The sequence below is a fragment of the Hyperolius riggenbachi genome, chromosome 9 (genome assembly GCF_040937935.1).
Source record: "Hyperolius riggenbachi isolate aHypRig1 chromosome 9, aHypRig1.pri, whole genome shotgun sequence".
NCBI lineage: Eukaryota > Metazoa > Chordata > Amphibia > Anura > Hyperoliidae > Hyperolius > Hyperolius riggenbachi.
The window spans coordinates 83,207,357-83,327,583 of record NC_090654.1 but is presented as its reverse complement, the minus strand read 5'-3'; the positions used below and the strand labels follow the sequence as shown (position 1 = coordinate 83,327,583).

Here is a 120,227-nt window from a genome sequence, read left to right as displayed (position 1 = left end):
TGAGGGAGATCGCGCGCAGGATGCGCACGCATCTCTTTCTTGGGGGGCGGATCTCCGCCCCATCTTTGGGAGACTGTTAGACGGCGTGATACGGTACATAGTGCAGCAGCAGCGCTGCACTGGGGACAGCCGTGTGACACGGCTGTCCCCCTGGGGGACAAGAGAGCAATCGGCTGTCATAGGCAGAAGCCTATGACGGCCGATCGCCTGATTGGCCAGCTGGGGGGAGGGAGGGGTTTGCTGGAAAAAAAATAATTAAAGAAAAAGTAAAAGTAAAAAAACAAACAAACATAAATATCGATTAAAAAAACCCACAAACAACTGGGGGGCGATCAGACCCCACCAACAGATAGCTCTGTTGGTGGGGGGAAAAGGGGGGGGGGTCACTCGTGTACTGTGTTGTGCGGCCCTGCAGCTTGGCCTTAAAGCTGCAGTGGCCATTTTAGTAATAATCAGCCTGGTCTTTAGAGGGGTTTACCACTGTGGTCATCAAGTGGTTAATATAAAGGAAAATGAACCAGGATGAAAAGGACTAGTGTGGTTTGAATTAAAACATATTTTTTTCTTATGCAATGTTTCTGGTGTTGACTAGGGGTGTGTCTGGGGGCGTGGTTAGAGGTGTGGCAGGGGTGTGGCTTAAGTGTCCCTCTTTCTTATCTCAAAAAGTTGGGAGGTATGCAAAATGTTTTATGGCTCTTGCAAGATGGGCTCCAGGCTGTGAGGGTCACCTAAGGGAGGCAATGGGAAGGATGAGAACATTGGAGGGCCCCATGATTTGCTGGAGGGCCCCTGATTTGTAGTTATGCCCCTGGGACAATGTGCAATGTTCCATTCATCTTGTCATGCTCCGCTTAGTAAGATAAGCTAAGTCCAGTGAGAAACACAAGGCCATCAGGAAATGTCTGCAGCTGTTATGGCAATCAGATGAATTTCTTGTAGCTATTGCATTATTTCAGTCATTTGATATCTTCCCCTGTGTCTTAATACATAAAAGATCCTGAGATCAGAAGATAGCGCCCTTCAGCATGTAAAGAAGAGGGCTGGATCTTCCAGCTGTAGCTGCGTCATGTGGTCAGGAAGGCGGATTCATTGTCCTGTTTAATCTGTGATCATCACATAATCCAGAGTCAGTGTGTGCTGCTTTTCTGGGCATTTCAAAACTTCGATGTAACTGATGACCTCCTCCATGTCCCAGGAACTGCAGCTGGTGAGGTGCTGAGGAAAAGACGACCAGGTCAGGATAGTCACAGCATAAAGGGCAACATCATGTGCACACCTACACATACAATCACTCTATGGAAAATTCAGTAAGATACGATAAAGTGGGAGCAGCAATGTTTGTTCATCAAATGAGAGATTCTGCACCACGGCTTGTCTTAAAGAAAACCTGTACTGAAAAAAGGATCCCCTGGGGGGTACTCATCTCAGTAGGGGGAAGCCTATGGGCCCTATTGCGGCTTTCCCCGTCGTCCTCGGTCCCACGGCGGTCTCGCTGCAGCCCACGGAACGCACAGGTGACAATGGTTGGGCTGTGCAATATTTACCTTTTCTGGCTCCAGCGGGGGCGCTGTTGCAGCTCTTCCCACGGAGATAGGTGAAAATAGCCAATCTCCGTCGGGTCCGCTCTACTGCGCAGGCACAGGAGACTTGCGCCTGCGCAGTAGAGCGGCCCGATGGAGATCGGCTATTTTCGTCTATCTCCGTGCAGAGAGCGGATACTGCGCCTGCACTGGAGCCAAGAGGTAAATATTTACATCGCCGCCGCTCCAGGAGTGTTTTCGCCGCCACCGTGGGACCGAGGAGGACGAGGTAAGCCTCAATAAGATCCGGAGGCTTCCCCCACCTGAGGTGAGTACCCCCCAGGGGAGGTTTTTTCATTACAGATTTTCTTTACAGCACACCTATGGGAAGGATTTGGAGGCTGCCATATTTATTTATTTTTAAACAATGCAAATTGACTGACTGTCCAGCTGATCTATAGAACCCTGAAGAAGCATCATATATTCCTGACTGAAGTCTTACTGGATTTGCCACCTGCTTGTTCCAGGTGCATGAATTAGACACTACTGATGCATGAAAGATCAGGAGGATACCAGGAAACTGGTATTACTTAAAGGGAACCTAAACTGAGAGGGATATGGATGTTTCCTTTTAAACAATACCAGTTGCTTGTCATTCCTGCTGATCTCTTTGCTGCAACGGGGGCTGAATCACACACCTGAAACAAGCATGCAGCTAATCCAGTCTGACTTCAATCAGAGCACCTGATCTGCAAGCTTGTTGAGGGGCTGTGGCTGAAAGTATTAGAGTTGTAGCTTCAATTCATCAAGCATTACCGCATTCGGTAATGCTGAAAACAGCTGACTTAACAGAGCACTTTAGAAAATGTTAATTCATCAAAGCTGTTACCGAATGAGAAGCTGAAATGACAGAGCAATGAGATAAATTACTGACTTGTGCTAATTCATCAAGGTTCCCACATTCGCTAACACATTCGGTGATTATCTCCAGCTCTCCCCTGTCGTTACAGGCTTCGAAAGCCTTCTGTGTGAATGTTTTCATGATTAGCAGGAGCAGGCAACCAATAGAAACAGCCCCTGTTCTCCTGCAAGTGCCACTGATAGGTCACACAGGCTTCTCCACACAAGCTTTCAGACCCCCCAGGCAGTGAGCAGAGAGAACGGGACAAAATATATCCCCAGATTCCCTTCGGTGGTGTAACCCTTTCAGGCCCTGTTTGATAATGCAAAGATGCTGGTGGTGAAATCACCAAGCATGGCATTTGTAATGTCTCCAGAAAGTTCATCTACGTTGTGGCAAACAAGTCAAATGTTAAGAAAGACTGATGGACAGATTCAGAGCAGCAGAGGCAGTATAAATAACAGTAAATATAACACGTTTACATGTAAAGGGATGTCTGGATGCCTTCTATTGTAATCAGCTTGTAACAACACAGGGACATTCCAAGCTGCTCTGCACCACTCTGCTGTTATCGGACAGCCTTTGATGAATTGAAGCCTAGTAGTTCGGTAACTTAACGAACCTCTACCACACATGGGAAAATATTGATGAATTAGCACAGTGAAGTGTAAAATACCGAATGCGGTATTTTAAGGACTGGGGTTTTGTTATCGAACACCCTTTGATGAATTGAAGCCAAAGGATCAGCAGGAGAGCCAGGCAACTGGTATTATTTTAAAAGGAAAAATCCAAATCCAAAACTTATCTTATTCCAACGGGTCAACTAGTATATCACTCTCTACAGGTCATTGTATTAGAAACAGCTCTACCTTGCCATCACCACAGCAGACAAATAGCACCATCTAGCAGCTGTTTATAATACTGGTTACTGCACTGAACCTGTGTCAGGTCTGCAGAGCTTACCTCCGCTGCAACGGCCAGCAGCGTGTCTGCGACTTCCGGGTCGGCTGCCCGCATTGCTAGAGATGACGTCAGAGGCTCTCCAGCGGGACCTCAGTCGCGTGACACACATAGAGTGAAAGAGGGTGGACGCACTCGCTGTCAGCATCGCACCTCTTATGCTCTGAGGAAACGTGTCAGCTGACCGGCTGTTAGCTGACACGCCCGGCTCCACCTCCGGATTCTGACTGGCTGAGCAGGTTTGGGGTGTGGTGATCTGCTTACCTGGGCTTCTTAACCACTTCCCGACCGCCCACTACACAGGGGCAGCGGGGAAGTGGAGCCCTTCAGGACGGCCTCACCCACAGAGGCGGCGGTCCATTTAAGGGCATGGGCGGAGCGATCGCGTCATCCGTGACGCGATCCTCCGCCGGCGCCTGTCACCGCTCGCTCGCCGCAACATCCCGCCGGCTATACGGAAGCGCCGGCGGGATGTTAACCCCGCGATCACCGCATACAAAGTGTATAATACACTTTGTAATGTTTACAAAGTGTATTATACAGGCTGCCTCCTGCCCTGGTGGTCCCAGTGTCCGAGGGACCACCAGGGCAGGCTGCAGCCACCCTAGTCTGCACCCAAGCACACTGATTTCTCCCCCCCTGCCCCAGATCGCCCACAGCACCCATCAGACCCCCCCCTGCCCACCCCCCAGACCCCTGTTTGCACCCAATCACCCCCCTAATCACCCATCAATCACTCCCTGTCACTATCTGTCAACGCTATTTTTTTTTATCCCCCCTCCCTGCTCCCTGCCCCCTCCTGATCACCCCCCACCCCTCAGATTCTCCCCAGACCCCCCCCCCCGTTTACTGTATGCATCTATCCCCCTGATCACCTGTCAATCACCTGTCAATCACCTGTCAATCACCCGTCAATCACCCATCAATCACCCGTCAATCACCCCCTGTCACTGCCACCCATCAATCAGCCCCTAACCTGCCCCTTGCGGGCAATCTGATCACCCCCCCCACACCAATAGATCGCCCACAGATCCGACATCAGATCACCTCCCAAATCCATTGTTTACATCTATTCTCTCCTCTAAACACCCACTAATTACCCATCAATCACCCATCAATCACCCCCTATCACCACCTGTCACTTTTACCTATCAGATCAGACCCTAATCTGCCCCTTGCGGGCACCCAATCACCCGCCCACACGCTCAGATTGCCCTCTGACCCCCCCCTTATCAATTCACCAGTGCATTAATTACATCTGTTCTTCCCTGTAATAACCCACTGATCACCTGTCAATCACCTATCACCCATCAATCACCCCCTGTCACCCCCTGTCACTGCCACCCATCAATCAGCCCCTAACCTGCCCCTTGCGGGCAATCTGATCACCCACCCACACCATTAGATCGCCCGCAAACCCGCCGTCAGATTACCTCCCAAATGTATCGTTTACATCTGTTATCTTCTCTAAACACCCACTAATTACCCATCAATCACCCATCAATCACCCCCTATCACCACCTGTCACTGTTACCTATCAGATCAGACCCTAATCTGCCCCTTGCGGGCACCCAATCACCCGCCCACACGCTCAGATTGCCCTCAGACCCCCCCCCCCCCCCCCCTTATCAATTCGCCAGTGCATTAATTACATCTGTCCTTCCCTGTAATAACCCACTGATCACCTGTCAATCACCTGCCAATCACCTATCACCCATCAATCACCCCCTGTCACCCCCTGTCACTGCCACCCATCAATCAGCCCCTAACCTGCCCCTTGCGGGCAATCTGATCACCCACCCACACCAATAGATCGCCCGCAGATCCGACATCAGATCACCACCCAAGCGCAGTGTTTCCATCTATTCTCTCCTCTAAACACCCACTAATTACCCATCAATCACCCATCAATCACTCCCTATCACCACCTGTCACTGTTACCTATCAGATCAGACCCTAATCTGCCCCTTGCGGGCACCCAATCGCCCGCCTACACGCTCAGATTGCCCTCAGACCCCCCCTTATCAATTCGCCAGTGCAATATTTCCATCTGTTCTCCCCTGTAATAACCCACTGATTACCTGTCAATCACCTATCAATCACCCATCAATCACCCCCTGTCACTGCCACCCATCAATCACCCCCTGTCACTGCCACCCATCAATCACCCGCTGTCACTGCCACCCATCAATCAGCCCCTAACCTGCCCCTTGCGGGCAAACTGATCACCCACCCACACCAATAGATCGCCCGCAGATCCGACATCAGATCACCACCCAAGCGCAGTGTTTCCATCTATTCTCTACCCTAAACACCCACTAATTACCCATCAATCACCCCCTGTCACTGCTACCTATCAGATTAGACCCCTATCTGCCCCTAGGGCACTCAATCACCCGCCCACACCCTCAGAATGCCCTCAGACCCCAGCCCTGATCACCTCGCCAGTGCATTGCTTGCATCTATTCCCCCCTCTAATCACACCTTGAGACACCCATCAATCACCTCCTGTCACCCCCTAGCACACCTACCCATCAGATCAGGCCCCAATTTGCCCCGTGTAGGCTCCTGATCACTCGGCCAAACCCTCAGACCCCCTTCCGATCACCTCCCCAGTGCATGGATTGCATCTATTTTCCCCTCTAACCACCCCCTGAGACACCCATCAATCACCTCCTGTCACCCCCCTAGCACTCCTATCCATCAGATCAGGCCCAATACAACCTGTCATCTAAAAGGCCACCCTGCTTATGACCGGTTCCACAAAATTCGCCCCCTCATAGACCACCTGTCATCAAAATTTGCAGATGCTTATACCCCTGAACAGTCATTTTGAGACATTTGGTTTCCAGACTACTCACGGTTTTGGGCCTGTAAAATGCCAGGGCGGTATAGGAACCCCACAAGTGACCCCATTTTAGAAAAAAAAGACACCCCAAGGTATTATGTTAGGTGTATGACGAGTTCATAGAAGATTTTATTTTTTGTCAAAAGTTAGCGGAAATTAATTTTTATTGGTTTTTTTTCACAAAGTGTCATTTTTCACTAACTTGTGACAAAAAATAAAATCTTCTATGAACTCGCCATACACCTAACGGAATACCTTGGGGTGTCTTCTTTCTAAAATGGGGTCACTTGTGGGGTTCCTATACTGCCCTGGCATTTTAGGGGCCCTAAACCGCGAGGAGTAGTCTAAAAAACAAATGCTTCAAAATGACCTGTGAATAGGACGTTGGGCCCCTTAGCGCACCTAGGCTGCAAAAAAGTGTCACACATGTGGTACCGCCGTACTCAGGAAAAGTAGTATAATGTGTTTTGGGGTGTATTTTTACACATACCCATGCTGGGTGGGAGAAATTTCTATGTAAATGGACAATTGTGTGTAAAAAAATCAAACAATTGTCATTTACAGAGATATTTCTCCCACTTAGCATGGGTATGTGAAAAAATACACCCCAAAACACATTATACTACTTCTTCTGAGTACAGCGGTACCACATGTGTGGCACTTTTTTACACCCTAAGTACGCTAAGGGGCCCAAAGTCCAATGAGTACCTTTAGGATTTCACAGGTCATTTTGCGACATTTGGTTTCAAGACTACTCCTCACGGTTTAGGGCCCCCAAAAATGCCAGGGCAGTATAGGAACCCCACAAATGACCCCATTCTAGAAAGAAGACACCCAAAGGTATTCCGTACGGAGTATGGTGAGTTCATAGAAGATTTTATTTTTTGTCACAAGTTAGCGGAAAATGACACTTTGTGAAAAAAAACTATTAAAATCAATTTCCGCTAACTTGTGACAAAAAAATAAAAACTTCTATGAACTCACCATACTCCTAACGGAATACCTTGGGGTGTCTTCTTTCTAAAATGGGGTCATTAGTGGGGTTCCTATACTGCCCTGGCATTTTAGGGGCCCTAAACCGTGAGGAGTAGTCTTGAAACAAAAATGACCTGTGAAATCCTAAAGGTACTCATTGGACTTTGGGCCCCTTAGTGCAGTTAGGGTGCAAAAAAGTGCCACACATGTGGTATCGCCGTACTCGGGAGAAGTAGTACAATGTGTTTTGGGGTGTATTTTTACACATACCCATGCTGGGTGGGAGAAATACCTCTGTAAATGACAATCTTTTGATTTTTTTACACACAATTGTCCATTTACAGAGGTATTTCTCCCACCCAGCATGGGTATGTGTAAAAATACACCCCAAAACACATTGTACTACTTCTCCCGAGTATGGCGATACCACATGTGTGGCACTTTTTTGCACCCTAACTGCGCTAAAGGGCCCAAAGTCCAATGAGTACCTTTAGGATTTCACAGGTCATTTTGAGAAATTTCGTTTCAAGACTACTCCTCACGGTTTAGGGCCCCTAAAATGCCAGGGCAGTATAGGAACCCCACAAATGACCCCATTTTAGAAAGAAGACACCCCAAGGTATTCCGTTAGGAGTATGGTGAGTTCATAGAAGATTTTATTTTTTGTCAAAAATTAGCGGAAATTGATTTTAATTGTGTTTTTTCACAAAGTGTCATTTTCCGCTAACTTGTGACAAAAAATAAAATCTTCTATGAACTCGCCATACTCCTAACGGAATACCTTGGGGTGTCTTCTTTCTAAAATGGGGTCATTTGTGGGGTTCCTATACTGCCCTGGCATTTTAGGGGCCCTAAACCGTGAGGAGTAGTCTTGAAACGCAATTTCTCAAAATGACCTGTGAAATCCTAAAGGTACTCATTGGACTTTGGGCCCTTTAGCGCAGTTAGGGTGCAAAAAAGGGCCACACATGTGGTATCGCCGTACTCAGGAGAAGTAGTATAATGTGTTTTGTGGTGTATTTTTACACATACCCATGCTGAGTGGGAGAAATATCTCTGTAAATGGACAATTGTGTGTAAAAAAAATTAACAAATTGTCATTTACAGAGATATTTCTCCCACCCAGCATGGGTATGTGTAAAAATACACCCCAAAACACATTATACTACTTCTCCTGAGTACGGCAATACCACATGTGTGGCACTTTTTTGCAGCCTAACTGCGCTAAGGGGTCCAAAGTCCAATGAGCACCTTTAGGCTTTACAGGGTTGCTTACAATTTAGCACCCCCCAAAATGTCAGGACAGTAAACACACCCCACAAATGATCCCATTTTGGAAAGTAGACCCTTCAAGGTATTCAGAGAGGGGCATGGTGAGTCCGTGGCAGATTTCATTTTTTTTTGTCGCAAGTTAGAAGAAATGGAAACTTTTTTTTTTTTTTTTTCTCACAAAGTGTCATTTTCCGCTTACTTGTGACAAAAAATAATATCTTCTATGAACTCACTATGCCTCTCAGTGAATACTTTGGGATGTCTTCTTTCCAAAATGGGGTCATTTGGGGGGTATTTATACTATCCTGGAATTCTAGCCCCTCATGAAACATGACAGGGGGTCAGAAAAGTCAGAGATGCTTGAAAATGGGAAAATTCACTTTTTGCACCATAGTTTGTAAACGCTATAACTTTTACCCAAACCAATAAATATACACTGAATTTTTAATTTTTTTTATCAAAAACATGTTTGTCCACATTTTTCGCGCTGCATGTATACAGAAATTTTACTTTATTTGAAAACTGTCAGCACAGAAAGTTAAAAAAATCATTTTTTTGCCAAAATTCATGTCTTTTTTGCTGAATATAATAAAAAGTAAAAATCGCAGGAGCAATCAAATAGCACCAAAAGAAAGCTTTATTAGTGACAAGAAAAGGAGCCAAAATTCATTTAGGTGGTAGGTTGTATGAGCGAGCAATAAACCGTGAAAGCTGCAGTGGTCTGAATGGAAAAAAAGTGGCCGGTCCTTAAGGGGTAGAAAGCCCTAGGTCCTCAAGTGGTTAAGCTCTGGTCTGACATTCACTCACTGTCTGCTCTAGCTAACACTTCGCAGTAAAGGCTTCAGACCTTAGTTAGTCCGTGTGTGGCTTGAACCGGCAGGACCCTGGGGATTCCATACTAGATCAGCTATTATTATATTGATTACTTGTGTTTGTCTTCTGCCTGTTTCTCTGACTTCTCTTTGCCTGCCGATTCTGTACCTTTGCCAATCTGATCTGTTGCCGACCTCTGCCTGATTACTCACCTAGATATTGCCTGTCGATTCTGTATCTTTGCCAATCTGATCTGTTGCCGACCTCTGCCTGATTACTCACTTTGATTTTGCCTGCCAATTTTGTACCTTATCTGTCTGATCTGTTGCTGACCCGATTGTTTGACCATTCTCTGTACCTGTATTTAGTGTTAGTACTGCCTTCTACTGACACTGTCTGTAGACACTTCCCTCTCCTGGGAACGTCTAATAACTGTCTGTCTGCTAGTGTTCCCACACACTAGCAGATCGTTACAACCTGAAGGGAGCTGGATAACTAATATTCCTGTTTTAAAATGGATCTGAGATGAAAAACTAACTATAATAAGTACGTGCAGGTAAACAGAGGCACCAACAGAGTAAAAATAGATAAAATTGTTAAAAAGGAGAGGTTGGTGGTGGGCTTACCCCCTCGAAGTAGACACAAGATGCTGTTGATTATTATTCAACAAAAATGGTTTATTTACCCACTCCAAATGGATGCAACGCGTTTTGCATATCCTGCTTCATCAGGCTATAGATGGAGCATATAACTCATGTAGGTCTGTAGCAAAGCTTAGCGCCTCTGTCAGACTATAACAAGTAAGTTGTCTATGTATCTTATCTAAAGTTTAGATAGCTTGCACAGCAAATCTAGCTGCAAACAGCTTCAACAGTATATGATTATTTCTTCCTGTGATACAATGAGAGCAGCCATATTCTGCTTGTCATCATTACACACAGGCAAGCTGCTCTGCATCTCCACCTCTCAGCCTGTAAAAACTCCACTCATCTCCCCTCCCCTTGCCTCTGAAATCTCTGTCTGGTAACGCCTCCTCATCCTCCTTCGTGAAAAGCCTCCTCCTCCACAGAGTAAGCTCCCATGAGCACTTGCTACATGGGACTCAGAATGCCTAGGCACTGGAGGAGTTGTGTGCAAGACTTGTTTAGTTTATAGGGAATTAGGGTATTAAAACAAAAAGAAAAAGTATATGGCTTTTTTGGAATGCCCTATAAACTATATGTAAGGGGCACAATTATGCAACAACCAACAAGTAAAAGTTTATCTTAGGTCCACTTTAATATTATATACTGTAGCATTTGCTAATAAAAATACCTGATGTTGGGTGTTCTTGAATGCATCTTTCAAATCATCCTTTGGTGATGGGATTGGTGGAAATATTCTTCTCCAAAATCTAACAATGATAACAATATAATCACATATATATTAGAGTATGGCAAGTATGAATGCAATAAGTGACCCTATGGTGAAAGGGATATGGAGGCTGCCATATTTATATTCCCTGAAACAATACATGCTGCTTGGCTGTACTGCTGATCCTCTGCCCCTGATACTTTAAGCCACAGACAGGACACATATGCTGATCAGAGACAGTGGTCCCTGAAACTCGTCATTTCTTCTTAGGTTTGACAGCATTACACCTACTACTCTAATAAAAATTGGTAGCAGAACAGCATTTAAACAGTTAAGGTGAGCATACATCTACCAAATTTGCAGCTTGATCAACCATCCAGTTCAATAATTTTATTGAATCAGATGAAAATCGTTGGCACAACAAGCATGCCCAATAAATGATTTAATCGGGCATGCTTTTTGTGGCGGTTGAATGCGTCGTTCGGATATGATGGAAAGATCTCACTGATATAACTTACAGGGATGGTCGTAGTCAGCCAACTTCGCTACGCTGGAACTACGCGTAGTTTTACGCAATTACGCTTCGCCAAACTACGGCTTCGAGATTAAATATTTGCTTCGTATGCATTTCGTAGACTACGCGTTAAAATATGCAATTACGCGTAGTGCGAAGCGTAGTGTATGCAGATGCTTATGCCCATATGCAGAAAATTTTACTCTTATTAATTCCTCATTAAATGCTTATATCGGGAACTCTTCTATGCGTACATTCCCCTTTCCAATGCGTAAAATTGTAAGCATACAATTGCACGCGGAAAATTAGCCGCGAGTAATGCATTCGTAGTTCACTACGCAATACACATGTTAACTAAGCATGGTGGGCGTAAGCTACGCATAGCGGTACTTCGCTACGCGTAAATTTGTAAGCGTAGTTTTGAAACTTCACCTACGAACTACGATATGTAGATGCGAACTACGATGCGTAATTTCGCACTGGCGTAGTTTCTTCTCATCCCTGGTTTGATATTGCAATGACCAATGGATGCAATAGATGCCGCCTGCCTGGCTGCCCCCAAGTGTAAATGTCCCCTCCCAGTGCCCAAGCAGTGAAAAATCTCACCTGTCCTACCACGGCAACGCCTAGCCTTCGTGTGGCACCAGGTGCGAGGTGGTGCTCAATGAAATGGCGGACACATGGGTGACGGGGGGGGGGGCGGGGCAGGAGTCTGGGGAGCTAGACAGATGAGTTTTTACACTACACTGGCACGGAGTGGGACATTTTCCTTTTTCGGGGTGGCCAGACATTAATTATTGGCCTCAATTCACTAAGCTTACCTCCTGTCTTTAATAACTCTTCTGAGCTGTTTTACAGTTATCACCATGGTGATATAATTGTGATAACTGTAAAACAGCTCAGAAGAGTTATTAAAGACAGGAGTTAAGCTTAGTGAATTGAGGGCAAGTCTTTTTCCTTATCAGCCACAATTAGTAAACATTCCTAGCAGTGCTTTATCTCAGCTACATGCTTAGCACCAGGTGAGAAAGGAGAGAAATGCTCACTAAATAGATGTTAATATATAAATATAGCATCTATGCAATACAATACAAAAGCAGCTTTCAGAGCAGATAACCTGTACTTTGGGAACTTGTAATTTGCAAACAGACAATATTACTGCACAATTAACTGTATGAGTAATAAAATGTAGAAAATCACATTTTACCTCATATTGAATGTTTTCATCAGACTATAGTAACCACATGTTTTTTCTAGGTGTGTGATTCAGATGTTACTAAAGCTGTAGACATCGGCAGGACAACCAAGCAACTGGCATTGATTACCCTCCTGAGTAGGGTTGCTCGAATACCCCTTTTTAAAATCCGAATTGATTTGGATCCGGATACCCAGATATCCGGATTGGATATCCGAATCCGAACTTTTTGGTATCCGAATAGAATCGGATATTTGAACCCAATATCCGGGATATCCGGTCGGATTCGGATGTCCAGATAGAAAACCGGAAGTGGCCTTTAAATTGCTTCCAAAACTTTTTTTAGACTAAAGGAGGCATGTAGCATCATGTTTTTTTTAAAGGGAAACACTAATTGTTTATGTGTGGAGTTAAAATACAAAAAAAAAAATGGCTGTAAATTAACATCAGGACTTGGTTCCAGACAGTGGTCACGCAGCCCACATTGTGTCCAAAGTCTAACCGCACAACTGGGACATGACAGTTTTCAGCCCAGACACCTGGCAGAGTTTTTTCCTTGCACGGGAAGCGGTGTAGGGAGCAGAGGAGGCCACTGAGGACTGGCTGTCTGAACAGGCCACAGTGTCGGCAGGAGTGGCAGAGGGGGTTCTGGAGCTCCTGCCAGAGCTGACTACTGCCAGCGCCAGCTTGCTTCAGCCAGATGATCTGAGGCAGTGGTGCTCAGCAGAGCTCGAATATTCGAGTAGCTCGAATATTCAAGCTCTTTTTCAGCTATTCGAGCTCGGTATTCGAGCTCCGAATAGCTGCAGCTATTCGAATGGGCTATTCGAGTGAACTCGAATAGCCCACTCACTATTCGCGCTATTCGAGCAACAGCGCTATTCGAGCTCGAATACCGAGCTCGAATAGCGTCATAGCCCTCTGACGGCAGCATATCACAGAGGGAGACCCTGGCCAGCCCCTACCCTATAAATAGCGGCCGCCATGTTCGTTTTTTCCGTCCTTGCTTGACTTGTACAGAGAGAGATCTGCTCCTTTGTGCTTTGGCTTAGCAAGTGCTCTATTGTGGTCAATCACCTAGCGTTTTTGCTCACATACACCTCCTATATACACCTATATTGTTGTTAGCTAGATAGAGATTGTATTTTAGTTAGTAGCTTGTGTGTTACATAGTGACAGCTGCTGCTGCAGGCAAGCTTACACAGCTTTAGGCCTCAGGGCCTTGCCTGTGTGGGCAGCTGCCCTACTGTCCTCTGTTAGTTTATTTCTCATCTATACCAGTGTTTCTGCTGTGTAGTCTTGTCCTTTACTATACTAGTACTGACTGAGTGATTATTGTATTTTGTAGTTATACTGTACTAGGACACTCACTGTCACTGTTCATAGCTCCTGCGTGTGTGTGTGCGTGCACTGTCTGTAGTGTACACACAGTACACAGTATTCCCTTCTACTGATTGAATCATCTGATTAGTACTGAATCTGATTATTGTATTTTCTAGTTGTACTTACTGTACTAGGGACACTCAGTCACTGTTCATAGGCTAGCTCCTGCGTGTGTGTGTGCGTGCACTGTCTGTAGTGTACACACACTCTATTCCCTTCTACTGAATCATCTGATTAGTGATTACTACTGATTATTGTATTTTCTAGTTGTACTGTACTAGGGACACTCACTGTTCATAGGCTAGCTCCTGCGTGTGTGTGTGCGTGCACTGTCTGTAGTGTACACACACTCTATTTCCTTCTACTGAATCTGATTACTACTGATTATTGTATTTTCTAGTTAGTGTACTAGGGGACACACTCACTGTTCACTGTTCACACTTACTGATTATTGTATTTTGTATTTGTACTGTACTAGTAATCACTTAGCGATCTAATCACTTAGTGATTAGTGTCACCTCACCCACCAACCCACTCCATTAAAGTACCCCACTTTTTCACCCGCCCTTTTAAAAAACTTTTTTGTTTACGCCCAAAACATCTAAGATGTCTGGAAGTGGCAGCCAGCGCGGTTTGGGCAAGGGCAGCAAGGGAATCAGGAGGAGAGGGAGCAGCATTGTGGCAAGCCGCGCCACCATGCACAGTTCCGCAGCAGCAGCAGCTACGTCAGTGGCTAACATTCCGCCTATAGCCACTGGCCGTGGACGCCTTGGGCGCCCAGCAGGAGCATCTGCAACTCACGCTGCAGAGACACAGCAGTAGCGTGTAGTACCTGCTCCTATTTTCCTCCAGCCGGGTCGGAAACGTCCCATTGAGGAAAAGGATGCAGCCACTGTGATGCAACTGATGACGGAGGATGAGCAGCCCGCCATCAGCTCTGCATCCGAGGCCTCCACCCTCACCACCACCACCACCACCCCTGTTCGCAGCAGCCGCCCAGCAGGTCCTGGGGAGGAGGAGGAGGCCAGTTCACCGTCACAAGTTGGCGACCTGTCACTCAGCAGTATTTTTACCCCAGGCACCATCAGGGTATTGTCTGCTGTTGTTGGCGATTTTGAGGAGGAGATGCTGATGGGCACTTTGGGGGAGGAGGGATTGGACAGCAAGACTGTGGCGACAGTCAAGCAGCCCATCCATGCATCAGGAGAGGAGTTTGGGGGGTCATCATCCCAGCAGGACATGTTTCAGGAGGGGGAGGATGATGATGACAGGGTGACAGACAAAGACTGGGTGCCACCAGCTCCTGGGGATGTCATCATCAGCAGCTCTGAGGAGGAGGAGGAGGATGTGCTTGTGGGCCTTGCAAGGAGGTGCATCATTGCAAGCATTGGCAGCAGTAGGCAGGTCCCACAGCCTGCTGGTGTCTCAGGCTCAGCAGCAGCAGCATCTGCCAGTACCACCACCAGCCGCACCCAAGCCCCCCCCCCCCCAAACCACCACAGGGAGACAGGCAGCAGCGGTTCCAGGCCGTAGGGGGTTTTTCTTGTCACCAATCTGGCGATTTTTCACCATGCCCACAGTTTACAGCAAGTACGCCACTTGCAACCACTGTCAGCGGAAGTTGAGCAGAGGTGCAGACCCCTTAAAGTTCAGCACCAGCTCTCTTATCGACCACCTTGCTGCTAAACATTACCACCAGCATGAGGAGTTCCAGAGGCTGAAGGCATCTGGTGCTGGCAGTGGCACCACACCCATCACTGCACAGCCTTCAGCAGCAGCAGCAGCAACAGCAGCCACCCGCCCTCCTGCTCCTCCAGCACCACCAGCAGGAGTGCGGAAACGCACTGCTCCTCCCCCCTCTGCAACTCCTGCCGCCGACACTGAGGCCTGTTCTGGCAGCCAGTCCTCAGTGGCCTCCTCTGCTGTCTCCGCTGATGATTCCCGTGCTAGCAAAAGGCGACGCCAGAGCCTTTTGAGCGAGTCCTTCCAGGGGGTGGTTAGGGCTCTGCCTCCCAGCAGCCGTCGCGTGCGGCAGCTGAACGGCTTGCTGGCACGGGCCATGTGCTCCCAATTCCTGCCGTACATGCTCGTGCATAAGGGGAGCGACATGCGTGCGCTGCTTGCTTGTGCAGCCCCAGACTGGCAGCTCCCCAGCAGACACTTCTTTGCCCGCAAGGCCATTTCTGCACTGCACCGCTTTGTGATGGCCAATGTGGAGCGAGGGCTGGAGCACGCGGTTGGTGAAAGGGTCCACGTCACCATGGACTCCTGGAGCAGCCGCTTCGGGACAGGCCGCTACCTGTCCTTCACTGTCCACTGGGTCAGCTTGGTGGAAGGGGGTGAGGATGGGAGAGCAGCAGCGGGCACAGCAGCAGCAGCAACACAGTGGGTGGTGCCACCCCGCAGGCTCAGGGGAACTGCAGCAGGTTCCTGCGATCCTCTGCCATCCTCCGGCACACCTGGCCAAACCCCCCGCCTCAGCAGCAGCGTGAAGGCCCGCCACTGCCAAGCGCTGCTGCAGTTGGTCAGCCTTGGGAAGACCAAACTGACGGCAACCCATGTGTTGGCCAAACTCCAGGAGCAGGAGAGGATTTGGCTGACCCCCAGAGGCCTCAGAGTCGGAGAGGTGGTGGCCGACAATGGGGCCAATCTGGTTGCCGCAATCGACAGGGGAAACCTGACCCACATCCCCTGTCTTGCCCACGTGCTGAACCTGGTGGTGCAGAAGTTCTTGCGCACCTACCAGGGGATGGGCGAACTGCTGGAAACGGCAAGGAATGTTGTGTGTCACTTCCGGCGCTCGGCTGCAGCCTCTGCGAGCCTGGAAGACGTGCAAAAGGAGCTGGAGCTGCCACGCTATCGGCTGATCCTTGACGTTCCAACTCGCTGGAACTCCACCCTGGCGATGTTGGAGCGTCTGGTTGAACAGAAGCACGCTGTCAACCAGTACCTTGCACTGGCCACTGTGTCCGCCGCTCAGAAAAGGGACAAGACCAGCAACATCCCATCCATCGTCCCCGATGACGACTGGAGGCACATGCAGCAGGTGTGCTTAGTGCTGGCTCCCTTTCTGCAGGCCACCAACATGGTGAGCAGGGACCATGCTATGGTCTGCGAGTGGGTGCCCCTGGTTTGTCTGCTGAACAGGGCCCTCGATGCTTTGCTGGAACAGGGAGCGGCAGCCTTGGCCCAGCAGGAGCGGCATGCAGCTGCACAGTCCACCTCTGAGGGGGAGGAGGAGGAGGACTTGGTGGAGGTCCCTGACCTTGCTGCTGATGAGGGGGATCAGCACAGTGCAGCTGAGTTGGTGCGGGGGTGGAGAGAGGATGAGGCGGCAGAGGAGGAGGATGAGGACAGCACTGCCGCCGATGTGCCAGCACACGTGGCCCGCCTCTTCCCAATGGCAGCGCATATGCTGACGTGCCTGCGCAGGGACCCCAGGGTGATCCAGATGAAGCAGAGGGAGGACATCTGGATCAGCATGATGTTGGACCCGTGCCTTAAGGGGAAGTTGAGCCAGTTCCTGCCGCCTGCAGAAGGAGACCCAGCGCAACAAATAAGGAGCTTGCAGCAGGCCCTTGTTGAGCGCTTGGAGGAAGCCTTCCCCCAGCCTTCCACCCCCACTGTCCAGCCAGCACAGAGGCAGCAGCAGGTGCCTGCATCCAGCAGCAAGCGCCCCACAGACCTGCTGTCTCTCAGCAACGAGCTCTACAGGACTGTAGAGGCTCCAGCAGTGACTAGAGAGGAGGTGCATGCAGCAGCATCCTCCTCCGGTCACAGCCAGTGCCTGACCCGCATGGTGGCTGACTACATGGGGTCCTACAGCGGGCTTGACAGCGATGCCCCTGTTGATCCCATGGAGTATTGGATCAAGAGCCTGGAGATCTGGAGTGAGCTGGCGCAGTACGCCCTGGAAGTGCTGTCCTGTCCCCCTTCCAGCGTGCTGTCCGAGTGCTGCTTCAGTGCAGCTGGTGGCGTGGTCACCGAGAAACGCTCACGTCTGTCTCACAAGTCTGTGGACAGACTGACGTTTCTCAAGATGAACCAGGCGTGGGTGGAAGACGAGTTCCTGGCCCCTATTGTCGGCGAGAGGGGGACATGAACTGGCTGCCGGAACCATCGTTAACCACTTGAGGACCTAGGGCTTTACCCCCCTTAAGGACCGGCCACTTTTTTTCCATTCAGACCACTGCAGCTTTCACGGTTTATTGCTCGCTCATACAACCTACCACCTAAATGAATTTTGGCTCCTTTTCTTGTCACTAATAAAGCTTTCTTTTGATGCTATTTGATTGCTCCTGCGATTTTTACTTTTTATTATATTCATCAAAAAAGACATGAATTTTGGCAAAAAAATGATTTTTTTAACTTTCTGTGCTGACAGTTTTCAAATAAAGTAAAATTTCTGTATACATGCAGCGCGAAAAATGTGGACAAACATGTTTTTGATAAAAAAAAAACCATTCAGTGTATATTTATTGGTTTGGGTAAAAGTTATAGCGTTTACAAACTATGGTGCCAAAAGTGAATTTTCCCATTTTCAAGCATCTCTGACTTTTCTGACCCCCTGTCATGTTTCATGAGGGGCTAGAATTCCAGGATAGTATAAATACCCCCCAAATGACCCCATTTTGGAAAGAAGACATCCCAAAGTATTCACTGAGAGGCATAGTGAGTTCATAGAAGATATTATTTTTTGTCACAAGTAAGCGGAAAATGACACTTTGTGAGGAAAAAAAAAAAAAAAAAGTTTCCATTTCTTCTAACTTGCGACAAAAAAAAATGAAATCTGCCACGGACTCACCATGCCCCTCTCTGAATACCTTGAAGGGTCTACTTTCCAAAATGGGATCATTTGTGGGGTGTGTTTACTGTCCTGACATTTTGGGGGGTGCTAAATTGTAAGCACCCCTGTAAAGCCTAAAGGTGCTCATTGGACTTTGGACCCCTTAGCGCAGTTAGGCTGCAAAAAAGTGCCACACATGTGGTATTGCCGTACTCAGGAGAAGTAGTATAATGTGTTTTGGGGTGTATTTTTACACATACCCATGCTGGGTGGGAGAAATATCTCTGTAAATGACAATTTGTTAATTTTTTTTACACACAATTGTCCATTTACAGAGATATTTCTCCCACTCAGCATGGGTATGTGTAAAAATACACCACAAAACACATTATACTACTTCTCCTGAGTACGGCGATACCACATGTGTGGCACTTTTTTGCACCCTAACTGCGCTAAAGGGCCCAAAGTCCAATGAGTACCTTTAGGATTTCACAGGTCATTTTGAGAAATTTCGTTTCAAGACTACTCCTCACGGTTTAGGGCCCCTAAAATGCCAGGGCAGTATAGGAACCCCACAAATGACCCCATTTTAGAAAGAAGACACCCCAAGGTATTCCGTTAGTAGTATGGCGAGTTCATAGAAGATTTTATTTTTTGTCACAAGTTAGCGGAAAATGACACTTTGTGAAAAAACACAATTAAAATCAATTTCCGCTAACTTTTGACAAAAAATAAAATCTTCTATGAACTCACCATACTCCTAACGGAATACCTTGGGGTGTCTTCTTTCTAAAATGGGGTCATTTGTGGGGTTCCTATACTGCCCTGGCATTTTAGGGGCCCTAAACCGTGAGGAGTAGTCTTGAAACCAAATGTCGCAAAATGACCTGTGAAATCCTAAAGGTACTCATTGGACTTTGGGCCCTTTAGCGCAGTTAGGGTGCAAAAAAGTGCCACACATGTGGTATCGCCATACTCGGGAGAAGTAGTACAATGTGTTTTGGGGTGTATTTTTACACATACCCATGCTGGGTGGGAGAAATACCTCTGTAAATGGACAATTGTGTGTAAAAAAATCAAAAGATTGTCATTTACAGAGGTATTTCTCCCACCCAGCATGGGTATGTGTAAAAATACACCCCAAAACACATTGTACTACTTCTCCCGAGTACGGCGATACCACATGTGTGGCACTTTTTTGCACCCTAACTGCACTAAGGGGCCCAAAGTCCAATGAGTACCTTTAGGATTTCACAGGTCATTTTTGTTTCAAGACTACTCCTCACGGTTTAGGGCCCCTAAAATGCCAGGGCAGTATAGGAACCCCACTAATGACCCCATTTTAGAAAGAAGACACCCCAAGGTATTCCGTTAGGAGTATGGTGAGTTCATAGAAGTTTTTATTTTTTTGTCACAAGTTAGCGGAAATTGATTTTAATAGTTTTTTTTCACAAAGTGTCATTTTCCGCTAACTTGTGACAAAAAATAAAAACTTCTATGAACTCACCATACTCCTAACGGAATACCTTGGGGTGTCTTCTTTCTAAAATGGGGTCATTTGTGGGGTTCCTATACTGCCCTGGCATTTTAGGGGCCCTAAACCGTGAGGAGTAGTCTTGAAACCAAATGTCGCAAAATGACCTGTGAAATCCTAAAGGTACTCATTGGACTTTGGGCCCCTTAGCGTACTTAGGGTGTAAAAAAGTGCCACACATGTGGTACCGCTGTACTCAGGAGAAGTAGTATAATGCGTTTTGGGGTGTATTTTTACACATACCCATGCTAAGTGGGAGAAATATCTCTGTAAATGACAATTGTTTGATTTTTTTACACACAATTGTCCATTTACATAGAAATTTCTCCCACCCAGCATGGGTATGTGTAAAAATACACCCCAAAACACATTATACTACTTTTCCTGAGTACGGCGGTACCACATGTGTGACACTTTTTTGCAGCCTAGGTGCGCTAAGGGGCCCAACGTCCTATTCACAGGTCATTTTGAAGCATTTGTTTTCTAGACTACTCCTCGCGGTTTAGGGCCCCTAAAATGCCAGGGCAGTATAGGAACCCCACAAGTGACCCCATTTTAGAAAGAAGACACCCCAAGGTATTCTGTTAGGTGTATGGCGAGTTCATAGAAGATTTTATTTTTTGTCACAAGTTAGTGAAAAATGACACTTTGTGAAAAAAAACCAATAAAAATTAATTTCCGCTAACTTTTGACAAAAAAATTAAATCTTCTATGAACTCGTCATACACCTAACATAATACCTTGGGGTGTCTTTTTTTTTCTAAAATGGGGTCACTTGTGGGGTTCCTATACCGCCCTGGCATTTTACAGGCCCAAAACCGTGAGTAGTCTGGAAACCAAATGTCTCAAAATGACTGTTCAGGGGTATAAGCATCTGCAAATTTTGATGACAGGTGGTCTATGAGGGGGCGAATTTTGTGGAACCGGTCATAAGCAGGGTGGCCTTTTAGATGACAGGTTGTATTGGGCCTGATCTGATGGATAGGAGTGCTAGGGGGGTGACAGGAGGTGATTGATGGGTGTCTCAGGGGGTGGTTAGAGGGGAAAATAGATGCAATCCATGCACTGGGGAGGTGATCGGAAGGGGGTCTGAGGGTTTGGCCGAGTGATCAGGAGCCCACACGGGGCAAATTGGGGCCTGATCTGATGGGTAGGTGTGCTAGGGGGTGACAGGAGGTGATTGATGGGTGTCTCAAGGTGTGATTAGAGGGGGGAATGGATGCAAGCAATGCACTGGCGAGGTGATCAGGGCTGGGGTCTGAGGGCATTCTGAGGGTGTGGGCGGGTGATTGAGTGCCCTAGGGGCAGATAGGGGTCTAATCTGATAGGTAGCAGTGACAGGGGGTGATTGATGGGTAATTAGTGGGTGTTTAGGGTAGAGAATAGATGGAAACACTGCGCTTGGGTGGTGATCTGATGTCGGATCTGCGGGCGATCTATTGGTGTGGGTGGGTGATCAGTTTGCCCGCAAGGGGCAGGTTAGGGGCTGATTGATGGGTGGCAGTGACAGCGGGTGATTGATGGGTGGCAGTGACAGGGGGTGATTGATGGGTGGCAGTGACAGGGGGTGATTGATGGGTGATTGATAGGTGATTGACAGGTAATCAGTGGGTTATTACAGGGGAGAACAGATGTAAATATTGCACTGGCGAATTGATAAGGGGGGGTCTGAGGGCAATCTGAGCGTGTAGGCGGGCGATTGGGTGCCCGCAAGGGGCAGATTAGGGTCTGATCTGATAGGTAACAGTGACAGGTGGTGATAGGGAGTGATTGATGGGTGATTGATGGGTAATTAGTGGGTGTTTAGAGGAGAGAATAGATGGAAACACTGCGCTTGGGTGGTGATCGGATGTCGGATCTGCGGGCGATCTATTGGTGTGGGTGGGTGATCAGATTGCCCGCAAGGGGCAGGTTAGGGGCTGATTGTTGGGTGGCAGTGACAGGGGGTGATTGATGGGTGATAGGTGATTGGCAGGTGATTGACAGGTGATCAGTGGGTTATTACAGGGAAGGACAGATGTAATTAATGCACTGGCGAATTGTTAAGGGAGGGGGGGGGGTCTGAGGGCAATCTGAGCGTGTGGGCGGGTGATTGGGTGCCCGCAAGGGGCAGATTAGGGTCTGATCTGATAGGTAACAGTGACAGGTGGTGATAGGGGGTGATTGATGGGTAATTAGTGGGTGTTTAGAGAAGATAACAGATGTAAACGATACATTTGGGAGGTAATCTGACGGCGGGTTTGCGGGCGATCTAATGGTGTGGGTGGGTGATCAGATTGCCCGCAAGGGGCAGGTTAGGGGCTGATTGATGGGTGGCAGTGACAGGGGGTGACAGGGGGTGATTGATGGGTGATAGGTGATTGGCAGGTGATTGACAGGTGATCAGTGGGTTATTACAGGGAAGAACAGATGTAATTAATGCACTGGTGAATTGATAAGGGGGGGTCAGAGGGCAATCTGAGCGTGTGGGCGGGTGATTGGGTGCCCGCAAGGGGCAGATTAGGGTCTGATCTGATAGGTAACAGTGACAGGTGGTGATAGGGGGTGATTGATGGGTAATTAGTGGGTGTTTAGAGAAGATAACAGATGTAAACGATACATTTGGGAGGTAATCTGACGGCGGGTTTGCGGGCGATCTAATGGTGTGGGTGGGTGATCAGATTGCCCGCAAGGGGCAGGTTAGGGGCTGATTGATGGGTGGCAGTGACAGGGGGTGATTGATGGGTGATAGGTGATTGGCAGGTGATTGACAGGTGATCAGTGGGTTATTACAGGGAAGAACAGATGTAATTAATGCACTGGTGAATTGATAAGGGGGGGTCAGAGGGCAATCTGAGCGTGTGGGCGGGTGATTGGGTGCCCGCAAGGGGCAGATTAGGGTCTGATCTGATAGGTAAAAGTGACAAGTGGTGATAGGGGGTGATTGATGGGTGATTGATGGGTAATTAGTGGGTGTTTAGAGGAGAGAATAGATGTAAACAATGGATTTGGGTGGTGATCTGATGTCGGATCTGTGGGCGATCTATTGGTGTGGGGGGGTGATCAGATTGCCCGCAAGGGGCAGGTTAGGGGCTGATTGATGGGTGGCAGTGACAGGGGGTGATTGATGGGTGATTGACGGGTGATTGACAGGTGATTGACAGGTGATCAGGGGGATAGATGCATACAGTAAACAGGGGGGGGTGGTCTGGGGGGGGGGTCTGGGGAGAATCTGAGGGGTGGGGGGTGATCAGGAGGGGGCAGGGAGCAGGGGGGGGGGGATAAAAAAAAAATAGCGTTGACAGATAGTGACAGGGAGTGATTGATGGGTGATTAGGGGGGTGATTGGGTGCAAACAGGGGTCTGGGGGGTGGGCAGGGGGGGGTCTGATGGGTGCTGTGGGCGATCTGGGGCAGGGGGGGGAGAAATCAGTGTGCTTGGGTGCAGACTAGGGTGGCTGCAGCCTGCCCTGGTGGTCCCTCGGACACTGGGACCACCAGGGCAGGAGGCAGCATGTATAATACACTTTGTAAACATTACAAAGTGTATTATACACTTTGTATGCGGCGATCGCGGGGTTAACATCCCGCCGGCGCTTCCGTATAGCCGGCGGGATGTTGCGGCGAGCGAGCGGTGACAGGCGCCGGCGGAGGATCGCGTCACGGATGACGCGATCGCTCCGCCCATGCCCTTAAATGGACCGCCGCCTCTGTGGGTGAGGCCGTCCTGCAGGGCTCCACTTCCCCGCCGCCCCTGTGTAGTGGGCGGTCGGGAAGTGGTTAATATGCCTTACCACCCTTTACCACCTCCTGGCTCCTGCTCACTACTAAGCCAGCCTGGTTCAGTTTGACTATTACGTCGCCTGTAGCCACACATTTTACACCTACAGTGGGCTGCTGTGTACTGCCCTTCTGCTGTCTGTCTGTGTTTCCCGCTGCCAGGGTACACAGATTTACCTTCTGCTGCCACTCTGCCACCAGCTATTACGTCCAACAATAGCTATATCTCTGCGTAATTTGCTGTAAAAAAAAAAAAAAAAAGTAAAAAAAAAGGTTTAATTTTTCTGAGGTGCCCGGGTTGAAAACTGTGTTGTCCCAGTTGTGTATTGGACACGATGTGGGCTGCACGACCGCTGTCTGGGACCTCCTGTTGTGTTTATTTACAGCCCTGGTATCACCGCTAGGTACCAGGGCTATTATGTCACGCTGCCTGCCTGCTGCCACACTCACACTACTCCTCCATTCCTCCTGCTGCTGCTGCTGCTGCTGCTGTCTGTCTGTCTGTGTTTCCCACTGCCAGGGTACACAGATTTACCTTCTGCTGCCACTCTGCCACCAGCTATTACGTCCAACAATAGCTTTATCTCTGTGTAATTTGCTGTAAAAAAAAAAAAAAAAAAACATTAAAAAAAAAAGGTTTAATTTTTCTGAGGTGCCCGGGTTGAAAACTGTGTTGTCCCAGTTGTGTATTGGACACGATGTGGGCTGCACGACCGCTGTCTGGGACCTCCTGTTGTGTTTATTTACAGCCCTGGTATCACCGCTAGGTACCAGGGCTATTATGTCACGCTGCCTGCCTGCTGCCACACTCACACTACTCCTCCATTCCTCCTGCTGCTGCTGCTGTCTGTCTGTCTGTGTTTCCCACTGCCAGGGTACACAGATTTACCTTCTGCTGCCACTCTGCCACCAGCTATTACGTCCAACAATAGCTATATCTCTGTGTAATTTGCTGTAAAAAAAAAAAAAAAAAAAAACATTAAAAAAAAAAGGTTTAATTTTTCTGAGGTGCCCGGGTTGAAAACTGTGTTGTCCCAGATGTGTATTGGACACGATGTGGGCTGCACGACCGCTGTCTGGGACCTCCTGTTGTGTTTATTTACAGCCATGGTATCACCGCTAGGTACCAGGGCTATTATGTCACGCTGCCTGCCTGCTGCCACACTCACACTACTCCTCCATTCCTCCTGCTGCTGCTGCTGTCTGTCTGTCTGTGTTTCCCACTGCCAGGGTACACAGATTTACCTTCTGCTGCCACTCTGCCACCAGCTATTACATCCAACAATAGCTATATCTCTGTGTAATTTGCTGTAAAAAAAAAAAAACATTAAAAAAAAAGGTTTAATTTTTCTGAGGTGCCCGGGTTGAAAACTGTGTTGTCCCAGTTGTGTATTGGACACGATGTGGGCTGCACGACCGCTGTCTGGGACCTCCTGTTGTGTTTATTTACAGCCCTGGCATCACCGCTAGGTACCACAGCCTATTATGTCTCGCTGCCTGCCTCATTGACTGCCTGCTGCCACACAATCATCCTCCTGCTGCTGCTGCTGAATTTACCTCCTGCTGTCTGTGTGTTTCCACTGCCAGGGAGCACATACAATGGCGCTTCCACCATGCGCCACCAGCTATTTATTACGCTAAAAAATAGCTGCATTTCTTTAAAAAAACGAAAAAAAATATATATACTTTTTATTAATACTTTGTGATATTATTTTTAGAGGTGTCCGGGTTGAAAACTGTGTTGTCCCAGTTGTGTATTGGACACGATGTGGGCTGCACGACCGCTGTCTGGGACCTCCTGTTGTGTTTATTTACAGCCCTGGTATCACCGCTAGGTACCACAGCCTATTATGTCTCGCTGCCTGCCTCATTGACTGCCTGCTGCCACACAATCATCCTCCTCCTCCTGCTGCTGCTGCTGAATTTACCTCCTGCTGTCTGTGTGTTTCTACTGCCAGGGAGCACATACAATGGCGCTTCCACCATGCGCCACCAGCTATTTATTACGCTCAAAAATAGCTGCATTTCTTTAAGAAAACGAAAAAAATATATATACTTTTTATTGATACTTTGTGATATTATTTTTTAGAGGTGTCCGGGTTGAAAACTGTGTTGTCCCAGTTGTGTATTGGACATGATGTGGGCTTCACGACCGCTGTCTGGAACCTCATGCTTTGTATTTACGGCCTGGTACCACCGCTAGGTACCACAGCCTATTATGTCTCGCTGCCTGCCTCATTGACTGCCTGCTGCCACACAATCATCCTCCTCCTCCTGCTGCTGCTGCTGAATTTACCTCCTGCTGTCTGTGTGTTTCCACTGCCAGGGAGCACATACAATGGCGCTTCCACCATGCGCCACCAGCTATTTATTACGCTCAAAAATAGCTGCATTTCTTTAAAAAAAAAATATAAAAGAGAAATAAGTGAAGAAGAAGAAGACGATATAGAAGAAGAAGAAGATATAGAAAAAGAAGAAGGAGAAGAAGAAGAAGATATAGAAAAAGAAGAAGAAGAAATAGAAAAATAATAAGAAGAAGAAGATATAGAAAAAGAAGATATAGAAAAAGAAGATATAGAAGAAGAAGATGAAGAAGAAGAGGAAGAAGAAGAAGATGAAGAAGATGAAGATGAAGAAGAAGATGAAGAAGAAGAAGATGATGAAGAAGAAGAAGATGAAGAAGAAGAAGAAGAAGAAGATGATGAAGAAGAAGAAGAAGAAGAAGAAGAAGAAGAAGAAGAAGAAGAAGAAGAAGAAGAAGAAGAAGAAGAAGAAGAAGAAGAAGAAGAAGAAGAAGAAGAAGAAGAAGAAGAAGAAGAAGAAGAAGAAGAAGAAGAAGAAGAAGAAGAAGATGAAGATGAAGATGAAGATGAAGATGAAGATGAAGATGAAGATGAAGATGAAGAAGAAGAAGAAGAAGAAGAAGAAGATATAGAAGAAGAAGATATAGAAGAAGAAGAAGAAGATATAGAAGAAGATATAGAAGAAGAAGAAGAAGAAGAAGAAGAAGAAGAAGAAGAAGAAGAAGTATATACAGTACTTAACAGAATTTTGGACACAACTTCTCTTTCCACCTTTTTTTTTTTTTTTTTTAAAGGAACATCCCCACATAATCACTTGCTGTTGTTACTTGAAAAAAAAGATGTTTCTTGCATCATTCACCCCCCAAAAAAGTGTTGGAAGCAATTTAAGGCCAATTCGAATAGTCAGCTTGAATAATGAGCTCGAATACCGACTCGAATAGTGAGCTCGAATTCCGAGGTCGAATCGAATAGTAAAAAATATTCGAATCGAATATTCGACCGAACTCGAATAATATACTATTCGAATTCGACCTAACTCGAATAATAAAAAGGGGTATCTGAGCACCACTGATCTGAGGTACTTGTACTTTATTAAAATCGGGGTTGGACTTTAACCACTTGAGGACCCACCCTTTACCCCCCCCCCCCTTAAGGACCAGCGCTGTTTTAGCTGATCTGTGCTGGGTGGGCTGTGCAGCCCCCAGCACAGATCAGGGTGCAGGCAGAGCGACCAGATCGCCCCCCTTTTTTCCCCACTAGGGGGATGATGTGCTGGGGGGGTCTGATCGCCCCTGCCTGCCTGGGTGTTGCGGGGGGGGCACCTCAAAGCCCCCCTCCGCGGCGAAATTCCCCCCCTCCCTCTCATCCCTGTCCCCCCTGGCAATCTGGGCTGCACAGGACGCTATCCGTCCTGTGCAGCCAGTGACAGGCTGTCCCCTGTCACATGGCGGCGATCCCCGGCCGCTGATTGGCCGGGGATCGCCGATCTGCCTTACAGCGCTGCTGCGCAGCAGCGCCGTACAATGTAAACAAAGCGGATTATTTCCGCTTATGTTTACATTTAGCCTGCGAGCCGCGATCGGCGGCCCACAGGCTATTCACAGAGCCCCCCGCCGTGAATTGACAGGAAGCAGCCGCTCGCGCGAGCGGCTGCTTCCTGATTAATTAGCCTGCAGCCGGCGACGCAGAACTGCGTCGCTGGTCCTGCAGCTGCCACTTTGCCGACGCGCGGTATGAGTGCGCGGTCGGCAAGTGGTTAAAGCAAATCAGCACGGCGTGACAGACAGCAGAGTAGAAAACTGTGCACACTAACTGTCTAACTGTCACACTGACACTGCTCAGCACAGTAGCACTGCAGTAATCTGTAGTAAGCTAACACAGTAGTACTACTCTAACAACTAACTAGCACTGCAGTACTAACCTATACTGTGGCTAATAGCAGGCCAGCAGCTGGCCTGGTCTGTGCACAGCACACACAGACACAGGACCTAATAGCAGCTGCTGCAGCACAAACTCTGACTGTCACGGAATGAAATCAAGCTAGCTAAATAATAAACAATAGAACAATAGTGTAGTGAATGTGTTAATCACTGAAAAGCTTTAGGTTTATCACTGTATACAGCACTTGCAAGGCCAGCAGCACTGGAGCGTGTCTCTCAGTGAGCAGTCACAAGCAAGGACGAGATTTCTCATCATGGCACCCCTCCTTAATATGCAGGGGGGCTGGCCAGGGTTTCCTTCTGTGATTGGGTGCTAGGGCTTAGGCTGGGAGCCCTCTGATTGGCTCAATGAGGTCAGGAGGAGCTGGCCAGGCATCCCTTCTGTAAATGGTTGCTAGGGCTTAGGCTGGGAGCACTCTGATTGGCTCAATTATGTCATGGACGTCATCACCTTAGTTACAGTATCCGGATTCAGATATTCGACTGGATATCTGAATTCCTATCCGGAAACCGCATTCCGGATTTGCCCAGATATCCGAAATCCGGATCCGAGGCCGGATAACTGAAAAAGTTCGGATTACCTGGGTAGTTCGGATATCTGAATATTGGGCTCTCGCTTCCGGAAAGATGATGTCAGTCGTCACCACGCCGGCCGCCTCGCCTCATCAAGGCGGCCGGCGTGACAGTACTGCGCATGCGCGGTTTAATCGCGCATGCGCAGTACTGTCAAGCCGGCCGTCGTGATGACACGAGGTGGCCGGCGTGGTGACGACTGACGTCATCTTTCCGGAAGAGGGAGCCCGACACTCGGTCCCGGTGTCGCGGGAGCCATTTCGGAGCAGGGCCTGGGAGGTGGGCCAGAAGGATGCCAAAGGACCTCACGACCTACGGTGGGTTGCAGAAAGCCCCAGGTAAGTTTAGAGTTTGTTTTTATTTACTGCTTGGAGTCCCTTTAATGATTCCACTATTCAAAGCATCTATAGAAATGATTATTACCAGCACATGACCAATAAAGAGCTAATACTGTGTTTGAGGCAGATTCCCTCTGGCTGCTCTGCATCCCCTATTGCTACCACATTGGACAGAGGCCACAAAATACCTCAGTATACAGGAAAAGTACTTGTATTTAGTGGTACTTACATAGCGCAGATGAAAAAGAAAGCCAGGATTGTTACAGAAAGGCATGTATATATTGTGATCCAAAGCAAATTTTCATTATTTCTCTCTGCGTAGAAACACAATGCAACCATTTAGATATGCTGAATAGTAATATATGTGATCTGTTGTCATTGTATTTATAAAGTGCTGATGTCTGCCACAGCACTTTACATTGGGTATACAGTTTCTAATTCTCACAATTGATCCAACAGTTGATCTATTCTCACCAAGCTGCTTAGCCCTTTCCAGCCTTGTGGAGATCCACAATTTTTGTCTCTGGTGTCTTTTGACAGCTCTTTGGTCTTGCCCATGGTAGCAGTTGGAGTCTGACTGACTGTGGGGTGGACAAGTGTATTTTAAGAGCAGGTGCTACTAATTTAGAGTAATGAGTGGAGTAGAGGTGGACTGTTGAAAGGCGGAGTAAAGGTGGCCATCCGTCAGGCGACTCGACCATCCAATTCGAGCAGTGCAAAACAAATAATTTTTTTAAAAAAAATCATACAATGTGATTTCCTGATTTTTTTTAAATGATGTCTCTCACAGTAGGAATGCATCTACAATGTAAATGTCAGACTCCTCCATGATTTCTAAGTGGAAAGCAACCCCGGGTACTGCACTACCCCCACTGGTGCCTAACCTTAAACACTCCCCCTACTGTCTAAACTTAACCAACCTAAGCTTAACACCCACCCACCATTCCCATAAAGCCTTAAAGGGACTCAGAGCTGAAAAAAAAATGTATACATACCTGGGGCTATCTTCAGCCCCATCCACTCTGATCGCTCCCACGCTGCCGTCCTCTGCTGCCCACAGCTTCAGGAACCGGTTTCCCACACTTCCGTCATCGCGGCCAATCTACGCAGGAGAAGTGTGCCCTCTACATATCTCTCCAGTGGCTGCTAGAGAGATACACAAACTGCACACTTCTCTTACGTTAGGCTGGCTCCGACTGACTGAAGTGCGGGGACCCGGTACCGGAGCTGCGGGCAGCAGAGGATGGCGGCGTGGGAGCGATCCAGGCAGATGGGGCTGGAGGAAGCTCCAGGTATGTATACAATCTTTTTCTTTTTTAGCTCTGGTACCCTTTAAATTCACTGTGCCTAGGGGCGTAGCAATAGCCATAGCAGCTATAGCAGCTGCTATGGGGCCCTGGGGCATAGGGGGGCAGGTAGTACTTAAATGGTACCAGTCGAGAGCAGAATGTGCAGGCTGCCGTGTTTATTTCCTTTTGAACAATACCAGTTGCCTGGCAGCCCTGCTGGTCTATTTGGCTGCAGTAGTGTTTAAATAACACCAGAAACAAGCATGCAGCTAATCTTGCCAGTTCTGACAATAATGTCAGAAACATCTGATCTGCTGCATGCTTGTTCAGGGTCTATGGCTAAAAGTATTAGAGGCAGAGGATCAGCAGGGTAGCCAAGTAACTGGTATTGCTTGAAAGTAAATAAATATGGCAGCCTCCATATCCCTCTCACTTCAGTTGTGCTTTAATTTACTGACTTTGTCTCGGTGCCCATGAACTATGTGCAGTGTTGATTGAATGAGAATGTAAATTGCCCAATTAACTCATATCCATATGGTAGGGCCGGATGGCATTGCTTATGAGTGCCTACATCTGATGGTCCCATGAAAGTTTTGCTATGGGGCCCCATGATCTCTAGCTACGCCACTGCCCGTGCCTAACCTGAACCCAGGACCGGGCCGAGGCATAGGCTGGAGAGGCTCCAGCCTCAGGGCGCAGTGTAGGAGGGGGCGCACAATTCATTCTGCTGTCATTCCTAATTGTGTTTGAAGCAGAAAGAAATAAGAAAAGGGGATACATAGCAGTGACTGCAAGCCAGATAACTAGATATTAAGGTGTTGGGGAGGTTGTGGGCCCTGTGGCACCTCTTAGTCTAATAGCAATCAGTGTGTGACAGCTGGGGTGGGAGGGGTGCAGGGGCGCACTTTGGTGTCTCAACCTTGGGTGCTGGAGGACCTTGTCCCAGCTCTGCCTGAACCCACTAGAACCACCCCACTGCCGGATAAATAGAGGCAACATTTTTAGCGGCGCTGCGCCATTTACCTTATGCCCTAACCCAGATCTTACCTACATAGATTGTCTTTGACCACCTTCCATAGTTTGGTTTCAACCAGCAGGGCTTTCCTCCCACGGCTCGGATGCGCACATTTTGCACACCGGAGGGTTCCTTCAGATCCTTAACATGAAACTGGAGTTTATCTACTGTCACCTGTCACCAAGAAAGTGTGGGGAAAGGGGATATACATCAGTTAGGTAATTCTTTTATCTCTTATTTCTATTATTGCTACACTACTTTTAGGAAGTAAAATATGACCATGCATTGATGACATGGGAACATCAGCACTCATCTATCCAGGGCTCAGCTGACTGGAGTGGTTGATATTTTTATGTGTAACAAACATATGGGTTGGGGGTGTGAACCGAATGAGAAGTGTTGAGCTGAAATTTTCCTAACTTTGTGTTTCTTTAATTACGGATGCGAATTTTGCTGCTACGACGCAAATTCGTTATTCCGTAATTGCCATACAAACCGTAATTTTGAATTCCGTAAGTGAAATTTCAGTTTTGTAATTTCACGTTTCGACGCAAATTCGCGTTTATCGCGAAATTTCGTAATTTCATGTTTTCTATAGAAACAATGTTATTTTAGTTATGAAAATGGACGGAATTTTGTTTCTAATAGTAATTATGCACATTTAGGTAATGACTAAACTCAGGAAAGTCACTCATTAATTGCAATTACTGATAATGCAAAGGCCCCTGCACGTGCTGTCACTTTAAATGTATCAGGAGGCTCTATCTGCAGCCACTTCTAAGACAGGTGCTCTTTGCCATGGTGCACTTAGCGGTCATGCATGCTGAGACACTTGGGTTTGAGCTTTGCAATATCTGATAATGCAAAAGTCCCTACACGTGCTGTCGCTTTAAATGTATCAGGAGGCTCTATCTGCAGCCACTTCTAAGACAGGTGCTCGTTGTCAAGGTGCACTTAGTGGTCATGCATGCTGACACACTTGGTTTTGGGCCTTGCGATATCTGATAATGCAAAGGTACCTGCAAGTGCTGTCGCTTTAAATGTATCAGGAGGCTCTGGACTGGAACACAATTTCTAGAACGGACGAGTTTCCAAAATTCTGATTTGTTTGTGTTATGTAAACAATCGTAATTACGAAAAACGATCGTAATTATGAAATTCCTCATAAACACGAAATCTTGCGTAATTTTGTGAATTTTGCAAAATTTCGATTACGGTCATAATCGTAATTTTGCGAATCACGAGAAATTTGCGTAATCGTCATTACGCTCATCACTACGAATGGGTCACAGCCAGCAAAGCAATACAACTTTGGCTCAGGTGGTTTATGGGCCTGTTAGGCCCCACTCACACTAAAGAAAAGAATGCAGCGTTTTTGCATAACACAGGAAAACTCAGAATCGGACGGTGAAAGCATGCTATGTTATTAATAGAGCTGCTCAAATCCGCTGCTCAAATCCGGAACTGGGAGATACCCGGATAGCTGCTATCCGGATATCTCCCAGTAAACCTGTGCGGGGTGGGGGTCAATTTTACGTGTCTGACTTCTTCTTCGTCTGTCCCTCGGCACCTCCCACGATGCGCTCCACGTGCGTCACGTGATTACAAACACTTCCTCCTTCAACCCGGAAGGAGGAAGTGTTTGTAATCACGTGACCACCACTTGGACCGCATCGTGGGAGGCACCGAGGGACGGACCGAAGAAGACGTCAGACAGGTAAGATTGGCCCACCCCGCACAGGTAACTGGGAGATATCCGGATAGAACTATCCGGATGTCTCCCGGATCTGGATTTGAGCAGCTCTGGTTGTTAATTGGATGCATTCACACTGTCAATCAGACTGCAAATGCAACATAAACAAACTGGACCATAAATGCACAGTTCCAAACCTGCTGCATTTTTCCATATCGTGAACGCACCACAAACGCCACAAAATGGACACAAAGGAAGCTATGGAAATGGACGGTGTTTGTTCCCAGTAGCCTTCTCCAACCGAATGTGGAATGCTAACCTGTCCTGTGGAGATTTGGTTCTGCTGCCGTTCATTCCATTGCATGGGACAATCCTGCTGCAACAGGGACATTTTCAAGGGCTCGTGAAGGACCCATAAGAATCCGCCCAGTTGCTAGTCAGGATATACATAATTTTTTACAATCCACCTGGAAGCCCCATGCTCATTCTGGTCGCTGATCGGTTTCAGGCCGGCGGCAGACAGCACAGACAACAGCGGATGGTATGGAGGATGAGCAGACGGTGGTGACGCGAACACAGCAGATGGAAACAACAGCAATGTGAACGATGCAGTGTGGATAACGTGCATCCTAAACAGATGCGCTTACTGCACCATTCCCGCATCCATTGCTTTTGCATTGCAGTGCGAACCAGCCCTTACTCTACATATACTGCCAGAGAACAATGTGTGCTGTACTGTTTATAACATAATCCCATAAATGGTAAGCAATATTTTTTCAGTCATGAAATATTTGGAAACTAAAAAAACAAAATCACATCCAAAGACTCCAACAGCTTGGACATTTCTCCTAGACAACTCATCTTCATCAGCCCAAAACAAAGCGCAACCCCTCCAAAATGTAAAATTTTGGCTTCTCTACCTTAAAAAGCTTTAACCAAGGAAATTCCTGAAAGAGACGTAAATCTGGAACAAACACAAAAAATCAGCAAACCAAGACTCAGTGGTGCTCGGATGTAGATTCGTGATCACAAATTGCCGTGGATCACAACCATTTTTACGCTATCCGCCTCCGATATTCGACATCGTGGACAAATTTTCAATCACTAAAATCCTCTTCGGCGGACCGTGAATGCGTACAGTCGAATGCATTCACTATCGTGGAAACGGCGCAGAAGCCGTGGTTAGGTCGTGATTAGCGGAAGTAGGCGGAAGTGACTTCCCTGGGCCAATCAGAGGCCCCCAGCCAGGCCCTAGCAACCAATCATAGGATTTGCTAGGACGTGACTCAGGGGCATGACGCCCCTGATGAGTCACGCGCCTGTGACGAAACGCGTCGGGAGGAGCCAACAGCCTGCAGGACGATCTGGGAACATCATAGCGGCGACTGACGGAGAACCCGGCGAGCCTATCCGGAGAGGCACGGGGGAGAGCCCGTCTAAACACTCTGTGTGCTGTTAACTACACATGCTTGTGAGTATATAGCTGGAATAAAGTATATTTTTACCTAACGGAGTTACATTATGTGGGGCTCATTCTTTCTTGAGGTGATTCTAAGGAATCCTAAGGGAGTAGGAAGCATCTAGTCTACATTAAGGAGGAGCCACCTGGAGTGGGGACACATGGAAACTGAGATTGGGCAGCCGGCCACAGAAGCACCAAAGAGCGCATACTGACCAGTCTTGCAGTGGTCACACAGGCTGGGTGAGTGCGGCCCCAAACAGGACTTTCCTTTTGATGCATTATTAAGTGGAGTGGAGCGCTATCTATCTACATTTGAGAGACTGTACTGGGGAACTCGCTGAACCTCAATGGAGCGCATACACATAGGAGGAGTGAGAAGATATCGTAAACAGACAGAGGATTGAACTTTATTGAACTTTAAACTGTTTGTTTGTCTGTCAGAATTGTAGCGCTGTACATTACACATACTGTTGTCTGGTGTTAGGCAACCGATTAGCAAGCGTTCCCGCTATCTGTTTGTCTTTGTTTTCCGTGTTCATTTGTTAGTTAGGGTTGGTACGCTTGTCACTGTTGCGCTTAACGTGCGGTGACCGTACTATTAACGCGTTTGTCACTGTTGCGCATAATGTGCGGTGACCGCATTTAGTTAGTCATTTGTTATTTTCCTTGGCGTTCGGATTGTAGTTATTTGCTGTGCCTTCCTTTACTTTATTCATGCTCTGTCTTTGCTCAGTTTTGTGTTGCTGATAGCAATCGCCTCTCTTGTAAATGGCTTTCTCACTCTGGTCTGTTCTGTTGTGATATGTCTACCGGTGCTGGGTTGATGACTAGATTGGTAGACATTCATATAGTCTGTCTCTGTTCTTTCTCTCTTTTTAGTTGCTACCTTGTTTATATTGCCCAGTGTTGCTTCATCGTGCAATTACCATCTGGCATCTGTGGATGTACAAAGGACTTTTTCCTCTGTACTCCACAGCTCCACCTGCTGGTTGGAATTCCCCTCTACAAATATATACTGGGTACTCTGATTCTGTGATTGTGGGGATTTCCATCTGCTTCAGCGAACTTGGTGTGCGCTGACTGTGGAAAGCGACCCCAGATCATTACACCCCCCTTAAAAAAGTGACAATTGCCAGCCGTCTGCACACATCAGCTGATGTTGTCCTCACACACTCACACACACATAACCACACGCAGTCAGGTGGCCATCACAGCGAATGTCCTGATTGGATAAGGAATAACTTTGGACTTCTCAGTCCTATGAACAGTTGAACCAGTTCTCCAAGTCCATCAAAAGTTGTGGTTAACAGCTGTCTTTATGTGGTCATGAAAAAACATACAGCGTGCCACGCTGCACAAAAAACCTTGCAACAGTTCAAAAAGCCAGACACTGCAATCGATCATTCCAACTCCAGAGATACTATATCAGCACAGTCTATTAGCTGTAACCTGCCATCTATCTGCTGCTTCAACTGTTAGACTTAGCACTTGTAAAGATGCCCCACCGGGGGTCTCACCACCACTTGGCTTGCATCTGACCAAATAGTGCTGTGCAGGGCTGCGCTTCTGCTGTCCTCCACTCTCTGAGGCTATCAGGGCTTGTTGCTCCGTCTGGGCTTATCGTTCTGGCGTGCTGGCTGCAGCATGGGCGCTCATAACACGTGGAGTCTGGCTGCAATGCCGGGTACACACCAGCTGACGTCACTGGCCTAGGTCACGTGACATGTTTCGCTCCTCCCACTGAGCTTTTTCAAATGAAAGTGAGGTCTGGTTACAGAGTTTCCTATTGTAGCCACACAGGCAGCCGTTTCCTCCAATGCAGTGTCTGGCTTTTTGTTTTGCAAGTGATTCAGTAGCAACATGTCTGGCAAGGTTCGTGGGGGTGTCAGGAAAGGGAGTTCCATTGCCTCAGCCACTTCTGGGACTGCTCCATGGCCAGGGAGAGGACGCCCAGCTGTATGGGGTTGTGGTGCAGCAGAAAGGGCAGCACAGCCTAGGCCGACGACATTATCCCAATATTTTAAAGTTTCTGGTCCCCGTGTGGTGGTTGAGCAGATGGAACCTGATGTTTTGATGGACATCATGACTGCATCCCAGACCTCTGCTGTGAGCAGCACTCCAAGCAGCAGCAGCAGCCAATGCCCCGCACTTGCTGCATACCTCCCAACATTTCAATGTCCCAAAACGGGACAATTAGGCCAAACCCCTGGCCACACCCCCAACCCCCTAGTCAAAGTTTTTGTTTTTTTTAATAATCTTGTTTAATTACCCCGAAATGGGAGGCGCTGGGAGGGTGCCGGTGGGTGGGGAGGAGGAGGGTGGCCGTGGGTGGGCAGGCAGAGTGAGGAGGAAAAAAGCCGACTGAGGCACCAGCCCGCCCAGTATGCGGCATGGATGGCCGCCGCTGCCATCATTAACCTTCTCCCTCCTCCTAATATGTCCCCCAGTGTCCCCTTCCCCCCGCACAGTAAAATGGGCAGCGTCACAGGAAGCAGGACGTCACAGGAAGCAGGAAGCGAGAAGACCAGATGGGATCCCGGTACGGCAATGGTAAGAGTTACAGCCCGCTCCGCTGCCGATTTTACTGTGCGGGGGGAAGGGGACACTGGGGGACATATTAGGAGGTGGGAGAAGGTTAACGATGGCGGCGGCCATCCATGCCGCATACCGGGCGGGCTGGTGCCTCGATCGGCTTTTTTCCTCCTCACTCCCCAGCGGCCGGGACCAGCAAGATGGCCCCCCAAAATCGGGACCGTCCTGCCGAAAACGGGACGGTTGGGGGCCCTGTTGCTGTGACATCCACCCCAGCAGCCAGTGGTCAGCAGCCCTCCCAGGACGACATTGTTCTGTCCCTCAGTCCGGCATCTGGGAACATACTGATGGATGAAGCTCAAGACATACTGGGGAATTATATGGAGGAGATTGAGCTTGGGCCAGAATCACAACTGTTATTGTACAATGTTGATGAAGAGGGGTCTGTGTCTGTGGATGTAGGGACGAAAGAGGAGGTGGGGGAGTCAGAGGAAGAGCTTCATCCTGATGATGACGATGATGACGTTGTGGACCGTACATATGTGCAGCCTGAGTCCGCGGAAGAATGCTCGGAGCAGGATGATGAGTCACCTAGGCCTAGCCAAGGATATCGTCATATGTCAGGCAGGGGCAGGTGCAGCAGTGGGCGTGGAAGAAGACAGGACACTGCTTCAGCCGGCACCACCACCATGCAACCCCCAAGCACAGATTTTCCGCTGCACTCTCTGCTAGCGGTAGCGTCCATGGCCACAGGACATTGACGTCCCCGGTATGGAACTTTTTTGAGGTGTCAAGCCAGAACAAAAAGTATGCGGTCTGTAATTTATGCAGCAAAAAATTGAGCCCTGGAAAAAATGTGTCCAAGATGGGTACCTCATCCCTCCAGGGCCACCTGAAGAGCTGCCACTGCCATGAGTATGAGGAGTTCAAGAGGAGGGAGGCACTGCAAGCAGGGGGTACTAAGAGCACAAGTCGCACCACCGCAGCAGCATCATCCCGCCCTCTGGGGCGTGAATACCCTGCCGCAGTAGCACGCAAGCGCTATTCCACCTCAAGCACTCCATCGGCAACTCAGGACACAGACATTGAGGCTGGCAGCCAGTCGTCATTCTCCTCTGTTTCCCCTGCATCACATCATTGTCAGACCCTGCTGAGCGACACCTTTCAGGGTCTAACCAAGCCACAGGTGCATCTGAAAATTAAATGGCTTGCTGGCCCGGGCCATGGCATCACAGCTTCTTCCCTACTCCCTGGTGCAGGAGGGGTGCGATATGCGGATAGGCTTGGGGGACATGAAGTGGCTGCTGCAAGTTACAACAACCTGCCTGCCTTGGTTCATTTTTGGGCTGTGGTACTACCAGTGAGTTGCCGTGGTCCTTCTGTGCTGCCGCACTGATCGGCCGCTTTTTCCTCCTGACTCAGTCGCTACTACACTTTGCGTTCACACTGCCCGAGTCAACGGAGGCGCATTTAATTTTTTGGGCAGCACTATCAGGCGGGAGAAAGTCCTTCAGCACCCAAGGCTGAGACAGCAAAGTACGCCCCTCCATCCCTCCCACCCCAGCCATCACCACTGATTGCTATTAGACTAATAGGTGCCCCAGGGCCCCCAACCTCCCCAACACCTTAATCTCTAGTTATCTGGCTTGCAGTCACTGTCATGTATCCCCTTTTCTTATTTCTTTCTGCTTCAAACACAACTGGGAATGACAGCTGAATGAATTGTGCGTCCCCTCCTACACTGCGCCCTGAGGCTGGAGCCTCTCCAGCCTCTGCCTCGGCCCGGCCCTGAGCACTATCAAACTGTGGGACTACCAGTGAGTTGCCATGGTCCTTCTATGCTGCCGCACTGACCGGTCGCTTAGTCTTTCTGACTCATTCACAACCTAAAATACGCGTCATTTTGTGGACGTGTATCAAAATCCGGAACCAATCACGCCGCAGGCTGATTTTTTTCCGCCAACGCCCGTGGTTGCCAAATTCGTGGATCGGGACATCTGAGCACCACTATTAAGACTGTTAGGGAAGGCTCAAAACGTATTTGATACTCAGGGTCGGCGCTTCCATAGAGACAAAGGGGGCAATTGACCCAGGGTACAAGAGCCTGTAGGGGCCCCCAAGGTGCCCCCCCAGGCTATGTTGTAATTTAGGTGTCAGGTATTGTCATTATTTGAATTTAGCTAAGAATATTATTAATAATATAATGATAAGAACTCCCCCTACATACACCTAATGTTATACTCACCCTATGTATGCATAACAGTAAGCCCCCTACCCACACCCCTCAACACCCAGACACCCATATCTCCACCTCGCAACGGATAAAGGTAGTCGGCTGTAGTTATTGACTATAGATATAGCCAACACTGTTATTCAGCTATTCAGTAGTTGAACTCCATTGCCTATCTTCCTCTCTTCCCCCACCACAAGTTAAGCTATATGATAGCACCCGCATAATACACTTGGTGCACTAAAGCTCCAGCTATCGATTGCAGTCTATGGTGGCGCCTAAATTCTCAATGGGGGTGGGATCCAATTTATGTGTCTCACCCTTCCCCTCTTAACTATCCACCTCTCTGTATTGCTCTACCACTCTATTCCTCTGCATATGTTACTCTCTATCCTCCCCTCTCTCTATTCCTCTATCTCTCTCAACCTAGCCCCATTCTTTCTCTCTCACTCTTTCATGAAGCATTATAGGATTACATCTTACCGTGTCATTGCTGTCCTCTGACCAGATGTGGATCTGGTAGCTGAAACAGTGGCTATCTGGCATGATTGGTTTTGACCAGCTCAGAACTGCACCCTCCTCCATGTTCAAAGACAGGTTTTGGATTGGAGGGATGACCTCTGAAAAAAAAATCACATTATATTCAAGATATATTCAAGATACGGTTAGTAATTATCCAAAACCCAGCTCCACTAACTATATTTGGGCAGCATGGTGGCGTAGTGGTTAGCACTTTGACCTTGCAGCGCTGGGTCCCCGGTTCGAATCCCAGCCAGGTCAACATCTGCAAGTAGTTTGTATGTCCTCCCTGTGTCTGCGTGGGTTTCCTCTGGGCACTCCGGTTTCCTCCCACATCCCAAAAAACATACAGATAAGCTAATTGGCTTCCCCCTAAAAATTGGCCCTAGACTATGATACATGCACTACACCAGTGTGTCTCAACATTTTATTGGTGTGAACCCCTTTTAAAACCCTGTACTCACCAAGTACCCCCAGCATAGTAAACATTATCACAAGTACCGCTTGACAAATATATATTTAATCGTAGTACATGATAATTGGTTCTAAACAATTTCCAAGCATTTACTATTTCTTTTATTTAGCTAAAATACTAAATTGGTGTTGTTTAATTGTTGTTAGTCTTGGTTAAGTCTATCAAGCCTGAGTACCCCCAGAACCATCTGAACTACCCCCTGGGGTAGGCGTACCACACGTTGAAAACCTAGGCACTACACGATACATAAATAGACATATGACTATGGTAGAGATTAGATTGTGAGCTCCTCTGAGGGACAGTTAGTGACAAGATAATATACTCTGAACAGCGCTGCAGAAGATGTTGGAGCTAAATAAATAATAATAAAATAATTATGTTTGTTTTAAGTTCAGAATAAGCAAAAAATCCAAGATACAGTTACCAGCTGACAGTGGTGGCTCCTGCTTCAATTTTTTGGGAAGCACAAAGGGGGCACAATGGCTGGCTGGTGGGGCCAATTTGGGTGATCAAAATCGATGTTTGTATGGTGAGCTTCAGATATTTTTTGCCTAACTCAGGTGATAAAATAAAGGCTACCTAGTTCAGCAATGATAGGAACCAAATATAAACATCACAAACAGAATTCAGGATTTATTGGCTAATTTAAAATAAAACCAGTAATCCTTCAGCTTGTAAGCCTTCTTCAGACTCTATTCCTGTTGACTGACAATGTTAGAACATACAATCAGAAGGAGGTAGAGGGATTTTTTTGCAAATATAAATGTCATCCATATACATTATTACAAGAAATCTTGTAAGGATTGGGAGGTATTTGTGGCAAATAGATAAGACCCTTGGTTTAACCACTTCACATCCAGACCTTTTTTCCCTCTTATGAACCAGAGCAGTTTTGACAGTTTAGCTATGTCCTTATTTAATCAGAAATAACTTTAATGAAATGATATATATATTGTTTTTTTCAAGACAAACTAGGCTTTCATTGCATGCCATTTTTTCCCTCGAATGATTTTGTTTTCTATGAATTTTATTGGGAGAACAAGGAAAAAAAAAAGAAAAAACAAATTATATCTCAGTTGTACCAATTCCAGTTTAAAAATAAAAAGTGCTACTGTAGATAAAAACACAGAATTTTGTTTGGCTATTCTTACTGCTTATCACAAATCTTAGATTATGTTCCTGTCACAATTTATGATGAAGATATTTGTGTCAAGGACCGCAAGGGCCGATCCTTGATTGGATCAATCGCTCAGATTCAGAAACACGGTCTCGCTGTCACTTTGCGCATAGATGCCCATATGTGGATTTGCAATCTATGAAACAACTAGCCGAGAGGAGCGTTCTGACTCCAAAGGATTCACCACACACACAATTTAAATGCTTGCCACCACGTGCGAGTCAGCGCACGAATGTAACTATTTTAACACACTGAGAACACTGTAACTTAACCCTTAGCTGTATGTAGGGATCAGCGCCAGATCTGTCTATCTGTGCCCAATTCAAACATACGGGTTGTAAATACAAGAAACTACAGGACACAAGGTAACGTTTTCGGGGGGGGGGGGGGGGGGGGTAAGTACGATTGTGTATGTTCAGAAACAGGTCATAACCGATAAAACGATTTTTAAATGTTTTAATAACAAAAATGCATTACACACATTTACATACACCAATTAACATATAAACGCAAAGCTTAAAATAAAAGGGAAAATTTGTGAAAAGTTTACTTAACTTAGCAGTCCTTGTGAGATATTGAATGAAATAAAGTCCAGTTCAAATGCAGGCATTGATATCAAAAAAGTCCTTGAAACAAAGCATGCGTTCGGTCCTCCTAGGAACGCATGCATCGAGAAAGCTTTTGATCGGTGGAATTTGGAGAACTGGGAGGGGTCGGTTCTGCCCGAACTTTTATACCATCTGAGTTTTGGGGCTGGCTTATCTGAAAAGTAGGTGTGTTTACCCCCTTGTCAGCACAGGGGCAGCCCCTAGGTCACAAGCAGAAAGTACAGCATTTTTTAATAGTCCTTGCGATTCCTCCCCGGATTGCCTTACCGAGGATCTGTGGCTAGATTTGGAACCAGCCAGTGATGCTTTATCGAATGACACCAAATAGCAGTAAGGTAACATGTGCGTTCAGCGAACGCCGAATAACTCCGTTTCCATAGCCGCGAGACTGCTATACGGTAAGTTGGATGAGCTATTAGGCTGATTTCGGAACCGGGAAATATATTTGTCTTTTGTCTGCGATAACCACATCTTGAATTATTAATAAATGGGATCTCCCTATTGTTCTGATGCAGCATTTCGGAGGGAAGTTTTGAGAGGGAACCAAAAGGGACTGATCGCTATCAACTTATTCTGCTACAAGGCTAGCATTTGGTCCTCACACCTACATGTGAATAGCTAGTAAGGAAATGGAGGGGTGACGGAAAAAAAAATACCGTATTTTTCGGACTATAAGACGCTCCGGACTATAAGACGCACCTAGTTTCAGAGGACAAAAACTTTGGAAAAAAAAATTAATTGAAACTTAGTGTATCTATAGTGCAGAGGCATCTTATGGTCCTTTCCCAACCCCCCAGGCTGTCTCTGTTTAAATTACACTGGCCAGTTTAACTAACCCCTACTGTCCCCATTACCTTCACTAAGCTACACTGTCTCCACAACCTACACTACGCTACACTGTCCCCACAACCTACACCCACAACCTACACTATGCTAGGCTGTCCCCACAACCTACACTAAGCTATACTGTCCTACATAGCCTACACTAAGCTACACTATTTCCCACAACCTACACTAAGCTATACTGTCCCCCACAACTACACTAAGCTATACTGTCCCCCACAACCTACACTAAGCTATAAAGTCCCCCACAACCTACACTAAGCTATACTGTCCCCCACAACCTACACTAAGCTATACTGTCCCCCACAACCTACACTAAGCTACACTGTGTTACAGACCCTATCCTGTTCACTGTACACTGCTGAAGCCTGGAAACAGTAAACTGTATGTTATTGAGTAGGGGGGCACTCAGGGGCGCACAGTGATTCCAGGGGGGGGGGAGCAGTGCCCCAGCGTGCCCCAGTGTAGCACCACCCATGACAGCATATTTATTTGACATAAGAGTGATTTATGGACGGTCAGAAATTATGATTTCCAATTCAGACAGAATTCCGATTTGTGCCAACGCCAATTTCCAATTCTGTAGAATCTGCAATCTGAATTTCTGATTTCCAGGGAATGTTTTTTTTCCATTCTATTAATAAAGTTTGGTAATTTAAAAAAGGTTGATTTTTGCGGAATCTGCTATATTTTGCAGTTGTTTACTATTATGTGACATCCATGGTGCACTTCCAAATTCTCTTCGAGAAAGGGTCAGCACCTCCAAATATTATAGCTCTAACATAGCTCTTTTATTCAAAAATCTTTAAAAAGGTTAAAAGTGCAAAAAAGGTGCAGGGCTGATATCCTGCCAGTGAGTTTTTCTTTGCTTCCTGACCATTTTGTGGTTATGTGAGGTGTAAATGAGCAATCAGCTTGGCACTATTTTTGGTGAAAGTATCTTGTTGGTGCATCCTGTGTGAGATAGGCGCCTCTTTGCACAATGGATCACTGCTTTCTGTGATTACATTGATTCTCCTGGTTCTCCTGCAGTTCCCCATCAGGTCCTCCTTGCGATTCTTGTCCCTGATTGGTCCAGTCTTTGTATGTAAGATGTGTGTTTGTACTATTTGATTCAGTGTGAGTCTGACCAGCCCGAGGAAAGGCTGCTTGGCCTGAAACAGCAGGCTGTTGCTGGATATCAGCCCTGCACCTTTTTTTGCACTTTTAAAGTTTTTTTTGAATAAAAGAGCTATGTTTTAAAGAGCTATAATATTTGGAGGTGCTGACCCTTTCTCGAAGACTGCACAATACCGTCTGAGGGGTACTGAAGGACAGCCAGGTCATAGCACTCCATTCTTTTTTGAACTACATGGGTGCTGATCACACCAGGAAGATCTTCCAAATTCTCTGTTTGGTCGGACTCGGAAGTATTGGACCAATCAGAGAACGCAGAAGTGCAGGGTTGTGGAGGAGTCGGAGCACTGCAAAAGTGTACCAGTGAAATCGGAATACCATGGAAATTTTAGGCCAATTACAAGACTTGTTATAATAGTTGGAAATATTGTCCAATTAGAGAATGCAGAAGTGTGCCATGGTAATCGTAATACTGTGGAAAGGTCAAGCCTATCAGAAGACTCAGAAGTTTTCGAGTCTTGTGATTGGTCTAAAATGTATGCGTAATTCCATTTTTCGCTTTGCATTTTTGCATTCCCTGATTGATCCAATCTTTTCGAGTCTTGTAATAGGCCTAACATTTCAGAGTCTCTGTAATGTACATTTATGTAGAAATCCCGATTTCCGCAATTTCCATTTATTGCTACAGAAAATGGATTTACATTGGAAACTCGAAAATCAGGATCCAGCGGAAATCAGACGCTCATTCCATCCCCCACAGAAGACTCTGTGACAAAACACACAACAGCACAGAAGAAATATCATCCAGCATCAAAATGAATACAGGTAGTCCCCGGTTAACGATCGAGATAGGGACTGTAGGTTCGTTCTTAACCTGAATCTGTTCTTAAGTCGGAACATTGTGCCATCTCTGTCCCCTGTGCCTCCTCTGTTCCCCCCTGTGCCTTCAGTGTCCCCCTCTGTGTCATCTCTGCCCTTTGTACCTGTTTATACAAGTTTAAAAGCCATTTTTTCTTTGAATTTTTTAAAATCGAATTTCTCAAAAACTACAAGTCCAATTTGAAAAAAAAATGTGTTTGATTTGTTCCCATGGAAACACAGAATCCATGCCATTTGTATCGTTGGGTCGTTCGTAAGTCGGGCGTTCGTAAGTCGGGGACTACCTGTACAAACTTCTTAAAAGTAACCAGAGACCAAATAAAACAAAAGTGTTATACTTTTAGAGGGTGCAAGAGAAGTGCGGCCGCCGGAGAGATACATAGAGAGCGCACTTCCTCTTGTGCAGACTGGCTGCGACTGGCAGAACTAATGGGACCCGACATCTGAGATGCAGGCAGGGGAAGACGGCAGCGTGGGAGCGATCCATGCGCAGGGGGCTGGAGGAAGACCCAGGTGGGTAGAAAACTTTTTTTTTATTTAGTCTCTGGTACACTCTAACCACTTAAAGAGGAGCTGTAAGGTATAAGGTCTCAGAGAAAAAAAACACGTATATAAGTAGCTAAAGATTGGCTGTACTTACATTACATATGCATTTCACTGTCCACGTTTGGATTTCACTGAATTTTTATATAGTATTTGCAGAGAATGATGCTCCTGACAGCTCATGGCAGGTTCCATGTTTGTCTGTCTCCTATGAAGCCAAATGTGTCGTCATGTCCTGCCTGCTTCCTGATGATTCCACTCAGAAAAAATACAACACTACTGTGCAGTGAATATTAATTAGCCATGTGGCTAGGAACAATAGCGGACTCATGCAGTATACTCTGCCCGGAGATTTTTCAGTGCTGGCTGTTGTAACATGAGACTCTAACTTCTCACGAGCAGCCGAGGGGAGGACTCAAGCAGCCCCAGAATGCTTTGCAGTATGGTATGCGGCCTGTCGTCCTTTTAAGAGCTTGGGTCTAAAATCCTTGCTGTTCAGCAAACATCAAAAGTAAGAGAGATTTTTAACTTCAGTATTGCCTTTTTGTAGAGTGACCATATTTTTGTGGGTCCAACCTGGGACGGGGGGGGGGGGGGGGGGGGGGCGTGGGGGTGGGGGGCGAAAAGTGGGAAGGAGTGAGGAGCACGCAGCGGCGAAGACTGGGGGAGGGCGGCCGCGCCGAAAAAATGGGCGTGGCCATGACATTGTATGGGCGGAGCTAACGTAATGATGTAACAGCGAGGCATAAGAAAGCAGTGTTTACGCCATGATGTGGACAAACGAGACTTTGTATCATGGGTGTGCAGAAACTGTGTGATGCTAATAGTATACCGTAACCACAAAGCAGCAAACATAGCCATCTATGACCATTAAATAATAAATGCAGTAACAGTTACCCCGGACACCAGAAAATAAACGCAATAGGCAACATGTCAGTATAAAATAAATGCAATGCGGGCAAACATGTCAGTACAAAATAAACGCAATGCGGGCAACATGTCAGTACAAAATAAACGCACTGCGGGCAAACATTTCACCAGAAAAGAAACGCACTGCGGCCAAACATTTCACCAGAAAAGAAACGCACTGCGGCCAAACATTTCACCAGAAAAGAAACGCACTGCGGGCAAACATTTCACCAGAAAAGAAACGCACTGCGGCCAAACATTTCACCAGAAAAGAAACGCAATGCGGGCAAACATTTCGCCAGAAAAGAAACGCACTGCGGGCAAACATTTCGCCAGAAAATAAACAATGCGGGCAAACATTTCACCTGGAAAAGAAACAATGCGGGCAAACATTTCACCTGGAAAAGAAACAATGCGGGCAAACATTTCACCAGAAAAGAAACAATGCGGGCAAACATTTCACCTGGAAAAGAAACAATGCGGGCAAACATTTCACCTGGAAAAGAAACAATGCGGGCAAACATTTCACCTGGAAAAGAAACAATGCGGGCAAACATTTCACCTGGAAAAGAAACAATGCGGGCAAACATTTCACCTGGAAAAGAAAGCATTTACTCACCTGGCAGAAGTGTCCGGCCTCTGGCGCGCTGCTCCGTCCCGGGACCGTCTTCCTCCTCCTGCTCTTCTCTCCCGCGCTGACAGGGCTACGGCAAGATGGCGCCCGAAGCCCTGTACTAGTGACACAAATAGGTCTCCAGTACAGGGCTTCGGCAGCCATCTTGCCGTAGCCCTGCTCGCCTGCCGGTGTCGGAAACAGACACCGGAAGACGAGGCTGGAGCGGGGCTGCGGGCAATGAACTGGCACGGCGTCTATAGACGCCGCTGCCAGTTCATTGAGGAGAGAGTGGCCAGAGTCCCGAGGCCGGGACGTCCCGCTGCTGAAAGCGGGACGTTTCCCGGGACCTCATTAAGCCTGGGACAGCGGACCCCGAATCCGGGACGTGTCCCGGGCAATCCGGGACGTCTGGTCACTCTAGCTCTGACTGAAGTCAGACTGGATTAGCTGCATGCTTGTTTCAGGTGTGTCATTCAGCCACTTCTGCAGCCATAGAGAGCAACAAGGCTGCCAGGCAACTGGTATTGTTTAAAAGAAAAATCCATACCCCTCTCAGTTTAGGTTCCCTTTAAACAGCGGGGGGCGGGGCAGACTGCGACAGGAATCCAGTTGTTAGCCAATTCAATGCAGGCAGAAGACAGAGAGGGAGGGGAGCAGTAGCAGCAGGGCAGAGCAGGGCGGCGGTGGGCCGAGGACGGAACACTGATGTCACATACTCCCGCAGCTGGGACGTCCTGCATCTAAAAGTGGGACTTTTCCTGGGACCCAAGCCAGCCTGGGACAGGGGACCCCGAATCTGGGACCCGTCCCAGGTAATCTGGGACGTATGGTCACTCTACTTTTTGGCTTCCTTCTAAACTGTTTAACACAGGAGAATAGAGGTTTAAATTAGCTTTTGCAGCCTGACAGTTACTCTTTAAGGACCACAGGCTTACACCCCCCAGTGACCAGGCTATTTTTTACAATTCAGCACACTGCAGCTTTAACGGTGTGCTGCACGGCCATACAACTTAGCAACCAAATGAATCTGCCCCCCTTTTCTGCCCACCAAAAAAGCTTTCTGTTGGTGTGCTCTGATTGCTGCTGCAGGCTGTATTTTTGTTTTTTTCAAATAAAAAGGTCAAATAAAAAATCAGCCTATGAGAGGGGATTATGTAGTGAGCCGATCGAGGGCACAGCCAAGTGACGGGGCTGTCCCCAGTACAGCACTGCACTAGATCGCAGCGATGTACAAGGAATGGGCGTTTCTTTTTTTTACAGTCTGGAGTGGAGTGCTGTCACCAGTGCAGTTTCTAGGCTAAAATGCACCCAGGGCGAGGGTGTAAAAATTGCGCCTCCTCCCCCCTCCCCCCCCCGGAGCAAGGTATGGGTGCCCGCAGTATAGGTTAGCCAGGTCTAGTTTCACTTAGTATAGGTCCCCCCAGTATAGGTAGCCAAGAATAGGTACCCCAGTATAGGTAGCCAGGCATAGGTGAGCCAGTATAGTTGCCCCCACTATAGGTTAGCCAGGTAGGTGCCTCCAGTATAGGTAGCCAGTATAGTTGCCCCCAGTATAGGTTAGATAGGCAGGCGCCCCCGGTATAAGTTAGATAGGTAGGTGCCCCAGTACAGGTTAGCTAGGTGGGTGCCTCTAATATAGGTAGCCAGAATAGTTGCCCCCAGCATAGGTTAGATAGGTAGGTGCCCCCAGTATAGGTCATTTAGGTAGGTGTCTCCAATATAGGTAGCCAGTATAGTTGTCACCTGTATAGGCTAGCTAGGTAGGTAGGTGCCCCCAATACAGGTTAAATAAGTGCCCCCAGTATAGGTTAGATAAGTAGCTGCCCCCCCCCAGTATAGGTTAGATAGGTAGCTGCCCCCCAGTATAGGTTAGATAGGTAGGTTCCCCTCAGTATACGTTAGATAGGTAGGTGCCCCCCAGTATAGGTTAGATTAGGTAGCTGCCCCCCCCCCCTTCCAGTATAGGCTAGATTAGACAGGTGCCCCCCAGTATAGGTTAGATAGGTAGCTGCCCCCCAGCATAGGTTAGATTAGGTAGGTGCCCCCCAGTATAGGTTAGATAGGTAGCTGCCCCCCAGTGTAGGTTAGATAGGTAGCTGCCCCCCAGTGTAGGTTAGATTAGGTAGGTGCCCCCCAGTATAGGTTAGATAGGTAGTTGCCCCCCAGTGTAGGTTAGATTAGGTAAGTGCCCCCCAGTATAAGTTAGATTAGGTAGCTGCCCCCCAGCGTAGGTTAGATTAGGTAGGTGCCCCCCAGGATAGGTAGCTGCCGTCCAGTGTTGGTTAGATAGGTAGCTGCCCCCCAGTGTAGGTTAGATTAGGTAGGTGCCCCCCAGTATAGGTTAGATAGGTAGCTGCGCCCCAGTGTAGGTTAGATTAGGTAGCTGCCCCCCAGCGTAGGTTAGATTAGGTAGGTGCCCCCCAGGATAGGTTAGATAGGTAGCTGCCCCCCAGCGTAAGTTAGATTAGGTAGGTGCCCCCCAGGATAGGTTAGATAGGTAGCTGCCCCCCAGTGTAGGTTAGATTAGGTAGGTGCCCCCCAGGATAGGTTAGATAGGTAGCTGCCCCCCAGCGTAGGTTAGATTAGGTAGGTGCCCCCCAGGATAGGTTAGATAGGTAGCTGCCCCCCAGCGTAGGTTAGATTAGGTAGGTGCCCCCCAGGATAGGTTAGATAGGTAGCTGTCCCCCATAATGGAGGGGGGAAGCACCGTAGCCGCGGGGAGGGCAACCCGACCTCTCCCGGGCCGCCCTCCGTGCTCCCCCCTCAGATGTATAGTGAGCAGCAGCAGCCAGGGAGGGAGCGCTGTATACAACATACCTCCCTGGCTCCAAGCGCTGCTCTCTCGTCGCCGGTCTTCTCCCATCTGCCTACACGCGTATACATACGCTGCTTCCGGCTAAACAGGAAGCTGCGTGTGTATAAGCATGTATGCAGAGAGAAGAAGACCGGTGGCGAGAGAGCAGCGCTTGGAGCCAGGGAGGTATGTTGTATACAGTGCTCCCTCCCTGGCTGCTGCTGCTCACTATACATCTGAGGGGGGAGCACGGAGGGCGGCCCGGGAGAGGGAGGGAGAGGTCGGGTTGCCCTCCCCGCGGCTACGGTGCCTTCCCCCTCCATTACAGCGCCCCCCTCCCAACAGCGCCCCGGGCGGTGGCACGCCTCGCACGGGGCTAGAAACAGCATGGCCGTCACTCAAGCTGGGATGCACGTGCGACCCCTGCTAATCTCCGCCCCCTGGACTTGATGCCGATCGGCGTTAGGTGGTCCTGGGGGAGCCACCTTCCCGATGCCTATCGGCGTTAGGCGGTCAGGAAGGAGTTAAAGGCTGTCTGATATTTGTGTGAAATGTCCCCACTTACCTTAATATTATGCATTAGGAGTGGGGTTAATGTTGGGCATTAGGAGGGGTTAGTATTAGACATTAGGATGGTTAGTATACATTAGGAGGGGGGCTAGTGTTAGGAATTAGAAGGAGTTTGTTTTAGGCATTAGGAGGGGGTTAGTGTTAGGCATTAGGAGGGGGATTAGTATTAGGCATTAGGAGGAGGGTTAGTGTTGGACATTAGGAGGTAGCGTTAGTGTTAGGGAGGGAGATTAGTGTTGGGCATTAGGAGGGGTTAGTATTAGGAGGGGGTTAGTGTTAGGAATTAGAAGGAGTTCGTTTTATGCATTAGGAGGGAGTTAGTGTTAGGCATTATGAGGGAAGGTTAGTGTTGGAATTAGGTACTTGGTAAGTTGATAGTAAAATATTGGTAGTATTAAATTATCAACGTTTTAACTATCTGCATTGACTGGCACCAAAATTACCTGTGAAATCGCAACACATATTCATGGCACCTTCCAGTTTAAAACCAAGTCATGTAAGCCAGATTCTGCCCTAATGCACAACTGGTGTATGATCACGTGGGTGATGCCCACCTGGGTGCTTTCACTTGTGCAGCCAGAATTGGGTCTGACAGCGAAGAAGCTCAAGTCTCACTTTTATAAACTATACCTTTTATAAACTATACCTGTTATAAACGCTGTATATGATACAGCCTTATGCCTAGTGATGAGAATGCCAGGATGGACACAGAGATACCTTTTATTATTGTGACTTGCTGTACACTGGAATGTTGTCTCTATTTCAATTTAGTTCCCATTATTCTGTGTTAGTGAGCTGGGGTTTTTTTCTGTTTATTATTATTTCTCAAATTACCTTAAAGCAAACCTGAAGCGAAAGAAAAACCGTGTCTATTTGAAAAGGGCGCCTGGAAAAAAGGCCATATACCAACTTCGGCTACAAAAGGCGCCTCGTGTAGCCCATATATGTCAAATTCGGCTACAAAGGGCGCCTGGTGTAGCCGAAAAAGCTAGTATTAGTTTATAAAAAGGATGCTGTTATAGGCAACATTTGTTAGGCTATAAAAGGGCTCTAGATATAGCTGAGAAAAGTGATTTACTATGACCTAACTTATCCCTACTCTCAAACAGAACCCTTCTCTGATGGTACCTAACCCTAACCCCTCCCTGGTGGTGCCTAACCCCTCCCTGGTGGTGCCTAACCCTAAGGCAGCCCCTGGTGATTACTATGACCTAACTTCTCCCTACTCTCACGCAGAACCCTCCCCTAACCCTATAACACCCCCCCCCCCAGGTGGTGCCTAACCCTAAGACTCCCCTGGTGGTGCCTAACCCTAAGACCCCCAGGTGGTGCCTCAACCTAAGACCCCCCAGGTGGTGCCTAACCCTAAGACCCCCCAGGTGGTGTCTAATCCTAAGACTCCCCTGGTGGTGCCTAACCCTAAGACCCCCCCCTGGTGGTGCCTAACCGTAAACCCCCCAAGTGATGCCTAACCCTAAGACCCCCCCCCCCGTGATACCTAATCAAAAACCTTTTAGCTGAAAACCTTGTAGCTAAATAAAAAATATGGGCTACAAAGGGCCACCCTACTGTAACCGAAAACCTTGTAGCCGAAAAAATATGGGCTACAAAGGGCTTCCCTACTTTAGCCGAAAAAAGTATGGGCTACAAAGGGGCGCCCTACAGTAGCCGAAAACCTTGTAGCCGAAAAAATATGGGCTACAAAGGGGTGCCCTACTGTAGGCGAAAACCTTGTACCTGAAAAAAATATGAGCTACAAAGGGGTGCCCTACTGTAGCCAACAGTAGCCAAATAAAATATGGGCTACCAAGGGTCGCCCGCTTGTAGCCTATATCAAAACTCTGGCGACCTTCTTCACCACCTTGTAGTCCATATTTGCAGAAATAACATTGATGTCTATGGAGGCGCCCTTTTTATACAGGCAGCTCAGGCACCCTTTTCAACGGATCCCATTAAAACCTTATGATAAAATGAATTGTATGTGTAGTATGGATAAGGAATTGAACATGTGTAGCTTTTTTTATAAAATTTGCATCATTCTGTCATATTTGCAGCTTTTCAACCCACACTCTGGGCTTGATTCACAAAGCCGTGTTAACTGTTAGCACGGGCGTGCTAAACAGTTAGCACGCGAAGTGCCGCACACGGACTTTTTCACATGCAAAGTCATGCGATTATGGACATTTACACGCGATAACGCGGACTTTTGCACGCGATCGCCTGCCGTTCACGTTCAAAAGTCAGCGTTATCGCATGCAAATGTCCGCGATTGCGGGACTTTGCACGTGAAAAAGTCCGTGTGCGGCACTTCACATGCTAACTGTTTAGCACGCCCGTGCTAAGTTAACACGGGTTTGTGAATCAAGCCCTCTGTATTTAAAACTATAAAACAAAGCCGAAATAATGACCCTTTGAACTTTTCTGCAGTAACACCTTATCTCAACCTTTCTCTCACTGTTTCTTTGTTTTTTAAGTGCTTCGAAAAATAGTACTCCCTTCCCCCCAAGTTGGGTTGGAGAGCTCAGCGAAGCTCTTTTGCATAGATAGCAACTGATGTTTCTTAACCACTTCCCGACCGCGTCACGCCGATGGGCGTGGCAGCCCCAAGACCGCCTAACGCCGATTGGAGTAAAGTCCTGGGGCTTGCATTTGCAGGAGATAGCGCGCAGGCTGCGCGCGCATCTCCTGCTTGGTGGGCGCTCCGCCTTCAGTCTCTGAGCAGCAATTGCCGCTCGGGAGACTGTAACGGCGAAACCGCCGCTTGATTGTATTGTACAGCGCTGTGATCTGCAGCAGAGCTGTACTGGGGACAGTCCCCCTGGGGGACAAGAGAGCGATAGGCTCTCATAGGCTGAAGCCTATGACAGCCAGTCGCCGTTATTGGCTGCCTGAGGGGTGGGAGGCACAGAGGGAAAAAATGATGTTAACAAATACGTAAATTTAATAAAAAAAAATAACATAACGATTTTTATAAAAAAAAACAAAAAACACTGCAGGGGCGATCAGACCCCACCAATAGAGAGCTCTGTTAGTGGGGACAAAAGGGAGGGGGGGGGGGGGGGGGTAATCACTTGTGTGCTGTGTTGTGCGGTCCTGCAGCTTGGCCTTAAAGCTGCAGTGGCCCATTTAACATAAAATGGCCTGATCATTAGGGGGGTTTAACACTGAGGTCCTCAAGAGGTTAAAGAGAACCAGAGATAATCTAAAGAAAAGCTTTTATACATACCTGGGGCTTCCTCCAGCCCCATACACACGGATCTCTCCCGCGCCGCTGTCCACCGCTGCCCGCATCTAGGAGAACCGGCTCTCCGCTGTTCTGTCAGTCGGAGCCAGTCTTGCACATCTCTGCAGCAGCCGCTGGAGAGATACGTAGAGGGCGCACTTCTCCTGTGTAGCGCGGCTCCGATGACATCAGTGACGGGAGCCGGTTCTCATAGATGCGGGCAGCGGAGGACGGTGGCGTAGGAGCGATCCGAGCGTGTGGGGCTGGAGGAAGCCCCAGGTATGTATAAAATCTTTTATTTAGATCATCTCTGGTTCCCTTTAACTTTTCCTGTACTAGAAAACAGTATGAGACTCTTTTCTTTGCCACTCATGTTCTATTTCCTAGCTGTACTTCATATACAATTCATTATCTCATAAGTTTATTTTTACTTCAGGCTTGCTTTAAACCCATTAATACCAACAATTTAAAAATAATGTAATACAGTGGCCCAAGCCTTCTTTACTTCTATGGTTCTGAGCCTCGTCTCTCTGTCACTCACCTATGTCTCCTGTCCAGAATTCATGTTCTGTGGCTGGGATGGCGCAGTGTTGTCTTGACCCATTGACAGAGACCACAAAATCGCCCAACTGATATATACCTGGCAGCGTTTGATAGCAGCTTTGTCTCCGTCCCCCTGGCTCTGTCTTGTAGTTGAGGCACTTACCACTGACTTTCTTGAACCTGTAAATAAATCACCGATAGCTCAAATTATATTTCCATTGAAAAAATGTACAGTTATTGCCAATTAGAAAACAGTTACAAGTCATCAAGCATACATTGGGCTTTAAAAGTACCGCATGTCTCAGATCAATCATTTGTGGCAGGATGGATTTTGTCACAAAGAAATAAGCTACAGTATAGGTCTGTAAATACCCAACTAAAGAGCTGAGTTTTCTTTTGATTTGATTTAAAAATTCCAGGAATGGATCTATTCTTATGGAATGGGGTAAGTAGATGCACAGGACAGAAGATCTAGATTTGAAGGGAACAGGAAGTGAGAGGGATATGGAGACTGAGTGTCCTGCTGCTGTGCAGTTTCTAGGTATAGGTGCCCACAGTATAGGTTAGCCAGGTCTAGTTGCACTCAATATAGGTCCCCCAGTATAGGTAGCCAGGAATAGGTACCCCAGTATAGGTAGCCAGCTATAGGTCCCCCCCCCCAGTATAGGTAGCCAGGCATAGATCCCCCCAGTATAGGTAGCTAGGCATAGGTGAGCCAGTATAGGTGCCCCCAGTATAGGTTAGCCAGGTAGGTGCCTCCAGTATAGTAGGTAGCCAGTATAGTTGCCACCAGTATAGGTTAGATAGGGCGCCCCCGGTATAAGTTAGATAGGTAGGTGCCCCCAGTACAGGTTAGCTAGGTGGGTGCCTCCAATATAGGTAGCCAGAATAGTTGCCCACAGCATAGGTTAGATAGGTAGGTGCCCCCAGTATAGGTTAGTTAGGTAGGTGCCTCCAATATAGGTAGCCAGTATAGTTGCCACCTGTATAGGCTAGCTAGGTAGGTAGGTGCCCCCAATACAGGTTAGATAAGTAAGTACCCCCGGTATAGGTTAGATAGGTAGCTGCCCCCAGTATAGGTTAGATTAGGTAGCTGCCCCCCCCCCCCCCCCCACCCCCGAGTATAGGTTAACCACTTTGTCCTCCTTGACGTATAAAAACGTCAAGGAGGACAGGCGCGCTCCCACGCGCTCCCGCGGCCGATCGCGCGCGGTGCACGCGCACTCCCGGCCGCGGAGTCGGTAGCCACGGAATCAATGTATCGGGCTGGGGAGCCCGATCATTGATTCCTCTCCCCCGCTGAAAAAGCGACAGCTTCTCTCGGAAGCTTCGCTCTTTCTGAAGCTGTGTCCCTCTAAGCGTACATTGTACGCTTAGAGTGACGTCATGTAAAAAAAATCGAGATTGCCATCTTGTGGCCAAAATGTAAAACTACATGTAAATGCCCAAAAACATTACAATACACCAATATTTCCCCAAATAAAACACTTTTAAAACCCACCCTCCCAAAAATGCCCACATAAAATGTTTAATAAAAAAAAAAACAAAAAAAACATTACTATAAAAAAAACAAAAACACATAAATATTTACCTAAGGGTCTAAACTTTTTAAATATCTATGTAAAGATGAAATATTTCTCTCTATTTTTTTTTTATAAGCTTGTAAATAGTGATGTATGCAAAACGGAAAAAATGCTCTTTTATTTCCAAATAAAATATTGTCGCGATACATTGTGATAGGGACATAATTTAAATGGTGAAATAACCGTGACAAATGGGCAATAACAATACGTGGGTTTTAATTATGGAGGCATGTATTATTTTAAAACTATAATGGCCGAAAACTGACAAATAATGATTTTTTTCATTTTTTTTCTTATTCTTCCTGTTAAAATGCATTTACAGTAAAGTGGCTCTTAGCAAAATGTACCCCCCAAAGAAAGCCTAATTGGTGGCGGAAAAAACAAGATATAGATCAGTTCATTGTGATAAGTAGTGATAAAGTTATAGGCTAATGAATGGGAGGTGAACATTGCTCGGATGCATAAGCTGAAAACGACTGAGATGTTAAGTGGTTAAATTAGGTAGCTGCCTCCCAGTATAGGTTAGATAGGTATCTGCCCCACAGTATAGGTTAGATACGTAGCTGCCCTCCAGTATTGGTTAGACTAGGTGGATGCCCCCCAGTATAGGTTAGATTAGGTAGCTGCCCCCCCCCCCCCCAGTATAGGTTAGATTAGGTAGCTGCCCCCCAGTATAGGTTAGATTAGGTAGGTGCCCCCCAGTATACTTTAGATTAGGTAGCTGCCTTCCAGTATAGGTTAGATAGGTAGCTGCCCCACAGTATAGGTTAGATAGGTAGCTGCCCCCAGGGCCGGATTTGGACTTCCCAGTGCCCTAGGCCCGGTACCACCAACCGCCCCCCCCCCCCACACACACACACACACACACACACTCAGGAGGGTGCATACACACATCAGACCATAGTCTTTGGAAAATGAAGGATCACAGACCAATTTTACCCCCTTCCATGTAGTATGAGGGCCATACCTACAAAGTCTATTCTATTGAGCTGAACTCCCCATCAGATAGAAATCTTTGCAAGATGCTGCACACAAAGATGCTGTACACATGCAACAGATCAGTATCTGCAAAAGATCTGTTCCTGCAAAAGATCCGTTTCTGCAAAATGCATTCATAGTCTATGATATCTGCAGATCCTCATACACACCTTGTTTAACAAACATTCATCTGCAGATCAGATCCACCAGGATGGATCTGAAGATCTGAAGATGATTGTCTGATCTGCAGATAATTGTCTGTTAAACAAGGTGTGTATAAGGATCTGCAGATATCATAGACTATGAATGCATTTTGCAGGAACGGATCTTTTGCAGAAACAGATCTTTTGCAGATATTGATCTTTTGAACGTGTTCAGCATCTTGCAAAGATTTTTATCTGATGGGGAGTTCAGCTCCATAGAATAGACTGTGTAGGTATGGCTCTCATACTCCATGGAAGGGGGTAAAATTGGTCTGTGATCTTTCATTTTCCAAAGACTGTGGTCTGATGTGTGTATGAGCCTTTAGGAAAATGAAAGATCACAGACCAATTTTACCCCCTTCCATGTAGTATGAGAGCCATACCTACACAGTCTATTCTATGGAGCTGAACTCCCCATCAGACAGAAATCTTTGCAAGATGCTGCACACGAAGATGCTGTACACATTCAAAAGATCAGTATCTGCAAAAGATCTGTTCCTGCAAAATGCATTCATAGTCTATGATATCTGCAGATCCTCATACACACCTTGTTTAACAGACATTCATCTGCAGATCCGATCCACCAGGATGGATTTTCAGATCTGCAGATGATTGTCTGATCTGCAGATGAATGTCAGTTAAACAAGGTGTGTATGATGATCTGCAGATCTCATAGACTATGAATGCAATTTGCAGGAACGGATCTGTGGCAGGAACAGATCTTTTGCAGATACTGATCTTTTGTGTCTGTACAGCATTTGTGTGTGCAGCATCTTGCAAAGATTTTTTCTGATGGGGAGTTCAGCTCCATAGAAAAGACTGTGAAGGTATGGCTCTCATACTACATGAAGGGTGGTAAGATTGGACTGTGATCTTTCTTTTTCCAAAGACTATAGTCTGATGTGTGTATGAGCCTTAACGATCACTTGTTTGCAGGATACCTATGAATGTTTTCTCTCTGAAAAATGATGAATGATTGTTTTTCCTGTTAGAGCAGTGAGTCCCTAATGCCTGGTACGCACCAGATAGATGGGTTGAATCGATTTTCCGATCACTTATACAAAGTCGATTAGAAAAATGATCAGAATTCAGATTAGACCTGTCAGAAATAATCAATTTGAACCCATCTATCTGATGGCAAATTGCATGGTGTGTACCAGGCATGAAGTAGCAGAGCGGCATTCATCTCCCTCTCTGCTCTTCTGTAATCACAGATCTGTTGCATTTATTTTATAGTATTTATTGTACTGATTCTTTCACAGGTGTTTTTTTACTGTTTGCCAACACGGTACAAATATTTATTTTTTTAATTTTTAGTGTATGTTATTACTTTTGGTATACAAAACAGAATGTAACAATACAAAAGTATACAACAGTACATTTGCAATTATAATTATAGAGAAGTTGTCTATCTCATACTAGACTACTGCTGCCTTTAAAATGAGCCAGCAAGGGGTTAAGATTTAGCTTAGAAGGGGCTGTCATAAATCTCTCTAAGGAAAAACAAACCCTTATCTTTCTGTTTAAGATTTACAATCCAGGGGGAGAGAGGAGAAGGAATGGCTCAAGTCATTAACAGAGTCTGACCAGCAATACATTGTTTAGCCCAGCTTGAGTTGTAAAGTGGAAATAATTCTGTTAAAATGTTTACTTTTACTGGATCAGAAATTGTCTACATTGTGATCCATGTTTCTCTCACCCCTGGCAATAAACTGAAGCTTGTATGTTCAGTAGATAGCACTGTCTCATCGCACACCACGAAGTAAGGAAAATACACGGAGCTCTGGAATTCTGACTGTGTGTGCAGCAAAGCCGGGGCGCTTCAGAGCAGAAGAAATGATTTATTTTGACATGCAGCCTCTTATCTCTCTCAGGTCCTGCCGCCCTTTTATCCTTCTGATTTTTTTCCGCCCTAGGCCGTGACCTTTGTGGCCTTTGCAGAAATCCGGCCCTGGCTGCCCCCCAGTATTGGTTAGACTAGGTAGGTGCCCCCCACCCCAGCATATGTTATATTAGGTAGCTCCCCCCCCCCAGTATAAGTTAGACTAGGTAGCTGCTCCCCCAGTATAGGTTAGATAGGTAGCTGCCCCCCAGTATAGGTTAGATAGGTAGCTGCCCCCCAGTATAGGTTAGATAGGTAGCTGCCCCCCAGTATAGGTTAGATTAGGTAGCAGCCTCCCAGCGTATGTTAGTTTAGGTAGGTGCCCCCCCCCCCCCCCCCAGTATAGGTTAGATAGGTAGCTGCCCCCCAGTATAGGTTAGATTAGGTAGCTGCCCCCCCAGTATAGGTTAGATTAGGTAGCTGTCCCCCCAGTATAGGTTAGATTAGGTAGCTGCCCCCCCCTAATATAGATTAGATAGGTAGGTGCCCCCCAGTATAGGTTAGATTAGGTAGCTGCCCCCCATTATAGGTTAGGTAGCTGCCCCCCAGTATAGGTGAGGTAGGTAGGTAGGTGCCCCCCCATAATGGAAGGGGCAGTTGCATCAAGGGCAGCCCGACCTCTCCCTCCGTTCCTCTCCCCGGGCCGCCCTCCGTGCTCCCCCCTCAGACTGCAGAGTGAGCACGATGGGAAGCGCTGTAAATAGCTACTCACCTCCCAGGTTCCAATCGCCGCTCACTTGCCGCTGAACTCCTCTCTGCATAGACGCTGATACACACGCTGCTTCCTGTTTAACAGGAAGCATCGTGTGTATACCCGGCTATGCAGAGAGGAGTTCAGCGGCAAGTGAGCGGCGATTGGAACCTGGTTAACCACACGCCTTGAGAAAGGGGGACCCTGCGTGACCCCGAAACAATTGTCGGTCATTTTTGTGGATATGTCAGCTCAATAAAAGAGCGTGATTCTTTGAAAAATTGGAGTGCTGGTATATTTGAATACTGGACTTAAGCATCGTGTGTATACCCGGCTATGCAGAGAGGAGTTCAGCGGCAAGTGAGCGGCGATTGGAACCTGGTTAACCACACGCCTTGAGAAAGGGGGACCCTGCGTGACCCCGAAACAATTGTCGGTCATTTTTGTGGATATGTCAGCTCAATAAAAGAGCGTGATTCTTTGAAAAATTGGAGTGCTGGTATATTTGAATACTGGACTTATGCTTTGGTGGTTTGCCTATACCACAATACCAAGCACCCTACATTAGATGGTGTGCCCAGCCACAACTTTCCTTGTCTGCTAGGTTACTAGAACATCTGTGCCTATAGGCTCCTGTGATGTAAATTCGGGCCTGGATACAGGGACTGTGTATGGAAACCCTTGAAGGATAGATTTCATTATATGCAGATGACACAGTTGTATTTCTGTTGGGCCTGTGGGAATCTTTAACAAAACTCCTGAAAGTAAAACAAAAATAAAAAGTAGAAATCAACAATGTATCCATTAGACAAAGACCAGAAGTTAAAAACAAAGGAAAATTTAAATTTAGGAATGATCACAAGTCTCTCCATAAAATAATTTACAAAGAATTATCTTACACCTGTCGTAGGACAATTAAGAGTGCCTACAGAATTAGGAAATCTAGAATTTCCTACTAACTCAGCCTAGTGCAGGCCAAACGCATTGTTCTCACTCCCTCATAGCAACCGAACATGTAGCCAGCCTGAAGGCTAGTGACACGCCTGTGCTAACTCAAACTGTTGCTCGAAGGATTGAGTTTCAATCTATGCGGGCGACAGAAATTGTGCATGCATACGCGCACCTTAACTATTTAGCATTGCTGGAATAATTGCTAAACGCTCCTCGTTCTCTTATATTATATTGCTCATTATTAACTAGATGGTTAATTTTAGAAGTCTTTTGGTCAGCAGCATCCTGTTGATAGTATATTTTTTACTCAAAAGGACATTATTGTGTAAAACTAATTGCAAGCCTCAATAAGGTCTCTGTCACTGGATATCAAAAAGAAATCAAGGGCATCGTAATAGCACATTAAAATGCATGATAAGAATGTGCCTCATTGACAAAAAAAAACCTTCCATTCTACTTCTTTTTACATTTAAATGTTTTGTAGGGGCTTTTATTGCACTACTTCTGCAGACAGCAGGGCCTGCCTTTGCAGAAATTGCAGGCAGATAAGGACTGTTGTAATTAATGTATTGCCCAGTAGCACATGAGGGAGGGGTGAAGAGGGGGTACACTGTGCTTCAAACAGTTTAGAGAAGTCACACATGCTTAACTGCGCACCCTGCTGCTAGATAAGGGCATCGAGACGGGAAGGGGGGAATATGGCAACTCCTACAGCCATTTAGAAACCTGGACAAACTGAAGGAAAAAAAGTGCTGCTTGGTTCCCTTTAAAGAGGGAAATGTGTACTGCTGATAACATAAGATTATATTAGTAATGTTATCTTTATCCTCTTCTTAAAGAGAATCTGTACTGTAAAAAATTTACATAAATAAACCTACCAGCCTGTTTGTTGTCTTCTCCCCACTGCTTTCTTGGTGATAAAATCACTGTTTTATTCATTGTTTTTGTAAACAATAACAATGGCCGCCAAACAGAATATTTGTCATCAGAGCAGGTGCCCGTTTGCAGTGGCTCCTCTCAAGCCTGACATGACTGCTGGAATGCTACTCCACTTGTTGCCTTAGCTGCTTGTCTGGACTTTGAACTGATCTTTCTGCACTCACAGCTGTTCCCAAGGTCACAGCTCTGTGAGGCAGACACGCTGCCTGTAAGCAGAGACCTTGCCTGTGACTCATACACACAGCACACAGGAGAGCAGAGGGGGGCATGGAGGGGGCGCGCATAATTTGTCCCTATATCAGCACAGGCAGCTCCTTCCTCTCTGGGTCGACAAAGCTTGACAAAGAAAAGATTAGATATATTACAGAGACAGTGCAACTAGAAAAGGCTGCAGTAATCCAGACCACATTAGAACAGGTATAGGAACTTATAGGATAGAAGAAATAAGGCTGGCAATTTTGTTACTTAAATCCTCTTTGTTTGAGGGAGGCTGTTAAATGTTATTGATTTTATAAAGCAACAACATATTCTGTGGCGCTGTACAGAGTAAGAAACAAACATGCGGTACATAATAATACAGACAACAGTATACACAAAATATACACGTTGATTCATAATACAGAATGGGTAGACATAGTAATTACAGTAACAAATGTAACATAATGAACAAAATGTATAGCAAATTCCAAGACACAATGGGTGAGAGAGATCTGGGAGGAAACAAGAGGTGGGGATATAATTTAATCCATAGATGTCACACCAACGTCTTGCTCTAATCTTAAGCCTAGTGGCTTCAAGTCATATACTTAATCTATTTCCCTTTTCTCAGTGGTTGTCTCCTCTTGAGAATAGGCTTTCGTTTTATGGTGACCTTTCCTTTCCACCTTACCCCTTCATATCCTTCCTTGCCCTCTTTATCTTCCCCAGCACTTAATGAACTGTAACCAAGGATTGAACTTCATCCCAAACAGTAGCTGACACCACCTTTCCCATGAGAAATCTTCTCCTATTCACAAACGATTCATCAGGGGGCTCTGTATGGCTAATTTTGTGGTGAAACCCCTCCCACAGTGTGATGTCAGGACCTAGGTACTGACATCCCACTGTGGGAGCCTTGTTGCCTTGTGGGAAATAACAGCTGTTTCCAACTGCCAAAAAAGCAGCATCTCCTTCCACAGACATCACCTGCCAGCAGTAAAGATGTTGCTATGTGATACATTTCAGAATGTAAATCAAGGAGAGGAAAGATTTTACAATTGGCAATCACTAACTAAATCATTTAATAAATAATTATTGTAAAAAGTCATTTTCATTATGTTATTTTTACTGCAGTTCCAACTGATTTGTCTGATAAAGGAGATGAAGCCGAGGAGTCGCCTCCTAATGCTTTCTGTTCTTAAAGTGGACCTGAACTCTTGCACCGGACACAAGGAAAACATAACAGAAATGCACACTGTATGTATTTAAAGAGTTTAGCCTGTGTAATTCCCCCTCATTTGTGTCTAACCACAAGTTGCAATTTGATCTCCCACCTGTGTCACATGACTGCCTATGGCAGATATGGCAGATAAGCCCATTTGAAAGCACAGGCAGTAAACAATATGGGCCTGATTCACAAAGCGGTGCAAACTTTTTCGCTGACTTTTGCGCGCGCAAAGTGCCGCGATTCGCGCGATCGCAGACTTTTGCGCGCGCAAAAGTCCGCAATCGCGCGAATCGCGGCACTTTGCGCACGCAAAAGTCCGCGAAAAAGTTTGCACCGCTTTGTGAATCAGGCCCTATGTCTGCTTCCTTGAATCAGGAAGTAGAAACTGTGCAGATTTATTTTAGAATTTGTATCAGCTGTAACAAAGAAAGTTTTTTTGTTTAAAGGTTATTATGCTGTTCTGTACCTTTTAGAGCAGAGTGGAGGTCTGAGTTCAGGTTCACTTTAAGAGCTGCTACTTATTACTCGTGGACCTGGATCTTGCCCTCCTGGTCATCTTAGTATTCAACCTCATTCCATTTATACGGTAGATATCCTGAAGATGTTTAGTTTATGTGACTAACTCAAAGGACCATTATTGCGACAAAAATTGAAAAATTTTAAATACATGCCAGTATAGATAAAATGCAAATTTCTCTTAGATTACTTTTTTCCCTATGTCACTGCCAATTACAGTAGGCAGTGAAAATGTGACAGTTCTGACAGTATTCGGAGTAGTCCATCTGCTCATGGAGATTCGGAGGGGTTTTTTTTTGTTGTTTTTTTTCAAAGCACGTACTAAATGGCAGTTGCTCAGTCATCAAAATAGTGTGTCCGTGAGTTGGCAGACTGGTCAGCCTCTTTGTATAGATCCTTTTCAGGAAGTAGTTTTGTAAAGAATAAAGGTGATACTGAGAATCGCCCATGATGTGATGAACCAGTTCAAATTTTGTCAGCTCTCTATGATTTCTACTACCTTCTGTAAACGACACCAGCATAGGAAAAAAAATTATAGTGCATTTTACTCTGGGAGAAGTGTACATTTTAAATGTATGTATTTTCAATTTTAACATTTTTAATAATAACATTTCTGAAGCACTTTTGTCCCATAGGACTCAAAGTGCATAGATATGTCTCAGATCAATACATGGTTGCAGGCTGGACTGTGTTACAGAGGAAATAGTCAGGTGTTCATAAATGCCAGACTAAGCAGGTGGGTTTTCAGGCTGGGAATACACTAGGCAGAAACGCTAGCGTTGCGGAAAACGCAGTAGAAAACGCACCTAATGCAAGTCAATAGGCCACATGAAAAAATGCAAATGTTTGTGTTCAGCAATGTGCGTTTTTAAAAACACTGGTTTTGTTGCATATTTTTCCAAAACGCATCAAAAATGCACATAATGAAAGTCATTAGTGCTGCAGAGTTATTGCGTTTTACTGCGTTTTGTATGCGTTTTGCTTGCGTTTTTATATGTGTTATTCAAAAAAACAAGTTTGATGATGTATTTCCTCTTCCCGTTGACTTCTTAGTGATTTGCACAAAACGCATTTAAAAACGCATGCAAAATGCATACAAAACGCATACTGTATGTACTCACATATAAGCCTAATTTTTCAGCACAAAAAATGTGTTGAAAAGTTACCCCCTTGGCTTATATGTGAGTCAGGGGAGAAGGATGGATGGTGGAGCAGGTTTTGTTACTGGCAGAGGAGTATAAGGATCATGCACTAGTAATCCTGCTTTTTGCCATCTGGCTCCCAGCTGTTTCCGTGCCCCTGTGTCCCCTGGCATGTAGAGCAGAGCATGCCAGCAACCTTTCAGCAGTGCAATGATCGGGGATCTTTCCTGTGGGGCATCTTGAGACACAGCAGTATCATCCTTGGGACACATCTGGCTATGGGGAGGGGAGCTGACTTGTACTGGGAGTGGGAGCACATCTGGCTTCTGTGTAAAGGGTTATATTGTGGAGGGGATTATATGTGAGTCAATCACTTTTTCCTGGTTTCTGAGGGAAAAGTGCGTACTTCGGCTTATACACGGGTCGGCTTATAGGCGAGTATATACGGTATGCGTTTTGTATATATGAACCACAAAAGCATTAAAATGCATGCAAAACACAAGAAAAATGCATGTGTGGGAAGAAAACTGTAATGATCCGCTCAGCTGTCTGCACGGGCAGACAGCTGCCTGTCCATTCTTTAGGTCTGACTGCTGCAGGTCTCTGGAAAAGAGACCTGTCTTCATCTTGCAACTTTCTGAGTTTCTTTGTTGAGGAATTAGCATACACTTGTCATGTAAATTGCCTAGCCGCCTCCTTTGATGGCTGGCAGTATAAAAGCCTTCTGCTCCCAGAATGCTTTGCTGGTCATTTTGATGTTTTGTTACTGATAAACACTCCTAGAGTGTCAGCCTTACCTGTTAGTTAAAGATTAGCTTAGAGTATTCCTGGGGACTGCACTAGGCATTCCTTCTAGTGCAGTCAGGATTGTATTATCTGTATTGCCTAGTTCTGTCTCTCTGTCTCGATTGTCTTGTCGCCAGCGGTGGTCGACAGGAAATCCTTCTGTCTGTCTGGGAGTTAGACCAGAGCAGCGGTTGCTACTGGCTACTCCATCTGTCTGGACCGCACTTGCGCTAGTAGTAGTGGCAGTGCCTCCTTCTGCATTCTGCCTTAGGGCTGCTAACCAGAGCAGCGGTTGCTACTGGAAGCCCCATCTGTCTGTTTGGATCGCACTCGCTCTAGCGGTAGCAGCGGTGGTTCCTTCTGAACTCTGTCTGGGAGTGTAGGCCAGAGCTGCGGTTGCTGCTGGCCGCTCCATCTGTCTGTCTTGTCTTGTACGAACGCTTGCTGTAGGCTCGGTGTGTATTCGACCCCACAAGTGGGGCTTGCACTCTTTTGCAGGTAGGCACTAGTCTGTTTTTAAGTAGCGCTGCTCATTTCCTTGCTATGTACTAATGTAATTTGTTTTTGGTCAGCTGCTCCCACTTAACAGCCATGCTTTTGGTGTATATGCAGAGCTTCTGTTTGGGTTCAAGGTGCGTTTGTAGTTCCTGGGGGGGCTCAGCGCATCTCTGATGGAGGCCATTCGGAGGCGGCCTGGTGTTGCGCTGATCCACCTTTAAATTAAATAAAATAGTTAACTAGAGTCACTATTTATGGTAACTCTTTCCAGTCCTATGTTAGACTAGTCAGACATTAGATTTTTATGGCACAGGTCAAATGGACAATATTTCTGCCGCTATGGGTGCTGTTGCCGGATAAAATCCAGCACAGCATCAGCTCCTTTAGGTCAAAGTGCTGGACTAAGTCCGGCACTCTGATGGCTGCCGGCCCCCCGCAATGCTGCTGTACCATGCAATATAAATTTTGTGTGGCGCATTTGGGCTTGTCAAGGTGGACTTTGTCTGATATTTTGATCCTTTTGGTACCATGCTGCACCACATAATTTCAGTACGCTGGTGTGTGTGCAATGGAGTGGAGCTACAGTGCATGACCTGGCACTGGCCCTGCCCCCTCTGCTGTAGCCAGATCGCCTTCTCTCTCTAGTTGCCCGCTTTAGTATAAAAAATACAAATAATCAAAAAAAAAGTGGCCCTTTAAAGGGAAGGTTCACGCTGCTAATAAAAAAAAACCTGCACTCACCTGGGGCTTCTTCCAGCTCCTGGTAGTCGATCGGTGCCCTCGGCGCAGCTCCTCTCCCTCTGGGCATCCAGCGGTGAAGAAACCGACCTCGCCAAGTCGGCTTCCAGATCAGCTTCTGGGCACTCCACGGTGGGGGGTCACGTGGTGTAGAGACGTCATCGGGTCTCTAATGCACAGGCGCAGAACTGCTGCGCAGTAGAGACCCGATGATGTAACGTACACCACGTGACCCGCGCCGTGGAACGCACATGACGCCGACCCAGAAGCCGCTTCACCGCTGGACGCCCGGAGGGAGAGGAGCTGCGCCGAGGGCACCGATCGACTGCCAGAAGCTGGAAGAAGCCCCAGGTGAGTGCAGGTTTTTTTTTTTAGCAGCGCGGATCTTTCCTTTAACCACTTCCGTGGTTTGCTACAGTATATCTATGTCACGTATATAATCGCCAATGGCTCCCGCGCAGGTACTCACTGCCACGTCAGAGGGAAGATGAATGAATGGGAACACAGTTCCCATTCATTGATCTAAGTCCCCGTGTCAGTGTTTGCCGGCATCAATGAGGCCGGCATCAACGGAACGAAGTCACACATCCATTCATTACTTCCTGTTCAAGTACTTATAGTGCACTAACAGGAAATAATGCGCAATGACAACTTGTAACCAAATAGTAAAGATACACTTAAATACATTTATTTTAATAAAAAGACCGACACTTACATTCAAAATTTCACCCCTAGCCTCCCACCCTCTCTCATAGTTACCTGAATAAATTATATGCATATAATAAAAAAATTACATAAATAGTTACCTTAGGGACTGAACTTTTTTAATATGAATGTCAAAAGGGTATATTAATGTTATTTATGAAATTATGAGCTTGTAATAAGTGATGGATGTGAAATTGAAAAAATGCATCTTTATTTCCAAATAAAATATTAGGGCCATACATTGTACTAGGGAAATATTTTCAATGTTTTAATAACCGGGACAAATGGGCAAATAAAATATGTGGGTTTTAATTACAGTAGCATGTATTATTTTAAAAATATAATCACAGAAAACAGAGAAATAAGGAATTTTTTCAATTTTTTTTCTTATTTTTTTCCACAGTAGTGAAGTGGTTAACGTGTACCCGAGGTGACGTGTGACATGATGAGATAAACATATGTATGTACAGTAAAAAACATATTCATAAACAGGCTGTTTTACTTGTTTTATTTTACTGCCTGAAAGAGTTAATTTTTAGTCATGAAAGTGAGAGTTTCTGTCTTGTCGGGAGTTTGTTGGGAATATAGTAAACATCACTGATAAGCTAATTACAGCCATAAAAGTTTTCCTGGCAGAATACAACTTCTGAGAGAGGGGGAGATAAGAAAATAGTTCATGTATTTTTATTTAGGGACACTTATTAGGCTGCCACTGAGCAGAGACAACAAAACATACAACCTACTTTGTAAATGTTTAAATATAAAATAAAACCATGAGATACCTTGAAAATCATTTGTAGGAGTAGGAAGTTAAATACAATTGTTTATCTCATCAGTATATTTTCACCTCGGGTTCACTTTAAGAACGAGAAACAGAAAATGGGCTATATTCACTAAAATGATGTGCTGAGGACTATTATCAATGTTAATAGCTTTCAAAATTGCACAACTAGTCTAGCAGACTGAGGCCCTTTGGTATCACGTTGTTGCCCTATACAAACTGTCTGCCTGTTTATGCCTGAGTGTATGTGCTGTTGTTTGGGGGGACTCGAGTGTTGGAGAGGTCATGACTTGGTCACACCTTTTGTCAGCAACTTTTTAAAAACAGATTTTTTTTGTATTCAATAAAGTAATATGTTTTTTATTTAAATCATAGTTGGTATTTATTGGTACACATACACAACTCTACTTACCTTCCTCATTGGCCCATTTATATTTAATAAAAGCTGGTTAAATTACAGTCAGGACGCAGCACATGACAAATTGAGGCCGGTTCACATCTGCATTAATGGAATGGAACAGATACTGTACAAACAGAACGGACGCGAACAGATCCAATCTTAACCTAATGAACCGTTCTCATTTGTCCGTTCATACGGATCTGTTGTGTCCGCTCCACTGGGAACGGACCGCAACTTCGTTGTAGTATTATTTGTATTTTTTCGGACCGCTGAGCCCAGCAGATCGGAAACGGAAGATGAAGCCCTGCATTGGGGGCAATGGGAGAACAGAACGTTTCTTCACACTAGTGAAGAAACTGACCATTCGGAGGGCTAATCCACTGGGGGTGGGGGTCTGGGGGGATGTGGGGACGCTCCACTGGGAGTGGGGTCTAGGGGGGGATTGTGTACCTGAGCGAACGGCGGGTGGGTGAGGGAGGGAGGGTTTCTTACCAGGCTTCCGTCTTCTTCCCTTATTGCGTCCCACCTTGCATCATGCGACTACCAAACTTTCTCCTTCTGGGTTGAAGGAGGAAGTGTGGTAGTCATGTGACACGACGTGAGATGCAAGGAGGAAGACAGAAGCCTGGTAAGTTAACCCTCCCCGATTGCTCAGGTGCACGGATCGAAGTGAAAATGAATCCGATCGACCGGTAATCAGATCTGTTTTCACGGATCCTTTAGCCAGTGTGAATTAAGCCTTACAGATCCGGTGAAGCGCATTACCAGATCCATTTGGCTTTAACGTATAATGTGAACCGGGCCTTACTGTTATTTAAGCAAGTGAAATGGTGTATGTTGCAACAGTTTGTATGTCCTCCCAAAAGATGTGCATCTCCGTTCCACCCATCAGCATTCACAGCACGCCTGGTCTCATCCATCAGCTGTTTTTGTGATACCCAGGGCCGGATTTAGGCCTAGGCCACCTAGGCCATGGCCTAAGGCACCACAGGAGCAAGGGCACCAAAGCAGCAAACTAAACTGGTGCACTATTTTCAAGACTGCAAATGCTGCAATGCAGGCAGATCAAGTGAGCGCCTAATCTCCCTGCTGCCAGCCACCTGTGCAGCAGCCACCTTGCTCTCTGTGCACGTTGGCGTTGTGGTGTACGGCTACGGACTTGGGCAGCATTGGAGACGGAGGGGAAGAGGAAGGTTCTGCACTGGAGATGAGCAGAGAAGTGAGTGACACTGATGGCTGCTGCTGTGTGGAGGCAAGCTGTACTGAAAGGGGGGAGTGGGAAAGGGAGGGATTAAGCGAGTCATCTGGCTACCTAAACTGGAGGGGGAGTGGAAGGGGTTATCAGGCTACCTATACTAGAGGGAAAGAGGGGACGGGTCATTCGGCTACCTATACTGGAGGGGGGTCCTAAGGCTATCTATACTAGAGGGAAGGATGGAGGGGTCATCTGGCTATCTATACTAGAGGGAAGGATGGAGGAGTAATCTGGCTACCTATCCTGGAGGGAAGGGGGAGGGGTCATCTCGCTACCTATACTGGAGGGAAGGGGGAGGGGTCATCTCGCTACCTATACTGAAGGGGGGCGGCTGGTGAAATTGGCCTTGGGCGGTAAAGAGTACAAATCCGGCCCTGGTGATACCGCAATAAGAAGACAGAGAGTAAAATCTCTGATGGACCTGGAAAATGATCTCATGATGACTTCTGAAGGAATATTACCTGTAGTGGAGATAATACTGCGCATCTAGCGGAGCCTTCGCCCCTCGAAGCCATTGACAAAAGAACGCATGGCTCATCGACTCTTCAAAGTGTATCTCACACGTTAGTTCCTCGGCCGCCATTCCGTCATCCCCTGAAACAGAAATACAACACAGAGAATCTGTCTTTAAACACTGGTCAGAGAAGCTGTTCTAATGATTGCGTTGCTGTACCTTTCCAGAGCCTTCAATACCAATTAAATGCAACATTTGCTGTGGCAAGTGATGTGATGCAGAAGAAGTAACTGACCAATGTGCACCTTCACTGACAGACACTGTGGCCCAAACGCAATTCACTTTTTCTCCCAAGTTTTCTGCTAGGAGATTCATTTTCATCTTCTATTTAAAATAACTTTTCAGCACTTTTCAACTGAAAATTACAATTAACAAATAATGTCTAAGTAGCTGTGTAAACATTTTTCTACTTTTAATGTTAAATATCAGAGGCAAAAGCTTTAACTTATTGAGAGTAGGATTTGCTATATTGGGACAAATCAATTGCAGAAGGGGTGTCTGCTTCAATGCACAGCCAGAGTTGCATATCAGACTACAGAGTATTTTTCTCTGAAAGCCAGGCCTGGATTTACACCACAGTAGCCTATAGGCACAGATGTCCTGGCACCCCTAGACTTTGGCCTCCATGAACCTACAAACACCTGCCGAACCACACTGCAAGTGTGCTGGCTGTCCCACTTCTCCCTTACTTCCCTTGCTCGTCATAGGTAGCTACAGGTGCCCCTTAGTATTAGGTAGCCAGAAGTACCCTCAGTATTAGGAAGCTAGAGGTGCCACCGACTGAAGGGAGATCTGGCCAGTAGAATGCCGAGATCTGGATAGTAGAATGCCAAGATCTGGGTGAGTAATCTCTCATTTTACACTCCCCTAGGGACACTGCATAGGGAAGGAGGGCGGGAGGCACTCAGTTTGGGGAGTGAGTTACATTTCCTCTGCTCTCTTCAGACACTTCAGTCAGAAACACAGGACACAGGAGCTGCAGCTGTTTGGAGCTTTCTCTCTCTCTCACACAGAGTTACACACAGGGTTAACTGATCAAGTGTGAGGGGAATTTCCCCTTTCCTCATGGCTCATTCTGCCATCAGTTTTTGTCAGTAAAGTTTAAAAGTATTTTGATAACAGTAAACAAAGATGTTGCCAGTGAAATGTATACACCAGTACTTAGCAGCACTTCCCAAACAATTCCTATATCAATTGAAAAAAAATATGTAGATTGATAGTGTTCCTTTAATTGCATATGGGCCTCAGTGTGCTTCTAGCAATGTATCTTGGCCCTTATTCAATTTACTTTTCTCCTACGTTATCTCCTAGGGAATCATTTTTAATCTTCTGTTTAAATATTTTTAGCTTGATACAAATGAACAAAAAATAGGTCTAAAATGTACTGTATTGTCAAGTTTTTTTCTTGCATACTGTGGACACAAAATGCATTTTATTGATTACATGGAATAATATCACCTTGGAGAAAACTTTGGAAGAAGTGAATCCAATAAGGATTCAATAATATGTCCTACATTATAATAACGGAACCAGTTCATCCCATTGCAGCTGATGAGGTGTGAAAAGTTCATAGATTTTGAAATGCACCATGTTACAGTGAACAAAACTGTGTCAGTGTGAAAGTACTTTTAAAGGGGACCTGAACTCCTGAACTCAGACAGAAAACATAAAGAAATGCACCCTGTATGTATTTAGAGAGTTTAGCCTCTCTAATTTCACCTCATCTGAGACTAATCACAATTGCAATTTGATCCCTCAGCTTTGTCAGCTAGCTGCCACAACAGAGCAGCTAATTTGTAAACACAGAATATGAACCCAATGTCTGCTTCCATGAAAGCAAAAAGTAAACACACTGCAGATTTATTGCAGGATCTGTATCAGCTGTAACGAAGAAATGAAGAAATGTTTTTCTTTAAAGGTTATAATGCTGTTGTGTATTTTTCAGAGCAGAGGGTAAGTCCTGAGTTCAGGCCCACATTAAAGCAAAGGTGTGATACTTACCTGAGAAGAGGGGGGGGGGGGGGGGCTGTGGATAACATACAGCCTTCCTGTTCCTCCATTGGGACCATGTTTCAAGCGTTGTCCGCTGGTATGGCTAATTGGTCGAACAGCAGAGTTGTTCCAAGGACAAGTGCATCGCTACTGTGGATGCATGAGTCCAGACCTTACGCATGGGTAGTAGTCATGCACTCATCCTTGGAACTACTCAGGAATTCCATTTACCCACTGCTCTGTGTTCATTATGCAGCCTGCAACCTTACCCTGCATTGCAAGCACTCCAAACTAATCAGAAATATTTCTGCTGTAATAAATCTCATCTGTTAGCCTGGCTCTATGTGGTACATTGCCGAGGGCAGTTCAGTGTGACATGAGGCTGAATTCTGATCTTGCTGTGCTTACATGTTTACAAAGCAAGCTAGCTAGATCACATTCTAGGAGAAAAAAAAGAGTAAGGGAGGAAATGACATCAGGATTGGCTTCAGTCAGAGGGAACCAAAATGGCAAATGCCAGGAACAGAATAATCTTTATTTACTATGTAAAATTCATTAAAATCAAAATGTGGACAGTACAATACATCTGTTATGTAAGTAGAAGTAGTTATCTACTTGTATATGTGTTTTTGCATGTTTAGTATGGCTGACCCTGCTGCTTTAAGGGTACTTTCACACTAATATGTTGTGTTGCAAAAAAAAAACGCATACCAAACATGGTGCAATGCAGTTTTCTTGCAATTTCGTCAGAAAACACAAATGTAATTGCACAAAGAAATCACATTGAAACATGAAAAAATGGTTCTCAGAAACAGAAAAGAAAAAGATGACTGCATCACAGTAAGTTTCCAATCATGATTTTGAATGTAAAAAGGCTTTTAAGTAGGGGTCAGTTGTCTGTGTGTGTTTTTCTGCACTTACTTTCTGCACATCATGTGCATTTGTATACAGAAAAACCCAGCAGCTAACTTAGAGAAAATACACACAATGTGCATAGTTTGCTGCCGGATGCTGCAGGATGTTGTCTGCAGTTTTTTTTCTGCATGCAAAAAACGCAATCAAGTGTGAACTAGCCCGTTGATAAACAAGTTCTCTGTTGAAATGCGTTTTTCTGTGCAGAACACGCACACAAAAACAATCAAGTGTGACCCCTGCCTCACTCTCTTTCTACTATAGTCCCAACTACAGAGTAACTGTAATATAGAGACCTAGATTCTTAACCCTTACAGTGTGAAAAAGGAAAAAAAGGAACACAGGCTACATCTAAGCAGGATTGGGACTATACATACAGATTTATCTCATCAAGGGGTTTATTCACTAAATGTTGCTAAAACTGGTATGCAGAGAGCACATGACAATTGTACTGGTACTCCCGCCTCTTGCACTATTAGCGTGACCTTCTTTACCTAGGTATCACGCATGTTGGCGGGATATTGCTACCTCTACAAACAAAGCACACTGCATCTCTTGATGTAATAGTCAAAAACTTGTTTGACCTTCTGTGATTTTTGGATCCTGCTTCCTTGGAAGAATTCCCCCTATTTTGACAAAAGAAAATTTTTATCCCGAATTTTTATCAATTTTTGATATAATAAAGTTTGATACTGAAGTTTCGATTGAACTATATTTTACGTGGTTTCTTAACCACTTGAGGACAGCGGTGTTAAACCCCCCTAGTGACCAGGCCATTTTTTACTAATTGGGCCACTGCAGCTTTAAGGCCGCACAACTTAGGACACAAGTGATCCCCCCCCCCCCCCCCCTTTTCTTCCCACCAACACAGCTCTCTGCTGGAGGGGTCTGATTGCTCCCCAGTTGTGTATATATATATATATATATTTTATTTTATTATTTATTGAATAAATGTTACTATTTTTTATTTATTTTATACCCCACCCTCCTCCCTCCCCCTGCCAGCCAATCAGCGTGATGGCCTGTCATTGGCTTCAGCCTATGACAGCCGATCACTTCCTGGACTACAGAGGGGACAGCAGGGAGGTGGGGGAGCGGCAGGGGACCCGGCCAGGGAGAGAGAGCTGCCCGATGGCAGCTCTGGAATGCCTGCAGGAACGCTCCTAGTGGGCGCTTTGAGCAGGGAATCCTTCTCCTTAGCACACAAATGAATCTGCCCTCCTTTTCTTCTCCCTAACAGGGCAGTCTTTTGGTGATCTCTGATTGCTCCTGCGACATGGCTGTTGCTTCTACAGCGTGAGATCTGCCGCGCCGTTTACATTTAATAAACCCCCTATAGCTACAATCACAAGCCTGCCAGCCGTGATCGGGGGCTAGCAGGTTTATCTCTGCGGCCACCTTTCTCCCCCCTGCAGGGAATGGCGCTTGAGCAAGCGCTCATTATCTGCAAATCTCGAGCATCGCGAGACGACACAATCCTGGGTTAGGCGGTCCCAGAGTAGTTAAGCTAATTGAGCCTCTTAAATATACATAATCATCAATTGGAGTGTGGTGGCCTACTGTGTGAGGATACTCCTTGCCATTTAGTCTATAAGGGCTCATTCACACTAAGGGCGTTTTTGCACATTTTTCAAGTGCAGGCGATTTTCAAAATTGGCCATGAAACGCTTGTGCAATGAATCTCTATGGGAAGTTTCATATCAGCGCGTTGCGCCCGCTTTGCGGTCGGCAAAGCGGTGCCTGTACCATTTTTGGGGCATTTCTGTTATAATGGAAGGTATAGGAAAAACACAAAATGCTCACAAAATCGCTTTGTGCATCGATTGCATTCGCGTTTTTAATAATACCTGTAAATACATTGTATTTATTATTTTCCAGGTCAAAGACTTCACTTCCTGACTTGCGTCAGACAGGGAGTGAATTACAAAACCACTCTGGAAAAGCGCTTCAAAAAGCGATTTTACCAGAAATGCAGTGCGCAGTGGAGCACCGGGAGGGAGGGAGGAAGAAGCGCACAAAATCGCAAAAAGCTTGCGTTTGCATTTTAGATTTTAGGTGTGAATGAGGCCTAAAGGACTTTTCCCCCAAAACTATTATAAACAAAGTGAGATTGCAGAAGATACTGGTGGACACATAGAATACAGGATGGATGGATCCATTCTAGTGCTTTAAAGTGTAACAGTTATATATATATATATATATACTGTATATCTCTCTCTCTCTCTAATATATCTATCTATCTATCTATCTATCTATATCTATATCTATATCTATATCTATATCTATATCTATATATCTATATATCTATATATCTATATATCTATATATATATATAGAGAGAGAGAGAGAGAGAGAGAGAGAGAGAGAGAGAGAGAGAGAGAGAGAGAGAGAGAGAGAGAGAGAGAGAGAGAGAGAGAGGGGAGAGAGAGAGAGAGAGAGAGGGGAGAGAGAGAGAGAGAGATATTTATTATTATTTTTGATGTATATAGTGCCATCACCTTCCGTGGCGCTCTAAAGAGTGAGAAACACATGTATACATGAGCTGGCAGACATTAATGGCCTCAATTCACGAAGCTTTATCAAACACTTTATCAAACGTTTGATAATTTACCTCATGGGTAAAATCTAATTTTGAATTGACTAAGGTGTTATATATTAATTGAATGTTTTACCGATAAAACGTTCAATAAATATATAACACCTTAGTGAATTCAAAATTAGATTTTACCCATGAGGTAAATTATCAAACGTTTGATAAAGTGTTTGATAAAGCTCCGTGAATTGAGGCCATAGTGCTTAGTTAATCAGGCTCAGTGGTTCCAGATAGACAGAATACCATAGATTAAAAAAAAAACCCATATAATTATACATTGATAACATAATTAAACTCATAGCCTATAAACTGTAGCTAAATGACAAAATAAAAGCTATCAGTGGTAAAAAAAAACAAAAAAAAACGCAAACAGTCATGTGGCAACACTTACCGGCGTTTGTTCCGCAGCCTGATGCACAAGAACACAGTGAGAATAAAGCGATCAGCCTTCCAAACATGACCTATAGAAGAAAGAATTTACAGATCTCAGGAGATTGAAATATATGCATGTGCTCACAACTTACTACTACTGCTTCATTAACTTACTGCTTCATCTGTGTCTGCAGAAGTGAAACTGCAGACTACATACAGCCGTGTTAAGGAAATAAATGCTGTAAGAAGTACGAGAGAGCCGGAGATCTGATCTACATGCTGACAGTCTACATTTCAGAGAATCGGTAGTGCTTTGGCTTTACTGGTGTCTCGCTGCACAGTGCTGCCTGTTCTCTTCCCAGGAGCACAGTGGTCAGAGTACATTCTTTAGCCTAACACAGCTGTCCTTCTACCTGGATTTCTGGGAAACACAAGGGACTTAAACCAGCTGCATTTTATGCAATCACAAGTGACTAAAAAGGTCTCTTTGTAACGACTGGATCAGCCAAAGCAGATTCTCCTGTCTTCTATCTGGATTTGTCATTATTTGTAATTATTTGATCTGGATTTGTCACTATTTACTGTTGCATACAGTACCGCCCACACCAAATCTGTGCAAAGTCACCCAAAAAATATATATTTCTATTGCTCTTGGTCGTCATACAGGGGGTAACAACAGGGGAGCAGCACCTGCGTCTACAGCAGGGTCAGAGTTGTAGGGGGGGCCCAAGTATGTTTTCCCTCCATCCAATAAAGAAGTTTATCCTTCCTCCATCAGGTGTTTTTGTGGCTACCCTTCTTATGGGTTATGGGATCCCACTCCTGCTCCCCAGTGGAATAGTTAAGGAGCTCTGGGCCCCAGTGCAAGTTTTACATTGCCCTCCCCCCCACCCCACCCCAAGCACTCTATACATAACGGCACACCAAAACCTGCCAAGGACAACCACAGTGTAGAAGTGCAAGAAGGAGATGGGGAGACAGTTTGTTAATGATCACTACTATCCAAAGCGTCTATAGAAGTGATTGTTACCAGCACAGGACCAATAAAGGGCTAATACTACAGTTAAGGCCCTGGTGCGGTTGCAACCTCTGCACTCCCTATTGCTACGCCACTGCTGCTCCCTTCTCCCTTGCAGAGTGCACAGAAGAGCTGTGTAAAAATGTTTACCTGCTCCCACTCTGTCGAGAGAGGCAGCATAGAGTGGGTGGCTGATGGGAGGAAAAGGAGATACGACACAAGAGTCGTGAAATAATCAGGGCATGCAGCAGAAGTTTGGTAGTGTCCTGTGTGATGCGGGAGATGTTTTTTAGGTGGAGGCGACAAGAGGAGGATAGTTTGTCAAAGTGGAGTTTGAATGAAAGACAGGGGTCCAGTATTACTCCTAGGTAGTGAGCCTGGGGGACAGGTGTTATAGAAGTGCCATCAACAGAAATAGTGATGTCAGGCAGGGACATTGAATTGTGAGGTGGGAAGATTAACATTTCACTCTGGTCCATATTGTGTTTTAGAACATGGGAGGACACAAAAGAGGCGATTGCATTGATACAGTCAGGGACACAAGCTGTTAAAGTATCCAAGTCAGGTGCTGAAATGTAGATTTGGGTATCGTCAGCGTATAGGTGATATTGGAAGCCAAAGGAACTGATGAGCTGACCAAGACCATATGTGTAGATAGAGAAAAGGAGAGGTCCGAGGACTGAGCCTTGGTGAACTTGGGGAACAGTGAGGGGACGTGGAGAGGAGGTGGTGCCAGAGTGGGTGACTCTGAAGGTCCCATCTTAGAAGTAGGAGGAAAGCCAGAATAGGGCAATACCCTGAATGCCCATGGATGAGAGGCTTTGGAGAAGGAAAGGGTGGTCCACTGTGTCAAAAGTGCAAAAGAGGTCTAGGAGGATAAGAATAGAGTAGAGGCCTTTAGATTTAGCAGTTGCCAGGTCATTGGTTACTTTAAGTAGGGCAGTTTCAGTTGAGTGGCTGGGGTGGAATCCATATTGGAGGATATCAAACATAGAGTTAGCAGTGAGGAGATGGACTAAGTCAGTGTAGACGTGGAGCTCAAGTAGTTTGAAAAAGAAGGGGAGGAGTGAAATAGGGCGGTAGTTGAGCAGGGAAGAGGGTTCAATAGAAGATTTTTTTTGAGTATAGGCGTTATAAGGGCTTGATTGAGTGAGGATGGAACGATGCCTTTGGTGAGAGAAAGGTTGCAGAGGGAGGTTAAGGCAGGTGAGATGGTAGAGGATAAGTGAGTAATGAGGTGAGAGGGCATGGGGTCAAGGGGAAGGGGGCATGTAGTGGGACGTGATTCAGAGATGAGAGAGGAGACAGTGAGTTTATATAGTGGTGAAAAGGTTGTTGGGGAGTATGTAAGGTTTGGAGTATATATGAAAAGAGAAGGATGTTGGTTAAAGCTTTTTCGAATGTTGGTGGTGTTATCACTAAAGGAGACAAAGTCCTCTGCTGAGATGCAGGGAGTGGGAGGTGGAGGTGGGGGCCGGAGCAGGCATTTGAATATAGCAAAGAGTAGTTTAGGGTTGTGGGATTGTGAGATTAGTGAGAAGTATGAATGTTTGACTGCTGTGATGGCCCGTCTGAGTGTATGTAAAGCCTCTTTGTAACTTTGGAAATGCTCAGGCAAGTAATTTTTTCACCAGCGCCATTCAGCTATCCGAGAGTGGCATTTCAGTAGTTTTATCTCCTTGTTCAGCCAGGGTTGTCAAAGGGCCCGGCGTCGGTAGACCGTAGAGGAGGGAGCCACAGAGTCAATGGCTGAAGTTAAGGTGTTGTTATAATGGGCAGCTGCTAGCTCAGGGTCAGTAAAAGAGGATAGAGTGAGTATAGGATGCAGAGAGGTTGATAGTGTTTGGAGGTTTAGGTTGCGAATGTTGCGTAACTTGGGTACAGAAGTGTGTCGTGGGGATGTGTAGGGACTGGATAAAAGGATGTTGAATTTGAGTACGTTATGGTCAGACAGTGGGAGGGAAGAGTTAATGAGAATAGGGAACAGCAGCTAGTGATGATTAGGTCAGGAGTGTGGCCGTCAGCATGGGTTGCAGTGGTGGGCCAAAGTGTGAGGTCAAGGGAGGTGGTAAGTGACATGTAACATTAAGGTACTTTCACATGAGGCTTATAACTTACCAACCCGCACCTAATCCCTAACACTAACCTATCATCACTCCATGTTCAAAAATAACGTACCATCACCACACGCCCATCCCTAGCCAACCTTCACCATATGCATTAATTTAACCTATCCTTATATAATGCTTATCCCTAACCCCAGAGCATTTAGAGAGAGGGGTGATAGTGAATGGCACCTTTATAGCTCACCTGCAGCTCACCTCACTGCTCTGAGTGCAGGTCCTGAAGACTGGAGCCAGAGGACCACGGTGCACTTTGGCGGTCCCTCGATCAAGTGAGCAGCTGAAGACGTGGGGTGGGGGGGTTGGTTGGCTGTGCAGCTGATTGAAGTTTAGATATCAGAGGCATCCAGAGGGAGCATCCATGCTGGGCTCCCTGTGCAGTGATGGAGTTTCCAGCAAATCTGCGGGTGGACACCAAGTGGGTGGCAGAGCTGGTGGCTGGAGGCGGGAAACTGCGGGTGTCAGTGCGGCTGGTTGGTGCTCATGTCAAAAAGCATCCAGATGGAGCATTCATGCCCGGCTCCCAGTGCACTGGTGGAATTCAAAGTGGCCAGCAGCAGCAGAGGCTGGTGACTTTGGACTGCAGGGCAGGCTTGATTACATCTGATGGCTCTGTACCATGTGGATCTGACTGGCTGCCTACGCGGCATTGCAGTCGGGCATCCTGGATCGACCTGGCGGGACATAACATTCTCCAGGAAGGGTAAGAAGCCATGGGACCAAAGCAGGGTGAGTGGGAGAGGAAAACCAATTACCCAAACCAATGCCTAAGACCAGGGATGGTCCTAACTACAATGGGGTCCTAAGCAAAAATTACATGGGGCCTCCTGACCCTCTTGCCCTTCCCATGGTTCCAGAACCAGCTGACAAGCTCCCCCAGGCCTCCCCCGCCTCCTCACTGTCTTCATCCTTACGGTGCGTCTCATTTCCATGACCTGGTGGCATCTATGTACTCACATAACATGTCACCGAGTTACAAAGCAGAGGTCCATGCAAGGATGAAGACAGAGGCTTAAAAGATGAATGAAGAGCGTGGACCGGCTCGAGAAGTGAGTGTGCTCCACTACATATCCTCTGCAGGGACTGCGAGGGCTACACAAGCGAGACTTGCGGGGGAGAGGCAGCTGGCTCTGGGATCCTTGGCAATTGCCCTGTTTGTCCCTATGGAAGCACTGTCTCTGCCTCAAGGTGACCGTACACAATACAACAAAATTATCAGATTTTACGGCAATTTGATAAATATGATAGGTCCTCCCAAAAAAATCGAAAGCTTTCTTTTTCATTCGACAGAAAAATCCGATCGGATTTCCTGTTTTTTTCTATTTTTATCCATCTGGAATGCTGGAAATATTTCTTCAATTTCTCTAAAGATTGTATGGTGTGTGTTAGATTGTCAATTTATTAATATACACATTCTAGCAATTTTCTCAGAGTTTCCAATCATTTTTTTATCATAATTGGGGAAAAATTAAACATATGTGTGTGGTACATTGTCATATTTTTGAAATGTTACAATCAGTCAGAAAAATTGATTGCAATTCTTAAATTTAACAGATATTTAAAAAATTGTATGGTGTGTGGCCACCTTAAAGAGACTCTGTAACAAAAATGTCAGCCTTATTTCTTCTATCCTATAAGTTCCTATACCTGTTCTAATGTGGGCTGTCTTACTGCAGCCTTTCCCAGTTGCACAGTGGCTGTATTATCTCTGTTATATGATCTAATCTACTTTCCTCTGACGGCTTTGCCGGGCTCAGGCACTCAGGCTGGAATGTGCTGCTCTACTTGTGATAGGATAGAAGCTATACACACCTTCTCCAGGCCCCCTGCAGGCTCTGTGTGAGTCACAGACTGAGCTCCTCTCAGCCTATCACATGCTATGTCTTTTGTTTGTAAACACTGCCTAAAACTGGCAATTACAAGCCAGGATTGCAGCAGGGAGTGGCAGAAACAGCAAAGAGGGGCCCAGGAGAACATAATGAATAGAATGGTATGCTTTTTATTGTAAGAATTTTAGAGTACAGATTCTCTTTAAGAATGACATAACATAACCTGACACTGAACACTTACAATATCTAACAATAACCTACAATCAACTGCCACCTAAAACCAATATATCTCTGATCAGAACACTTAAAATTAACCATCAACCAGACCCTACCCTTATGATTGCTAACAATTCCTCCTTTGGTAAGCCAATGTAACATAGCCAGTGATACATATTTATCTCTCAGCACAATATGAGCAAAGGCAGCCACATTTCTCTAAAAAGCAGAAGTGTAACCGAGTAATGGGCCAATACCGCATCCGGGACCATCCCCTGCCATCAGAGCACCGTGCCAGCTATGTATAAATAATAACCATGGTGAAATAACAATAATACTCTACAGACAGCCCACAGACAGGAGGTCATCTGGCCTGCTGAAGGTCCTGAGGGATATGTATTCTCTGCCAGGGAAGAGCTCACAGGAAAAGGAAATCTGATACAATGCTGAAGCATTATGTGTTCTATGGCTGCACGTGGCAGTTCCCAGGGACAGGAAGTATGAGAAATCTATCAACAGGGGACAATAACAGCAATAAAGTGTAAAAATAAACTCCACACTGTCAGCACAGTCCACAGATGTTATAATAGAGTAGCATGAATAAATATTATTCATTTGTATTTTAATTTTTTGAGGACCACAGATTTATACCCCCTTCGTGACCAGGCTTTTTTCTTACAATTCAGCACTTTGCAACCTTAACGGTTTATTGCTCAGTCATACAACATAGCACCCAAATGAATTTTACCCCCTTTTCTTCTCACAAATAGGGCTTTCTGTGGGTGGGATTTGATTACTGCTGCTTTTTAGGTTTAGAGCACAAAAACCTGGGGGAAAAAATATACTAAACCTGGTGCATCTATAGTGTTAGTCTTGTGGAGCTTCCTCCACCCCCAAGCTGTCTCTATTTAATTACACTGCCTAGCTACACTAAGTACTACACACTGGGCCCAGACATATCAGTCAGCTGTTCATGGGAGGTGGATTAAGAGTGAGTGCAGGACTCCCAGCTGCAGCAGCTCACTAGTGGATAATCGGTAGGCCGATGTGCAGATGTAGACCCTTTCTAAAATAGGCAACAGGTTAGTTGTTATAGCATGCACACAGCTGGCTGTGTCACACTCTGCAGCATTCACATCAAGTCCATTATACTCCTCGGAGTTTTAACTGTCAAGTGCACAATTTTTCTTTAATCTCCCTCCCCAAATGCAATATGTATGGGGAACTTGAAGTTTGCAATATCTCCAGGTCTCAGTGGACCCAATGCCAAGAGCTCAACAGTTCCTATAACAGTAACTATTGCTAGCCTAGTGCTAGTTGACTTGCTTACAGCATCCATAGGCGCCCATGTGGGCTCTCATCACCGCCTCCTGGTTACCCCTTGGTTAGGCATACTGAAGCCTGCTCTGCCCGTATTAGTCACAGACGCAGCCCTCCACTCACCTGACGCCGTGATGTGCAGCCTCTCCAGCGCTTGGAGCCATGCTCCCGGTTCATGCTGCGGGACGACTCCTGAGCTTGTCCAACGCCCACCAATGAGACACAGAGGATGCACAGATGACCCGATCTGCCTGTGTTACTGGCATCCCTGGTGACGGATTCAACAGGAAGTAGCCGTACTCTCCTTGGAATGTAGGCAGGGCAGGGCGTAAGCCGGCCGGGCAGTTTGAAGCCTTTAGCCGCTGGTGAAGCCGGAAGGTAATAGAGTTTGGCTGTCATGCTTTCCTCTTCTCGGATGACTCGATGGAGCTGCACTGCATGGATGAAGGGCGGTGTGGTGAAATTTTTTGCAACTTTATCAGATTTTGCAACCGGTTGCATTTATTTATAGGTATAGCTATCAGAAAGTGCAACCTAACCATTGACTTTAACCTATCTGTATCAGAAAATGCAACCCAACCAAACCCTATTCTCACACAGAACCCTCCCCTCTTGCTCAACTAATAACCCCCCCTGGAGGGAACAATCCCCCCTCTTGCTCAACTAATAACCCCCCCTGGAGGGAACAATCCCCCCTCTTCCTCAACTAATAACCCCCCCCCCCCCCTGAGGGAACAATCCCCCCTCTTGCTCAACTAATAACCCCCCCCCCCCCTGGAAGGAACAATCCCCCCTTCTAGCTCAATGGGATCTGTGGTTGCAAAAAATTACAGGCGTGTTAACAGAGAGGAGCCACGCCTACACAGTCATACACTGTCCTCTATGGCAAGTTGCAAAATATGATGGGTAGCAAAATTTTTCACTACAGCGGCACTGCTTGCCCCCGTACAGCACAGAGTTCATGCATGAGTGGCTGCAGCCTGGGGCCCACAGTGCGCAGAGGTCGGAGACATGCAGACACAGGACTGGGTTTTCTACCAGCAGCTGCTGGGTAAGAAGCGCGGCTTTGTTATTTGCCATATGCCAGCTAGCGTCCGCGTGCTGATGTACCTGTCACCATAGTAACCAGTCAGCTGCTTACACAGGGGATGGGCATGCTGGTCGGCTGGTTGTTGTGGGAGGCCCGTCTAGAGTGTGGGTGCAGGGCTCCTGGCTTAGGCTGCATACAAGTGAATATGCGACATGGGATAATCTGCAGCCACGGATGGCTTCCAATCATCGTTCGGACTATAAGACGCAGTGACTCCCCCCCCCCCCCACACACACTTTTGGTGGAGAATAGGTGCGTTTTATAGTCCGAAAAATACGGTAATAAAAAAAACTTCCTAAATTAAAAAAATAAAACAAAACTTTTTTTCATTTCCCTCCGCACCCCCCCAAATTGGCCCTAGACTACGTTAAATACACTGCATGATACATACATAGACATATGTCTATGGCAGGGATTAGATTGTGAGCCCTTCTGCGGTACAGTTAAGGCTGCCCACTGTACAGCGCTGCAGGAGATCGCAGCGCTATATAAACATATTTCTCCCTGTGAATGAAAAAATCAGCCTGCCAGCTCCGATCGCGGGCTGGAAGGCTGATCCCTGTTTACTGATGGCCACTCGGACTTGCGAGCTCCCGTCTAATCCCTTTCCTCCCGAGATCACACCATACGGCGTGAGGAACGAGGAAGCCACTCTGCGGCTGCCATCCTACGTTAGGCGGCCACAGAGTGGTTAACCCTCCTGGCGGTTATTATTTTTTGCCAAATTGGCAAAAATCCTTTTTTTTTTACTTTTTTTTTTTGTGTTTCATGTAAAGCTACTAGAGTGGTAGCTACATGAAACACCACTAGAGGGCGCATGTGTCCCTCTAGTGCGATCGTCGCCGGCATCAATAGCAAACAGGGGAACGCGTATATAACGCGCTCCCCTGTTTGGCTTCTCCTGTCGCCATGGCGACGATCGGAATGACGTCATGGACGTCATCCGACGTCCTGACGTCAGACACCTCCGATCCAGCCCATAGCGCTGCCCGGAACTCATTGGTCCGGGCAGCGCAGGGCTCTGGCGGGGGGGGGGCCCTCTTGCGCCACTGCGTACGGGCGATCGCCGCAGAGCGGCGGCGATCGAGCTGTACGCGCGGCTAGCAAAGTGCTAGCTGCGCGTACAGCATTTTAAATGGAGCAAATCGCTCCACCAGGGGCTGAGATATCTTCCTGCGCGGCATAGCCCGAGCTCAGCTTGGGCTTACCGCCAGGAAGGTTAAAGAAAATACTGCTTTTGTTGTATTACCACACCCCCTCCTGAAAAACTGCCATGGCAGTTTCTGCCTTGCAAAGGCTTCTAACATCATAGGAGGGCAGGAAGTAGCTCTTACAGCAGCCCCGGTGTGTCCTGCGTCACTGAGCCAGTCAATCATAGAGAGGAGGGGTAAAGAGAAAAGGAGTGTATTGTGTACTGCCAATGAACTGTGCACTTCCAATCACAGTATACTGGGTGGCAGACACACTATGGGACATGCCAGAGCTGCCGCAGTATTTCCCTCCAGTTTAATACAGAAATCACCTGTTGCTGGGGAAAGAAAAAGAGTGTCATTCCGGCTCCACTTTTTTTCACTTTGGAAGTTACACTTTAGGTCCGTTTTAAATAAAACAGTTTAGGCTGGAATTTCACTTTAAAGGTATTACATAGTACAGGTGTGACATTTAGCAAAGTTTCAATATTTAATGTAATTACCATATTTTTAACATATCAGCATGTGATAAAACAGAGCAGCCTCAACTATTCACAAGTCTCCCTGTTCACAGAGAACATCACGGTCTAATGTCCCTCTCACAGCTACATGCACTGTTAGAGACATTAGCACCAGTATACTCAGGTACCATTTAACTTGCCAGTATGGTTCTGTGTGGGAAGTGGTGAACCCTGAGTTACTTGTGGTTAACCTACCATCCAATGCAAACAAGTCGAAAGATGTACAGGTAAGATGAACTACATGACTTGGTTCGTAAGCAATGAACCAATAGTGTACATAATGGTGGTACTTATAACCCGCAAGTAAACTTTATTAGTCAATCACTATTAAAATATGTATGCACTGGTGGTGCTTGCAACCTTCTGAACACACCTCCCCTGTATATATAAACATGGGAGTGTACATCACTGGGAGGATGTGTGTGATGGGATTTCCCCCACACACTTAAAGAGGAACTCCAGTGAAAATAATGTAATAAAAAAAGTGCTTCATTTTTACAATAATTATGTATACATGATTTAGTCAGTGTTTGCTCATTGTAAAATCTTTCCTCTCCCAGATTCACATTCTGACTTGTATTACATGGAGACATTGTTACTGTGGGCAGATTATGGAGCTGTTTCTAGCTGGTCTGGCTTTAACAGACAGCTATTTCCTGTCTGAACATTGTTACATTGTGACAGTTTGCCCAGAGTACCGTACGGTACCAGAGCCTCTTGTGGGAGGGGTTTCAGCACAAAATCAGTCATACAGCGCCCCCTGATGGTCTGTTTGTGAAAATCATTATTTTTCTCATGTAAAAGTGGGTATCAGCTACTGATTGGGATAAAGTTCAATTCTTGGTCGGAGTTTCTCTTTAAGTCGCCAAGAGGGGTGTAGCTATCCTGACTCCTTTACACTATACGTAGTAGCCACCACTGTGATTTCATCCTGATCTGGTAAAAAGATATTAGCATATGACTGTGGTTCTCAAACTTTTTGGAGTGAGGGCGAATTGATGGCTTTGACATTTTTTCAAGGCTCCCCTGGGCAAAAACAGCTACCAAAACACAGTAATTACTTTTTTTAGGCAGCACCTTCCCCCCTTCAAGTAGCTAGTGAGGATTATTAGTCATCATCCCCCTAGAGGTCACAGTGTCAACCACCATCCTTATTTAGCTAGTGATGTTTATTAGGCCACATTCCCCCTTCAAGAAGTCACATTGTATATCAATGTGCAGTTTCATTATATGGTGGAAATGCACAAAGGATGGGGATGAATGCCGGGACACTCCTGAGAGGTGCTCCAGGAGTGCCAGGGTGCCGCGGTACCCATTTTGAGAACCCCTGGCATACGAAACACACCTCTATACCATAAAGTATGCGACCCAATAATAATTCCACAGCACGAAGAATCCACAGCACCATGTCGGTAAGGTATAGCTCTATTATTGCATTAAAATAACAAAGAGATAGCCATAACAGCGACAGACGCTGTTTCTGCCAAGGTTCTTCCTCAAACTGTATCAGGCTTTCTCTGAAGTGTATCAAACACACTAGCCCTTATATATCCACTAGAAATACAAATGAACCAATCAGGACGCAGGAGGGATGTAGAGGACCTGATGGGGAACTGCAAACACCATACACACTCCACTCCCTTTCCCCCATGACATCAGCGAAGCTGACCAATCTCAATGAAGCCAAGAAAATTCAAAATAACCCCTACCTACCTAGCTCCAACTGTCCATAACACTTGACCTGACGGAAAACATGGGTTCAAAGTACACCTACCATGCATATATCATGTTGGACGCTAAGTAGTATCTTGCATCAGGTTCCATGGTCTGCTTGTCCATCAGGTTCTTACCCAATAATAATTGTCACTACGGGGTCACAAAAGGATGAAAAGGTGTCTTGTATCAATGGTGACAAGGATGTACACTACATACAAGGTCTAATATGTTGCCTCCATCCAATTAACGTCCACTATTACTACGTGCCCTGCTTGCTAGCAACTATCTTAGCAGAAGGTACTGTTGCGGGGATCAGTAAACAAGGGTGCTCAACTATATACAGTGCTGTGTGAACTCAATATGTTTCACCCTTAAACAGACTTCATCAGGAGTAATTAATAGTGCAGCAACATAACATATAAGGCATAAACCACCCCCCCCCACACACACACACCATATCCAACAAAAATTTCCTGCACAAGCTGAAGTAAACTCTGAGTCAGCACTGTATATATCTGTAGAGAACCATTTAAAAAGGAGTGTAAGTTGTGAACTCTCCTCCAAATGACTCAACAATCACAATGACTCACAATTGTTTGCAGACACAATGACAACACATTTCGGGAGTAATAGACCACTCAAGTCAGTATAGTGCCTGATGTGAATCATGATAGGGTGGAGATCCTCTGTGTTACTTTTGCGCTTCAGCTTTTGGTATTTAATTGCACAGTTCAGCTCTGTCACAGCATTAAACGCTGCTCTAAAAAGCAGAAGTGTCACTGCATAACATGCTGCATCCTGGGACTGACCCTTGAAATCAGAGTACCGTGCCAGCTATGCTTGAAGAATTACTGTATTACAGTGGCGTACCTAGGGCATTTGACACCCGGTGCTGGGTATTATGAGGCAACCCCCCCAAAAAAGGAAAGGAGCGAGTGTGTCATACTAAGCGTGCCACGGTGGGTAATGCCAGGTACAGGTGCCCACGGTAATATAGTTGCCCCAGTATATGTAATAAAGTTGCTCCCAGTATAGGTAGCTAGCATAGTTGCCTCCAGTATAGGTAGCTAGTTGCCCCCAGTGAAGGTAGTATAGTGGCCCCTAGTTTAGCTAGTATAGTGGCCCCAATATAGCTGCCCCCAGTATAGCTAGTATAGTTGCCCCCAGGATAGGCAGTATAGTTGCCCCCAGGATAGGCAGTATAGTTGCCCCCAGTGTAGGCAGTATAGCTGCTGCCCCCAGTGTAGGCAGTATAGCTGCTGCCCCCAATGTAGGTAGTATTGCTGCTGCCCCCAGTGTAGCTAGTATAGTGGCCCCCAGTATAGGTAGTATAGTGGCCCCCAGTATAGCTGCCCCCAGTATAGGTAGTATAGTGGCCCCCAGTGTAAGTAGTATAGCTGCCCACAGTGTAGCTAGTATAGTGTCCCCCAGTATAGATGCCCCCAGTTTGGGTAGTGTAGTGGCCTCCAGTATAGCTACTATAGTGGCCCCCAGTGTAGAGTTGGGCCGAACCTCCGTTTTTAGGTTCGCGAACCTGGTTCGCGAACTTCCGCGGTAGGTTCGGTTCGCGTTAAAGTTCGCGAACCGCAATAGACTTCAATGGGGATGCGAACTTTGAAAAAAATAATAATTATGCTGGCCACAAAAGTGATGGAAAAGATGTTTCAAGGGGTCTAACACCTGGAGGGGGGCATGGCGGAGTGGGATACATGCCAAAAGTCCCGGGGAAAAATCTGGATTTGACGCAAAGCAGCGTTTTAAGGGCAGAAATTACATTGAATGCTAAATGACAGGCCTAAAGTGCTTTCAAACATCTTGCATGTGTATACATCAATCAGGTAGTGTAATTAAGGTACTGCTTCACACTGACAAACCAAACTCACCGTGTAACGCACCGCAAACAGCTGTTTGTGTAGTGACGGCCGTGCTGGACTGGTGCGCACCATGGCAAGAGTGCAGGTTTTGGTGGCTTTACAGCCCATATGGTCGCCTGGCTGATGTAACTGAATGACAGAACAGTGACTGTCCAGCTGATCAAATTTGGTCTGACCACAATGAGGCAACGACCTTATTATCGTGGGTGTGCCCCCCGAGACACTCATCTAGGCGCCGGTCATTGCTTCATTGTGATACGCAAGCCCCTTCACCACGGCAAGGTAATGATCACGAAGGGGAATGGGCGCATGTACATGCCTTTTCTTTTGTTGTTGCAGCTGCCCGCAGTGCAGCCAGAAAAATTAGGCAGTCATGTACACGCACCAGAAAAATTATTACAGCGGCCGCTGCTAGCAGCGGCCTAAAAAATTCAGCAATCCGCCTGGAGTCCCGGACCCTGTTGGTGGTGGCAGAGAAGGTAGTCAAGCGGCCTGCAGGCAGACATGCTGTGTGGAGGGACTGGGAGCGACTTAGTCTTCTTGAGGCAGGCCAGGCAGCCAGTCACACGGCGTGCAGGCAGAGATGCTGTGTGTGCGGGGACTGACTTAGTCTTGGGGTGGGCAGCAGCCCTCCGGGATCCATGCCTCATTCATTTTGATAAAGGTGAGGTACTTAACACTTTTGTGACTTAGGCGACTTCTCTTCTCTGTGACAATGCCTCCAGCTGCGCTGAAGGTCCTTTCTGACAGGACGCTTGCGGCAGGGCAGGAGAGAAGTTGGATGGCAAATTGGGACAGCTCTGGCCACAGGTCAAGCCTGCGCACCCAGTAGTTCAAGGGTTCCTCATCGCTGTTCACAGCAGTGTGTACATCCACACTTAAGGCCAGGTAGTCGGCTACCTCCAGGCGTTGGTGGAGGGTGGATCCGGAAGGGCTACGGCGAGGCGTTGGACTAAAGAACGTCCGCATGTCCGACATCACCATGAGATCGCTGGAGCGTCCTGTCTTTGACTGCGTGGACACGGGAGGAGGATTAGTGGCAGTGGTACCTTGCTGGCGTTGTGCCGTCACATCACCCTTAAAGGCATTGTAAAGCATAGTTGACAGCTGGTTCTGCATGTGCTGCATCCTTTCCACCTTCCGGTGAGTTGGTAACAGGTCCGCCACTTTGTGCCTGTACCGAGGGTCTAGTAGTGTGGCCACCCAGTACAGGTCATTCCCCTTGAGGTTTTTTATACGGTGGTCCCTCAACAGGCAGGACAGCATAAAAGACGACATCTGCACAAAGTCGGATCCAGTACCCTCCATCTCCTCTTGCTCTTCCTCAGTGACGTCAGGTAAGTCAACCTCCTCCCCCCAGCCGCGAACAATACCACGGGAAGGTTGAGCAGCACAAGCCCCTTGCGATGCCTGCTGAGGTTGTTCTCCTGCCGCTGTCCCCTCCTCCTCCTCCTCCTCCCCCAAAGAAACACCTTGCTCATCATCCTCTGAGTCTGACTCGTCTTCTGCACACGACTTCTCTTCTTCCTCCTCCTCCCCCCTCTGTGCTGCCGCAGGTGTTGAGGAAACAGCTGGGTCTGATGAAAATTGGTCCCATGCCTGTTCCTGCCGTAACGGTTCCTGGTCACGCTCATTCACAGCTTCATCCGCCACTCTACGCACAGCACGCTCCAAGAAGTAAGCGTAGGGAATTAAGTCGCTGATGGTGCCCTCACTGCGGCTCACCAGGTTGGTCACCTCCTCAAACGGCCGCATGAGCCTGCATGCATTTTCCATCAGTGTCCAGTTGTCGGGCCAGAACATCCCCATCTGCCCAGACTGTTTCATTCTACTGTAGTTGTAGAGGTAGTGGGTCACGGCTTTCTTCTGTTCTAGCAGGCGGGAGAACATGAGCAGGGTCGAGTTCCAGCGAGTCGGGCTATCGCAAATGAGGCGTCTCACCGGCATGTTGTTTTTGCGCTGAATTTCCGCAAAGCGTGCCATGGCTGTGTAAGACCGCCTCAAATGCCCACAGAACTTCCTGGCCTGCTTCAGGACATTCGCTAAGCCAGGGTACTTTGCCACAAATCTTTGAACCACTAGATTCATGACATGTGCCATGCAGGGTATGTGTGTCAGCTTCCTCATATGCAAAGCGGCAAGCAGATTGCTGCCGTTGTCGCACACCACATTGCCTATCTCCAGGTGGTGCGGGGTCAGCCACTCATCCACCTGTTTCTTAAGAGCAGCCAGGAGAGCTGCTCCAGTGTGACTCTCCGCTTTGAGACAAGACATGTCTAGGATGGCGTGACACCGTCTTACCTGGCATGCAGCATAGGCCCTGCGGAGCTGGGGCTGTGTAGCTGGAGAGGAGACCTGCCACTCAGCCAAGGAGGAGGAGGACAGCGAAGAGCATGTAGCAGGAGGAGAGGAGGTGGCAGGAGGCCTGCCTGCAAGCCGTGGAGGTGTCACAATTTGGTCCGCTGCGCCCTGCTTGCCATCGTTCACCACCAGGTTCACCCAATGGGCTGTGTAGGTAATGTAGCGGCCCTGCCCGTGCTTGGCAGACCAGGCATCCGTGGTCAGGTGTACCCTTGACCCAACGCTCTTCGCAAGAGATGACACCACTTGCCTCTCAACTTCACGGTGCAGTTGGGGTATGGCCTTTCTCGAAAAATAAGTGCGGCCTGGCATCTACTACTGCGGTGTTCCGATGGCCACAAATTTACGGAAGGCCTCAGAGTCCACCAGCCAGTATGGTAACAGCTGCCGGGCTAACAGTTCCGCCACGCCAGCTGTCAGACGCCGGGCAAGGGGGTGACTGGCCGAAATTGGCTTCTTCCGCTCAAACATTTCCTTCACGGACACCTGACTGCTGCTGTGGGCAGAGGAGCAGGAACCGCTCAAGGGCAGAGGCGGAGTGGAGGAGGGTGCCTGTGAAGGTGGAAGGGAGAAAGCGGCAGAAGCAGATAATGCACCTGATGGAGGAGGAAGAGGAGAAGGAGGGTGGCTTTGCTTTTGTGTGCTGCTGCTGCTTTTGCTCAGGTGGCCATCCCATTGCTGTTTGTGCCTTTTCTCCAGGTGCCTTCGTAAGGCACTTGTCCCTACGTGAGTGTTGGCCTTTCCACGGCTCAATTTTTGTTGGCAGAGCGAACAGATGGCTTTGGTCCGATCTGAGGCACACACATTAAAAAATTTCCACACCGCTAAGCCACCCTGGGATGTGGGCACTATGGGGACCTCAGCAGCTGATGCTGAAGGGCAAGTTGGCTGGCTGTACATAGGTGGCGATACATGGTGCCGGACTCTGCCACCAGCTGTTTCTGACGAAGAGCTGCCCCAGCTTCTTTCAGCAACTTTTCTCCTCCTACTACTCTCTGACTCCCCCTCTGAACTGTCCCCCTCTTCATCTCCTCTATTGGGAACATACAGAGGATCCCTATTACCGATATCATCGTAGTCATCCTGCCCAGCTTCGCTTGCCTCAGACAAATCCAAACTTGCACCATCAGTAGGTCCTTCATCCTCCTGACAAGTTACATCCATAGTGTTGCCGCGTAACTCAGACATATGAGCTGGTGAAAATTCATCTGGCTGTAACAACAATGGCTGTGCATCAGTGATTTCACCACTAAATAATTCTGGCGAAGTGTCAAATGCAGCGGAAGTGGTGCTAGTAGTAGCGCTGGTGGCTGAGCAAGATGAGGTGTTCTGTGTCGCTAAATACTCAACCACGTCCTGACAATCTTGGGAGGTGATGGGACGTGCCTTCTTCCGAGCACTGTACTGTGGGCCAGGTCCACACGAAATTACATTTACACGACCTCGCGCAGACCTGCCGGGTGGCCTTCCTCTGGCTCTGGCACTACCTCTTCCTCTACCTGTTTTGTCCATATCGGGTATGCACGGAGTGGTATATCACACTGCGTGCACTCACGTAGGTAGGTGGGTTCACTTAACTGCACAGGTATACGCACTGATGTGGTGGGTTCACTGAACAGAACAGGTATACAGTGGCGGGTTCACAGAACAGGTATGCAGTGGCAGGTTCACTGAACACAACAGGTATGCAGTGGCAGGTTCACTGAACACAACAGGTATGCAGTGGCGGGTTCACTGAACAGGTATACAGTGGTGGGTTCACTAAACAGAACAGGTATACAGTGGCGGGTTCACTAAACAGAACAGGTATACAGTGGCGGGTTCACAGAACAGGTATGCAGTGGCAGGTTCACTGAACACAACAGGTATGCAGTGGCGGGTTCACTGAACAGGTATACAGTGGCGGGTCCACTGAACAGAACAGGTATACAGTGGCGGGTTTACTAAACAGAACAGGTATACAGTGGCGGGTTCACAGAACAGGTATGCAGTGGCAGGTTCACTGAACACAACAGGTATGCAGTGGCGGGTTCACTGAACAGGTATACAGTGGCGGGTCCACTGAACAGAACAGGTATGCAGTGGCGGGTTCACTAAACAGAACAGGTATACAGTGGCGGGTTCACAGAACAGGTATGCAGTGGCAGGTTCACTGAACACAACAGGTATGCAGTGGCGGGTTCACTGAACAGGTATACAGTGGCGGGTCCACTGAACAGAACAGGTATGCAGTGGCGGGTTCACTAAACAGAACAGGTATACAGTGGCAGGTTCACAGAACAGGTATGCAGTGGCAGGTTCACTGAACACAACAGGTATGCAGTGGCGGGTTCACTGAACAGGTATACAGTGGCGGGTCCACTGAACAGAACAGGTATGCAGTGGCGGGTTCACTAAACAGAACAAGTATACAGTGGCGGGTTCACTAAACAGAACAGGTATACAGTGGCAGGTTCACAGAACAGGTATGCAGTGGCAGGTTCACTGAACACAACAGGTATGCAGTGGCGGGTTCACTGAACAGGTATACAGTGGCGGGTCCACTGAACAGAACAGGTATGCAGTGGCGGGTTCACTGAACAGGTATACAGTGGCGGGTCCACTGAACAGAACAGGTATGCAGTGGCGGGTTCACTGAACAGGTATGCAGTGGTGGGTTCACAGAACAGGTATGCAGTGGTGGGTTCACAGCACAGGTATGCAGTGGCGGGTTCACTGAACAGGTATACAGTGGCGGGTCCACTGAACAGAACAGGTATGCAGTGGCGGGTTCACTAAACAGAACAGGTATACAGTGGCGGGTTCACTAAACAGAACAGGTATACAGTGGCGGGTTCACAGAACAGGTATGCAGTGGCAGGTTCACTGAACACAACAGGTATGCAGTGGCGGGTTCACTGAACAGGTATACAGTGGCGGGTCCACTGAACAGAACAGGTATGCAGTGGCGGGTTCACTAAACAGAACAGGTATACAGTGGCGGGTTCACAGAACAGGTATGCAGTGGCAGGTTCACTGAACACAACAGGTATGCAGTGGCGGGTTCACTGAACAGGTATACAGTGGCGGGTCCACTGAACAGAACAGGTATGCAGTGGCGGGTTCACTAAACAGAACAGGTATACAGTGGCGGGTTCACTAAACAGAACAGGTATACAGTGGCGGGTTCACAGAACAGGTATGCAGTGGCAGGTTCACTGAACACAACAGGTATGCAGTGGCGGGTTCACTGAACAGGTATACAGTGGCGGGTCCACTGAACAGAACAGGTATGCAGTGGCGGGTTCACTGAACAGGTATACAGTGGCGGGTCCACTGAACAGAACAGGTATGCAGTGGCGGGTTCACTGAACAGGTATGCAGTGGTGGGTTCACAGAACAGGTATGCAGTGGTGGGTTCACAGCACAGGTATGCAGTGGTGGGTTCAATGAACAGGTATGCAGTGGCGGGTCCACTGAACAGAACAGGTATGCAGTGGCAGGTTCACTGAACAGGTATGCAGTGGTGGGTTCACAGCACAGGTATGCAGTGGTGGGTTCACAGAACAGGTATGCAGTGGTGGGTTCACAGCACAGGTATGCAGTGGTGGGTTCAATGAACAGGTATACAGTGGCGGGTCCACTGAACAGAACAGGTATGCAGTGGCAGGTTCACTGAACAGGTATGCAGTGGTGGGTTCACAGCACAGGTATGCAGTGGTGGGTTCACAGAACAGGTATGCAGTGGTGGGTTCACAGCACAGGTATGCAGTGGTGGGTTCAATGAACAGGTATACAGTGGCGGGTCCACTGAACAGAACAGGTATGCAGTGGCAGGTTCACTGAACAGGTATGCAGTGGTGGGTTCACAGCACAGGTATGCAGTGGTGGGTTCACTGAACAGGTATGCAGTGGTGGGTTCACAGCACAGGTATGCAGTGGTGGGTTCACAGCACAGGTATGCAGTGGTGGGTTCACAGCACAGGTATGCAGTGGTGGGTTCACAGCACAGGTATGCAGTGGTGGGTTCACAGAACAGGTATGCAGCCAGACAGGAACAAGTTAAGCCTAACTAATCTTTCCCTGAGAGACAGTCTGCAGCAGCTCGCCCTACTCTCACTAACGCAGGCAGCACACAAGTGACCGTAATGGCCGCCGCTGCCTGCCTTATATAAGGGGGGGTGGGGCTCCAGGGGCTAGTGTAGCCTAATTGGCTACAGTGGGCCTGCTGACTGTGATGTAGAGGGTCAAAGTTGACCCTCCATGTGCATTATGGGGCGAACCGAACTTCCGCAAAGGTTCGCCTGCGGGACGCGAACGCGAACCACTGAAGTTCGCATGGAACCGTTCGCAGGCGAACCGTTCGGCCCAACTCTACCCCAGTGTAGGTAGTATAGCTGCCCCCAGTGTAGCTATTATAGTGGCCCCTAGTGTAGCTAGTATAGTGGCCCCTAGTGTAGTTAGTATAGTGCCCCCCCCCAGTGTAGCTAGTATAGTGGTTCCAGTGTAGCTAGTATAGTGGCCCCCCAGTATAGCTAGTATAGTGGCCCCAGTATAGCTTCCCCCAGTGTAGGTAGTATAGTGGCCCCCAGTATAGCTAGTATAGTGGCTCCAGTGTAGCTAGTGTAGTGGCCCCAGTGTAGCTAGTATAGTGGCTCCAGTGTAGCTACTATAGTGGCCCCCCAGAATAGCTAGAAGGAGGGATAGTGGGGACAGCAGCGGGGAGGGGGGACAGATCCCCCCCTCCCTCACCTGGGTCCCCTCCTTCTGCCTCTCTGCGGGCACCCTGCAGCGGGCAGCAAACAGGCAGGGCAGGTGGGCGGACATAGAATAACTCACCTCACTTCCACGTTCCAGCCGCTGGAACTTGTTGCTGTCCCGTGCCTCTTCTGCGCCTTCAATGCTGGTCACTGCGCTTCCGCTCATAACTTAGGAAGCACAGTGGAAGCACATTGAAGGTGTAGAAGAGGCACGTGACGGCAACGCAGCATTCCAGCAGCTGGAACGCGGAAGTGAGGTGAGTTATTCTCCGTCCGCCCGCCCTGCCTGTTTGGTGCCCGCTGCCCGCATTTTAGAGGGGAAGAGAGGCAGAAGGAGGGGACCCAGGTGAGGGAGAGGGGGATCTGTCCCGCTACTCCTCCTTCTAGCGCTGCTTCCCCTCCTGCTCTGCCACCATGGGGGGTTGTGGCGACACCCCCCTGGCTGTTAGTCACCCGGGGCGCCACGTTCCCCCCCCCCCCCCCGCGCGCTCATTGATAGGAACGCTACTGCTGTATTATTATTATTATTTTATACGCCACAGACATCTTCCACTGCGATGCACAATTGATAATAATTCCGCCTTCAGCCAGGGCCATATTTCTTGGGCGACTACAGCCCAAGAGGGCACCTGGACATGACAGAGGGGTCTCTACAAAATGGGGAGCAACACATGTAAGTGCAAGTTCATGAAACTGCAATTTATAGATTATATAAATGGGGGATGGGGCTGCACATGGAATGAGAGTAGAGCAGCTGTACATGGAAGGGGAACCACAACATACTTGGCCTAGGGGCACAAAAAGTATAAATCCAGCCTTGCCTTTAGCTTTCCACACACAGCTATTCACATATGTCTCTGTTCACAGAGGAACTGTTTGGAAGAGTGAGCAAAGTGCTGGAAGCCGGGGGATATACACAAACCCAACTCCGCTAGTGTACCCAGAGAGGGTGATGATGGTCACAATCTTGGAAAATAGCAGTAAGGGCTCTTTTCCATATAGCGTGCTTTCATGCGCGCTTATGGAAACATGATTGCATAGACTAAATTGCCGCGCATTGTTAGTTGCATTTCGGGGCACATCAGCCTGCGATCCCAATATGTATAATGAATGGGATTGCATGCCCCCCCCTCCCCCCTCCCGGCTGGGAGTGATGCGCAACGCAGAGCCACAGGGCTCTGTGCTTAATGGAATGGGGAATGTTGGTCATTAAAGGTATCACCGGAATCAACGTTTGTTGGTTTAATGTCTGCATTTCCGCTTAATGGAAACAAGCTTTAAGGCCTCACAAGGAGAGAAACAAGCACACAGCGGATAAGAGGCACCCAGGAATATATAAGACAAATAAATAAAAGAGAAAAGGGGGAGGTGGCTTACCTCAATAGTACCGAATTCATCTATAAAAAATATAATTCATTTTTAATAAGCATAGGCAACGCATTTCTCGGGTCACTCTGCACCTGGCTTTTGAAACCATTTGGCAAAACGCATTGCCTGTGCTTATGAAAAACGATGTATAAAAAGTTTTATACACTCATGGGTGCCTCATACCCCCTTTGTGTCCACAGAGAAGCTCACAATCTAATATCCTTACCAATTACCACTGTCATAGCATAGTATCTACCAGAGTTTAGGCCTAATTTGGGCAGCAACCAATAAACCTACTAGAATGTTTCTGGGATGTAGGAGGCGAGGAAATGCCACAGGGAGAGTCCCCAGGGAGAAAAACACTTTAAAAATTATTATTATTATTATATACACACAGAAAACAAACTCCATGCAAAAAGCCTCCTGGTCAGGAATCTGACCACTAAAAGGTAATATTGCTACCTGCTTATGTACTGTGTCACCCAGATAATAATAATAAGACCTGATAATTGACAAAAATACATTGACACATGGCGGCTCCCAGCAACATCACAGAAAATATAGGGATGGATACACAGGGACACAGACAGCAGAAAAACACGCAGAAGTTATAAAATAGTTTATGTTGAAATTTAAACAGATCATTTAATACAGATGTGACATTGTAAGGATCCCTCCTGTAGCGTATTCTGTCCGTTGCAGTGGAGCTGCAAACGGGCAGATCTGGCTTGTCTGCTTGCATTCGGTTGTGCATTTGCAGTGGCTCTCGTTCTCGTTTGCAATCGCTCTGCAGTTCTGGGCAGCTCAGGATGCTGTCATCATTCCACTGATTGATTGTTGCAGCTGAGCTGCAGCCAGATAGCCCTGGATTTCCTGCATGCATGTTGTTACATAATACTGCATGTGTTTCTTATGGGAGACCTTTGCATTCACAGCCAGCTAGCAAATGGTAATCAAGCCAGCTCAGGATTGAGTGATTACCATTCAGCTGTGTGGAGATTTGCATGCCTGCATCCATTGGCTGATGCCAGCATAAAAGTCTGCCTCCCATTTCATACCCCGCCCATCATAGTGGTCAGTACGCTGATCTGCTGGGCACCTTGTTACTCTGTATAATTCTATTACTGTAGTTTCTTGCAACCTTATTACTTGTGCTTTAGCTCGTTCTTGATAAATATATATGCAGACTTGCTAATATATATTTATCCGTTAGTTGAGCCTTTTGTTATTTTTCTTATTATTGTGTATTGCCTAGTTCCATGCTTGATGGGCGTTCGCTACATCTGCGGTGGGTCAGTGAAGTCCATTATTTAGATAGCTTGGATTCTGCCATCACCATGTTGGTGACTGGTAGTATTCCTGTTACTCTAGTTTCTGGGAACGGAACTATAGGCTGCAGTTGCTATTAGTTACGTTCTATCCTGTAGTCTTGCCTGTGTGGATGCTTGCTGGTGACTGTTGTCAGCCTGCTTGCTCTGCTTCTGTGGACGTGACTGTGAGCTGATGTTGCTACTAGTCACGCTCCAATCTATAGTCCTGTCTTGTACCTGTCTGAATGCTTGCTATCGCTAAGGCAGCACAGTGCAAACTAAGGCAGCGCAACATCGCACTGTGCTGCCATTGTGTTTTATTTGTAGCGATATCGGAAGGTCAGAGCTGCAGTCGCTCTGGGCAGCCTGTGTAGCCTCTTCCATTATCCAGCTCTTAGCCTTGTTGTGCTGGGTGGTCAGAAAGTATGACCCCCAGCATTACAGACATTTACTACATCAGAATTTCATTTTCCTTATTTTTCTTTTAATTTGTATTGTATTTGTGTATCTTTTTTCGCCAGTATGCTTGAGATTCCAAAGAAAACAGGCACCTTAAGATAATTTTGTTGATCAATATTTATCCCTGAGTTTGCCATTATCAATACTAAAATACAGTTACTGAAATTAGTCAACTGAGGATAGACTTTATGTCCTGAACAGTTTAATGTATGAATTCCACTAGCACGGAAGGCTGGTGCACACCGAGCGGGTTTTCTCGCGTTTTTACAGCCGCTTGCGGCTGTGGATACGCTAGGATAATGTATCTCAATGGGGTGGGTCACACCAGAGCGGGAGGCGTTTTGCTGAAACGCATACTCCCGGGCTGAGGCATTTTTTGTATTGCGGAGGCGTTTCTGCCTCCAATGTAAAGTATAGGAAAAACGCAAACCGATCTGAAAAACGCCAGTTCAGAGCGGTTTTGCAGGTGTTTTTGTTACAGAAGCTGTTCAGTAACTGTAACAATATATGAAATCTACTAAAAGCGCTACCCAAAAACACAAAACGCTAGGTGAAACGCTTCATAAAAATAAGAAAAAGTGTTTCAAAAACCGCTAGCATTTTGCGGATCTGCTAGCGGTTTTTGGTGTGTACCAGGCCTAAGAGTACAAAACAGTTTAAATGCTACACTAAACAGTTAAATAACTAGACTAAATGTTAAACTTCTCAAAATGCTATGTAAAATGCTGCAGAAAATGTGTTGGGTTTATGTAAGTATATCACTAATTATTTTGTCATTGTCATAATCATTCTAACAATCATTAAAATCTCCAACCTAATAGTAATTATAGTATGTGAATTCAGTCATTTTTTTCTCAAATTCTGAGATACATAAAGAATTAAAAGTAAGAAAAATGTATAACTTTTGTGAAGTAAAACTAAAGAGATACAATTAATTTAAAGACAGGTACAATTTGCATATAGAAAGTTGTGATTTTACTTTGAGTGTTTAAGATATTAATTAGCCCATATGCAATTCCCCTTTTCTCCTAGGATATATTTTTTCTTTTTCTAATTCAAATAACTTTCCAGCACTTTTCAACTAAAAAAAGTACTGAAAAGTAGGTGAGAAGTACTATCAAAATGCCACAAATACGCCCCAACCCATCTTTATCAATATTGAAAACCTAAGGCCCCGTTCACACTTGCGGTTTTGCAAAAACCGCACCGGATGTCCGGACCGCACCGGAGCCGGATCGGACCTGAACCGTACGGTTCCTGTCCGGATCCGGTCCGGATCCGGTCCGGTTGCATACGGTTTCCGTGCGGTATGAACACGGTTGCGGTCCGGATCCGGATTCTTAAAGAGATAACAACCTGTATAAATACCTGGGGTTCTGGGAGGTCAGCAGAAGCTCTGGGGTCATTGTTGGAGACAGCTGGACGTGTGGAGACCATCCTTGGATACAGAGACAGCAGTTGGGACCATGGATCCAGTCATTTTTTACGCTTATTACCTGGGAATTCTCTCCTTCCTGTTGTTTACCTACTACTATGTGGGGAGAAGGCGTGCTCCTCGCAGGAGATGGTGGGTGCACCCTCTACTAGCCAGGAGGCAGAGGAAGGGAGAGTTCCAGGCCCTCTACCGGGACCTCAGACGACACCCACAGAAGTTCTACAGCTACACTCGGATGTCTATTCCCCTGTAAGTATATAGGCCTAAATACACCAACCCCCACCATTCCTAAACACCACACCCTCACCCCCACAACACCTCATCCCTGTATACCTAGCTAAACACACCACCCTGACCCCCACACCCCTGTATACCTAGCTATTCACTACACCCCCACCCTCCACAACACTCCCAAACCTCTGTAAACACACCTCCCCCATCCTCCACCCAACACCTTGTCCCACAACATACTTTACAGCTTCTTCCTTTACATCTCCTGACAGGTTTGATACCCTTTTGGAGATGGTGAAGGATGACCTTAGGAAGAAGGATACCACGTTCAGGAGAGCAGTCACACCACAAGAACAACTACTCATCACACTGAGGTATGTAAAAACAAATTTTTTTATTGCAAAAACAACCACTTTCCAACATGGAAACATTCTTCCAACATGGAAGACAAAAAAATAACATATCTATGGTATAGCCCGGTCAGTTTTAAGGAACACCAACCACCAACTTTGTGCTGGAAGAGTTGTAGGGCATAGCTGCCCAAGTGTCTTTCGGGGACACCAGGCCCTAAAATTGAAGTGCTTCAAAAACCTAACCACTGGCACATGACCCTCTGAGCCATGGATGAAGGACACAGGTCAGTGAAAAGGCTAGGCCTCTCACCGACCAGTCAAGGTGTCCTTCATCCATGGCTCCAAGGGTCTTGTGCAAGTGGTTAGGAACAAGAACAAAGTGAGGAGCAAGAGGAACCGATGGCAGAGGTGCATGACTACAGGTGCAGTGCAACAGGCACAAGGTTGTGACCCAGGTAGTGTCTTTCGGGGACACCAGGCCCTAAAATTGAAGTGCTTCAAAAACCTAACCACTGGCACATGACCCTCTGAGCCATGGATGAAGGACACAGGGCAGTGAAAAGGCTAGGCCTCTCACCGACCAGTCAAGGTGTCCTTCATCCATGGCTCCAAGGGTCTTGTGCAAGTGGTTAGGAACAAGAACAAAGTGAGGAGCAAGAGGAACCGATGGCAGAGGTGCATGACTACAGGTGCAGTGCAACAGGCACAAGGTTGTGACCCAGGTACTGTCTTTCGGGGACACCAGGCCCTAAAATTGAAGTGCTTCAAAAACCTAACCACTGGCACATGACCCTCTGAGCCATGGATGAAGGACACAGGGCAGTGAAAAGGCTAGGCCTCTCACCGACCAGTCAAGGTGTCCTTCATCCATGGCTCCAAGGGTCTTGTGCAAGTGGTTAGGTACAAGAACAAAGTAAGGAGCAAGAGGAACCGATGGCAGAGGTGCATGACTACAGGTGCAGTGCAACAGGCACAAGGTTGTGACCCAGGTAGTGTCTTTCGGGGACACCAGGCCCTAAAATTGAAGTGCTTCAAAAACCTAACCACTGGCACATGACCCTCTGAGCCATGGATGAAGGACACAGGTCAGTGAAAAGGCTAGGCCTCTCACCGACCAGTCAAGGTGTCCTTCATCCATGGCTCCAAGGGTCTTGTGCAAGTGGTTAGGAACAAGAACAAAGTGAGGAGCAAGAGGAACCGATGGCAGAGGTGCATGACTACAGGTGCAGTGCAACAGGCACAAGGTTGTGACCCAGGTAGTGTCTTTCGGGGACACCAGGCCCTAAAATTGAAGTGCTTCAAAAACCTAACCACTGGCACATGACCCTCTGAGCCATGGATGAAGGACACAGGTCAGTGAAAAGGCTAGGCCTCTCACCGACCAGTCAAGGTGTCCTTCATCCATGGCTCCAAGGGTCTTGTGCAAGTGGTTAGGAACAAGAACAAAGTGAGGAGCAAGAGGAACCGATGGCAGAGGTGCATGACTACAGGTGCAGTGCAACAGGCACAAGGTTGTGACCCAGGTAGTGTCTTTCGGGGACACCAGGCCCTAAAATTGAAGTGCTTCAAAAACCTAACCACTGGCACATGACCCTCTGAGCCATGGATGAAGGACACAGGTCAGTGAAAAGGCTATCGACCAGTCAAGGTGTCCTTCATCCATGGCTCCAAGGGTCTTGTGCAAGTGATTAGGATCAACAAAGTAAGGAACAAGAGGAATCAAAGGCACAGGTGCAGGACTACAGGTGCTGTGCAACAGGCACAAGGTTGTGACCCAGGTAGTGTCTTTCGGGGACACCAGGCCCTAAATTATTAGTGCTTCTAAAACCTAACGACTGGCACAGGACCCTCTGAGCCATGGATGAAGGACACAGGTCAGTGAAAAGGCTAGGCCTCTCACCGACCAGTGAAGGTGTCCTTCACCCATGGCTCCAAGGGTCTTGTGCAAGTGATTAGGATCAACAAAGTAAGGAACAAGAGGAATCAAAGGCACAGGTGCAGGACTACAGGTGCAGTGCAACAGGCACAAGGTTGTGACCCAGGTAGTGTCTTTCGGGGACACCAGGCCCTAAAGTTCAAGTCCAGCAAAACCAAAAGTTAAAAAGCCCTGTGATGGTATCCTTCCTCCGAGGATCGGAGGTATTCAGAGGAGCATGTCCAGGAACAATTTGACTTTTTTTTTCAAATTGTATCGGCACCACTACTAGAAAAGGTGGGAGTTGCTGCCTGGAAATCTGGACTCTCTTGGGTGCTGGTCGTGGATGAGCTGGACCCTGACAGCGGTGGCCCATATTGACTGCCTCTGTAGCCGGTGTACATCTGTGATGATTGCCAGGTGGGCACCGCTGTTGGTTGTGGGGGTCTAAAAATTGGTGGTTGCAATAATGGCGTGTCCATGTGCTGTTTAATCACCTCCAGCAAATTGGAATGGCACGCCATCAGGTTTTGTGAAGGCACCTTTTCAAGATATGGTATTAGAGACATCACAGTGTGAAAACACGGGTGTGCCTGCAATTTCAGTAGTTCCTTGCTTTGTTGATGCATTTGCTGCATCATGTTCTGCAGCTGGCCCACCGACTGATGATGCTGCGCACGCAGTTGGTCGATTTCTCCTCTGTGCATCTCATGCATCATTTTAAGCTCGTCCCTGTAGTGCCCATGTACAGCGTCGAGCTCACATTGCAGTGTAGTGATGTGGGACTTGTACTGCTCCATGATATGGCCCCTGTCCTCATCTTGCAACTGCCGGGTTATGAGAGTTTGGTGGCTCTGAAGAATCCCGAGAAGTCCGGAGACAGCCCCGGACATCTCGGACTCTGTCTCTCTCCTTGTTGGGGGGAGGGTACCTCGACGCCTCACTGGTGTGGTGGTCCTCACTGGTGGTGTGGCAGCATCTTCCCGTCCTCTGGCCTGTGTCGGGGTTGCCCTGCGCGCTGGTTGTGCTGCAGTCTCTCGGTGCTCCTCACTTTGTTCTTGTTCCCCTGGAGCTTCCATAGCGGTCGATTGTGGAGGTTCAGCTTCTTCCACACTCGGTCCTGCAACCTCAACATCCAAGCTCTCTTCTGCCAAGTCATCATCAAAGGACGGAGTTGTGATTAAGGACTCCCTCCTCCTACTCCTCGCCTCGGGGCAATAGGTTACATCGGCGACGTCATCATCCACCAAGCTCTCCTCACTGCTGAACCGTGCCTCCTGGGTCGGTTCCTCTTGCTCCAAATTGTCTTCAGTCCTGTAGATAAAAAAAATATTTATTGGTGTGCCAAACAGCATGTGGCGTCAATTCACAGAGCTAGCAAACACTAGCAATCACTTTATCACCCGTTTCTACCCAACATTTGATAAAGCTTGTGAGAAAAGTTCGCTAGCCATGGGAATTGAGGCCATAGCAATACATGGCCGAAGTCATGGTAAATGAGCTCTCAGTTCCTGCCCACAGTAGTGGTACTTACAGTCTAGGTTCCAGGCTTGCATTGATGAAAGACAATTGCTTGGCAAATTGGTAGTCTTTTTGTCGCCTTCCCCCGCCACTGCCACTTCGTTCGGCAAGTTTTTTCTTCCGTAGCCATTTCACATATGCATCCCGTATATTGCGCCACCTTGTCTTGTACCTTTCTCCTGTAACGACATGAAAAATTGATTTCGATTATTTCTCTTGTAGGTACATCGCAACTGGACAAACATATACATCGCTACATGTCACATTTCGTATTGGGAAGAGCACGGTGGCAGGCATCGTCGTGAGGACTTCGAGGATCCTTTGGACGCGACTGAGGGCCAGATACATGCCTGTGCCGGACACCACGAAATGGGAGGAGATCGCCCAGGGCTTCTGGACCGAGTGCAAGTTTCCTAATTGTGTTGGCGCACTGGATGGGAAACACATCCGGATTCAGAAACCCGTGGGGAGTGGCAGCCATTATTTCAACTATAAAAAATACTTCAGCATTGTTCTAATGGCAGTGGCAGATGCGGACTACAAGTTTGTGTACGTGGATGTGGGGTCGTACGGTAGTTCCAATGACTCTGGAATTTTCCAGCGTACGACCCTTTGCCGGCTGATGGAGGAAGGCAGACTGCGTCTCCCCCGTGACAGACCCTGGCCTGGGACAAGGGCACCGGCCTACCCCTATGTGTTTGTGGGGGACGAGGCCTTCGCCCTGTCCGACCATGTAATGCGTCCGTACCCAGACAGGGGACTTGATGCCAGCCAGCTACACTTCAATGCTCGGTTGAGCCGTGCAAGGAGAATGGTGGAGTGCACATTTGGGATCCTGGTGTCAAAGTGGAGGGTGTTCCACACGCCCATGCTGCTGAAACCGGGCAACGCAGTTGTCGTGGTGAAGGCAGCATGCATCCTCCACAACTTTGTGCGGCAGGAGGAAAGAGAGACTCCGGAACCCCCGAATGTGCTTCCACTAATGCCCCTGCGGAGGTATGCAACCAGGCCAAGGGTAGTGTCACTGCGGAACAGGGACCAACTGAGACTTTATTTTACCACACCACCTGGACGAGGGTGAATGTTTGGTTTTTAATATGTTTTGTTGAAATGTGTTTATTTTGGAGTTTCAAGTTTGAGTGATTTTAAATGTATTAATTTTTTACAATAAATTGATGTATAATAATTGGTCATTGTGTATGTTTTATGTGCACAGGTGGGGTACATCGCAGGTGGGTGGGATACATCACAGGTGGGTGGGATACAGCACAGGTGGGTGGGATACAGCACAGGTGGGGTACAGGTGGGTGGGATACATCACAGGTGGGATACATCACAGGTGGGGTAGAGGTGGGTGGGATACATCACAGGTGGGGTAGAGGTGGGTGGGATACATCACAGGTGGGGTAGAGGTGGGTGGGATACATCACAGGTGGGGTACAGGTGGGTGGGATACATCACAGGTGGGGTACAGGTGGGTGGGATACATCACAGGTGGGATACATCACAGGTGGGGTAGAGGTGGGTGGGATACATCACAGGTGGGATACATCACAGGTGGGGTAGAGGTGGGTGGGATACATCACAGGTGGGGTAGAGGTGGGTGGGATACATCACAGGTGGGGTAGAGGTGGGTGGGATACATCACAGGTGGGGTACAGGTGGGTGGGATACATCACAGGTGGGGTACAGGTGGGTGGGATACATCACAGGTGGGATACATCACAGGTGGGGTAGAGGTGGGTGGGATACATCACAGGTGGGGTAGAGGTGGGTGGGATACATCACAGGTGGGGTAGAGGTGGGTGGGATACATCACAGGTGGGGTACAGGTGGGTGGGATACATCACAGGTGGGGTACAGGTGGGTGGGATACATCACAGGTGGGTGGGATACATCACAGGTGGGATACATCACAGGTGGGGTACAGGTGGGTGTGATACATCACAGGTGGGTGGGATACAGCACAGGTGGGGTACAGGTGGGTGGGATACATCACAGGTGGGATACATCACAGGTGGGGTACAGGTGGGTGGGATACATCACAGGTGGGGTAGAGGTTGGTGGGATACATCACAGGTGGGGTACTGGTGGGTGGGATACATCACAGGTGGGATACATCACAGGTGGGGTACAGGTGGGTGGGATACATCACAGGTGGGGTAGAGGTGGGTGGGATACATCACAGGTGGGGTACTGGTGGGTGGGATACATCACAGGTGGGATACATCACAGGTGGGGTACAGGTGGGTGTGATACATCACAGGTGGGTGGGATACAGCACAGGTGGGGTACAGGTGGGTGGGATACATCACAGGTGGGATACATCACAGGTGGGGTACAGGTGGGTGGGATACATCACAGGTGGGGTACAGGTGGGTGGGGAACAGGTGGGTGGGCCACGGGTGGGTGGGCAACACGTGGGTGACACAAATCCATAGCAAAAGTTGAATACATCACAAGCTTAAACCACAAGCCCCCCCCAAAAAACTTCTAGTCAACATACCCTCTGTGCCTTGCTGTCTCTTGCTCAAGTTCTCAAAGTCCTCCACATACAGCTTGGCAATTTTTTTCCACAGGCCTCTGCATTTTTTGATGTTGCTGTGGTCCGCATCCCCCTTGTCCCACAGGGCTGGTACCTGCTGCACCTGTAGGATGAGGTCTTCTGATGTGTAGGGCCTCACCCCCTCGCTATCAGACAGATCCTGCTCCATATTGCTGCCAAAGAGCTCCAGCATGAAGTCACTGCTGCTCCACTCTGTGAACGCTGGTGCCATGTGGTCCCCATCCAAAATGGCCACCATACCATAGAGTCAGCATAGGAAGTGTGGTACAACATCCGGTTTTTATAGCCAGTGTGTTGTGCGCTCTCCGGTTCTCATTGGTTTCCATTGGCCGGATGCAACATTCCGGCTCCGGTCCGGATACGTCAGCCGGACCAGCCGGACCAAAAAATAGCGCATGTTGGAACGGACGCCGGAGTCCGGATCCGGTCCGGCTCCGGTCCGGACGAAACGGACGCATGTGAACGGTCGCATAGACTTTCATTGCTATGCCGTGCGTCCGTTTCGTCCGGTCCACATGCGGTCCGGCTCCGGCACAGCTCCGGCACGGCGATTCCGGATAGCAGCCGCTAATGTGAACCGGGCCTTAGAAACTAATTGATGGAAAGATAAATGCTAAAAAAAAACAAAAACAAACATTTAATACATACATGAAGATTCCAAGTTAACAGTGGTACAAACACTAATTCAGAGTGGAAAGTAAATGTGTAAATATGACAAGGAATCCATTTACGAAACCCATAAAGGAAGGCTCTTTTTTCAAATAAAAATAAAGAATAAAAAAAAAAACAGTTCAGAAGAAAAATGTTTGGAATAGAGGATTTGGTGTAAATAATCCACAGATTTATTGCACAAAAAAAACAAAAAACAACAAGTTAGTTCCCACCTTTGAGAATCTACACTGCTTTGTATAGTTTCAATAATAGTCATGATTAAATCTTTAGAAGATTGGCCTTCCCAGAGATCAGATATATTAGACAGGTATATGGTGCCATAGTCATAAATAGTCTTGGGTCCCTGCAACTTACTCCCAACCCAAGTACTGTAATTATTTGTTTCATGATGGAAAATTTAAAAAATAATATATACGGTAAGTTAAAAATGTAATATATATAATCTAAACAATATATTTCACTTATTTTTTAAACAATTAAAAAAAATGCTCAACTCACAGCTTTTGTGGTTTGTCTAGTTAAGAAATTTTGCAGGCTCTTCTCTCTGCTGTTTCTTCTCTGTGAAGAGTGCGCTCCGACAATCTCTTTTTTTTTTTAAGTAGATGTGTTCATTGAGGATAATAATGCAGGAAATTAGTTGCCAACCAAAACTGGTGTGTGAAATGCTCATTAACCTCACAGTTACTCACCCTTTATTCAAAAGGTTACACCTTTCACTGTGAATATTTTTTTGGAAGTCATTTAAAACATTTACAGAAGAATTCCAGTCCACATTTAAACAAATAATAGTAATAATAATAATAATAATAATAATAATTTGCAGTTGAAACTGTACAGCTAATTGAAACAGCCTCACATTTTAAATAAGAGATCACTATCACACAAAAATGGTGCATTTAAAAAAATATATACACAGTATATCCTGTATAATAAAACCCATGTCCCTGCACGTACCTGTCTCTGTGTAGCTGGGTCCATGCTTTTTGCTACTGCGCATGTGTGCAGCATGGACCCAGACAGCCGTTGAGACAGGACGGGGCCAGTGAGCCGGGCCGGCGTGTGCGCGGGCGGACATGTAAGTATATAACTAATTATTTTGTCATTGTCATAATCATTCTAACAATCATTAAAATCTCCAACCTAATAATAATTAAAGTATCTGAATTCAGTCATTTTTTTCTCAAATTCTGAGAAATAAGTTAAAAAAATTGTGGAAGGATAAATGATTAAAATAAGGTTTAATATATATCATCTAAACAATATATTTTACTGATTTTTTTAAACAAATAAAAAAAATTCTCAACTCACAGCTTTTGTGGTTTGTCTAGTTAAGACATTTTTCAGGCTCTTCTCTCTGCTGTTTCTTCTCTGTGAAGAGTGCGCTCCGACAATCTCTTTTTTTTTCAGTAGATGTGTTCATTGAGGATAATAATGCAGGAAATTAGTTGCCCAACCAAACCAAAACTGATTTGTGAAATGTTTATTAACCCCACAAATTGTTACTCACCCTTTATTCAAATGTTACACCTTTCACTATGAATATTTTTGGGAAGTCATTTAAAACATTTACAGAAGAATTCCAGTCCACATTTAAACAAAAACAAATAATAATAATTTGCTGTTGAAACATTACAGCTAATTAAAACATCCTGACATTTCTTGTGCAGATTTTTGAGGGAAAAAGGGTGCCAAGAAATTTAAAGTAACCTAAATAAGAGGCTCACTATCACACAAAAAAGGTACATTTAAAATACACTCACATATATATATATATATATATATATATATATATATATATATATATATATATATACTGTATATTGAACCATAAGATGTTCCTGACCAATAAGGTGCATCCAGGTATAGAACAAAAACCAGGGTAAGACATATACTAAACCTGGTGCGTTCATGGTGCAGGCGCATCTTGTGGATGTTCTCCTCCGATCCCCCTAATTGTTGAGTACACCTTGTACCTCTTTTGTCCCCCTTGTGTCCCTCTTGTACCTCTTATGTCCACCTGTGTCTACCTTGTACCTTTTATGCCTCCCTTGTACCTTTTGTACCTCTTGTGTCCCCCTTGTAACTTTTGTGTCTCATGTGTCTCCTTGTACCTTTTGTGCCCCCCTTGTACATCTTGTGTCCTCCTGTATCCCCCTTGTACCTTTTGTGTCCCCCTCCTCTCCGGTGCTCCCCCAGCATGCAGAGTGCAGAGTAATGCACAGAGAAGCATCGTCGTGTATCTCACCTGCTCAAGATGTCTCCCCGCAATGGGCAACATTTTCTCTCCCTCACGACTTCTAGTGCTGACTTCTCCAGATCTCGGCATTACATGAAACAGGCACTAGGGGAAGCTGTGAGGGAGACGTTGCTCATTGCATGGAGGTGCCCGGAGCAGGTGAGATACACACTGCTGCTTCCATGTGCATTAGATGCAGTGATTTTTCCCCCCACTTTGGTCTCATGATATGAAAAATATGGTATATAAGACATTTATTTGCTCAAGGGTACAAAGCCCTATACATAACTTTTTCCTATGTTGCTGTTAATTATAGTAAGTAGTTACAATTTGACAAATCTGACTGGTTTTCAACTAGTCCATCTCCTCATAGGGCCAAGCTTGTAGAAAAACAAAAAACACAGGGAGACCGGGAGACCGATCTGGTGTGATATAGACAGATAACTGGTATTGATTATGAGAGATATGTGTTATATTTACAGAAGTGAGTTGCTGAAAATTACTACTTTTAAGGTAGGAAAAAAACAACTATAAATCATCATATAATTGCTGTATGCTAGCTAGATTGCATAACCACGGGTGCCTCCAAACCACCTTTGCCCCATCTCCTCATAGGGGTTTCTCAGAGTTTTCTTTATTTTCTTTACTTTCAAAAGCTCCTACGGACAGACAGTTGCACAGTCCAACTAATAAAAAAAGTGTGTGAATGAGTAGGGTGGCCGGCTGGCATCTTTGTATAGATTATTTTCAAGGAGTGCTTTTGTACAAAATACAGGAAATAATGAGAATCCCCCAAGAGGAGATGGGCAGCTAAAAAATATGTCAGTTATGTCAGATTTTTACCACCTACTGTGACAGCGACATAGGAAACCGTAATTTACAGTGCATTTTACTCTGGAAGAAGTCTATGTCTTATTTACATATACCGGTACTTTAAATTCCACAGTTTTTCATGATAAGAATCCTTAGTATTTGTAACCACACCTGGTTGACACACCACTGCATGTAACGTCTGGCAGGCAGCTGCCACCCACTGCCACACACATGCTGGGATCAGAGTACATTTGAAATCGGCGCCGGTAGACTTGGGCGCAGGATCCAGCTGTTATACGGCTAATCCTGCTTCTGCACAAGTCCGGGCCGATTTAATTACTATTCCCCCTCCAGGCCGACATGGATAGTGGGGGAATGAAATAATTCGGCTTCCAGCGATTGCTGGAGGCCGAATTATTATGTTTTTAAGCAACTTCGGCTCCGTCTTCTGACGGAGCAGACGTTACTCACTGAGCGCTTCAATAGGAATGATTCCTATTGAAGTCTATGGAGGCGCCGGCTGCGCCCAAATCTAGCAGCGCTGAAAAGCACTGCTCCGCTGGGATCAAGCACAACCACACTGCCCATACTGAATATGTGCTGCTGCCGGCAGATCCCCAGGAGCAGATGACAGTGGGTGGACTCACTGCTGTCAATGGCCTCTGTGAAAAACCCTTACATATCCTTCACATATATCTCTGCTATTTTCTACCACCTTTTTGCACATTTTGTGCTTTCCAAATTCTGCGTGTTGCCATTTTATTACTTTTTGCTGCATGTTTTATATGGGATTTTTCATGCAGGAAGTTAAAGGACCACTGTTGTGAAAACGGTTCAGCGTGTAAAAGTGCATACAGGCTGCACATGCGCAAGTAAGATCCACAGATGTCCAGTAGAATGAAGCTGCATGCGAGTCGTGCATGGGTTTTTTCCTCAGTGCACAAACGCTTTCTTCTCCTGGGTCCCCTTGACCTGTGGGCAGAAGAAGAGAGTCCTGTGAAGGAATGGTAGGTTTAGATTGAATCTAGGTGCCTCTAGACCTAGAGCAGGGGTGGGCAAAGGATAAGCACCAGGAGCCGCATTCCTCGCCCTCCTTCCTTTCTCCCTGCAGAGGTGTGAGCAGTCCGGCAATGACAAGATTAACTCACTTATTTCAGCTTCCAGCGCCAGTCTCCATGGCCATGGCTGCGTCATGTGACACACCGGCACATACAAAGGAGGGGGCCATAGGAGGGAGGTAGGAAAGAAGTCAACCCCTTCCCAACCTGCATCCCTTCTTCATCCCATCTATTTCTCATGCTGTCTCATGCTTGCCTTGGTGTCACCCGTTATGAGGTGACACCCAGAGCAGCTGGCACACCTCTTATGAAGCTTCTGGCTAAGTATGCCAATTTTACACCCCCATCACAGGTTTGATTTAACCTTTTGCAAAGGAAGCTCAGACAACACACATGTAAACCAAGTTTATAAAGCAATCAATATTCCAACTCACACAACTCAAATACAAAAGAGCTAGAATATACATAGTGTATTTTGTACACCAAACATTAAAGGACCAGGAGGTGCAGTGAATAACATTGGTTATCTTCTTGCAATGGCCCGTGTCAAGGAGTGGATTGTATTTTTTTTATTTTTTTTTTTCCATCATTGATGTTCTGCCAACTTCACTGCTGATCTCCTGTGGACTTCTCCTTACCAGATTGATTACTGATGCAACTTTGCTGAACCCCTTCAGCCACATCATTGGTGACATTTACCTCATTTTGGTCTAACTGCTGTCCCCCTGTCTATGTTTCCACTCTCCACACCCCATCCTACCTTATCCCATCAGTACAAAATGTTCCCTCTTATTCACTCCCCTACCCCTCCACCATTTCCTAGCCATCTCCCTCCCCATCTCGCTTTCCCCCATCACCACATGCTCTACCTCCACCTCCTTCTACACCTTGTCCCCCTTCTGTTTCCCCGAACCCTCTCCCCTTTTGTCCTTAGACTCCCTTTTGGCCCTCAACCTCCATGCACCTCCCTTCCCTCCCCCCCAAACTCTACCCACACACCCCCTCGGCATAACCTTATTCCTATCCATCCTACCCCTAGGCATTTGCTCCGTGTTTCCTGTGGCCTCTGGAATGCCAGGTCCACCCGCAATAAGCTGCTCTATGGAAATCGCTCTCTCCAGCCACTAGACTCGCCCCCACTTTTAATACCTTCACTCAAGCTCTCAAGACTCACCCTTTCATGCTCACATACCCCCCTACACCAGCACCATAATATGTTCTGTTAGACACCCTCTCAACAGTTGCACCTATTGTCTCCACCCCCACCCGTTAGATTGTAAGCCTCTGGCAGGGCCATCTCCCTTAGTGTTTCCAGCTTGATTATGCAATGTTACTGACAATCACCCCTCTTGTGGACTAGAACAGTCTCTATTTTGACCTATGACACTGTATTATCAAATCATTTGCATGATCTTATTTTGTTGTGAGTTTCCTGTATGTCCTACCTTGTATGTTAACCCTTTTATCTATTGTGCAGCGCTGCGTAATATGTTGGTGCTATATAAATACAATTAATAATAATAATAATAATAATAATAATAATATTAGGCAGCAAGAGAACAGTCAGTTCTCGAAGGTGATGGCTATGGTGAAAGCAGGAAAAATGGACAAACACAAAGATCTAAGCCACTCTGACAAGGACCACACAGTGATGTCTAGACATAGTATGCAGTGGTTAGTGCCCATCAAAGGTGATCCAAAGAAGGATATCCGACAAACCAGCAACAGGGTCATGGATGCCTAAGGTTTATTAATGTTAGTCTATGTGGTCCAATCCCACAGCAGAGTTACTGCAGCAAAAACTGCAGTAAAACATATTGCTAGCCTTGAAAGAAAAGTGTCAGAACACAAAATGCATCAGAGGTTGCGACATATGGGGCTGTGTAGCCACAGAACAGTCAGAGTGCCCATGTTGACCTCTATCCATCTCCATAAGTGCCTGCACTGGGCACATACGCAAGGCCCCATTTATACTTTAGTTTAGTGCAGCAGCAACCCTCCCATTCCATGTGCAGCAGCCCCTCCCATTCCATGTGCAGCAGCAATCCTCCCATTCCATGTGCAGCAGCAACCCTCCCATTCCATGTGCAGCAGCAATCCTGCCATTCCATGTGCAGCCTCATCTTCTACGTGTATCATCCATGTACAGCAGCCCCTCCCATTCCATGTGCAGCCTCCTCTTCTACGTGTATCATCCATGTACAGCAGCCCCTCCCATTCCATGTGCAGCCTCCTCTTCTACGTGTATCATCCATGTACAGCAGCCCCTCCCATTCCATGTGCAGCCTCCTTTTCTACGTGTATCATCCATGTACTGCAGCCAGGGCCGGGCCGAGGCATAGGCTGGAGAGGCTCATTCCTAATTGTGTTTGAAGCAGAAATAAATAAGAAAAGGGGATACATGGCAGTGACTGCAAGCCAGATAACTAGAGATTAAGGTGTTGGGGGCTCTGGTGCACCTCTGTCTAATAGCAATCAGTGTGGCAGCTGAGGTGGGAGGGATGGGGGGGCGCACTTTGTTGTCTCAGCCTTGGGTGCTGGAGGACCTTGTCCCGGCTCTGACTGCAGCTCCTCCCATTCCATGTGCAGCCTCCTCTTCTACGTGTATCATCCATGTACTGCAGCTCCTCCCATTCCATGTGCAGCCTCCTCTTCTACGTGTATCATCCATGTACAGCAGCCCCTCCCATTCCATGTGCAGCCTCCTCTTCTACGTGTATCATCCATGTACAGCAGCCCCTCCCATTCCATGTGCAGCCTCCTCTTCTACGTGTATCATCCATGTACTGCAGCTCCTCCCATTCCATGTGCAGCCTCCTCTTCTACGTGTATCATCCATGTACTGCAGCTCCTCTCTTTCATGAACAGCTCACTTAGGAATAATTTTCTCTTTTTTCATGTGATGCCCCCTATTTTTAGCCTCTTCTTTATTATGTAGCAACCCCTTTTTTATGATCAGGTGCCTTCTTGGGCTGCAATCGCCTTTGTGACCCTACCGGAAATTCAACCCTATACGGATATATGTGTCAGCTTTAGACTATGGGGCAACTGACAAGTGTGGCCGGGTTTGATAAATAACTTTTTCTTTGATCTCCAAATTCCCCAGATGCCAATCCAATTGTTCATCTATATGGGATGTTCTGAAAAAATCCCCTTCAGATGTCCATGATAGTTCAGAGCTGTTTTGATGGTACTGAAGGGTGGGCTGCACATTATTAGGTTCAATATATAAGCATTTTAGTGGGTTTGATGGAGTCAGCACAGTAAATAACACCTGCTCAGTAAAGACAAGATGCAGAATCACTTATCAGTCCTATCAGCGCTGGGAAAGGTGGTGTGACTGGAGGCCACAGGATGCTGGGAAGGCTATCAGATGGTGGTCACGACGGTTTTTGTGTGTGTTGCACAACAGACACACAAGCAGCAAGTGTGATCAACCTCAAGGTTCACAACCTATAGCCATGAGCTGAGAGCCTCACCTGCAGCCATCAGATAAGGCAGAGCAGGCCGAGCAAGACAATTATTGTCAGTTAAAGAGGACCTGAACTCAGAACTTCCTCTCTGCTCTAAAAGATAAACAGCATAATAACCTCTAAAGAAAAACATTTCTTTGTTACAGCTGATGCAAATCTGCAGTTTGTCTATTTCCTGCTTTCATGGAAGCAGACATATTGTTAACACCCTGTGTTTACAAATGAGATCTCTGCCATGGCAGTCAGCTGACACAGCTGAGGGATTAAATTACAATTTGTGCTAAATCACAGATAAGGGGAAATTAGACAGGCTAAGCTCTCTACGGCTCGGCTCACCTTGCGGATTAAAGCCAAACGGATCCAGTTAAATTGATCCAGGTTCCGTTTAATCGGATGCGTAAGGCTTGGTTCACACTGGCAAACGGATCTGTGAAGACAGATGTGATTACCGGTTGATCGGATCCGTTTTCACTCCGTTGCCACAGCAGCCGGGCGGGTGAGGGAGGGTGCAGCAGCCGGGCGGGTGAGGGAGGGTGCAGCAGCCGGGCGGGTGAGGGAGGGTGCAGCAGCCGGGCGGGTGAGGGAGGGTGCAGCAGCCGGGCGGGTGAGGGAGGGTTAAAACGTAACCACGCTTCCTCCTTCCGGGTTGAAGAGGTGCCATAACGACATATATATAGTAGGATGTAAATGTGCCCTTTAACAGTTAAATTTTGCATCAAAACAATTGTTTCTGATCCCCACAGTAAAAGTTTGGTTGTGCCAGTTAATTCCCACCAGCCAATTCGATCAGATTAATGCAATCAATACGTTCTTCAGATTGATCCCATTGGCACCTATACCTTGGCCTACCTCAAAATTTAATGGTGCAGTTCTACACTGCAATCATCGTTCCACCATAACATCATCTATGACTGTATGGTTCGGCTCCTGCTCAGCATTAGAAAAGGGGAGGCTGCAGCGCATCATCCGAACAGCGGAAAGGATAACTGGCTGTAGCTTGCCTTCCCTGCAGGATCTTTACGCTAGCAGGTGCAGAAAGAGAGCAACCAAAATTGCCTCTGACCCCTCTCACCCAGCTCACTCCATCTTCCAGGGCATGCCTTCAGGAGTAAGATTCCAGTCAATCGCAACTAAAACCTCTAGACACAGGAACAGCTTTTTTCCTCAAGCGGTAGCCATACTAAATGCTGAACCACGTTAGAGCTGCTAGGACTTGATAGTAATCAGCACAGAAGTGAAAATGAACAATTCTCACATTGCTTACTGCCACTATATTTGCATAATGTCCTTGACTTGTAATATACACACTCTGTGTCTGTCCTTGTATTGTTTTTGTTTGTGTTTGTTAAAGGGACTCCGAGCAGTGCAGAAACTATGGAAAGATGAATATCATTTTAAAGCTCTCTTTCTCCTCTTTCCAATGATATATAAACCGCCGCCCTACGCCTTTTAGTTTTCGCTATTTTGCGATTGAAATTGCTGCGGCCGCGATTTCAAGTGCGAAAATAGAGAAAACTAAAAGACGTAGGGCAACGATTTAGGTGTCGCCAGAAAGAAGAGAAAGGTAGCTTTAAAATGATAGCCATCTTTCCATAGTTACTTGTATTACACAGGACGACTTTTTCCTAAAGTCAGCAGCTCCATTCTGCTGAATGGAGCTGCTGACACTGGGGAAAGTGTCGTCCTGTGTAATACAAGTAACTATGGAAAGATGGACATCATTTTAACGCTCTCTTTCTCCTCTTTCTGGCGACACCTAAATCGTCGCCCTACGCCTTTTCGTTTTCTCTATTTTCGCGATTGAAATTGCGGCCGCGGCAATTTCAATCGCGAAAATAGTGAAAACTAAAAGGCGTAGGGTGGCGGTTTATATATCATTGGAAAGAGGAGAAAGAGAGCTTTAAAATGATATTCATCTTTCCATAGTTTCTGCACTGCTCGGAGTCCCTTAAAGCATGCAACTGCCAAGACAAATTCCTTGTAGGTGCAAACTTACTTTGCGAAAATAAATTGATTCTGATTCTGATCAGATTGGATTGGTTAGCAGGAACCTGGTCATTAACAGGCAAGACTGATAATTTCCGATCATTTACAGCGGCCATGTCATTTATGCAATCGGCCATGAAATTAAATTAAGTGCCGTTAATGGGCACTTTAATACATTATTCATAATACCAATTGTTTTCATTATCCTGGTTTCTACATTTATACATTGGTGTAGAGGAGCAAGTAGCCCCGCCACTAAGGGGGAACCTATACCTGGCTACCAACCTGCCCATTCTAAGGGTGGGTTTTCTTTGGTCGCACCCCAGCTATATTGTGCAGTGCAAATTGTCAGGTGCGGTGCGATCATTCCTAATTGGTCGGGGGCGGGGGGGGGGGGGGGGGGGTGCGCATCCTCACAAGTTTGCCTCAGGCAGAAAAAAGTCTAGAACCGGCCCTGTGCATCCATAAATGGTGTCAGGCTTTTGAATCGCAGTGATTATAGTTATTACTGCCTTTAATAATTCATGAACATGTTTAATCCCAAGCTTCCATTTTACACACCAATCATGGGAGGATAGCTGCAGTTTAGGGTTGGGATCCTTTTGACATACTGGCCGGTATGCAATTCACTTTTTACCTGAGTTTTCTCTTAGGTGATATTTTCACACCTTACCAATAAAATGCCCTTTAAACCACCAACGAGCAAGAAAATACTCAAAATAATTTTTGTAGTACTTTTTCACCAACTTTTGGGTACTTTTTCAATTGTAAAGTGCTTAAAGAGAACCAGAGACGAAGCACCCTCCTGTATTTTACCTTATAAATCAGTGGGAACATGACAGTAAACACCTAATCTGCTCTTTGTTTCATTGTTCTCTGTTTAATCTGACTGTTACCACCTCTGATAAGAATCCCCGACTGAGCATTCAGTCTGGCTTTGCTACGGAATGAGTTTAGCTGAGTCTGTCTTCTCTGGTGTTTTTTCAAGCCCACGCCTGCCCCCTTGTGGCTCTGCTTCTGCTATAATGACTCAGCTATAATTATTCCCTGCAAAGCCAGACTGAATGCTCAGTCCGGGATTCTTATCACAGCTGATACAAGACACTTTTAGCAGTGAGGATGAAACGGAGAGCAGGGTAGGTGTTTTCTCTAATGTTCTTACTGATATATATGGTAAAATACATGAGGGTGCTTCGTCTCTGGTTCACTTTAAAAGTTATTTTAAAGAGAATATGAAAATAATCTCCTAGGAGAAAACTGAGGAGAAAAATTGAATTGCATATGGGCCACTGGCTTTGTGAGTCCATGCAGGTCTTTTCTTTCCGCATAGGATGGAGTTAGTGTCTTCCGGTTACCAGCAGGGGGTGATGATCTGCTTCCACCTTGCCACACACTCCGCTCCTTCCAGCATGAAGCACCTTTGCCCATATGCAATTACCTTTTTATCCTTTTTCTCCCCTTTTTCAATTGTTAAATACTGAAAAGTTAGTTTAAAGAGAAGATGAAAATGATCTCCTAGGAGAGAACACAGGAGAAAAAGTTAATTGCATATGGGCCGTAATGTACTATTTCTAAGATTATGATCCAATTATTAGGGATGAGCGGGAATGATCACCCAGGAGTGGAGGTGGGGACGTGGGCTGTGTAAGCGGAGATTGACTCACCTAAGCCTCTGGCTCTCTTCCATGCTACATTCTATCTTCTTACTGTCTCACTTTCTAAACCAGAACTTCCACTCTAAAAACAAAAATGTAAGAAGATGAAATGTGGCATGGCGCGCACCAGAAGGAAGTAGGCCGCTTAGGTGAGTTAATCTCCACTTACACAGCTTGCGCACCTGACACACTCAGGGTTGATGATGGAGCTTTTTGTCCTTGCTCATATCTACTTATTATGTTGTTCCTGTGAATTATGATTTTTAGATCAATGCTTTTGCCTTGACAAAGTTTGCTCCAAAATGTGGGAATATTGCAGCTTTCTTAGAATAAAGATTTGATTTCTGGAGTGCCGACTGATTCTTTCTCATTTATTCTTGTCTGACATCTGAGCAGGACATGGTTTCCGCTATGGTCACACAATAAAGATGCAGGACATGTAGTATATTCTGTTATTTTGTATAAGCCACACACACGTACTCTCCTTCAATTGTCACCTTTCTAAATTATTTCCAAGCCTGTGCTCTTACTGCATCCAATCACATTGTGCAGATAGTCAAGGCTCATATCTTGGTTTCATAGTCTCACACATATGATGTCATATCTTACACATGCTCAGTCTATAATTTTTCTACACTTGGTGTATGCATTGCAAAGGAGCAGTGGCTGCATCGTGTACTAGTTAAAGAATCAGAATCATTTATTTTGCCAAGTACAAACAGGGTTTTGTACCCAGAATTATTTTTGGCTCTGGTTCTGGAAGGATGGGGGGATAGTGTCCAAAAGTCAAGAGCCGAGTTTGCCATACTACAGCGCCACCAGTCGCACTTGGCAATCATCTGTCATCCCTAAGGAAACATGGGGGAGGGGGACAGAGAGAGGCGAAGGTTCAGTAGTGATGATCCAGTTCTTCATGAATAAAACCTGCGTTGATGGCTGGTGCCGCTGAGGAAGGATCCCAATTGCCGACATCTAGCAGTGCTGGCCAAGGTGTTCCAGTTCAAAAGGTACAGTAGTGTTCATTTCTGTGGTGGGTCCCGACTCCTGTGCAGCATTCAGCAGGGCTGGACAACATAATCTGGATGTCACAGAAGCATTCGGCTGCGGCAGCCCTTACTTCCAGTGGCAGGCATCTCGGAGGAGCTAAACCAGATGTGTTTCTGCTGCGGTGGAGCAGCAGCCGATGGATGGATGGAGCCGGTATCCAGTGAGGTCAAAGGTTTCCCGATCAGCACAGTGTCCTACTTTGGTAAAGCAACCACCTTTGGCTTAGAAGACCATGGTTTGAATCCTGCCTGAGATTTGCACCTATTCAATAAG

General features: G+C 46.7%; 1 protein-coding gene across 1 annotated transcript; it reads right to left on the bottom strand.

Moving 5' to 3' along the window:
* Positions 1 to 283: 283 nt before the first annotated feature.
* Positions 284 to 82,866, bottom strand: IL5RA (interleukin 5 receptor subunit alpha). Its single transcript, XM_068254833.1, has 10 exons — positions 82,489 to 82,866; positions 77,515 to 77,745; positions 75,879 to 75,948; positions 69,938 to 70,070; positions 54,001 to 54,182; positions 39,671 to 39,807; positions 31,303 to 31,444; positions 29,196 to 29,280; positions 10,604 to 10,682; positions 284 to 1,215 (listed from the first exon to the last, which is right to left on the bottom strand). The coding sequence occupies exons 1-10, from the start codon at positions 82,864 to 82,866 to the stop codon at positions 1,099 to 1,101; spliced, it is 1,554 nt and encodes a 517-aa protein (XP_068110934.1). The 3' UTR covers positions 284 to 1,098.
* Between the last annotated feature and the right edge of the window lie 37,361 nt (positions 82,867 to 120,227).

Coding starts and splice junctions, on each gene's coding strand:
- IL5RA (XM_068254833.1), bottom strand. CDS start 82,866: ATGCAACCGGTTGCAAAATCTGATAAAGTTGCAAAAAATTTCACCACA. Junction 31,445..39,670: donor CAGAGGACAGCAATGACACG/GTAAGATGTAAT, acceptor TCTTGGTGACAG/GTGACAGTAGATAAACTCCA. Junction 1,216..10,603: donor TCAAGAACACCCAACATCAG/GTATTTTTATTA, acceptor TCTTTTCCTCAG/CACCTCACCAGCTGCAGTTC.